Here is a 121,896-nt window from a genome sequence, read left to right on the forward strand (position 1 = left end):
CAAGGGAGAGGGGGGGTGGGGTTATGGACACTGGGGAGGGTTTGTGCTATGGTGAGTGCTCTGAAATATGTAAACCTGGCAATTCACAGACCTGTACCCCTGAGGCTAATAATATATTTATGTTAATTTTTAAAAAAAGATTCAGCAGGTGTGTGGGGGGGAAGAAGGATGGTTTTCATCATTATTTTCAAAAGTCTGATTGCAAGTCTGTAAAATAAAGGAAGGTTTTTAAAAAAAGATTTATTTATTTGTCAGCGAGAGAGCACAAGCAGGGGGAGCAGCAGGCAGGGGAGAAGCAGGCTCCTCGCTGAGCAAGAACCCTGTTGTGGCTTGATTGCAGGATCTTGGGATCACAACCTGAGCCAAAGTTAGACGCTTAACAGGCAGAGCCACCCAGTCGTCCCTAAAGGAGGGTTTTGAAACTTATCTCACTCATATATAAAACCTCAGGAAACCAAGACCAAGCAAGGCTCTGGACTTTCTATCATGAGGGGTTCCTGTGTTGGTAGAAGGAGAATCTCAGAGCCACAGGTCATCTCCTGTCACAGATCTTCCTGGCCAGTATCCGGCCACAGACACACTAAGATGTGGACGTTTATGAGTTATCTGCTATAGGTCAGAGACTGTGCTAATAGCTTAACAGGTGCAACTGGCCATTTAGAGGGACTTTTCCTGATGTCTTGGAATTAGCCTTGGGACCCATAATAATAGATAGGGGCTAAGTGTTCTTTGTTTCTAATGCAAGAAAGCTTCCAAACTCTGGGGCCGGACACCATGTACACAGCCCCGTCCCAGGCTGTTTCAGAACCGGCAAGCCTGCCTCACCACAACCAGACCCATTCCCTCCAATCCCGCTTCCCCTGGAGCCCTTAGAAGCAGAGCTCTTGGAAACTTTGGCCTTAGCTCTGTTCCCAGTGAGCCAAAGGAGCAGGAGTGTCAAGTATTACTACTAAAAACTGGGGATGCTTCTAAAATAAATTTGGTATCACTCTCATTCATTCATTCATCCATTTTCCCAACAAATGCAGTATTTAATGAGTCCCTACAATGCGCCAGGCACCATACTAGGTGCTTGGACGGTATCAGTGGCAGAAGAATGGTCTGGCCTACACAGAGCTCACATTTGGACATTGGCTCCAGCAGTGGTCTTGCTGACCTGCCTCATGCCAACCTGAGCTGGAAGAAATGAACTGGGCAGCGGCGTCTGCAGAAAGAGGGGGAGGAAGTACAACAGCCCAGATTTCCCCTGTTGTGCACCAAAGATGCAGCTGTCCCCGGGTGTCAAGAGGATCACTGAGAGGCAGACTGAAGCCTTCTTGTTAGTACCCACCTAGAGGGCTTCCCCAGGCAAGCGCACCGGCCTGGGAGACGTCATCAGGTATATTCCCATATGGAAGCTATGAGACATAGAGAAAAGGACAAGCTGGAGGGAGATGGCCCCATTAGGAAACAGTGGAATGGGCTTGCTAGAAAGGGGTCCGGCAAGGCCCTCCAAGGCTGCACCCACGTTCCCTCGAGGGATACAGGATTCACATGACTCTGCTCTCCTAAGGAGTCTGGGAGTCTTACTTGGTCACAGATGGATTTTACTGAATCCTCTCCTGAGCAGTCTTCACAAGCAGGCAACCCAACATGGCCTCCTCTTCTTCCTCAGCCTAATCAAATCCATTTGGAGAAGCAAAGGGCATGGCCTCCCTTTATGTCCCCTATCCATCTGAATTACCTGGACAGGGCCTGGAGTCCTGCCCAAATCAGTATGAAATTGTCCCCAGCCTCTCTTCTAACACTTACCAGACAGAGCTGGACCTTTCTCTCTTTTTTTCTCCCTGAGTGGAATGTATCCAAGGTGACATTTATAGGAGTGTGCTGACTGGATCTCGCTTCCAGGAAGCAGTGCAAGGCTGAGGTGCTTGATCTTGGTGAGGTAGGACACAAAGGCTGAAGGTTGTTCTTTAAACCCAAGTTCCCAACTGAGCAACTTAGTGTCACCCATGTTTACCACGTCCAAAAACATCTCTTACAAGCAGAATAATGTGGCCGTTCGCCAGACAAAGAAGCAGGCCATTGTCCGCCATCGGCTCATGGCACTTGTGGGAGAACCCGGTTGAGAACTTCCTGTTTCGGCTCGTTTTATTTTGAAAGTGCTTCTTTTCCAAGTTACCCTTCATCCCTACAGAGTTGCTCCTCTTGGTATCTATCAAGTCAGCAGAGTAAACAAAGGTTTTGATATTTTCTTCACTCCAAAATTTACAAAGAGGAGATACTCCTGACCACTGACATCAAAGCGATGACTGAGTCTTCTGAAAATCAAAAATAAAACTGGAATTCTATTGATCAGAGGGGATTTTTTTTTCTCTGGGAATACTGATCTTGCCATGTTTCAAGCAAATGGTTTCTAATTAGTAAAAATTTCAGAATGTGGGATTATGCTGGCCTGTTTCCTCTCCTCTACTTCTCCCATTTCTTTACAGTGGCTCTGGAAAGTAGGCTCTGTGAGGGCAGGGCCTTCCTCTGTCTTGAGCACGGAGGGAGGCCGGGCCTAGAGAATCCAGCCTGGCTCCAGGGAGGTCCTCCATAAACATCTGTAGAGAAATAAATATTTGTGGTCCGAGCCTGCAGCTGCATGTTACCTCTTCTACTATAATTTGGATTAATCCTCCCTTATCTCTCAAATAACATAGAGAAGAAAACCTTTGTGTAACCTAATTTTAAACTCATAGTCTACTTCCTTCATTATATCCTTCACCATTTAGAGCAAGCAAAACAGGTCTCAGGTCATCATTTTCCCATTAGCTGAGGACAGCAAGGATTCACTTTTCTTTCCCTTTCCCACAGAGTAATTATAAGATTTCTAGTTAGGAAGAAAAAAACAACAACAACGGTGTCATTTCCAACCTGGAAATGGCATTGCTCATTAAGGTTGAAAAAGTGACTGGGGTTTGCTGAGTCCTATGCAAATCAGTCCTGATGAGCCCTTAACTAATCTGTTTACAAACCAGACCTGCTAGACAGGCCTCCGTGATTTTCTATCAAAGCAAAGCACTGCTCTTTATGGGCATCTGGCTGGCCCTGAATGGGTAGTTTAAACATAGACTCTTTCCTTCAAAGTAAGATCAAAGGCTTTATTACTCCTAAATGAGTGCATTATTTCCACTTACTACCTTCTTGTTTGCAATTTGTGTTTATGAACAGCACTGTCTCAGGTTTACTTTGTGAATTACTAGTTTCTGAAAACAGTATGGCAGTTTTATGGGGCACGGTATCCATTTGTGGAGATTATGTAGCATATAATACATAGAATGGCCCATCAGATAGGACATCAGGCGAAGAAAATTCTCTACAAAGATGACAATACCTGACCAAGCAGAATTCATTTATGATTTTTCTATTTTTTTTTAGAAGAGGAAACCATCTGGCATAACAGGTTAACACAAGAAGATTCCCCAACTCTGAAGCGCTGGAGATTAGATAACTCCTTGACTGCCTTAAGGAGAATTTTCTTTGAAGTTTGGTTCCTTCCGAAGAGAGCATGTATATACAGCTGGACCGTGGACGAGGGATGCCATCAGTATCATTCCAGGAGAAGCACGGCGAGGTATTTTCAGAAAAGAATAAGGAGATTATTTTTTAAAACAAAAAAACCCAAAAAAGATATTCCAGCATGAGCCAGACCCTGTCTCGGAGCCATAGCCAGCGGCCTCCCCGGAGCCTAGGTGAGGACGGACAGAGGTGTCCGCCCATCCTGGTCCCAACATGGAGATGAGAGCCCTGGCCTTCACTCCCGCCCTCTGTTCATCTGAGGAAGATGGAGCTACCCAGAAAATTGCATCTTTTAAGATTTGTGGTGACACGGGTGTATAAGCTTGAGGGTGTCACCGACCCGCAGAAGGAGCCAGGCTGAACTGCTTTGAGTACAATGCAGCGGAGGAACACCCAACCTCAGGAAGGGGCAGCTTTTAATGTCCCTAGTTGGGCCAGCCAGAAGTTAAATGGGATGGCCAGGAAGGGCCATAATCAAGGATCGAGCCACCGCTCAAAGTCATACCACTCCTTAATCGTTTTCTCTTTTTCTTTTGACACTGAAGCAAGCATAAATTCACAAGGATAAAAACACATTTATCAGAACCCCATGGTCAGATCCCTACCGATCCAAAATGAGTTGGGCTGAAAGTGGTAAGCTTGAAAACAGGGAAACTAAACCCATCGTAAATCTCTTTTAAAAAGTCTCTTCTTGCTTATCACCTTGTACGTGTCCTTGATGGTCCAGTTCTGCCACTGCCACATTGGGGGTAAAAAAAAAAAATCAGAGAATATGTATTAAACCCTGAGTGAAAAACCCATTCCTGTACTCACAAATAGTATCAGAAATTGGAGAAATGAGACACTCAGATTGCAAAGACACTAGCAGAGAAATGCGTGACTGGCAGACATTAGGAGGGCTGGAGCTCCAATCCGAGCAGGAGGGCATGAGGCCATAAGTGCATAATAAAATACGTTCTCAGTGAACATGTATAATGGATCTGTACCGTGGTGGTTGAGGCTCAGAATATCAAGTCTCTCTCATTCTCCGATAGTTTGCTTTCTCTTTCTTTCCAGTGCAGTGGCTGTGTCCCGACTCGCATGTTAAGGTTCACTGTTCGAACCTCCTTTGTCTAAAACATGGGCCTTGCCTCTGAGACAAAGGGTCAATTCTAGGCAAAAGTAAAAGCCAAATAAATGAGTTAGGAGTTAACTAGTAGAGCATACTTATATTAGCGCAAATAAGCTATCAGGTCTCCTTGGTCATCTTGGCTCATTAAAGGGACAAAACTAAATCAAGCAAGGAGAATGAATCATGTTTGGCACTTATAGAGAACAGACCTGGGGTCAGGGTTAAGGTCACTAAGAGGAGGAGAGAGACAGGGATTAAAATGACGTTTGCTCTTAGAGTCTCTGAGATTGGAGCTCCAAGGGGAAATTTCTGGGAAAGGCTGCAAATAGTCTAAAATTATCATATTTCAAATTCTACCCATAAATGGAATGAAAATTAAGTTCAACAGGCCCAAAACAAATGTAAAAGAATAGGGAACTTGATATTGTCTGAACTCTGCTTAGAGGGCTGAAAAGCTCCATCTGGAGGTGGATTAACTCTTTCAGGGCACAAGGCTATCTCTTACTGGTGTCGGGAGGAGTAATTCACTTCCAAAAGTAAGTCACTTCCAGACCATTCATTTTTATAAGGAGTACTGGCAACAATTATGCCCAATTCCATATGATTTAAAGGGAAAATAAGGAAGGATTTTTTTTTTTTTTAACTTTCTGGTTTGACAACGTCAGTGAGAAGTTTTCAACTCTAAGATCATGTTGGGTACTGAAGCAATATTTGTTCTAACCTACAATAATCCCAACTCTAAAGCATTTTAGGCATTTATCATTTTTAATGACTACAGCAAATGCCAAATTTTGTCCTTTTGAAGATAAAATGCTGCACGCAAAAAGTCATGGGATTTGCATATACAGCCGGGGCTGGGAAGCACACCCCAAACCTGCCCTTTGATTTTATGAGTCTGGCTGTGAGGAAGGTTTCCATCGTCTTTCCCTCTGCCAATGTCATTATTTTACAGAGAGGCCTGCCAAAATGCAGCTCGTAGCTAAGCTTGTGTGTCAGGTTTATTCAAGTGGCTCATTCTAGATGAGCTCTCCTGCCATCTCTTTACCAGGCATGACGGACCATCATTAATAAAAATGTATTGATCTCTGAATCTATTCCCGGCTATAAAAAAAACCCCTAATAAATGAGATGCCTCTATGAGCAATAAATAATACCTGACCAGAGAGAGTCCCAAAACTGTCAGAAGCACATGCCTCCCATTTTCTCAAACCCCTAACCAAAAGGAAGCAGAATTTTAGAGCTAAAACAAATGTTGCAGATCAGGGCGCTGCTCTCATTCTCAAAAGAAGGAAACTCTCCACGTGATGTCACACAGGTTGGTATTGATCTGGGGACCCAGGTCTCCTGTCTCCTCACCGGGCAGCTCTGGTAACCAAAGGCACTGGACAGCACAAGGGCTTCTGCTTCACTGTATTTTCCTGTTCACGTTCTGAAAGAGGTGAATTCTAGTTTGAATGAAGAAGTCTTCATCCCTTTTAGGTATTCTTGAATTATGAAATGATGAATACAATTAAATAGTAAAAGGTCATCTTCCATCTCTCTGCCACCAATGAGAGGCAATTCCATGTGTGCATTGGTGCGATGGACACACTGGTTTATGGGTCTGACACCTTGCACGGAACATTACAAATCCCTCTGATGGCCTTAAGATTCCTCTTCAACTGAACTGAAAGTTAAAAACCCCGCCCGGGCAGATGCCTCGCCATTGGCCATCCCTTTGAAAATGCTCGAGGGTGCAGTTACGCAGCGGAGGCTGGAAGCAAGTTGTGCTGTTTTCCCCCAGCAGCAGCAGGCTCCTGACAGTAGCCTGGGTGGGATTTATGCACACGGATAATGCTGGCCCACCTTCCACTCAGATCTGCTATATCCCCCGTCGCTTCCCATTCCCCAGAAGAATTGGACAGATCATGCACATTTCTGATTGTCTGGAAGATAAGTCAAGATCAAAATTCATTGCATGAGGGACACCTGCATGGCTCAGTTGGTTGAACATCTGCCTTCAGCTCAGCTCATGATTCCAGGGTCCTAGGATCGAGCCCCACATTGGGCTCCTTGCTCAGTGGGGAGTCTGCTCTTCCTTCTGCCTCTGCCTGCCACTCTCCCTGCTTGTGCTCTCTCCCTCTCTCTGACAAATAAATAAAATCTTTAAAAAAAAAAAATTCATTGCATGAGAAAAATGACCAAGGAGTAGGCCCAAGCTATTTGGAGTTCACTTACCACTGGACTTCACTGGGGCCGAGCATATGCTTCCTTATGGCGATGTCAGATCAACAGAATAGCAAAAGAGTCTCCTAAACAGGAACGAGTCACAGAATTCCTTAAATAAGTCAAACCTGTGTTATTATGAAATTCACCTTCTGTCTCAAGGTCCATGTAGGAGATTACATTTGGAACAACCGTGCTTCATAAAGGAATATGTGCATGCAAGTTGACGTTCAAAGTACATAAACAGGGGTGCCTGGGTGGCTTAGTCGGTTGGGCATCTGGCTCTTGATTTCAGCTCAGGTCATGAGCTCAGGGTCTAGGATTGGCTCCATGTTGGGCTCTGTGCTCAGTGGGGAATCTGCTTGGGATTCTCTCTCTCCCTCTCCTCCTGCCCTACCCCCACCCCACACTCACTGTCTCTCTCTCAAATAAATAAGTCTTAAAAAAAAAAAAGTACATAAAGAGACAAAATCTTGCTAACAAAAATGTCTATTTTTCCCCAGAATATCTTTCAACTAAGAAAAATTTATCAAAATTTCACATTCTGGAAGACTTCTTGGGCAACCGTGTGTAACAAACTGCATCATGGATAACACAGAGTAAAATAAACCTGATCTGCTAAGGAAGAATCTTTAAGAAAGAAGTTCACGCGCTAAGGAAGAATCTTTAAGAAAGAAGTTCACGCGCTTAGTTCACCTGACACAAATGTAATGTCATAGCTTCCACTGAAGTCATTCACACATTCACACATTCACTGAGCTCTTACTCAAACACAAGGTGCTGACCTCGACACAGGACTCAGAGCTGAACGTGCCACCTTCTGTGCCCTCAAAGAGCTCATAGACTCCAGGTGTGGAAGGAAGTCGGGCAAGCCAGCACGTGACGTAATAGGATAAGTCCTATGATATAAGAGATGTCATCAAGGAACTATCTATGGATACAGAGGGGAAGCGACTTGGCCTGACATGGCTGAGGAAGACCTTTTAGGAGATACGGCACCTGAGCTGGCCGACTAGGAGTGGAGAAGGGCATTTCAGGTGAAGGAAGTGGCACACGCAAAGGGACTGAATTGTGACACACGTGGTGTCCTCAAAAAATGACAAGTGCTGTGGCTCACAACCTTTGGCACTCAGGGTATCACAGACAAAGTTGGTGAAGAACAACAGGCGCCAGAACGTGAAGGGCCATGGACGCCATGCTGCAGAGCTCGGACTGCATCCCAGGCTAAAGAATTTCATGCAGGGGAATGATGGGACTGGATGTCAGTCTGAGAAAGATACCTCTTGCAAGGATGTGAAGGACGAACTAAAAAAGCAAAATGGTGGCCAAGCAGCACCTGTGAATCTGAGACAGAAAGATGAGTGGTTACCTCTGGCTAGAGGGTGGGCGGTAAGAATAGTCAATGACCGGGGCGCCTGGGTGGCTCAGTGGGTTAAAGCCTCTGCCTTCGGCTCAGGTCGTGATCCCAGGGTCCTGGGATCGAGCCCCACATTGGGCTCTCTGCTCAGTGGGGAGTCTGCTTCCTCCTCTCTCTCTGCCTGCTTCTCTGCCTACTTGTGATCTCTGTCAAATAAATAAATAAAATCTTAAAAAAAAAAAAAAAAAAAAGAATAGTCAATGACCGTAAACAGGCACAAGAGATGTGGGGGTGGGGGTCGCGGTAACGGAAACGTTCTAAAGTCAGATTGTGGTAATGATTGTACAACTCTGAGAACTTACTAAAAATCACTGAATTGTACATTTAAAATGAGCAAGTTTTATTGTATGTGTATTGTACCTCAGGAAACTGTTAGAAAAAAAGGAGAGCAATTGCAAAGATGGCGGAGCATCTCAGACAAGCAGCCAAGAAGGCCTGAAGCAGGATCCAGGGGTTTAGACCTCACAATGCGGAGTGGGTAGAGGGAGAGGGGAGTTGGGGAGGGTTCCTGGGAGCCTGGATGGGACAGGGGTCAGTCAGAGAAGCAGGTCTGCTGGGCAGGAGGACAGGGAGCTCAGGCTTTGATATACCAAGTCTGAGGTACCTGTGGAACGTACACATTAGCAGGCTCTCTCACACTGCATGGTGGACACTTGGGGCAGGGTAATTTTTATTGTGGGGGGTCCAGTGCACTGTAGGATCTTTTGGCAGCATCCCTAACATATACCCACTGAATGCCAGGAGCACTCCCATCCCCCCCATGACAGCCACACATATGCCCACACACTGCCGTATGTCCCCTCAGGGCAAAACTGCCCCAGTTGAGAACCACTGATGAAGAGAGAAAGATTGCAACTCATGATAGTTTGCCTTAGTTTTTCTTTTTCATAGGGATATAATTCACACGCCATAAAATTCACCATTTAAAAGTATACGATTCAGTGGTTTTTAATACATTCACAAAGTCATGCAACCATCACTATCTAATTCCAGAACATTTTCATCACTCTAAAAAGTAACTCCACTGAATAGCAGTCACTCCCTATCTCCCCCATCATTAGTCCCTGGAAACCACTTATCTACTGTGTGTCTGTGGATATTCTGATTCCCGACATTCCATACAGAATCCTAGATACATGACCTTTTGTGTCTGGCTTCTTCCACTTGGCATCACGTTTTCAAGATCTGTCCATGTTGTATTACATGGTAGTATTTCATTCCTCTTAATGGCCATTCTTCCATTGCATGGATTTGCCAGTTTGCTTATGCAGTCATCAGTGGGGGGGACATTTGGATTTTTCCTCTTTTTGGCTCTTATGGCTAATGCTGCTATGAACATTTCATGCGCAAGTTTCCGTGCAGAAGTATATTTTCGTTTTTCTTGAATACCTATCTAGGAGTAGAATTGCTGGGTCCTGTGGTAACTCTGTATTTAATTTTTCAAGAACTGCCAAAGTATTTTCCAAAGTGGCCACACCACTTTATACTCCTGGCAGCAACGTATGAGGGTTTTACGTCTGTCCACATGCTTGTCAACACTTGGGATTGTCCTTCACTCGTTATTTTCTTGTTTCAAGTTTCCAAGCAAGCATTGACTATGCAGCTCCATCGTTTATAACAACTTCATAGATGAGAAAAGTAATGGTCAGAGAAGGGCGGACTTCCATATGCTGAGAGGCTGGCCAAGTCCTTTCTAGCACTAATAGCCTTCACGTAAGATGCTTACGAGTCCGACACAGAGATCCAACCCTGCCTGTCCCCTTCCCTCTCCGCTGGAAGAAATCGCTTGACAGGTGTCCTCTCTTCCGTGCATCACTTCTTTCCTTTACTGGACCATCCCACTTCCATCAGGATAACCCAATAGCATCTCCAATCTTAAAATGTCAATAAATGTCAATAAAATTTCCCTTGACCCCCTACCCTTCCAGTTTCTACCCCACTTGTGTTTCCTCTTACAGCAAAACTTCTTGAGAGTTGCCCCTACTCTTTGCATCCAACTTCTCTTCCCATTCCCTCATGCTCAATGCCATTTCCAACACACCAGCACACTTGTCAGAGCCACCAATGACTAGGCCAAATCTGAATCATCAATTTTCAGCTCTTAACATTCAATACTCAACTTATCAGTAGCTTTTGATACAAATACCCATTCCTCCTTAAAACACGGTCCTCATTTGGCTGCCAGGTCACGGCTCCCATTGTTTTCCCAGCCACTGTCACTCCTCCTCAGTCTCACTCGCTGGTTCTGCCTCCTGTTCCCAACCACCGAAAGTGAGAGTAACACAGACCGGGGTCTTGGACCTTTGCTTTTCCCCACTTATGTGGCTAGTAGGCACTTCAAATACAGTTTTTTTTTTTTAAATTAATTTATTTTCAGCATATCAGTATTATTTTTTTACCACACCCAGTGCTCCATGCAATCCGTGCCCTCTATAATACCCACCACCTGGTACCCCGACCTCCCAACCCCCGCCACTTCAAACCCCTCAGATTGTTTTTCAAATACAGTTTTTTTCTCCTAAAACCCTCACATCTTCCCCACAGTAAATGGTGACTCCTTTCCTTCACTTTTCCCACTAACCTTGGATTCTTCCTTGGACTTCCTATCCCTCAGTTAGTGGATCTTTTATATTCAACTCTAACCACTTCTTGCCTCCCCCATCATTTACATTCTGGCCCCAGCCCCTACTGCTTCTCATCTGGATTACTACAATTCCCTCCTACCTTGTCTCCTTGCTTCCACCCTTGCCCCTACACTCCACTTTCCACACAGCAGCCAGACTGATCCCTTTAAAGAGTAGGTGAGACCACATCAGTCCTCTAAATGAAATGCTCAATGGGCTGGCATGATAGGATGTTTGCAAACTGGCCACCTTAGTGCCTTTCTTTGTGCCCATACTCTAATGTTGTGCACTCCTCCTTGGACTTTGGGCTTGACTATGTGATTTGCCTCGACCAATGGGACAGTAGAGCCATGAAACAAGCAGAACCCCGCAAAGTGTCTGTTCACTGGGGCTTGTCCTATGTTGCTGTTGAGAGTCTTTCCACCACCAGGTGAAGAAATCCAGATTAGCCTCCTGGACCGTGTGGAGAAAAGCCCCATCCATTCTAGCTGTCCCAGCTGAATGAGGCCAAACTAGACCCTCCAGCTCCAGAGGAGTTGGCCCAGTGTAGAAGAATAATAGAGCCAACCCAGAGAATCTTGAAAAATAATAGACATTTGTTATTTTAAGCCACTAAGTTTTTGGTGGCAATGTAGCAGTTAGCTTTTGTTTTGGCTGACTGATACAATGCTAATTTTGCTCGGAATAAAAGCCAAGGAGCGCCTGGGAGGCTCAGTTGGTTAAGCGTCTGACTCTTGGTTTCAGCTCAGGTAGTGATCTCAGGGTCTTGAGACTGAGTCCTGCACTGGGCGCTGTGCAGAGCGCAAAGCCTGCTAAAGTTTCTCTATCCCTCTTTCTCTCCCTCTGCCCCTTCCCCACCTAACTCTGCCCTCTCTCTCTCAAAAAAGAAAAAAAAAAAAAAAAAGCCAGTATCCCAACCTAGCCTAAAAGGCCCTACAAGATCCGGCTCCCCTCATCTTGTGACTTCACTTACAGCCTCCTTGTAATTCATCATATCTAACATTATCCTACCTTTGGGCCTCTGTACATTGTTACTTGTTCCTAGAATATTCTTTCCTCGGACACCTGCATGGCTTGTCTCCTCACTTCCTTGTCACATCTCCGTTCAAATGCCACCTTAAGCACCCTAACAGAACGGACAGGCACTTCCCATCCTCCCCCCTTATCCTGCCTTCTTGCCTTATTATTATCTGACATATGCATGAAACATTTATTTCTTGTCTATCACATTCCCTCACACACACACACACGAGACACCAGAATTTATGGTCTACAAGGGCAAGACTTTGTTCTGTTCATCGCCATAGCCCCAGCCCTTTTAACAGTGCCTGGAATTTTTTATGACCAGCAAAATGATGACAAGAGTAGTACTTCTGCCAAATTTGGTGTCTAGGTCTATCAATAAGAATACTCTTAGGGGCTGTGGTAGGGAAAGTGGCAACTGTACTCAACACTGGGGGATATTCCATTTAATGCAGGCTGAGTTCCCATGCACCCACAATCTAGAAAATATTCAAATGAATGCCCATTAAGGATTCAAACAGAGCCCAGCAGGACGCTGACCTCCACCGCCCAAGCGAAACTCTGTTCCTTTTGACTTCCCTCCCGCCTTTTCTTCCCACCCTTTCCCCATCAGTCCCTAACACCAGTTTGTCAGATCATTTCGTTGTTCACCAAATGGCTGGAAAGACACAAAAACTCCAAGAAAGTATTATCTGCATATAAATTTATTTGAGTTCAAAATAATACAGTTATATTTAGAATAATGTAATAATTATCTAAAGCATATATCATTGGCTCTGAAACAATTCTAAAGATGTCATTCTTTTGAAGTCAAAAAATAGGTAGTAAGAATGTACAAGGAAGCAAAAATATAAAAAACAAGTTTGCTGAGTATTGGGAGTTGTAACAAGGACACACTAAGGTAATGTAACAGAGTCCAAATTCTAAAACATGCAGCAAGGAGTTCTCTAGCTTTATCAACTCCCTGGAAAATTGGTGACCCCAATACTGCACGAATACCACCACTTGGGTAACAGGACAAACTTCCCGAGGGACACAGGCAGTCACTCACTATACGTCCCCCTATTCTCCTTCCTTTCCCCAAATCAATTTCTTTTCTTTTCTTTCAGATCAGTTTCATCCTGGCGAAAACATGTTTGGTTTTATTTGTGAAGTGGAGTAAATAACACCCTGATTGAAGTATGCAATGATGTAGGTGAAGATGCTCAGGGATCAAACTTTTGAAAAAGGTTAATCAGCTGGTTAGCAGAGACCATCAGTGGCTTGCAGGAAAATAAATTCCAATAACACATTTGCTAAACAGATAAAAAGAATTAGCAGTTAAAAATGGGTGAAAAAATCCTACAGTTTACTGGGACCTAGACAATCAAAAGCAGACAGGTGACCTTTGATTAGACCCATTTACTTGTGGAGTGAGCTAAAAGGAGGCTCCAAGATAGTTTGGTGTTCAACAGTATCCACGGCCAAGGGCAAACTCAGAAGCTCTCCTCCTCTCGTAGAAACTGGAAGACGGCCGAGAAGTCTTTCTTTGAGTAACCCTTCGCACACATCATCCTGTAGATCTGATGGGCTTGGCTGCCCAGAAGGATTGGGCTCTTTGTGCTGGTGGCAGAGTCTTGTGCCAACCCCAGATCCTAAATCAAACAAGGGCAGGAGGGAACACATTGAGACTGGCAGTCAGAGCTCATTTTGGAACTGTGGCTCCTAATGCTTTGGTTTCCAAGAAGGAGAAATGAGGTCTGAAAAAATGAGATACTTACGAATACTGTGCCAAGTTATATGTATTTTTGTAAGTACTTTCATAGAGCTGTAAAACTGCTCTGGACAGAAACCTTAATTTCTGAGCGTCCTCTCCACTCCTCTGCCCAGACCTGTTTTGTTTTGACTTTGGACAGGGGTTACTATACAGATGAGAGCACATGGGAAATGTTTTTTCAAATCTGCAGAAGCCTGGAAGCCTAAGACAAACCCCATTATGACTGAATACCCGTTCAATCTCTTATTCAACACATTTTAGCAGTTGCTTTGGGTTGGGCACTGTTCCAAGGGCTGGTGATACAAGCATGATAAGACCCAGTCACTGTTCTCATGAAGCTTGGGGAAGATGGACAACAGAACAAATATTAGAACTTCAGACAATGACAAGCACTATAAAGAAAAATAAAGCAGGGCAAGGGCTTGGGAAGTGGCGAACAGCAAGGGCCAGGTGGAAGGAAGGGAGTCCTGGTAGAGGATATATTTAGGGACGCCGTCTCTGAGGTGAAGACCCCTGACCTACAATCTGAATGTCGGGGAGAAGTGAGTTCTTTGGAGAGTAAGGGGAAGAGAGTTCAGGTAGACGGAACATCAAGGTGTTGGGGGACATGGCTTGGATATTCAAGAAATAGCAAGCAGGCCAATGAGGCTGCATGTGAGCCAGGGGGCTGGAGAGGGAACTGAGTCCAGGATGGACACAGGTAAAACACGGCAGCTTTCAATTGTGTGGTAAGGAGTTGGGACATTAAGTGCAATAGGAAATCTGCCTTCATGACAAACAACCTTCAACATCTAAGAGAGCGAATGCTTCATTCTGAGGGTTTCAGAAAACTTACGGCTGCTTAAAAATAGGCAAAAGTTAACATTATACATCTTTGATAGTTAAACTGTAGCTAATGAAAATCCACTACCATAAAAATGGAATTTTGTCCAAACCTGAAATACATGGGGTTGCTGGGAGACAATGAAGGCTAGGATAATTGAAATAATATCCCCCAAATTTCATTTTATTTATGATTTTATAACAGCTGCAAACTGGTGGCAAAACCAATTAGATGATCTTCTTATCATTACCATCCTAACTTCTCCCCCCAGTGGAAAAGTCAGCAAAAAATGAAAGGGGAAAACAAGAAGCAAGATGAGAAACACTTCTACTCTGAGGAACATCCTTGATAACAGAGCAGTTATCAATACTACCCACTCAAAGGAAAACCATTATTCAAAGGAAAAATAAGTCTCTTGAATTTGTATGATGGTATACGTGCAAACATGACTTTGTGCTTATCTGTATAATTTTCACAGGTAGACAAGAGATTTGAAAAAACTGCTTAACCTTAAATTCTTCTATAGCTTCCTAAAACTAAAAAGGGAGTTTAGTCATTACCCCCCCAGTGAACAAACATACAAGTGCCGTACTGCTTACGCCCAGCCAAACCTCTCTTGTTGCTATTGTTTGGCAGCGTATCTGCAAGATGTGTTATTTTCAAAAGATGGAGAGAAAATCTACGTAGACTGCATTCAACTGTTACCCTAGTTAACTGGAACAGAAGAACTTGGACTTAAACATAACATACCGAAGGGGACACAAAACTACTGAGAAGACAAGTCAAGCAATTTTCAAATGGCAAGTGCATACCCCAGGTAAAACCTAACAAAACCACAGACACGGACAGTGTGATAGCTTTGGTGCCTGCTGCCTTAAAGGGTGCACATTCTGAAAAGAGAAAAATGGTTAGTGTCTCAAAGTGTGAGAGGCTTGTCCATCTTGAAATGCAAACGGCATAAAGAAGGTGTCCTTTGAAGCTTATAATATGTAATTTAAAATAAACAGATTTTCCACTTCACTAATCAAATAAAATATTTATGAATCCAAAGCTAAGTGGCTAGTTCAGGAAAAAATACAAAATAACTGTAATAAGGTTTCAACAAGTTAATGGAGGACCAAGTTGTTATGTTACCAGGAAATGGTCCTCCCTTGGGGGAGGACCAAGAGTCATCATGCTTTTCCATACGTTGTTCTGCAGTGGCCATCACATACATCTAGGCTGGAGAGTGCAAAAGATTAATCTAGTTTTCATATTGACTATGTTCTGATTATATACACATAGCATGTTAGAATTTTATGATGTTAAGACCTAGAAATAAATGTATAAGCCTCTACTTCAACAACACACTAACATCATATCCCCTAGAACAATACATTTAATAGCAGTTGAGTAAAACATCTCTTAGGAAGTAAAGACTTGATCTGCTCAAGCAGGAAGGACTGCTTTAATCAATGGGGCATCAACGGGGATTTCTTTAATCTCCATCAGTTTCTCTATACGAGTTTAATTAGCTATGGTGCGTTTTTGTTAATAGCAATCCAAAGTGATGACAGATTTTTTTTTAAGTTCCTTTTAAGTTCCTTTCTAAGTCCTCGCATTCCAAGCAAAATTGGTAAGTCTTCCTCTTTATAAGGGAAATTGCAACTGATGAGAGCAAAGGAGAACAGTAATTTCCGTCTGTTTCACTCCCGTGCGGTCTCATGCTGTTAGTGGAAAGTGCTATCGTTGATGATCAAGAACATCGTTTTAAAGAAAAGACCTTAACCGTGGCAGCTTCTTCCTGGGGAGGGTCCCCACAGCAAACGGCAAAAGCACAGGTGTACCACACAGGGGAGGACAGCAAGGGCGGAGTTCCCAGACAAAGTCAGCACTGCAGAGGACCTGAGGCCAGACAAATCCACCTGACCCTTTTGACGAGAAGCCTCCTACTTCTTACTACTCTCCTTGTTAGCTGCTTGCTCTGCTCTGACCATTAGCGGTATTGCCGGAACCGAATAAGCTAGTGCCTCACAACCCACTTCATATGGAGATAGAATGGAAACTGAGCATAAATGCGATTCTTCCATCCTTCCACGTGCCCTAATAAATCACCGCAGCTTCAATGAAAACAATACACTTAAGGAGCTACTTCCTGTTTCTAACAACAGCCACACTGCACAAGTACAAAAGCCTGTGTGGAGGCTATGGATGCAGACGGGCATACAGTATTTTCTTAAATGAAACATGAGGGGAAATCAAACTGCAAAATAAGAAATAGTTCAAGCACTGCTTTATCCCATTAATGTTTAAAGCATACTGACCATACGGCAGGAGCCGTGCCAGAGGCTGGGATGGAGGGCGCAAGGACAAACGGGGTGTAGGCAGAGGGGAGCAGCCAGGCTGGGGGTTTGCAAGTGAGAGCCAAGGAGAAATGAGTTCAGTACGGCCAAAGCGAAGAGAGGGGCTGCAATGGCAGAGACGAGCAGGTAGGCCAAGCAAAGACTAAATCATCAGCTTGCTGGTGGACTTTCATCTACAAGTGATTGGAAACCATGAGAGAAACATGGTGGGAGAAAAGGGACACTCGGAGTTTTAGATCTCAGGGGCCCTCTCTTTCCCGTGATGTAGAAAATGAACCAGAGAGGACTCTGAAAGGCAAGGAGACCAGTAAAGGGCTGATGTGGTATAATCTAAAGGAAGCTCAGCCAAGGCACTCGTAGTGGCAGAGGAGGGGACTGCATGAATTCAAGGCATACTAAGGCACAGAATGGACAGAAGGCCATGGAAATAAAGGAATGTAAGCTGAATATGGTGTCCAGGTATAGGCTTTATTACTTTTGTAAAGAGTCAGGGCGGAGAGTCAATTATGGGGGCAGGGTGGGGTAAGGAATAGCTCTATGCAGAAACCTGGAAGGCTATTCCCCAACAAGCTATTTTCTAAAGTTGAGATCACAGATATGAGGTCAACAATTTGTTTTTTCAAATGACTTTTCACATAAATACACACATGTTCTTAAAGCAGGAAGATGTATTTAGAAATCTAGTATCACAAGAAAGATCTCTCTTTTGTGATGGGTACACCCAATATCAATGTATTATCAGAAAATTCTTAGCCCTCCCATTCTAAGGACTTGGTAAATTAATGGAAATTACTGATGAAGAATGAAATTTTACCAACTCATATTACAAACAAACCCCAAAACACACAAAATCAAACTCCCAGCCTATTCTTCTCATCTGAAATGAACATGATAAGGGTTTTTAATCAAAGCTTTTAATTGAAGTTTTTAATCATTTCCAGTGAGTGAGTGAATCACTATTTTAGTAATTTTGCCTTCCATACACATATGCTTTGTTAAAAGGGGGTGGGGGATTAGACCACTGAGCACTTCTTCCCTCTCCCTTGGGTCGTCTCTGCATTTACCATACCTTAGCCATGAGTGTTGCTCCGAATCCACCCTGATAGTTATTAGCCGACGGTACTCCATCCATCACCCCCGGCACAGGATTGTAAGTGTCACTTGACCAACACCGTCCTGAGCTCATATTTAGGATTTTAGCCAATAGTTTTGGGTCAAGCCCTAACCTGTCAAAGGTCAAAGAAAAGAAGTGTTAGATGTCAAAATGTACAAGTCATGCGTGACTTACTTATGTATGAGGATGTTCCATCTTCTTTCTCCATTTATTGTATGTCTTCAAAAATCAAAGCAGATTGATGAGAGCAAAGAACTGAATCTTAAATTATAGGGCATTAAAAGCCAGTGATTTAATATTTCAGAGCCAGGAAGTTCTGCCCTGAGAGAAAACCCTCCACACTATCCTACTTTGGAGAAACATCCCACAATTGCCGAAGTGATGTTGGTTTATCACACACATGGGTTTTCTAGTCTTTTGGATACTATTGCATTTATGTGTCACACAAGAACCTTAAACCAATGTGATCATCTAAATTCTACATTCTTCACTCACAAATGATATATTTCAGAAAGAAATAATGACAGATAAACTGTGCATCATGGGAGTCCTTGTGGATGCATTTATATGCATGTTTATTCTGTTAGCTTTTACAAGAATGGATGCAAGAGATGAGCCATGTGCCATAAGATGAGCTTAAGTTATCCTTATAAAAGAAGACATTTCTTGCCGCAAACTTTTCCTTATTTATTAAATCTTCATTAGATGATCCTGCTTATGAAGCAAGTCTGCACAGAGCTGTGACATATGCTATCTATTCAGAGACATGCATTATAGTTCTGGGTCAACTGCTGATAAGGTTACTGATCCTGATAAAACAAAGCTTGCCCAAGCGGAAACATCATTTGTTCTATCACTGAGCTGATGGCATCAACGGCTGTTCAATGTGGACCCAGAAAAAAAGAGCATCAGAATGCTGTAATACTTTGATTCTGAGTATCTTAATGCAGCTTGGGAAGCAGAGTTTGACTAAGTATCACTGAATCGAGTTTCAAATAAAACTTTCTACCTAGCAATCTATTAGTTTCTTTCATACAAAGAGCCATTATAAGATAATTGTCATAAAAGCTTTCTGCTTTTTCTTAGGACCAATCTCTTCCAGAATTTAAAACAAAACAAAACAAAACAAAAAGGCTGAAAAGAGACACACAAAAATGTAAAACAGATTGCGCATTTTGGCATGCCCAAGTTCTTGTTTACTTCCTGTGTTTGAAACCTATGTCTTTATTTCCCAGTGTGAGTATCATAACCAGTACAACATTCTTCCAATGCTAGAGCGGAGGGCTAGGGCTCATAGTCAGGATATATATGGATTTACCACATAATACAACTGTTACATGATCAGGCTTTCGAGAAGTAGCCATGGTCCAAGGAATATATATGACATGCCACATATGTGAATCCATATGCTGGGCCATATTATTACAGTGGGTTTTCTTAAGGATTATAACAGAGAAGATTCACTCTAAATTGGCTGCCATACATTCCATTCAATGGTGGACTGCCAGAAAGAAACCCAACAGTTCATTCATTCTTTTATAAAAATCCAAGTTTGTTACTGGTGTAGTTTGCTATTGCTGCTTTCTTTCCCCTTTTAAATAAAATGAGGCCATCAGTACGCTGTTCTAGCAGATAACTTGGGAAAAGATAAAGCTGATGTGCATAGGGAATAATGTGAAAATTATTAATTTTTTAAAAATCCCATGTATATTAACAACGAGTTCATCTGCTCTAACTGCAAAAATATTCTTTAAGCACCACTGTTCAAGAATGTCGATGCCTACTGTGTTCCATGAGTGGGGAACATTTTTAAGACCCCAAAACGTGGTTCTTCCCTTTCACTTGAAATATCATTTAGGCGCTTCGGAATTTAGGTTTTCTTTCAAAATGGCTCATCATATTTAAAGCAGCAGAGATGCTCCTCTCTTTGTAATCTCCCTGGTTATACTCAACAGTAGCTCACAACAGTATTTCCCGCTACAGCAGTTCATGCTCTCTCTCTAGTACTCACCAAAATGGTAAGCAAAGCTTATTATCCTTTGTAAAACCCTACATTTCATTTTTCTTGAGTGTTCAAGGAAAAATACTGGCACTGATTTATGGAACCCTGTTTGGTGAACATAGTACTATTTAGAAGCATCCCGAGGGGCACGCAAAAAAAGCCAGGTGGCAGTTGTTATGTGCTCACTTTCAAATCTGATGCATCCCCACTGTGCTGACTCCCCTTTAGGAGCCGGCTGCTCCCTCTCTGCTTTTCCTCCCCCGACTCACCACCCTACAGCAAAATGTATCATTAAAAAGAGCAAGTTAGAAGTGTTTTGCATTTCATCTTTCTGAGGATTCTTTCACTGGCACATATATAACTGACAGTTAAAATTAGACATAATATTAAAATCAGTTACTGAAGTCCTCTGTCTTCCACTGTGCCTAAGGCTTGTAATGGTCTGAAACCAGCTAGAATACACAGTAATTGTCATTCAGAGAGTCTATCCTAGAACGTCATGCTTCACTGGAGAAGACTGAGTTTCCATTTGAAATCAACAAATTAATCCAAGACAGGTATCTGAAAGGGCAAGTTTAATAGGAAGCAGCTACTGGGCTCTCAACCATGATAAAATGTTATTGCTGTTTCCCTGTAAATTGGCTGGGAACATATGATACTTTCTGCATAAGAGCCCCATTGCTGTTCAGGAGATATACAGCTCAAGCCATCAAAAGGATGACAGTCTGTCAGTCCCCATAATAACTTGCCACTGGATGTGGTTCGAGAGTGTGCGCGTGCATGCATGTGGCTTTACAATTGCTGGAATGTTCTCTGATATAAACAGAGAATGAATTCATTGCTCTGACCGCATATATAATACAACTCAAACAAACGTCACTGTGTCAAATCTACTCACCTTTAAATCACAAGAATTCTAAATGAACTTTTGAGAGAAGTAAAAATGATGCATACACTGTAAAAAAAAATATTTTTAAAGAGAATCCAAATGTTTGCCTTCACGTAACTGAGGGTTTTAAAAAGGACCAAAAAAGTTTGTTGACCTTTTATTCTCTAGAAGTATCTATGGTGTCTGGTTTTATGGAAGAACAAAACAAATTATGTCACTAAACTGAGATGTTTGTATCACAGAAACAGATCTGAAAATGAAATACTTAAGACTATGTCAGTTTTAATCAATCATTCACTTACTCATCATTGTTTACAGGATCTGCCATGTGCAGGCACTGTGCTTGGAGCCAAGGAGACAGAGTAAAGAAGCTAAGAAGAGGCTGTGTCTGCCTTCCAGGAATGAGCACATTGAGACACATACACACAGGTCACGTTCACCTGAGGCAAGAGAAGTGTCTCCCTTCTCTATCTCTTCCCTTTTCATCCATGTGACAAACCTTCACTAAGGACGTACTATGTGCTAGGTATGTCCTTAAGATGTAGCAATGAGCAGATAAAACCAACCCCTCTCAGGGAGCATGCATTCTAGTTGGGGAGACAGGCAATAAATAAACACACAAATAGACACAACAGCTGGTGAAAAGTGCTATGAAGAAACTACTTTAAAAGTAAAACTCAATTCAAACACTAACCACCAGCACCGCCAACAATCACATCGATATCTATCACATAGAGCATAATAATGCGCCAGGAACTGCTTTCAAAGATTTACATGGATCAACTCATTTAATCTTAGCAACAACCCTGTAGCTAGGTACTATTATTTCTGTCATTTTATAGATGAGAAAGCTTAAGTCTGTAGTGGAGCTGGGATGCAGGTATGGACAGACACCCAAAATCCCACCATCCCGAGTCTCATGGCATTACACAGGTAGTGAACTTAATAGTCAATAAGCCAATACGATGGTGTTTTGTCAGTTTATTAAGAAACTCGGTCAAACTTTTATTATGAATCTTTTGCCACTTGGTATCTACTGCGTATGGATTAGGTATACAACTAAGAGGCTTCAGGTCATCATCACCTAAATGAAAACCTAACAGCATCCAAAGGGCAGTAGTCAAGAAACTAAAATTATGCTTGTGGGAAAGTTCTCATCTTGAACAGCCTTCCAAAAGTTCAACTGTTTTAAGTTTCCTTTAACGTGGGAAGAAGACAATGTGGTTGTTGCTAGAGGGGCCTGGGCCCTCCCTGGTTAGTAATGCAAATGGCCTGCTACACCACTAATATCGAATAAAGAGAAAAACAAAAAGTCAGTTCCAGTGGAGCAAAAATAAAAACACAGTAACAAACCCTCCATTATCACAATTCTTCCTTCCTGATGCACAGGAATAAAACTTCTCTAATGCAAGCAGGTCACCTTTGGTGTCAGAAAACTAACGTTCTAAGTTCCAACTAGAACCCAACTGGAAGGTAGAAAGGTCCAATAAAAAAGATTCTCAAAATATGTTGTATACCCATATTTTTTATACTTCACTTTTTTTATAGCATTTTAAAAATTTCACTAACATCCATAAAGAATCACTGTAAAAGATCATAGGGTCAATAAGAGTTTTAAACTATAAGATTTTATTCTTCCAGTTTTTAAAAAAAAATGGGAAACAGCATTCTAGGAAAAATGCTGACTTATGAGGATGAAGTTAATCAGAAATGATCACTTCCTAGGATTAGGTGACTCAATTTGTAAATGTTGACATTAATGTTCTAAAAAAATTTCACTTCAGAGTGAACAGAATATAAATGTGGCTGAGCCACTTGGATGCTATACTACTTTGTGGGAATTTACTACTTGGGAATTTATGTTGCTGATGCCAATTTTCTCTTTCACCTTGCAAAGCTCAATAAATCGTGGCCACTCTCTATACTCTATTAGAGAACAATCCTGTCATTTTAAACCACGTCTGTAAACCACCGAGCAAAGACAATAGCAAAAGCCATCATTTTTAGGACTTTCAACCCACTGAAAGTCTTTGTAAGACAAAACTGATAAAATCCTAATGTTATGAAAATAAGCAACCCATTAGTATAACCGGAAGCACCAGAAACTTACAAATTATTATAACAGTTAAGTAAAACTAGGGAGTTCCTAATTGTGTCCGTTCTTTATGTGTAGTATATGTAAATATATAAATATATAATGGTACAAATTTATATAAATATATATGTGTGTGTATATAGAAAGATATTTAAATATAGATATATACATAATTAATGTATGTACAGTTTCCAAAAAAATTAAACATTAAAAGGTTCATCTTTCTAAACACTGTTTTTATCACAGTGTATTAAGGTCAATTATAAAGGAAAATCTATTGTTGCTTTTGCTCTTAACATTTCTATTTGGGATTTTATCACTTTTCATTTTCTCTTTGTAATCACAATTCACTGTAATAGCCAATGTATATATTTCATTGTACACATTTATTCAATTCATTTGATTCGAGTGACTTTCATACTATTCTTTATTACCTGGTGTTTGGAGTTAGACTTCTATAAGCACTAACCATATAAAAATTTCATTTTAGAATAGCAAGTGACCATCTAATAAGAATTTTGCTAGGAACATTATCTGAGGAAGACCAGGGGATGTATCATTGTGCCTCAGGAATACCCTGATCCAGTGATGCTCAGATAAGAAGCAGGATATAAAACAAACTGGCAAAGATAGAGAGGGAAATTTCAGTAGAGCATAGCCTAGGTGATCTATGCTTTTGCTTTTTTATTATTCATTTATACCCAGAAGAATGAAGATAAAATTCTGAAAATGCATATGCATCCTAACGCTCTAATCCTATTGTCAACACCAATTAATTTTGTATGCAGTTTTGGTTCCAGAAGTTTACATATTCCTCTTTCATGAAATTAGTCTAGAGGACAGACATGAAAACAAGTTACTGGTAACAAGTTTCTCACTTATGAGGAAGTGACCCATAGCCTAAAACTGGCTACAGTACACACCACTCTGAACAGTTCCCTGTATACTACCAGTTTTATTACGGCTTTGTACAGATATGCCTTACCATCTTACAGACATTCAATTTTAAAATGTAAATGGTACAGGATATTGATAAACCAATTAGCACTGATGCAAAGCAAATTCCTCTTTTATCTCAATTACAACATGACAACTTAATAGGTCAAGATAGTTTAACATCTGAGACAAGGGCAATTCAATAAACAACGGCATCTTGATATGGTAATTAAGAGGAAATGTGAATCCATTACTGTGTTTTAAAAAATATCTCAAGCACTTTGGCTCTTTTTATTGCTTTTATCAAAAGCTGTGATATGAAACATATTCTGATTTGTGATATATCTGGTAAGCAGCCGGGGGAAGTGTGAAGAAAACACCTGAATAAAGCATCTGCCTAATTAAGCATTTTCTAAAGTAAGAAACGTAAATTTATTTTCATGAAATACAAAACATTCAAAAAATTAATTAGGTGATTAATCATATGTAACATTCCTAACCCAAAAGATTAAAGGCTAAAATTAAGACATTAACCTTAAGCATTCTAAAGGATGATGATCATCACAGGAGAACAAAATTCCTGAATCACTTTAAGCAAAGTATAAATGCCAATTTATTTTAACGGAAAGATAGGTCCTTAAGGTAAAGTAACAAAACCACAAGCAAGTTAAAATGAAAGAATTATGCACATGAGCTGCAGCTCTATGACTGCCATCCAGTTTGTCCCAAGACTAAAAAGCCGAGGGCCCTTTTAATGTAGATTTTGGAGACTATATTTAAAGTAGATACATAAAACCAGTCATGTGGTATGATAACACTTGGAAGTGACTATACATTAAAATGCTGTTTTATACAAATTTGTCCTACACTGCCAAAGTATGCTTAAATTTTATAGTAAAAGTGTTTCTTGTATTTCAATACAATAGCAGAAATGGAGCTCCTATATAAAAGGGATAATGTAACTTCGAACATACAGCACAATACATTTTATGGCTATGGCAGAGTATTCATGCTCTCCAGGGTCCTACTGGTCGTCAAATAAGCAAAGTCTATTAAAGTTCAATAATGAAGTACTTTCATAATGTTCCTGGATCAACTCATTTATCTCTCATGAACTTTTTTTTCAACATCAGAAAATCAAATAGGGAAGCTCATAAAAATTGTTAGTACATGAAAATATATAGTCAACAAACCTGATTCCAAGATTCATAGCTTCAGCAGTTCCAATCATACTAATAGCTAACAGCATGTTGTTGCAGATCTTTGCAGCCTGAAAATAAACAGAGTACATATTAAATACCTTTTATTTTCAAGTCATAGCTCACAGGAAGTTGTTTTTTACCCAACTCTCAGAGCATTTAACTGTTGATCCTCTCAAATGGGCAAAGGAACGTGGTGCCACATGCTTCCTTCTGAGCTTACCAGGTCATCTGGGAGCAGACCCTTCCACTGGGTCAGAACCCCACTGTGGTGACCAAGCACCTCCTGTGGGCTCTGACTATAAGGCATACCGATCGATCGATCTTATGTGGCATGACTGCTCTTTTTTTTTATCAGTTTCATTGAGATAGAGTTGACATATAGCACTGTGTAACTTTAGGTTGTCCAGCATAATGATCTGACTGACACACATCATGCAATGGTTACCATAAATTTAGTTAACATCCATCATCTCATACAGATACAAAAAAATACGTGTACATATATATTTTTTTCCTCGTGGTGAGAACTCTTAGGATTTACTCTTAACAACTTTTATATACATCATACAGCAGTGTTAGCTCTAGCCATCATGTTATACACAAAATCCCAAGCACAAGTGCTCTTTATGGAATGGGGCTGACATTCTAATTGGGGCAACAGAGTTAACACAATAAAGATAAAGGCAACAAACACACGAACAAAAACAACTGAGTGGAAAATTGTATGGCTATAAGACAGAGACAGTAGAAACTCCAAGATCACTGAGGGCAGAAGCAGAGAGGAAATGGAGCTGAAACCCATCTCTTAGAAGGCCAGGCAGGAATCTAAATAGGCAAGAGAGAGAAAGGAGGAGATCAAAGAAAAAGACAAATATGTAAGAGGGATTAAATATATCAGAGCATGGGATGTTCCTGAGAGCAGTAAGAAAAGTGACTCATGTACATATGTTTTAAGGAATGGTGAGAAATTTAATAGTTAAGACTGGGGTAAGAGCCATGAAAGCAAGGGTGGAGAGTTAAAATTTGACCTGACAGAAAATAGGCATCTATTCAAAGTTTCAGAATGGGGATGTCTATGTATACAAACATCTTAATGGAGTTGGTCTCGGTTATAGTGTCAGGCAGAGCAGTAAACCCGGCATCCACGGTTTCTGAGGAGTACACAGAGCTAATGAGAAACTGGACCAGTTAATGTGAGGAATAGAGAAGACTGTCAACAACGAGAGACACTGAAGCAAAAATCAGCAGAACTTGGCAACTGGACAAGAGAATGGAGACAATAGGTATATCTGAAATAATACCAAAGTCTTGAGTAAGATAAGGAGGATGCCAGTGACCAGGACCAAGGATTAAGATGAGGGGAGATCTAGTGAGAGCATGTGTTTTGGTGAGAGGGGGACAGCTAGTTTGATTTCAGAGTTCAGTGTTGTCATTCGCCTCTATCTGATTAGAGAACTGATATATTTCTAAAGGAAAATTATTTGCTTTTCAAGAAAAAAATTAAAGTGTGTAGGTTATTTCTTCCTGACTGTATTACAGACAGAGCTTATAAAATAATTAGATGGAGGATAACAGCAACTCAGATTCCACGAGCACTTCAAATGGAAGCAGTTTTAAGAATGATTTCTGTGGTCACTAGGATGATACATCAGAATCTGAATGATGGAACTTTCAACATCTTTTTAAATAGTTAATTGGCTGATGTCTGCCAACAGGAATGATGGAAAACTAATTTATTCCAAATTAATTTAAGAAAATCTGAGCAAAAAAGGGGGCACCAGGGTGGCTCAGTCGGTTAAGTATCTGACTCCTGATTTTGGCTCAGGCCAGGGTCTTGGGATCGTGGGATCTGGCCTGGAGTTGGACTCCACACTGGGCATGGGCTTGGGATTCTCTCTCTCCTCTTCTTCCTCTGCCCGTACCCAACCCCAACCCCATGCGCACTTTCTCTCTCTTTCAAAAACAAACAAAACAAAAACTCTCAGCAAGGAATCCACAGATTGAACAGAGTTGAGAAGAATACGAATGTGGTTGGAAAGAGAAATAAACATTAGCCAATTCTATATCATCAAGTCAGTGTCATTAACGTAAAGATGTTACCTGCCCGGTCCCAACAGCTCCACAATACACCACATTGGAGCCCATGCACCCCAGCAACTCCTGGGCAGCAGCAAATTCATCTTCGACTCCTCCCACCATAAATGTGAGGTTCCCAGACCGAGCAGCTCCCACACCTGAATGGTTTGGGGGGTAAAGGGATAGAACAAAAGGACACATTTCTTCAAGTGTTTAAGTAGATAATAAAATTACAGAAAATCTCAAAACAAATAAAAATATCTTGCCTCCAAACTGTATTTATGTCAGGCATGTAAAAGATAGTCTAAATCGCTCCTGGAATGTGTGTGTGTGTGTGTGTATTTTTAAGGAAGCGCTACACCCAACATGGGGCTTGAACTTATGACCCCAAGACCAAGAGTCACGCTTACAGACTGAGCCAGCCAGGTGCCCTCTTCTAGAATATTTTGAAAATTAAGTAGCATGGAGTTTAATCCTAAACCAAAAGGGACCTACAGATTCAAACTCTTATTCTCAGTTCATGGCATGAGTAATATGGGAAACTAAAATATGCATTAATTCACATGCACCTATTATTCTAAGAAATCTATCCAGTAACAGAAAGTATATGAAAAAGGTAACTTGTGCCCTGACCAGTACAAGAACAGCCAGAGGGGTCTGCTGCCTAAGTCTGGATTTGGGGGGTCTCCGGCCCATTTGCTTGCTCTCCGTGTACCATTTGCAGATGATATCTACAAAGTGGAAGACCTGGCTCTTTCCCCTGGCAAGAGTCCTTTTCAAGGTAAAGAAAACAGTTGCTTATTTAGACTGATTATTCTGATGTGCATTTTCCAATCAATATTATATGATTTTTCTTTTCCTTCCTCCTATATGCCTTTTGGGCAATTCTTCCTAGTGCTGTGAGCAGGAAGAAGAAATGAGCTTTGGTCTGGCTACTCCTTCACAGCTCTTAACAAAGGTCTGATGCATATTCATTGATTGAAATGATTGGTTAGCACACAAAACCTGTCCTAGGCATATCCTAAAAAAAGGAGGGGAAGCTTCATTCATCTAAATTGTTATTAACTCTAAATAAAACCAAGAGTATTATTATTGTTTTTAATATTAGAGAAATTTTAATTCATAATTTTCAAGTTAGATTTTGTTGATCAAAACCAGAAAAGCATGTGGGAGAGCTGTATTAGTATGATTTTTGCCTTTACACTTTATTTTATAGTACAGCTAGGAATAAAGAAATCGTAATTGTCTGTGCCATGTATCAAACCTGGCCATTAGAACAGACAACTGCAAGTAATGGCCTACTTTTTAATTTAATTTATTCAATGAAATACATAGTTTATATATAAAAAGCCCAAGTGGAGAGATCCATATTTCACTGAAATTGTGAATATTTTGCTATTGCCAAGCCAAGCAGCCTTTTCCACTTTACAGTTGATGCTATTTTAACTAATCATTAAAAGCAAAAGAGGTCAGCATTATGTTAGCCAAATAATTGTGGAAAAGGGAGTGCCCATGTGTTATGAAAGCCTGAGATGCTCACGCATAAGGTTAAATTACATTTCACAATATTTTCAGACACACTTTGGAAATGGTTATGTACAAAACCCAATTATAACAAATGCTTTTAATTAGCCAGTTTGTGTTCTTTGAACATTCTATAATGTTGAAGTTTAAGTGACTGTCACTTTGTTAGTTTCTAATTTACTTCACTAAGATGGTAGATCATCATTACTATTTTCCAATTCTTTTGCTCAATTTCTATACCCATTTTTATTCAAACCACATAACCACCCTTAGTCCTAATCCTGTTGCTCTGACCTAGGAATTAAGTAGACAACTTAAGTCAAACCTTACAAACAAATCCAGCACTATCCATCATAGGTCATAGCTTTGTATCTAGATTACAGATTACTAAATAGCTTCAGAGAGTCATTTATTAAAGGAAAATTAATGCTGACGATGGTTCTCAGCTGGTTAATCTTTTGACAGGTATACTTTCTCACTTGTTCAAACACATGCTTCAAAAAGAAGAAATAAGTTACTTAAGCAAGAGACCACAAAAGAAACAACTCATTTTTCAAGTCAGAGGTCTGTGGTACTTCCACACTCCTTCTCTCAAGGTGGTGGCATCATTATTAGGACTTTTTCATAGCCCACAATCCAATGTCAGGGCCTACTAAACTGGGTAATTCTAAAGGTTTGGAATTCTTCAGGACCAAATCCTGTCTTCCATACACATTCCTCTAAATGTGTGACTCTATGAAGCCTAGTCCCACTGCAAAGAAAAATTAAGATCTAAGTAATCCTAAAATAAATGGAACCATTTTGAGCTTAGGAAATACTATCTAGGAAGGTGGAACTCTGCCTTTGGCTCGAGTCGTGATCTTGGGGTCCTGGGATCGAGCTCCACATCGGACTCTCTGCTCAGCGGGCAGCCTGTTTCCCCTCTCTCTCTGCATGCCTCTCTGCCCACTTGTGATCTTTCTCTATTAAATAAATAAATAAATCTTAAAAAAAAAAAGACATTCTATAGATTATAGAAGATCCTGTACAGATTTTGGATTCTATCAGTAATAAATAATACATTTATTATACTGTCATGCCACTTTAATTCAAGTCTATTTCCCAAAACAGACTACACACTTACACAGTTGCTAGAATATTGGGAGTATTTTAACTTTACATTTTAGTAACTGTATATACAAAATCAAAATATATCCTGTACTTAATTGTATTACAGCATTTACAACTCCAGTGCTTCTCTCCCATGACCACAGAATCAGAAAAACTGAACGCATTTGTACAAATGAAAAGGCAAATGTCCAAACCATACAAAGTAGGTGGCTGGACCATCCTGTTTTTAAAAGGACAGCCACCTACCACTTCTCCTGGAATCTACTTCAATTTCAATCAACCTTGGCGGGGAGAAACACTTTAAATCTAATCCAAGTCTCAAAGTCAGCCTCTTTCTTTCTGTCAAAGATATCACAAGAAGCCTCCATTACCTAAACTGCCTTCCTTCTTTCTTTCCTTCCACTCCTATTTATGGTGGACATAAAAAATGTGACCACTGGAGAGCCATCTGTCAGTGGTTCTTAACCCTGGGAAGAAGAAATATCCTTGTCCTCAAGGAGTTTGAAACCTAGTCTTTGCGGTGGTGGAAGTGTGTGTGCACATGTATATGGAGATGGGAGAAGAGAGAAGGCAAACAACTGTAAAGAGTAAAAGACAGATGCATACTACAGGAGAGGTCTGCATATGGTCATCTGGAGGTTCAAAGAGGAAAAATATCATCAGCAATTATCTGTTCAGTGCCTTTAGCAATTTGCTCCATCCTTGTGCATGGGAGAATATTTAAAATACAACTATTCCAGAAGGTCCAAAATAAAAGGTCATAGTAGGTATAAAACACAGTCTTTTGCCCTCAAAAGGTATAAAATACAGTTAGGGAAAAGAGACACATACCACCTACTCAGAAGTAAAGGCCAAAAGTGTACATCATGTACCAAGTGTCATGGATGAGGACAGCAGCCACCAAAACCTGATTCCCTCTTTCCTCCCATCTGTTTACCTCCATCATTGAAAGGCTAAAGAGTTCTCAGGAAGAGAAAGGGTGAAAAAAGAAATACTGTTCTCAAAGAGTAATGGTCTTGGGGCGCCTGGGTGGCTCAGTGGGGGTTAAGCCGCTGCCTTCGGCTCAGGTCATGATCTCAGGGTCCTGGGATCGAGTCCCGCATCGGGCTCTCTGCTCAGCAGGGAGCCTGCTTCCTCCTCTCTCTCTCTCTGCCTGCCTCTCTGCCTACTTGTAATCTCTGTCAAATAAATAAATAAATCTTTAAATAAAAAAAAAGAGTAATGGTCTTGCCATCAACTGCAGGTAAGCTTTGAAAACTCTGACAAGAATATAGGTATTCTGGGGCGCCTGGGTAGCTCAGTTGGTTGAGCATCTGCCTTCAGCTCAGGTCATGATCCCAGGGTCCTGGGATTAAGCCCTGCATCAGGCTCCCTGCTCAGTGGAGAGCCTGCTTCTCCCTCTCCCTCTGATCCTCCTCCCCAGTTGTGCTCTCTGTCTCAAATAAATAAATAAAATCTAAAAGAAAAGAAAAAGATTACCTCCCCCTTTCTTTAAAAAAATAAAATAAATAAAATAAAAAGAATACAGGTATTGTCAATCTATTTGAAGACCATGTTCAGAGCAGTTTAAAACAACATGAACTGAGCAAATGATTTTGTATGTTTTACATATGGACACTGAGTTCTGCCTATTATCTAAATACACACAAAACCCTATTTCTCTTCACAACAGACTCAAGTTTGCTTATTAGACAAAAAACAAAAAACTGAGGATCAGGATTAAGAACAAATATGAAACCATAAGATTTCACAATGAATTTTAAATATGGGTCTGAGTATCTTAGAGGTCCTGGCAAACACTGTTTGGGAGTGGAATAAAGCAGCCTCAAGGGAAATGGAGTTCTTCCTTAAATTGAGTTACACGGTTTAAAAATTCTCATGGTTACTTTATGAGGGATATGGTAAATCAAATAGAAAACGTTCATCATATTTTTGTATCAAAAGCAGAGGTAATTTTTTCAAGGTAATTCAATTCTTGTTTTATATATGTTTCTAATTCAGCCTACCCACAATACAGATCAACATTAACAATAATCATCTCAGTCCAATAGTTTATGTTTATCTGTGTCTCAATCTTTGGCAGTTTTATTTGTTTTAAAAACCAAAACAGGCTTAAGTTTCAAATTATGTGTCAACATGAACATAACTAGCAGCTGAAGACATTATTCACTATTACTCAGTATTTGTACATAGCGTCTCATTATCGTTTTCTTTCTTCTTCTTCCTCTTCTTTTTTTTTTTTTTAAGAGAGAGAGAGCACATGCTCAAGCAGGGGACAGCGGCAGAAGGAGTGAGAGAATCCCAAGCAGGCTCCAGGTCCGGTGGGGAGCCTGATGGAGCGCTTGATCTCACAACCCAGAGATCATGACCTGAGCTAAGATCAAGAGTCAGACGCTTAACTGCCTGGGCCACCCAGGCATCCCACACTACTGTTTTCTATTAAGTAAAAGTTATTCTTTCTGAAGTACTTGTGCATTTATGTTCACCAAAAAGAATTACACAACTCACTCTTCCCTTTGGTCTTGAGTCATAGGAAACAATGAACTTTCTTTTTTTTTTCTCCTAAAATGGCTTCTGATTTTTTAAGTTTTACTTCTGTCAGTGGGCTCTAGCCACTTCTCTGGTTTTCTCATCTATTCCCTGGAACAAAAACCACCATGCTAGACATACCCAACTATTTACAGTAGCTGGTATGTGTAGTGATTTTTTTTTTTTTAATGTATCCACGCCTTTCCTGGGCAACTCCCTTGTATGAAATTCCCTGGCCCTCTTTGCCTGGCATACTCCCAATTATCTTCCAATGCTCAACTCAAGTCAACTCTAAAAAGCAATTCACGACCATAATCCCCTTTCTCTATCTTTATAACGTTCCCAGTGGTATCTGTAATAAAGCACTTACACTACTCTAATCAATGATTTTTCTGGTGTGTCTTATAAGGATCTTTATGGGCAAGAGCTGTTTGAATCTCAGCACCTAGCATATAACATGTGTGTGATAAATGTTCATTGTCTTTTTAAGAGGTGAGCAGAGAAGAAATCAATGGTTACTAAAATAACCAAGAATACTAAGTAAGACAGTGTTTTCCAGCTTATCAAAAAAGCTCAACTTTGGAGTAGGATTATTTTAAAGGTAATAGCATGTTCACTTATTGTTGCATATACACACGAAAGCAAAAATGCGTATGTACAGAGACGTTATCATGAAGACACCAAAAAATGAAGAACATGTAATCTGAGTTGACACCTGAAGTAAGGTCACAATTCAAGGTCACCCCACTTGGATAAGTTTGGTTCCTCCCTCTGAAGACAGTGATAAAATCACTTGTCATACACACTCAATGTAAGCTCAAATGTAAGCTCAAATGTAAGAATACTTTGGAGAGGTATTTTACATGGTTATCACACAAATGTTATAAAAAAATTAAATATAACAAGTAAACTTACGCAGCCTGAGTATCTCAAGGTCTATGGCCTAAGAGCAGCACAGAATTGAAATTTGGAATTTAGCCTTACTAAGAAGCTGAACCAAGGGTTATGACAGAAAATCCATTATGCAAGTGCTGATAACTTAGAATAACCATTTACAAGTCACAAATAAGGAGATTATTTTTAATCCTAGGACTATCAAAAAGAGACCTTCAAATCCAGAGAGAGAAGAGACTAAAATCTAGAAAGTACAATCAAATTGTATTTATTTTTGGTACTGTAAAAAATCTTGCCACCAAAGCACTCTCACTGATATATAGCAAAACGCAGTAAATCACTTAATTTACTCAAAAGAACTTAAATGTTTTAACCAGTCTGCCATCAAAAGAGATCAAGAAGAGGACCAATGGGACTTGGGCTGCAATGTGAGCCGTCTTTAAAATGCAATTGTTCTAATCATTTTCTACAGATGCAGCCTCACAAGGGGCTGCTGTCACAGGGACCATTTACGACTTGTTATGGTGTCTCTATTGTTTACCGGGGACATTCACTGAAATAGGCGACAGCTGGGACAGAAAGCTGCTACTCATCGAACAATATAATCCCGTGAAAGTAATCAACAAATTTAAGGGTGTTAATTAACTTTACACTTTATCATGTTCAATTAGTTGTCCTTTCTAGAAAAGATTGCCGTGCACAATCAGTTTAGAGCGTGCCATGTTTGATTTGTAAGTGATCACTGTTTCTGTTTCAGAGTCCATGTCAGATGTTCTCTTGGGTTTTGGTGACACAGATGAATGGCTCTGCACATGTTAGGGGGTGATCTGGTTTAACATAAGCCAGCATAACATAACCCCTTGTTAACACTACTTCTGGCATTATCTGTGCTGGAAAGAGAAAAGCAAAAACACTCTCGACACTACTGTAGAGTCAGATAAACAAAGTTTAGTTAGTTTTTCCTGAAATAAACACAGACACGGACACATGGGAGAAATAAGCAATTTTTCATCATTATTTTTCAAAATAAGACCTGTCTTTCAGGGGCATGTTTGGGATCATTTCCTCCCAGCAAGATCTCAAAGCTCTGCTGCATTATGCACAAAGCAGCACTGCAGCCTCGTGCTTTACATAATGCAGATCGCCTTTTCCGCAGGTGAACAAATGCTAGCGATGTGCTGTTAAGTACTCGCTGCTGTTAAAGTCTAGAATGTGACTTTTAAATCCAGAAGCTATATTTTGTAAGTGTGGGAAATCTGCAGGGAAGGACATTCATCTATGAATGTAGTGTGCCTTTTCTCTTACCTTTCATACACCTGTCCCTCCCCACTTGCTAATAGGACAAGGAAAAGCTCACGATGGAGTGACAATATATTCAATACTGCATTTTAATATAAATCACTGAAGTTCCTCTGCACTGATAGAGCTTTTGCATCAAAATATTTCGGAAGTCCCTGATGAGGTGAACAAAACCGGAACCTGAGGTTTAACAGCAGGTGTCTTCTTAACTTTAGGAAAACAATACCAAGGGACAGGTATCGATCTCTTAAAAACAAAACCAAAACCAAAACATCTACACAGCCTTCTGAAACATCTTCATAAAGCTATACCTTGTTCTTCTACGACTAGCCGTTTCCTGCATAATTCAAATGAAATGCATATAAATAAACGATAGCTGGTTAGCTAGTTATAGCATGCGTAAGGACAAAGCCGAACTTCTTCAAAATAGAAAAGTTGTTAACTCTGAAAGCTAATAATGTCCTAAGTTAAATATTAAAGAAGGAAATTATAGGCTATATCTGAAACAGCTGAAACCACAATACACAGCAGCAGAAAACATTAGTTTTCTGCAGAAGATCTGCAGGGAGAAAGGAAGCGGTCGATAGATCCTTAAATTGGAAGCAATAGCCGTTCTTCTATCCAAAGTTGGCAGCTGCTACATTTGCAGACCTGGTTCATTATTTACCCATAATGACCATCAAGCTGCAGTCAAAGTCAGATCACAACAACTGTCAGCAGCTCTTTTAATTAGCCTTGTTTGAATTCAGATAAATATCACAATAGACCTGCTTATGCTGAAAGAGCAACAGAACGTTCCACATGGAGCTGGGCGGGCTTGAGAAGGACCAGTGAGTGCAGTATGGAAGCCATCAGACAGAAACACAGTGGGGTTTTTAAAGGATGGGGAAATCAGAGAATAAAATGGTTTGCTTTCATTTTAAAAATCACTTTAAAAACCAATTCCCTGACGTTCACCCCAGATGAAGATGGTGCCCAGTGTTGAAGTGCAATGTTAAGTCTAGGCTTCTGAAAGCTTGATGTCTGGAGTCCAAGGAGAAAGTTAACTTAATGCCACTGGAGACTGTGATCTTAAAAACTCCACCTTGTAGACAATGTGTCTTTCAACTTCAAAATTAATTTCTAAAAGCCAAGTTTTTTAAAAAAAAAGCTTTCAGGTGCCTAGGTGGCTCAGTGGGTTGGGCCTCTGCCTTCGGCTCAGGTCATGATCTCAGGGTCCTGGGACTGAGTCCCGCATCGGACTCTCTGCCTGCCTCTCTGCCTACTTGTGATCTCTGTCAAATAAATAAATAAAATCTTAAAAAAAGAGAGACAAAAAAAAAAAAAACACCTTTCATTAAATGCTTGCAACTTTATTAGACTTTTCTTATTTCTATTTTACTTTCTTTAGGAGCTGCATAATTTGCAACATTTTTCTGTGATAGGAATTTGTTATCTTCTATACATTCTTTGTGTTCAGCATTAACAATCACAAAGCAAAAAACAGGGCCAGATTTTGAGTAATCCAATTCCTGCCATATTCCACCCGCTCTGGGGCTTTCCCCCCTCCAGTCTGCTTGAGAAAAAAACAAGTGTGATGATCACCTGCCCTCTATTTTACAGAGAACTGATTGTTCACATATATTCTTTACAACTTTGGGGGTAGGTAAAAAGAAGAGACGGTAGAGAGTAAGAAAGAATAAGAAAAGGCAAGATGATAACCTCATAGCAAACCAAAGTAAACTGAGGACAGCAAGAAACTAAAGAGAAGGCTGTGCAAAAAAGCTACGCTCAGCTAACGAGGAATTATAGTCTCTGAATCCACTCAGGAATCCCTTTGAGAATCTGGACTCTTGAATTTTGGAGTGGGCACAGCTGAAGAAGAGGTGCTTCTAAATGGAAGCTGGACTCCGTCCACTCTCATTCCTTCTAGGCCTTCAGCTGTTACTTATTGTTCTGTAACCATTTCTGATGCTGCAAAACGTAACATTAAGGAAGAGTAACCACATTTGCATGTGGGTCAAAGACATGCTGTTTACACAGGGTTTGGATCTCAGTTGTTATTTCCTTATTAAGAAGAAAAACACTCCTATAGGAAGCAATAAAAAAAAATCATTATATTTGTGGTCGACTTCAAGTACTGAAAACCTGTGTAATAAAACATTTACAAAGTGTTGTGAGACCAAGTATGTGATAAAGGCAACTACTGAATGTTGACAATATAAGTGGGGAGAATTCTTCATCTGGTTTCATGAGAACAAATCATAGCAAAAAGGAGTACTTCTTCCCCCTTTTTTGAAAATAAACAATAAACTACACACATCACCATCTCATAGACAGCCTTCCCTCCTTACCCTTTAATACACCCTACCTCCTGACTATGTGCATAGCCAACCGTTGTGACTTCGTCAGTATGTCAAGTACCAAGACAACAATCAACTTGTCATTCAAGTCTAGACTCCAGCTCAATATATATGAATCAGAATTCATTACCAAACAAAGCCTCATACCCATGAGGATGGCTACTATAAAGCAAAATAGATACAACAAGCAGTGGCAAGAATGTGAGAAATCAAAATGCTTGTGCACTCTAACTGCACAATTAGAATATAAAATGAAGCAGCCACAATGGAAAACAGTATGGCAGCTCCTCAAAAAATAAAAATAGCATCACTGTAAGATCCAGCAATTCCATTTTTGGATATATATCCCCAAAGAACTGAAAGTAGGATCTTGAGGAGCTATTTATACACCAGTTTTCATAGTGGCATTATTCACAATAGCCAAAAGGTAGGAATAACTCAAATGTCCATCAATGTATGAATGGATAAACAAAATGTGATATATACACACGATGGAATATTATTCAACCTTAAAAAAGAAAGAAACTCTAACACATGCTGAACATGGATGAACCTTGAGGACATCATGCTAAGTCACATAAGCCAGTCACAAAATGACAAATACACTGTCATGGTTACACTTATATGGGGTGCCCAGATAGTCAAATTCACATAAAGACAGAAAGTAAAACAGCGACTCTCCTCCAGGGGCTGGGCAGAGAGGGGAATAAGGGGTTGCTGTTTCATGAGCATATAATTTCAGTTTTGCAAGATAGAAAGAGTTCTGGAGATAGATGGTGGTAATGGTTGCACAAAAATGTGAATGTAGTAAATTCTAGTGAACTGAACTGTCTACTCAGAAATGGTTAAGATGATAACTTTTATGTTATGTATATTTTACCACAATTAAAAATAAAATAAATTTTAAAAGAAAATTTAAAGAATTTCTTTTTGTTGGTGGTATTCTGATTCTCACACACTAAAACCCCAGAGGATTTCAGCGAAATGCTATTAACTTTTAACATGCTAGTAATGTTTAATATAATGATTTTTATGAACCTATATGTAGTTGTCTAAAGAAAACTGAGGAAAGCCTAGTCTTATAATAATTAATAAAAAATAACAATTAATAGAAAATACATAAATGTACACAGTTGAGGCAAATGGGTAAAACTAAGATCCTCCAATTCCCAGCACTATCTTAACTTAACTAGGCCAGGTGGCTCCCTCAAAGACAATATGTACAAGTTCTGCTAAGAGGTCATCGAGGAGTTAAGTTGAAAAAAGCAAGAGACTAACCAAAGCACATGACCTACAATCAAGAACTGGTTAAGCCAAAAACAGGCTACAGAAAGAAGCAAACGATTATAAATCCATAGGAACTGGTATTTAAACTTCAGCCACAAACATGGTAGTTGGGAAAAAAAGAAGTTCCACCATGTTGTATGTGCCACAGATAGATATAGATATAGATATAGATATAGATATGCCAACATTCATAAAAATTAGATGCCACCTAGAGTCTTGGCATGGTTGGGCTGAAGGGTGGGGATATAAAATATGAGAGGATGTAAAGTGAAATGAAATGACTCTAAGATTTTAGAGAAGGCAATAATCCCAAGATAATAATTGGGAGCAAGGTGAGGGCTGCTGCTCTGCCTAATTATGAAGCCAGATTTAGGCCAAGAGGCTACGTTTATTTAATTTCCTTTTTCCCTATAGGCATAAGAAATGGTGGTGCCTTTGTATGAATTGTAGAATGTTTCAATTCAAGGCAGACCACCTACAAAAAGGCAGCCCCTGTGCAGAAGCAAATGGGAAAAAGGCTTTACCCTAAGCAGGCAATTACGTAAGAAGACCCAAGTTCTGCATATGGAGAGTGAGTAGCAGTGTAGGGAAGGCACAGCAGAGCTCCATTCAAGCTCCAGTTCTGACACTAACAGTATTATTTTGTGCAAATCAACAGCTTGGAGCTTGGAGTAGAATCCCATCTCCAATTCTACTAATTTGTGAAATTGATCAATTTATCGCAGCTAATTCATATATCCTTTCAACTTTAGTAAACTCCTACTATAGTTCACAGCACTGTGCCAGGCAACTTCAAGGCAGGATGGTATTTTAATAGTCTCTAGGCTCAAAAATCTTCCAATCTAAAACGAAACAAACAAAGTATTTCCAATCTAATGAGCTCCACATGTTTAAACAACTTTTGTCTTGCCATTCTCTCACGCAGACACCAAACTGGTTCTTCCTCCTATGTGTCCTCTCTCAGTTAAGACACTACTATAGCACTAGAAATCCCAGGGCAGCAGTTCTCAAGGTCAGTTCCCAAGAATATGACTGCCACAAGATATTAATGGATATTTACAGTTATGTGGCAGCCATGTTTTGTTTCCAGCCAATAACCTTTCCCATCCTCCTTCTGTCAACAAATCGTGCTACTCTGGCCAAAGGGCTGTACTCACGGACAATGAGGGCATCCCATCCTTAGGGCAACTAGCCCATGGGGCCAAGCAAATACAACAAAACCGAGAGGTCTTCCCTGGGTTGCTAAGCTATGGCTGCTGAGGGCTCACAGGAAGAGTGTGTGCAGTAAGGTAATGGGGTTGACATGCAAAGCATAGCAGAAACAAGCAAATAATAAAGACAGAAAAAAGGAGAGTGTTTTCAGCAGCACCATGTGGTCAATTCTTGGTTCCTGAAGCTCTTTTTTCCATTTGAAAGCTTTCTTAGTCATTTCCAAATTCCCACCCAATAGTTCCTCAAATTGATTAAAGATTTTCGGATAAAATAGATATACCTTGCTAAACAAAGTTAAATGTCTAAGAATTTAACGACTTAATATGCAAATATGAACCTGAATATATCCAAGAGGGGGATAGGAAAATACACCATTTCTCAAATTTATTTGATCACAAAATTCCTTTTTTTAAGGAACATCCTCAGAATTAAGTTTTCCCTAGGGCTATGCTCCAGGAAATGCTACCTTAGAGTCATCTGACATCTTCCTACCTTTCTTTTTTTTTTTTTTTTTTTTTTAAGATTTTATTTATTTATTTGTCAGAGAGAGAGAGAGCAAGAGTGAGCACAGGCAGAGTGGCAGGCAGAGTCAGAGGGAGAAGCAGGCTCCCTGCGGAGCAAGGAACCCAATGTGGGACTCGATCCCAGGACGCTGGGATCATGACCTGAGCTGAGCCGAAGGCAGCTGCTTAACCAACTGAGCCACCCAGGCGTCCCAATCTTCCTACCTTTCTATATCCACTAATCTATTAATTTCTGTTGATTCTGGTCTGAAATTTCTCTTTCTGTTAGTACTTTCTCAGTTGGTTATTTTCTTTCCCTTTCGACATAGCTTTTCCTTTTTAAAGACAACTGGGCATGTCTCAAGAAGAGTAGATAGCTAGATTTTTAAATCATAATTTCATGAAAAGTAATTGAATTTGCTTACATTTATTGTGATTAGACATATTTCTAGCACATTTTGTATTTATTTTCATTTTTCCTTGAAAAAATTTTTCCCTCCTCTCTTGCCTTTTATTGTATTGATAAAAGTCTTCTAAATTCCTTTACTTTCCTGTGGTTTTTTTCTAGCTATCGATTGCTTTTCTGTTCTTCTAAATGATAATCCTTTAAAACTTTAAACACATATAACTAACTAATAACATCAGAAGTTTTTCAGGATTTCTATTTTCTCTTAAATATGATGTGAGCCTTAGTATGCATTAAGCCAGGAGACATCACTCTACTCCCCCAAACACAATACATCTTACTGTCCAGAGTTTTAGTTTTACCTTTTTTTAAAGATTTTATTTATTTATTTATTTGACAGAGAGAGAGAGAGAGAGAGATCACAAATAGGCAGAGGGAGGGGGAGAAGCAGGCCGCCCACTGAGCAGGGAGCCCAATTTGGGGCTCGATCCCAGGACCCTGGGATCATGACCTGAGCCGAAGGCAGTTGCTCAACCAACTTGAGCTACCCAGGGGCCCCTAGTTTAACCTTTTTAAACACACACAATAACATGTTTTTTAAATTGTCAATAAAGTTAATAACGACTTCAAAAAATCATTCTGTGCTCATCATTGTTCCTTATATTCTCTTTCTCCTTAGACTGATTTTTTCTTCTTAGATGTACTAAAGTACATCATTTAATAATTCCTTCGGTACAGTTATTTTGTTGTCTATTTTCTTTCTTATGTATGTAGAATTTCAGTTTGCAGACTCATTGTGCCTGGAAAACTTTTTGTTTACTCCCCATGCCCTTGCCCTGGCCATCTGTGCTCACTTCTCCCTATGATTTTATGGTTTTCTCTTTTTGGTTTCCGAGGTCCCAGTTTAGGACCAGTTCTTAACACTGGCTGGGGGTTGGGGGGTGTCTGCTCTTTAGGGATACTAGGAATCACAGATCTTGTCATGGAGCCAGCAGATGGCTTAGTTCAGTGCCTCGTCTTACCATTGTAATGTCTTTCCATGTCCTAGGTTCAAAGCTTGCTAAAAACTATAGCCCTAGGCAATGGTCAGTGGGGGATTTGAGCTTCCTGGTCTGCCAGCTGTGTACCTGGGACCAGTCCCCATCACTCCCATGGAGTACTTTTTTCCTAAGAACAGAACTCCCACCCAGTATTGCCCAGTTCTGGACCCAGAACTTAGCTAGCAGATGGTTTAGCGTCACTCAATACACTGTATTTCCAGTCTGGTTTTGGTCCATGGAGACATGTATCTCATCCTGGAGCACAACTATGTTCCTACTTATCTTCTTGTATATTCTATTACTATATTCTATGATTTTCATGCACTCTGAACAGAACAGGTACATCGAAACATGAATTTACTCTACCAACTTAACAAAACATATTTTATTTTTCCTCCACTTTTCTTTCCATTCCCAGCTACTGGCTCTAGTCATGGCTCTGCTCATCTTTCACCTAAAATACTAACACCTTAATTGGTCTTCCCCTGCCTGCACACTCTCCCCTGAACCCAACTGTCACCAATGCCATTAGAACCATTCATCTTATCTGTCTCCTTGAAATCTTTCAACATCTCTAACTTACCTCAAGATTACAAGTTTCTCAGCATGGCATACAAAGTTCTTCCAAGTTTGATCTCAGCTCACCTTTCTAGATTAACTTCTCAGCTCCTGACACCCACCACCTGACATTCTAGCCAAATCAGATGATTCCTTTTTTCCCCTATGTACAAAAGATGAACTTCCTCTTTCTTGCCTTCCTATGCTCATGCTGTCTCTTCCTGGTATGCTATACCCACACTTACTCCCAACTCCAGCACCCATCTCAGGCTCTGCTTAGCTAGCATTACTAACTCTTCTAAAGTTCAGCCAAGTGTCATTTCCAACCCCCACCCCATAAGTACCCAATAAGCCTGTCTGTGCATCCCCCACACACATTTTATTTTATCACATTGATCTCTATTATAGTTGTTCACCTGTTTGCTTCCCCTCGACCCAGAGCTCTTTGCATAATAACCATCTACTAAACTGAGAGTAAGAAATTTCCAGCAACAACAACAAAAAAAAAAAAAAAAAGAAGAAGAAGAAGAAGAAATTTCCAGCAACACGAGAAGTGGAAGAGGTCTTATAATGTAGAAAATAATGAATAGCATTTTATTAAAAATTTTAAAGTTTTAAAAATTTTTATTAAAAATTTTTCCTGATTTGTTAATGAAAACAGAAGATGAGGAAAATCACAGAAACCTGTAAAGTATGGTTTAGAAAATATTATATCCAGAATACGTAAAGAACTTATACAACTCAAGACACCTGAGTTTAGCTCAGTCAGTTAAGCATCTGCCTTCAGCTCAGGTCATGGTCCCAGGATTCTGGGACTGAGTCCCCACATCGGGCTCCCTGCTCATCGGGGAGTCTTCTTCTCCCTCTCTGCCTGCCACTCCCTGCTTTCTGCTCTCTCTCTTCTCTCTGACAAATAAATACATAAAAATCTTAAAACAAAAAAAACCTCTATAACTCAAGACCAAAAAAACCCAAATACTCCAATTTGAAAATGGGCAGAGGACCTGAATAGACATTTTCCCAAAGACGACATTCAGACAGCCAAGACCCATAAAGAAATACTTAACATCACTAATCGCCAGGGAAAAGCAAATCAGAACCACAATGAGATATCACCTTACGCTTGTCAGAATGGCTAAAATAAAAAAGATAAGAAATAAGTCTTGGTGAGGATGTGGAGAAAAAGGCACCCTCATGCACTGTTGGTGGGAATATAAATTGGTGCAGCCACTGTGGAAAACATACAGAGGTTCCTTAAAAAATTTAAATAAGAAATACCATATGATGCAATAATTCCACTACTGGATATTTACCTGAAGAAAACAAAAACACTCATTCGAAAAGATACAGACACCCCTACATTTATTGCACAATAGCCAAGACAGAGAAGCAACATGACACCATAAAAAGGTCCAGATCTTGACATTTGCGACAACATCGATTGACCTAAAGAGTATTATGCTAGGGGAGCCTGGGTGGCTCAGTCCGTTAAGCAACTGCCTTCGGCTGAGGTCCTGATCCCAAGGTCCTGGTCATTAGGGAGACTGCTTCTTCCTCTCCCTCTGTCCCTCCATCCCCCCACTGGTTCTCTCTCTCTCTCTCATACTCTCTCTCAAATAAATGGATAAAATCTTTTAAGAAAAAAAGAGTATTATGCTAAGTGGAATACGTCAGAGAGAAAGACAAATGTCATATGATTTTCATTCACACAGGGAAACTTAAAAACAAAACAAAAGGATAAACAAAAAGCAGAATGAGACCTATACAGAGAACAGACTGATGACTGACAGAGGGAAGGGGTAGGGGAAAGAAATCATACAATATTTGTCCTTTTATGTCTAACTTATTTCACTTAGCATTACATCTTCAAGGTTCATCCATGTTGGAGCCCGTTATCAGAAATATCATTCCATCTTAAGTCTGTTAACATTTTATTATATGTACACACCACATTTTGTTTATCCATTCACCCATCAATGGACACCTGAGCTGTTTCTACTTTCTGGTCACTGTGAAAATCGCTACTATTAGCACTGGTGTACAAATAACGTTTCAAGTTCCTGTTTTCAATTCTTTTGGGTATATGCTAGATTATATGGTAATACTCTGTTTAATTTTTTGATGAACTACCATAACATTTTCCACAGAGGGTGTGCCATTTTACTTCCCATGAGTAGTGCACAAAGGTTTCCACTTTTTCCACATCTTCACCAATACTGGTTTTTGTGGTGGGTTTTTTTAAATTTTTTTCCCCAAAATAGCCTAGATTCTAATGAGTGTTAAGTTGAAGTGGTATCTCATTGTGGTTTTGATTTGCATTTCTGTAATGACTAGTGATGTTGAGCATCTTTTCTTTTCTTTTTTTTTTTTTTTTTTAAGATTTTATGTGAGAGAGAGCATGCATGAGCAGGGGTGGGGCAGAGGGAGAGGGAGAAACAGATTCCCCACTGAGCATGGAGCCCAACATGGGGCTTGATCCCAGGACCCTGAGATTATGAGCCAAAGTCAGACATTTAACCAACTAAGCGTCTAAGCCAAAGTCAGACGCTTAACCAACTAAGTCACTCAGGTACCCCATTTCTTCATTGTTTTATTGACTATTTGTACACTTTCCTTGGAGAAGTGTCTACTCAAGTCCTTTGCCCATTTAAAAAATTGTGTTACTTGGTTTTTGTTGCTGTTAAGTTCATTTTATCCTTTAATATATATTTCATTTTTATTCAGGAAATTTTTTTTAATTTTAGAAGCTTTTTTAAGATTTCATTTATTTATCTAACATAGAGAGAGAGCACAAGCTCTCTCAGCAGCCAAGGGAGAGGGAGAAGCAGGCTCCCTGCAGATGTGGGGCTTGATCCACACTAGTATGGTGACCTGAGCCAAAGGCAGACTCTTAACCAACTGAGCCACCCAGGTGCCCCTAGAAGCTTTTTGTAACACTCAGCTTGTTTCTTTATCATATACTTTCAAATTCCATTCAAAATTTGCATTTACTTTTTCCTAAAAGTTCTGTGTTAGCTGCATCCCCACTTTAGAGTTCTAAATATATTTTCTTATATGACTTCTTTGATTAAAGAATATGAATTCTTTAGAAATGTGATTTTAAATTTCAAATGTACAGAAGATTTATTTATCTATTTATTTATTTGCTTTTGATACTAATTAAATTGCACGTGGTTAAAGAATACAATCTATAAGATATAGATGCTTCAGTACTGAAGACTTGCTTTGTGGTCTATTGTGTGATTAACTTTTTTTTTTTTTTTAAGATTTTACTTATTTATTTGACAGAGAGAAATCACAAGTAGGTGGAGAGGCAGACAGAGAGAGACAGAGAGGGAAGCAGGCTCTCTGCTGAGCAGAGAGCCCGATGCGGGACTCGATCCCAGGACTCTGAGATCATGACCTGAGCCGAAGGCAGCGGCTTAACCCACTGAGCCACCCAGGCGCCCCTGTGTGATTAACTTTTAATAATTTTTCAAGTCTTTTTCTTTTGTTTTTTGTTTTTTTTTTTAGTTATCGCTATACCCAATGTGGGGCTCAAACTCACAACCCCAAAATCAAAAGTCACACGCTTCTCCAACTCAGCCAGCCAGGTGTCCCTAATTTTTCCAAATCTTGGGAAATACATTTCTCTTTCAATTTCTGGGTAAGAGGTTCTATATACACCTCTTATGGTGTGTGTATAGTGGTAAACACCACTATGATGGTATGCCATATCTGTCAATTTCTCCTTGTGGTTCTATACTTGTTTGCATCTTGCATTTTAAGGTTATTCTATTAGGTGCAATACCTATGTTTTTAGAGCAGCTCTTCAGGAGGTAAATTTTCTTAGTTTTCCTTTAGCTAAGAATATCCCTTCATTCTTTAAGAATATTTTGCCATATATGACTTGGGTTTCAGCACTATAATGTGTTGTTCCACTGTCTTCTGGGATTCATAGTTTCTCTGAAGTCATTCCAATCATTGTTGCCCCGTTAATGCATCATTTTTCTCTGATTGCTTTCAAGATTTTTCTTCTTTTTCTCTGGTTTTCAGCAGTTTGATTATACTATATCTGGGCATGGGTTTCTTTGTTTTTATCCTTTTTCAGGTGCACTGAGTTTGTTGGATTTATAAGTTTGTCTTTTGTTAAATTTGGTGAGCTTTCAGCCATTTTTTTCTTCAAATGCTTTTTTTTTTTCTGTACCACACTCTCATCTCTTTTAGAACTCCAATGTCACAAATGTTAGGCCTTTTGATATTATCTCATAGGATCTTGAGGCTCTATTTTTAAAGTCTTTTTTTCTCTCTGTTGTTCAGAATGGATACATTCTATTCAAGTCATTTCTGTCTTCAAATTCACTGACTCTTTCATTTGTCATAGCCACTCTGCTTTTAAACACACCCACTATTTTTTTTTTCAAATTTCTAGTTACTGTATTTTTCAGTTATAAAATTTCAATTTGGCTTTAACTGCTTCTATTTCTTTTCTTCTCAGAACATGGTTATGATAGCTGTTTTAGAGTCACTGCCTTGTAATCTCAGGTTTGGCATCTTGATTGTCTTCTCACTTGAGAATTTATCAGACTTTTCTGGTTCTTCCTGTGTCAAGTAATTTTTATTTTAATCATATCACAGATATCTGGAATATTTACATGAGACTCTAGGTCTTGTTCAAATTCTATGAAGAATATTTGGGGTTTGGGGTTTTGTCTGTTTGTTTTACCAAGCAATCAACCAGGTTAGGGTCAAACCAAATTGTAACATGCCTTTTGTGAGCTGTGGTCCCAATGTCAGTTCAGTTTTCAAAGTCTCTGCAGTACTATTTGAATCTGTTCTACACATGCATCAGCCAGGGGCCAATCTGATACTTGGAGGGCTGTCTAACCCATAAAGTTCTTATATCCTTTGGTATGCTGTTCAGGAGAGATCCATACTGTATGACTCAGGGGGATCCCAATAATTTATACAACATACAGGACCCCTTTCTTGAGTTTCATCCTATGAACTGCTCCCCCATGGACACTCTAGTTCTCCCACTTCCAATCCTCCCTTTGTGGTCCTCTGTATATAATGTCCTATGATTCCTGAAAAAAGGTATGTCTCTGGGGCCAAGGATAAGAAGAATAAAGAAAGTAAAAAGCAACAGGGATTCCTCCCCACTCTTTTGACCATACTTCCTCTGGTCAGAGAGAAGGAATCCCCTGCTCATTTTTTTTTTTTTAAGATTTTATTTATTTGAGAGAGAGAGAGAGCGTGCAAGAGCATAAGAGGGGAGAAAGTCAGAGGAAGAAGCCGACTCCCTGCAGAGCTAGGAGCCCCATGCGGGACTCAATCCCAGACTCTGGCATCACGACCTGAGCCAAAGGTAGTTACTTAACCAACTGAGCCACCCAGGCACCCCCCAACCCCCACTCATATTTTTAAGAGTCTGCATGGCTACCATTGCTTCCACAAAATTGCAATTTCAGGAGAAAGGCTCGTCAGTTTGGCAGTGCTAAGAGTAAAATAAGAAGTGAATTGTTTCATAAGGCCCCTGTTCCTGCTTCTTAGACCAGAAAGTTCCTTTCTCTTGCAACTTTTTGTTTTGTTTTGTTTATACCCATGCACAGTTCCAGATTCACACTGCCTTAGATTCCAGGCTGGAAAATACAAAGTGCAGGGGAAGGGTTTTAGGGAGTTTGTTGGCAGAGCTTTTGTACTTCAGGTTCTCTTCTCCTTCTCCAATCTACCTCCTACCACTTACTTTTCTGAGTTCTCATATAGCTGCTCCATGCATTCTGCCCAAGGTTTTTAGTTACATTCAATAAAAGGTCAGTGTTTTTTCATTCTATCTTAACCATAACTGGAATCTCCCCAACATTCTTGAAGAATAGCTTTGCTGGATGCAAATTCTAAGTTGACAAGTTATCTGTCAGTACTTTGACAAGATTGTTCCATGTCTTCTGGCTGCCATTGTTGCTCTTAAGAAAGTCTGCTATTCACACAAAGACTATATATTGTATGAACCCAACAGGCATATTTATATGATGTTGTTACATATTCTAAAATAGACAAAACTACAGTAATAGAAAGCCATCAGTGATTACTAGAGCTGGTGGCAAGGAGTGACTACAAAGGGGCCTGGTTCAGTTGGTAAAGCATATGACTCTTGATCTTGAGGTTGTAAATTCAAGTCCCACATTAGGTGTAGAGATTACCTTTAAAAATCTTTCAAAATGGGGGGCATGAAGGAACTTTCTGGGGTGATGGAAATATTCCATGCTTAATTGTGATGATGATTATCAGTTGTCTAAACTCATCAATTTTTAAAACTTAAAATGGGTAAATATTATTGTACCAAATTATACCTCAATTATGCTCAGAGGAAGTCTGGTATCAAACTCTTGTTCTTCTGTAGGTGATCTGTCTTTTCTTTCTAGCTATTTTCATCTTCTATCGGTATTTTACAGTTTTACAACCATGCCCTTAGTAAGATTTCTTCTTCTTCTTTTTTGTTTTTACTACTATTTGGTATATCTTGTGCTTCCTGTTTCTGTGGATTTATGCCAATTCTGGAACATTCTCAGTTATTATTATGTTGACCATTTTCCTCCATTCCATATGGAACTCCACTCAGATGCATGTTTGACTTTTTGTTCCTAGCTATATATTCATTTTTCTTAATCTTTCTTTCTTTTTTCATATTTTCTTTCTTTTCATATTTTCATTTTATCTTTTCCATCTCTAAGTCTTTCAGTATTGCATTTGGGTTATTTTTTTGGATCTCTCTTCCAATTCACTAATTTTCTTTTCAGCTCTCATGCGTCATTTAACTTATCTACTGATTTTTAAATTTCAATATTTTTTCCTCAAAATTTGATTACTCTTTTCTAATATTCTCTTCTTCCTTTTCCACCTATTTTTAATTCCACCTTTTATTTATTTAAATGTTTTATATATACTCATTTTGTACTCTATTTGAGGAGCTTCAGTATCTGTAGGTATTAGATATTGAATTGTTTGTTCCTATTGACTCTTGCTCTGATAACTTATCTGGGCCTGGGGGTTTTTTTTGGTTTGTTTGTTTGTTTTCCTTTTTTTTTTTTGCTAGCTCACATTTACTGTGTGAATTTACTTTGTGAATTCTGAGAGTCCTGGATTAAAGATGATTTTCTCCAGAAGGATTTTTATTTTTTTTGTAGGTGACAGGCCCTACCAGCCTTACCAACTCAAAACTGCTTAAATTTGGGGCACTGGGGTGGTTCAGTAGGTTGAGTATCTGACTCTTAATCTCAGCTTAGGTCTTGATCTCAGGGTTGTGGGTTCAAGCCTTCCATTGGGCTCCATGCTGGGCATGGAGACTACTTTTAAAAAATAATAATGAGGGGCGCCTGGGTGGCTCAGTGGGGTAAAGCCTCTGCCTTCGGCTCAGGTCATGATCCCAGGGTTCTGGGATCGAGGCCCACATCGGCTCTCTGCTCAGCGGGGAGCCTGCTTCCTCCTTTCTCTCTCTGCCTGTCTCTCCGCCTACTTGTGATTTCTGTCAAATAAATAAATAAAATCTTAAAAAAAAACAATAATAATAATGATAAAGCCTTTAAATGTATTGATTGAGTGTTCTCCCAATTGGGTGCACTGTTTAAATCTGAACTCTTCATCCATGAGAGCCAAATTACAAAAATTCAAGGGACACTGATGTATTTTATTTCTTATAACCTATAATCAACAAAGACAGATAGATTTACCAGTTAGTCCCCTTTACCAGCAGGCACACCAGGCCACCCTTTTCCCTGAGGGAATGGTCCCTGGGTATTTTGGCTTTGTACAGGGGGTGAATGGAATGCAGGGATCAGCTTTCTTACTTTCTGTGAGCACAAGGCCGAGTTTTCCATTAAACCCATGATCTTGGGGCGCCTGGGTGGCTCACTGGGTTAAAGCCTCTGCCTTCGGCTCAGGTCATGATCCCAGGGTCCTGGGATCGAGCCCTGCATCGGGTTCTCTGCTCAGCAGGGAGCCTGCTTCCCCCACTCTCTCTCTCTGCCTGCCTCTCTGCCTACTTCTGATCTGTCAAATAAATAAGTAAATAAAATCTTTAAAAAAAAAAAAAAAAAACATGATCTTTCACCCATGAGTATAAATACCCCAAGCTCCTGGTTCCTAGAATCAACATTGCCCCAAGAGCAGACAGAGCTTCTGGGTTCCCTCACTCTGATTTCAGGCTACTCTTCAATTATTTAGTCATTAAGGATTTCCCTTATTTTTTGAGGACTCTGAAATGCATTTAAAAGTATGCTAGCTGTAACTGATCCAGCACGTGGATGTTTTATGACAGGAGGGTATTTTAACACACCTAATCCACCATACTGCCAGAAGCAGTGGATGGCTATGCAAAGAAACAAAATGGGTCCTTAAATGTCAAAGGAAAGATTGATTCCCATCTTATTTTTATGCCAGGATATCTTTAACTCTTTTCTGATAATAAAACAGGTTTCATCTTTGCCATTAGTACCTGTATTACACTAAAAATTTACAACAGAATGTTGCTTTTATGACATCTACTTTTAAAAGTGAAATCAAGAAATTTCATTCAACTAGATACAGCAGTCAATCAAGTTTATGAATACTCTCCATGAAAGTAATCTAAAAGGAAACATTAAGTACTGGGAATCTCTAGATCACTTTAATGTTGTGCTTTACTTATTTAGTTTTGTTTGTTTGAAACATCTCATAAGATATTTACTATACACAAATTAAGTATTTACTGAATATCTTCGATATACAAGTTACCCATTCTTGGCTCTTTGGGGTATACAAAAATAATTAAGACAGGATTCCTGTTCAAATTAAGTTCTGTGATCCAAACAAGAGTTATTGCACCATAAAATTAACTTTAATTATAAGAAAATTAGTTGTCTTAAAAATGTTCAAAATTCAAAGGAGGAAAACTTTACAGCCATTTGTGGACTGAAATTAGGAAAAATGAATAGGCAAAACTTTACTGAAAAGATCAGATCAACATGGGCCAGGAAAGATGATTAAGATCCTGATATGCTGCGCCTGGTGAGGGTGGGGATGGGTGGGGGGGTGGGCATGGGTTGGGCGGGCAGGTCAGAGGTGGTGGCGATCAGCGTCCCAGGGAGTGTAGCAAGTGTTGGAGGGCAGGGAGTCCCCAACCCCTGAGTCCCCAATGTAGCCCCCATATGAGCTTGCAGTATTCTCCTTGTATGATCAGTCCCATTGTTGGTGGCACTGTTCGCCTGGAGTGTGGCTCAGGACTGGGGTGGGGAGATGAGTGGCAGCACGCTGGGCTGGAGATGAGGGAGAGTTAGGGAGGCCTCTGCTGCTGTGACTGTGAGCCCTGGTCAATGATGACACGACCACTGAGCAATCAGAGTTCTAGAACCAGATGATGGAATGTGTGCTAAGAATGGACTGAGACCAGAAGAGAAAAAAGAAAAAAAAGAAAAAGATCCTGATATGCTGGCAGGGAGTGACTTGGGGCAGAGAGAAATTCTCGGTGAAGTGAACTGTGAAAGTAAATACATAAAAACAAAAAAGTATGGGATGTGTTTAGAAAATAGTAAGCAGGGCACCTAGGTGGCTCAGTCAGTTAACTGACTCAATTTTGGCTCAGGTCATAATCTCAGGGTGGTGGGACTGAGCCCTAGGTCAGGCTCAGCGCTGGGGGTGTAGCCGGCTTAAGAGTCTCTCTCTCTGTCTGTACATCCCCCTCTTCTCTGTCTCCCTCTCTCCCGGAAGGAAGGAAGGAAAGAAGGAAAGAAGATGGACATCGTAAGTAGCTGAATATGGAACAATTAAAACTCCAGATACACTGACTCTAGTTTAATCTTCTTCAAATATGTCATGCCCTTTTCCAATTCCAAACCTCAAAAATTATCTCTTTTTCTTGGAACATCCTCACCCAACTCCACAATGCATGATAAATACCTATCAGTTTTTTAGGAAAGCAACTGGCCTACAAATCAGATTCAATAAATACAAATAACCCAAAATATAGCATCAATTTATCACGGAACTCATTTATGCCTCTTATGGCAATTATTAAGCTGTACTATAATGTAGTATCTTTTTCCATGCCCATCTCACTTTACTAGAGTGTGAGCTCCTGAAAACAAGGGCTATGACTTACTCCAACCCACCAATTTATATCATATACATATATGTGTGTGTATACATACATTTATAATCCTCACAATAGGAAGAGAAGGATAGGAGGAGGAAAGGAGGACAAGCCTGTAGGCTTCCATGCAAGCACTGCAAGAACTTTGGCAGACAGTGCAGAACCACAACACGCCACAGGCTGATGAGGAAAGATGTAATGAAAAGACTCAAAGGCTGTGCAGCACCCAGGACAGTAGCTATAAGCTGTGTAGGGCTACTGAGAACTTGAAACAGAGTTAGTTCAAAATGAGACGTGCTTGAGGTATAAAATACACACTAGGTTTCAAAGACATGAGGGGGAAAAAGGTGTAAAATATCTCAATAATTTTATAATGATTACATGAGAAAGATAATATTTTAGGAATACTGGGTTAAATGAAATATATATTGAAATATATATATTAAATGAAATATATTATTAAAATGATGTTAGGGCACGTGGCTGGCGAAGTTGGCGGAGTGTGTGACTCTTGATCTTGTGGTTGTGAGTTCGGGCCCCACACTGGGTGTAGAGAATACCTAAAAATAAAATCTTTAATTACATAATTAGAGAAATAATTAAATAATTATATGACGTTCAGCTGTGTTTCTTATTACTTTTTTTTTTTTTAAGATTTTATTTGTCTGAGAGAGCAACCAGAAGCACACAGAGTGGCAGGCAGAGGCAGAGAGAGAAGCAGGCTCCCTACTGGACATGGAGCTGGATGCAGGACTTGATCCCAGGATCCTGAGATCATGACCTGAGCCGAAGGGTAGCGGCTTAACCAACTGAGCCACCCAGGCGTCCCTCTTATTACATTTTAATGCTGCTACTAGAAAACCTAAAATTACCCATGTGGCTTACATTGTATTTCTCTTGAACAGTGCTATTCTCAGAGTATTAACCTAAAAGATCAGAAAATTTGGGAAACTATGGTACGCTATAATAAGGGAATCAAGAGGAAGAACGGTTTCATAGAAAAGATGAGCTTGACTTAGAATAAGTTTGACTAAAGGGATCCAAGAGATAAAAATGCAGGGCTAGAAAGAAGAAAAGTCTATCATGGGAATACAGAATTAGGAAAACTCTACAGGGATAAGACAGTTGAAATTCTGGAAGAATATGTGAGTCCCCACAGAAAATTTTTAGATCCCTCAGCTTAGAAGGAAGAAGAGGAAGATGTACGTAGTTTTCTCAAAGGGCAGGAAGAGCTAGTAACCTAGCTGGCATCCCAAGTTGGATCTCTGAAATCCTTACCTGCAGCAACATCATAATTTCAGAGTATTCTGGGCTGAATATATTTGAAGTCAAAAACAGGGATTTAAATATATTAGATGCTGTTGCCAATGAAAAGTGCATTCTGAATTCGAACAGATAACTCTCTACATGTTTGATTTATAAACAAACAAAATCCCTGCAAATTAGTTTCTGTTATAATAAAATGGATACATAGGTTTAGGCATGTGAACCTTTTTACTTATTACTCCTCCAGGACAGATACTTCTCTGTTTAATAGTATGGATTTATATACTACATTAAACCACTGAAAATAGTAACTGAAAAAAAAAAAATTTGAAGTTCAAAATCCACATATCCTCCACATTTCTTTTTATTTTTACAGAACACAAGAAATTTGCAGCATTTTTAAGCAAAAGGTTGTTTTTAACTAAACTCTCAAATTTCTTCAATATAGAACTATGCAAATATAAGGAGCATCATTTCAAAGTATAAAATACACTTTTCTCCGAGGAGATTTAGTAACTCCTGTAGCCCCAAAGATATAACAAAGTGCATAATCAAGAAAAGCAAGTTAACTCTTAGTTCATAAGTGTTCAGATATAACGCATTTTAATGGACAAAAGTCTGTGTTTTGTGAAAAAAATTTCCAGCAAAGGATATCCCACAACTCACAAACTTTGGCATTATAAAATTATTTTAATTTTCCCAGCATAAAATTATAAATCAAGACACACTGCCAAATGGGTTTTTTGTTGGGAATTTTAGCATTTTTAATTTATTTGCCAAGAATCCCTGGACTTAATGGATATACAATGTAGATGAGGGAAAAACACACGTACATGTGTCATTACAATGCAAGGTATGGTAAGTCCCTTACATATGGTTCACAGGCATGATCACCTCTGCCTGAAGAGAAAATCACAGGAGGAGGCATTTGTTTGGGCCAACACTGACAGATAAAAAAAGATTAAAATCCTAGCAGGGGGAACCTAAGTGGCTCAGTCGGTTAAGCATCCAACTCTTGATTTCAGCTCAGGTCATGATCTCAGGGTCGTGGGATCCAGCCCTGCACTGGGCTCCACACTCAGCATGGAGACTGTTTGAGATTCTCTCTCCCACTCCCTCCGTACCTCCCTCTCACCCCGGCTCTTGCTCATCATGCTTTCGCTCTCTCAAATAAAAAAAGATTTTTATAAATAAATAAATAAAATCCCAGTGGAAGAAAAACATAAATAAGAGCCAGAGACTTGAGTAAATGAGGTACACATATGAGAAAGAGTGAGTGGTCTAGGTTGGCTAGAAGTTACAGCATGTGGAGAAAAGTAGTGAAAAACAACAACAGAAAATTAAGTTGGATCCAGACTGTGGAGGGCACTGAAGGGCAGGCTGAGAAGATGGCGCAGGCTTGGGGGAGCAATGTATCAGCTGTGAGCCTAATGCAGAGGGAAGCAAATCCCAGAACAGTGGCTGTAAGCACACAGCACTGGCCACCGGGTAGTGAAGGCAACAGGAAGCCGAGGGAGCCTGACCAGCGCCATGCCAAGGTACCTGCTCTCTGAGCACAATGTCGTACTGCCCGCTGGCAAAGGAAACAACATGTGCACGTATTCAGTTTTTTGCTATGTTTCAGAGGCCTCTTTTGGGGCAACCAGCCGAGCCTTTAAGAAAGAAAACAAATTTTTATCACATGCGTAGGGAAATCTGCCTTTTCCTGAATGGATTCCAGGCTGGACAGGCTGAGAAGAGCCATCTGCTCATAGCGGCGGCAGCGGCAGGAACCGGGGCGGCACACTTGCTCGCACGCATGGGCTCTTCCCTTTGCTGGCTGCCTCGGCCCAAGCTGCCTGCCCTGAGATTCCTTTCAGATGTGCAGTGAGAGTCACATTCTACTGCTCACTGAATGAAGGCTGGGAAGCTTGAGGGGAAACATTCAGTCGCTAAGAAAACAAAGCAGCTGATTCACACCAAAATGGAAAAAGAACCCAAAGGAGAGAGTTAAGACACCAGGTGAAACACAGCAAGAAGCCGGGGATGGAAGCAAGAGAAACCAACAGACATGAAGTCTTTAGACAAGGGAGAGAGGGAAGAATGGACCAGAACCATTACACCTATGATGATGTAAATGTAACTTTCCCTTACAGTGAAACTTTATTTTTAAAAGAACTTTTGGCCCATGAAAGGGGTGGAGGTGGTAACAAAGTTAATTACGTCTCATAATTAGTCATTAGGATTAGATAACAAAGCCTTCAGCAGTGTACTACTCTAATGATGGAGGACCAGCATCTGAGAAACAGAATAGTATATTAGCATAACCACGTATGCAAAATACATAGAACCACTGCCACAGTTAACTTGTCATTGAGTGATTAAATATGAATTCATAATTAGAAAAATCCACATTGTAATTTATTGGCTTTCCTGACGGTTTTGGTTCATTAAAAGTTGATTACTAAACAGTGACCTCTAGTGGCCCATAATCTTCTAACGCTATATTGTTTCTTTTAAAGAGGCAACCAGCATACATTCCAAAAACCTTTTTACCTAAATAAGGCTGTTATTTTGAAGATGTTAATATTCCTTTTCCCTATAAAGGGAAGTATTGCCTTCACTCGTTCTTCTCTCTTTAAAATTCATTCTGTGTGACAAATACAAAGGGGTTAAAAAAAAAAAAAGCTCTCTTGCTTCCACATATTAACAATTTGTGACTGAACCCCTATGTGGGTGTTTGGGGCATTTTATTAATACTTGGAAACTGTATTAGATAATAACAGAATGAACTTCATTCATTCTATATTATCTAATTAGAACTTATGTCAAATTAACATGACAGTCATGCTATTATCTAATCACTCACTATACACACGGGACATGCTGAAAACACGTTTTATTTTCGTTTTATTTTAAAATTCAAAGGTACCCGTAATTTCAGATCACTGCGTACCATACTACTGAGGTTTATCTTAAAAGGTAATTGATTAATAACTGTAACTGTGAAAAAAAAATCCAGCTCATTTCTTAAATTTTTCTTTTTTCTTTTTTTTTTTTAATTTATTTGACAGAGATCACAAAATAGGCAGAGAGGCAGGCAGAGAGAGAGAGAGGAGGAAGCAGGCTCCCCGCTGAGCAGAGAGCCCGATGCGGGACCCGATCCCAGAACCCTGAGATCATGACCCGAGATGAAGGCAGAGGCTTAACCCACTGAGCCTTCTTAAAGAGGTTTTTTTTTTTTAAATAATAATGATGACACTTATCAAGAAGTCTACTTCTATAACACAAAGCAAACTTTCCAAGCATCATCTCTCCCATAGCATGATTAAATCTTTTTAAAGTATTCAAAGGCCTATAGTAGTACTTTAAGTTAAACCCAACTTACAATTCTATAAGCACATATGATTTTATTACTTCCTACCCAGTTATACTCATTATTCAAACAAGGTTTCAGAAAGGCTCACAATATGAAAAGACGACTTTGGATATATTATTAAAAGAATGATATGCATATATCTTCACTCTCCCCCAAATCAGACATGGTATTGATCCTGATTCTCTAAAGTAGTGGCAATGCTGTAGCTTCCTTAGATAATATGACTAAGCCTCCAATAAATTAAAGATGCAAACAAAAGAAAGACATGTACTACCTCATGTACTACTTCTACAGAACATGTGGGTGTGGGGTGCCAGTTGTTTCCTGTGATGATTTAAGATAGTAGCTGGATAATGAGTTATACCTTCTGTAAGAACCGAATCACCATTTAATGCTATTATCAACAGTTCATGACCCACCAGCAAGAAATGTCAACCTGATTAATATAAACACTGCTGACCTCAAAAAAAAAAAAAAAAAAAGGAAGAAAGAAAGAAACTTACTCCTCACTGTTATTAACATCTACTGTTCTTTAGTATGAAAATATAAAGTCAAATCTTTAGGTAAAAATATTTTTAGAGAATTTGCTATGCAAATTTTGCTAAGTGAGAGTTGGTAAGGTTCTGAAAAGGTAGAACTAAAGGCAGCATGTAAATATACACATTGGTTACAACTAAGGGAAACATCGTTTAGGAGATACATGATTTTATAGTTCATTGTGTCATTTAAAATGTTTGCTTTATCTTTTTAAACAGACAGCATTAACTAGGGTTAAAGCAAGATATCATTTTGGTTACAAAGCTCACTGTTAAACTTACTTCTGATACACAAGTTTCAAAACAACCAGAGATAAGATCAGAAAGATCTAAAAACAGAATTTAGAATGTCATATTTCCTTCCAGGAGCACAGGTATAAGAAGGCTGGTGTGAAAGTTCCTTTTTCTCAGTGAATTGTAGTATATTCACTTGCAATTTAGCCTGTTTCTGCTTTACACAATGAGCCATTTCTGGCTGTAGGTAAACCTGAAAAGCTGAAATTTCATTAGAGATTATTTAATGCTGTCATTTCCAGATTCCAAGAAGTAAGAGGAAAGAATATATGCTACAATCAGGTTTCAGGAAAACTCATTAGTTCACCCAAGAGACAGCTGATCTTTACTAAAAACAGGACGAAATTTTCCTCATTACAATAAGCTAGGTTTTTAGAATCTACAAAAAGTAAACCAACTCCTGCTTCTTTGTAACACTGAGAGGCTGGGCCTCTAAGATCATCTGACAACAGGCAGAACAAGTCAAGATTCCCTACCAATGAATGCCAAGCTTGCAAAGATTTTATTTAAATTGGGATCCCATTGGTAACCAAGAGTTTCACCTGAGACCAATATTTAGGAAACAATCCAACAAATCCAGAATGAGGAAAATTCCATTAGATAATTGATCTGGACTCCAAAACTGTCAACATCACGGAAGACTGTTTTTTTAAATGGAGAGTATGGGAACTGCTCTAGATTAAGGAAGGCTGAAGACACATAACAATGACATGTAATGCATGAACCTTTATTAGACACTGTATCAAAGAAAACCCACTTATCTGGAGGATAACTGAAAACAATATGTATATGGGCTCTTTATTAGATGACACTGAATCAATGTCAAATTTCTTGGATGTGATAGTTTTGGAGTTACATATGAGGATGTCCCTGTTCTCAGGAGATTTATTAAAAATATTTGGGTGTGGGTGAGTAGTTCAGGCAAAGAGACGTTTGGGAAACTGGGGGAAGAGCCTATTAATTGAGATCAGAAACAGAACAATAAATTAGATAGCAGAGCACTGATCCACATATAAATGGAATCCCTATATACTGATGATTTAGAAATGTTTCATGAATTCTATTTTTACTATCTTTTAAAAAGGCAGGAGGTGAAGAAGGAGAAATTCTGACCCAAAAACCAATGTAGATAAATACCTGCACTTTGATTAATCAAAGATACTTTCTTAAAACAGGAGTTAAATTTCTATAACCTGAATAATTCTTCATTAATTTAAATTATTATATTGCTGAGTTCCTCTATATCTCCATTTTAACAATCAAGTTTATATATATGCTTTCTCTCTCCAGTAGCTTTGAGTATTCCCTGGCAATAGCTTCCCAAGCAAATGAGTAACCACACTAATGGTATTTGTTCTAGGCTATCTACCAGAGCATTATGTATGGAAATTACCTCGCTGAGTTCCATCTGAGGGTTGTTTTACAAATAAAAACTCAACCACCAAAAAAAGAAGCTAAGTATTTTTATCCTACTACTCTCTGACTCATATTAGTAAAGAAACCTGGAAGTAAGGCTCACACACAGGCTGATTTTTGTTGTGTGGGGTTTTTTTTGTTTGTTTTTTGGGTTTTTTATTTTTAGATTTTATTTATTTGAGAGAGAGAGAGAACACAAACTGGGGATGGGCAGGGAGGGGCAGAGGGAGAAGTGGGCTCAATCCCAGTATCCTGAGATCATGACCTGAGCGGATGGCAGATGCTTAACTGACTGAGCCACCAGGGCACCTCTCACAAACTGTTTCTATGACATACTGCAAGCTACTGAGTTACAGCTTATGTAATTCCGTAACACTTACTTCCAAACTGAAACTACACTGTATGTATATTGCACTTATATACTTTCAAAATACACAGAAGTCTATTTGAAGAACCAGATTTCTATAAATTAGGGTTTGGTGAAAAGTGATACAAAACCAAATTAGAATATATGTAGTTGCTTTTCCTGTGAGTTTTCATGAAATAATGGTGTCGAGCAAATAAATTCTTCCCGTGATTTTAATGAATGAAATGCAATCAATTATACTAAGACCACAATAGATATAACTCAATATAAAAATCACCATCCCTGGCCTCCTTAATAGATTTAGAAAAAGTCACAGAGCAAGCATCTGCACCCAGGTCTTCTAAGCAGCAGTGCTGGGTAAAAAGAACCTTGGGATTTATACAGATGCACTCATTTGTGAAACTGCCACTAAAAAGAAAGCCTGAGCACTTAGAAATCAGGAAAAAATAAATTAAAAAAAATCTCAGCTCCCAGAAACCAAAAAACTATCTAGGTAACTAGAATTATTTGCCTAAAAATTCTAGGAAAATTTTTCAGGTAAGCTTATTTGTAGGAATTCAGTAAAAAAAAAAAAACTCTTAAGAATCAAATTTCTGGTAAGATTTTTAGCTTCCAATTTGGTAAAATGTATCTACCAAAATACTTGGTAAAAATGATTTATTAGGTATGTTTTGTGCTCTTCAGAATTTATATTCTAATTTATATATTTCCTTTTTAGGAAGATTCATACCTCCACTCACTCATCGATTCACTCAACCCAAGTCTGGGTACCTACCATCTGTTATGTTCTGATCTAGGCAGTGAACAAAACAGAAGAAATCTCTACTTTTGTGTGCTTATAATCTAGTAGAGTGGTTATCAACTCAGACTACCTATTAGAAACAACTCTTAGAGATTCTGATTTAAGTGGGGAGAAAGAGAGAGAGGTAGAAATCGGAGTGGAAGTAAAGAGGTTAGCTTCAGATAAACCCCTGATGGTTCATCCAGGGACAGGAAGGCAGAGTATATGTCAGCTTGTAGATGTGATCATAGGGTCATGTGGATGTTCTTTCATAACTGTCTATTTTCTCTGTGAAAGTAAGAAGGAAAGTTGCCACTGGGGAAGGTCACTGGTGGTTGGAAGAGAGAAGAGAAGGTATGAAATATCATTTAGGTGATGGAAAGAGTGAATGAACTGTCAGGCTGTCTTAAGAGTCCACTTGCGATCAGTGATCATTAATTTACAAGTGAAACCAGGCCAACATGGTCATCCATTTACTCCACCATGTTCAGCTACTCAAGGGCAGGTACAGGGCAAATGAATAGCTGGATTTGCTCCGGGATGGGATCTAATTCAATAGGGAGAAAGAGGTATAAGAGAGACATTTATCCTATACCACAGAACATAAACTGGATTGGAAAGGAAGCGGAGACTGAGGAAGACAGGGATGAAGAAGAGGCTGGTTCATTATTCTCCTTCAGTTCTAGCCCCCTCAGGCACTGCCGTCAACTGTATTTCTTATCCTTTTAACACCTAAAGTTCCCTTCCTTTAAAATACTCAATTCTTCTTCTTTTACAAAAGGTAGCTTGATTACTTTTGTTCAGGAATGACCAAACACAGCCTATAAACACAGTTTCTTTCAAATTTCAGGAAAATTTAGCATTTGCAGGTCTTTCAGCATTTAAAGACCAAGACACTGAATATCATTTTTCCACTTTCACCAAAAAGAAAAAAGATTCTATCGTAAGTAGAAATCTGGAGAGACAGACCAATTCAAACAGATTTGGTCTTTTATGGTTTCTTTGATAAAGGGAGATCCTCTAGAAGAAATACGGTACTTGATTTTGTCCCCAGCTTTACTAAAAGAGAGGTCCATTTATTTGAGAGACATGAAAGAAGAGGTACTTGTTTCCTCTCTTTGGATACAATTAGGATTTGAGATTGGGGGTCAAGAAGACTTACTGCAATGATTTAGGATTTAGAGTCTCCTTTGAACAGAACTATCACCTGACAATGTCGTCTTCAATTGGCAGGTAACCCATGCTTCCTTATCTCCTTCAAACATCACTGTATGCTTTCTTACAACTGTTATATAAAAATTGCTAAAAGCAAAAGATCTTTTTCTTCACTCATTTTACAGCAAAACCTCACCTGAACTGAGGTGAGGTTATTTATAGTCTCCATTTATTCTGCTTAGTTTGAATATTCAATTATTTCACTGCAGAAATAATGTGTCTGATTACAGAGGGCTGCCTTGGACCCTACTAGGGATGTCACATAATATATGGTAAATATAAGGTTACTATCTTCCTAAAAAATCAAAAACAAACTCACAATGCTCCGAGAGTTTCAAGGAAGGGATTATGTACCTACAGTGACTTTTTTTTTTCTTTTCCTTTTCTTATTTTAGGAACAGGAACCCAAACTTCTGGCTTGGTCAGAGTTAATAATTACTTCCATTTACTGAATTAATCACTTCCATTTACTGAATGATTATGATGTTTTACATACTATTTTAATTTAATTGAACACTGAGGAATGAGTCAATCTGAGATCTTAGAATTTATGACCTTTTTTTTTTTTTAAGATTTTATTTATTTATTCGACAGAGAGAGATCACAAGTAAGCAGAGAGGCAGGCAGAGAGAGAGAGAGAGGAGGAAGCAGGCCTCCCGCCAAGGAGAGAGCCCGATGCGGGGCTCAATTCCAGGACCCTGGAATCATGACCTAAGCCCAAGGCAGAGGCTTTGACCCTCTGAGCCACCCAGGTGCCCCAGAATTTATGAACTTTAATCAAATCTTTTCCCTACCTCGGAATCCATCCAGCTGGTAAAGAGCAGAGCTAGCCATTTCTTGTGCTCATCTGGTGGTTATCATTTCTCCTTAATCAGAAGTAGTATATTACATGGGTAAAATGCAGAAATCTCAGAGTCAGCTAGGCTTGGTTTTAAATTTGTTACACCTCCACAAATGTCTAGGACATGATCCTTAACCTCTTTGTTCAATCTTTTCTTCTATCAGCAAAATGGGAGGGGGGGCAGTACTTACCTCATAGGATTATAAGCAAGAATTAAATGAGATAATGTCTGAAAAGCATTCGGCTACATTACAACAGTACCTGGCTGGGGACTTACTATGTAATTGCAGCTCATGAAATAATAGTCTCCCTTACCTATTTTTACCAAAGGCAAGTGTATGATGCTATTTGCTTTCTGAATTATAAAGGTTATTCATAAAATTTTTTTCACCAAAATAAAGTGATAGTCACATGATATACGCTCTTCTTGTTTTCAAAGGACACTTATTTTGATTTCAAGAGGAGCTTTATTAGCCTCTAACTGTCATAGACACACTGCTAGTATACAGAATTTTAGAGCTAAGACGAATGTTAGAATGAAGTATATTTAGTGATCAACTATTATATCCCAGGCATATGACATTTCAGTTCTTTCAACAAGCCTAACAGGTAGCTATTGTTGACTGAATTTTTAAAATAAGAGCGAAAAAACTTCAGCTTAAGTAACTTAGACAATGTCACAAAACTAGTAAAGAAAAGATGTTTTCAGGGTGTCTGGCTGGCTCAGTTGGTACAGCATGCGACTCTTGATCTCAGGGTTCCAAGTTCAAGCCCCATGATAGGTGCAGAGATTACTTAAAAATAAAATCTTTTTTAAAAAAAGGTCTTCTGGGGCAACTGGGTGGCTCAGTCGTTAAGCGTCTACCTTCGGCTCAGGTCATAATCCCAGGGTCCTGGAATCGAGCCCCATGGCAGGTTCCCTGCCCAGCAAGAAGCCTGCTTCTCCCTCTCCCACTCCCCCTACTTGTGTTCCCTCTCTTGCTGTGTCTCTCTCTGTCAAATAAATAAAATCTTTAAAAAAAAAAAAAAAAAAAGATGTCTTCATCAAAAGTCTGGAGGAAACAGTATCTTGTGATATAGCCCTAACACTCTCTCTTTTTTTTTTTTTTATAGATTTTATTTATTTGACAAAGATCACAAGTAGGCAGAGAGGCAAGCAGAGAGAGAGAGGAAGGGAAGCAGGCTCCCTGCTGAGCAGAGACCGATGCGGGGCCCAATTCCAGGACCCTGGGACCATGACCCGAGCAGAAAGCAGAGGCCATAACCCACTGGGGGCACCCAGGCACCCCAGCCCTAACACTCTAACAATGTTTTTAAAACTTTATCACCTTGCTGGGATGCCTTGGTGGCTCAGTCAGTTAAGCGTCTGCTTTTACCTCAGGTCTGAACCCAGGGTCCTCGGATTGAGTAACCACATCAGGCTCCCTGCTCAGCGGGGAGTGTGCTTCTCCTTCTGCTCCTGTCCCCACTCATGCTCGTGCTCTCTCTCTCTCTCTCACTTTCTCTCTCAAATAAATGAAATCTTAGAAAAAAGAAAACAAAAAAAACCTTTCCCTACCTTATTTCCCGAGAAAACTGCTTAACACCCTAGCATCAGAGAATACCTTTGTAATAAACAGAGAATCTATAATAATTTTTTATAAAAATTAAGCCATATTGTGTCTTGTTTTACAATCTCCTTTTCCTAACAAAACACTGCAAAGTTTTTTTGTGTCCATTATTAATCATTTTGATTCATATTATGTCATTTAATCCCTAACTATTAATTCCCTCCTCCTGGCCTCAGGTTTTTCCAAGTCATCATTATTTTAAATCAGTGGTTCTTAAAGACCCCAGAGCTTTTGCTTATGCGGATTCTGTCAGTATTTGTCAGTTAGAAATTAAAACTAAGAAAGTTATAAAATATTTCTTAATTTACTTAAAAATAATAAACCCACCATTATGTTAACACACTTTCATGAAAAATAAAAAGACTTTCCAAAGCAAGAGAATATTTACTAAGAAGAGTATCTCTGTCGTAAATTTTGCAAATCTTTTTAATTATGGCTTAATAGGAAACAACTGAATTTTCATACTAGCTTGCATGCAGAAGCAGATATATGTTGTTTTGGTTGAAATATATAAAGGAAAAGCTGATTTCATACGGATATGTGGTAGGTAAAGGGAGGATTAATTTAATAATGTTTCAGATCATTGTGGATATCTTTAATATTATACCAGAACTTGACACATGGTGGTTTCATAAAGACTAATTGCACATATGTAATCTAAAATTGTTATCAACAAACTTTTTTCAGTCTGCTACATTAAAATCTGTTTTGCACTTTGAATGCATATTTTAATCGGGCATAATTTTTTTTAAGATTTTATTTATTTACTTGATAGAGAGAGATATCACAAGTAGGCAGAGAGGGAGAAGCAGGCTCCCCGCTGCGCAGAGAGCCCAATGCAGTGCTCGATCCCAGGACCCTGAGATCACAACCTGAGCCAAAGGCAGAGGCTTAACCCACTGAGCCACCCAGGCACCCCAGTCAGGCATAATTCTGTAACATCATACAGTGGTCTTTTGGAAAGCAGTGGTTCAGTGAGTTACATAGATCTTCCAAATTCCTAAAATGTGATATGAGTAATTCACATTCTTCAATAATACAACAAATCTCATCGTAAGTCTTTACCATTAGAAAGCTATCAGGATCATAGCATCAGACACAAGTTTTCAAAAATTCTAATTTTTGCCTGAAAGATTCAATTTTTATCATTGGCAACAAATAACTATTAGTTGCTTTCCTTGAAGTAAGAGACTCACTTTGTTCTTTTTCTATAAAATGTCTTGTCAGTTATTCTTTAAAATAAAATTGGCATTCCACAAAAAGGTAGATACTTTAGCTGGGACGTCAATCACAAAAGTATTAAATCACACTATCTATAGTAGCAGACGTGTTTTGTGCATACTTTCCATTTCATCACACAAGATATTAAAAAAACACATTTTATTGGTTCATCAAGGACAGTCTTAAGCAAAACTACATGTGTGTCACAGTGAAGAATACACTGACACTGTCTTGATTCATGCTAAGGTCTTATAGTTTTACCCACCATTCCATTTGCCCTGTAATATTAGTATTATTATGAAAGGAATGTAGACCTCATGGTGCCCCGGAGATCCGTAAGAACACATGAGAACCAGAGAACACGTGAGGTTCATGAGAGCACACTGAGAACCAGTGTTAACAATGCTCTAAGTACATTCGTAGAGCTAAATCTTTACATACATTCTCAATGTGGGGGATAAAGTCTTAGAAGTAGAATTACTAGAGGAGTTATTTATTTATATACGTATTTTAAAGTTTTTGATGCATACAGCCGAACTGTTTTCTGAACTGGCTGAAATAATTTGCATACCTATCAGCAGCCAACAGAGCTCCATATTTCCCCTACCTCCAGTAAAGACAGACTTCTGTACCTTTGCCAATTTGAAGGTTAAAAATGGTAAGTCTTCTGGACTGTTCTTGCTGTCATAAAGTTCAAGTTGCTCCAGTATGGACTGCTTTGTTTCACTAGAATTTGGTTGTACGAAAAGTGAGCTTAGACCTTCTAACAGCAAGTTTCTCACTTTACTGGAAAATGCTTCTAAGTAGAGTTTTTCTGCCCTTAAAAAAAGTCCTGTTGTACAGTTATATGATTTTTTAGAGTAGGAATGTTACAAAATGACAAAATTCTCAATTTAAGAACACATGTAAACTTTTTAATAACAAGCACTAAACTGGCCTTCTTCCATGTTTATTCTAATCTGAGAAGATGAGTGGTTATACAATTCCTCCATATAAATGCAGTCCACCTGGGCACAGGAGGGAGGGTAATCTGAACACACTGACTTCCTACCAGTTCACTTACTTTCTTTGCAATTTATTCTTTAAACAAGTCTTTTTTCCCTCTGAGCAATAAATCTGAGGTAAATTATTATCACCGAAATTTCCCAGAAAGAAAACACGCCCTTGTTATAAATATACAAACACAGAGGGAGAAACATGAAAAACAATATTCTTTTCTACCTCAACTGATGGTCAACATGGGATCTCAGAAAGATGGCCAATCTGATTTGAAGCGTTTAAGAATACAACATAATCCAGAATGACTGCAGTCTAGAGCAAACGTGTAAAAACAGCCGTAGCATCTTTGAAAAGGAGAGAGAGGAATCACTCTGGGAAGTGTGAGCTTTGTGGATGTAACGGTGACCACCTCTACTTCCCTGGGACAGATTTCTTTAGCCTAACAACCCTCGCTGGTGACTTGTGACATTCTCCTGCCGGTCCCTGCAGGTCCGGTACCCTGACAGGCCATTATGAAAAGGCTCTCTAACAGGGCCGCTGGCTGTCAGAAGCCACCAGCTGGCCTGCCACAGCCCCGCAGTCGCCAGGGTCCAGCTGCCAGTCTGGGCGGTGCTGTCCATGCTGAGCAACGTGCCACCCAGCTGCTGCATGGTCACGTCCATCTGGAGCTCTCTAGCTAGACAAATCTCTAGGCCTGTCAGATCTCTTCAGCAAGCCTTGTTATGCAAATTCAATTACTCAAGTGTGCCCTATTACTGCTGGCTAACTGCTCCTAGAACCAATCTCACACTGACAGTCAGTTCACATTTTTTGCTCACCAAAGAGTACCTCATTTATTCTTGCTTTGCTATTCCCTTGTATCATTAAGCAGAACAGCCAAAGTCCACGGTATTCTAACCTCTCTGCAGTGGGCTACTGTTCTCCACAAAGAACGCAGAGGAAAATTAATTACAAAAGAAAACCTTCTAATCAGACATGAAGTGGTGTTAAAGCTGCAGCCTCCCTACGCTTGACACAGATGATTTTACTACCAGAAATGAGAAATTTAAATCTTAATGGCTGAAAGGAAAATCCGGTATAACAAGTTAAACAGGACCAAAAAAAAAAAAAAAAACCCGGAATTATTAGGAGAAAAATGCTGTAGTAGTACTTTTACTAATACCCACTTTTAAGTAAAAAGGAAGAAGTGACAAGAAATTCAGGTAAAGTTCACACTGATGGCTCACTGCCTGCCCGGTCTGCACTTTGCACTCCTTTCTGCCCCTCCCCAGCCATGCACACCTCCTCCCAACATGCACTTCCTCCCTACATTTTCCTCCCTCCTCTCAATGTACCCTCTTTGCCTCCCCCTTCAATTAGGTTTCTTTCTCTTTTAATAACTCATCTTAACCAATAAATAATTTGGAGATGATATGGGTTATGGGTACTCAAAAGCAATTAACCATTTCTAAATGCAGCTTAGGAGGAAGAGAGTCTAAGTAAATGCCTGCTTATGAGTCATGCAATGATACAAATACCAACACAAATTTAGTGAAAACAGGTATTAGAATAATATTTGGACCCCATTCCCTAAGGAATGTTTCTAGCACAGGAAATGCTTAGAATCTTTGCTTTAAAAATAACACTTCACTGTTGACTGCAAAAATGAAAGAATGAAGACAGCTGGCCAAGCAAAAGCCAACCCTGAAACATCATTCAGGTTTAAAGCCTATAATACAAGGGACGGAAGTTTACTGGTTTTCCTGGTTTGCCTAATTTTCTAAATAAAACTAGAAATAAATAAGGAAAGGAGGTCCAAGGTAAATACAAAGCAAGAAATTTTGTTAATATATGTAACTGTATAATATATACAGTATTTTTATATCAGCCTGCATACATAGTATTTTTTTTTAAAGATTTATTTATTTATATTTAGAGAGAGCACAAATGGGAGGCGGGGCAGAGGGAGAGAGAGAATCTTCAAGCCCAAGCTCTGTTGAGGGCGGAGCCCAACGCGGGGCTGGATCCCAGGATCCCAGCCACTTAACTGACTGGGCCACACAGGCACCTCCCCAGTATTTTAAAGATATAACAAAATATATAGTACCTTCGAATATATCACAAAATCATCCTAATAACTGATAATTTACTAATTTATATTTCCTTTTTTTTGCTTCTAGAAATCACTAACAGTTCTTCAATTAATTATATCTAAGAAATCAACACTCTAAAAGCATAATTTGTTGTATTCTCTACTTGTTTTTACTTTTTTACCCTGATCTTGATCAAACAGTAAAAAGTGTTAGTATCTATATGCTTGCCCTTAAAATTCTAAAATCAATTTTTTTTTAAGATTTTATTTGTCAGAGATCACAAGCAGACAGAGAGGCAGGCAGAGAGAGAGAGAGAGAGAGAGGAGGAGGAAGCAGGCCTCCTGCTGAGCAGAAAGCCTGATGTGGGGCTCAATCCTAGGACCTGGGATCATGACCCGAGCCGAAGGCAGAGGCTTTAACACACTGAGCCACCCAGGCGCCCTTAAAATCAATTGTTTTTAAAAACTGCTTCTCGGGATGCCTGGGTGGCGCAGTTGATTAAGTGTCTGCCTTTGGCGAAGACCATGATCCAGGGTCCTGGGATCAGCCCCACCCTCATGCTCCCTGCTGGTGGCGGTGGAGGTTGCTTCTCCCTCTCCCCCTCCCCCTGCTCATGTGTGCTCTTTCTCTCTCATTCTCTCTCTCTCTCAAAAAAACAAAATCTTTTTTTTAAAAACTGCTTCTCAAATGCTTCATTTTCTTTTTTTTTTTTAAGATTTTATTTATTTATTTGACGGAGAGAGATATCACAAGCAGGCAGAGAAGGGGAAGCAGGCTCCCTGCCGAGCAGAGAGCCCGATGCAGGGCTTGATCCCAGGACCCTGAGATCATGACCTGAGCCGAAGGCAGAGGCTTAACCCACTGAGCCACCCAGGTGCCCCTCAAATGCTTCATTTTCAATGATTCTTAAAACCAAGTATCTTTTAACTTTTGAGAAACAAAGGTTTCCAAAAAATTTACACAAGTTAAAATTAAAAGAGAAAAATCATTTCACTCAAATATGTAAAAGTAAAAAATATACTGTATATACAATTTAGGAACCATTCACATTTGTAAGAATAAATAGCTATCTCACAGTAAGACTTTTTTTAAATGTGGGAATGGCAGTATTAGGAGTTAAGGTAACACTGAAAAGGTGTGTTTTTATTTAATGAAATATTTTATCAGCATGTTATATTTCTACTTATAAATTCAAAATAACAAAAAAGGGTAAGTGAAGTATACTTCTACTACATTTAGAAATTACTAAAATGCTTATACTTTAATTAGGAGAACGCTAAGATTTATTTTGTTTACTTTTTATGATGGTGACAGGGTTCAAAACACACTCTCCCAAAATATGGCACCTTGCCATATGATGAAATTTGAGAAACCACAGATGCAGGAAGGAACCCCCCCCCCGACCTTCTCTTTCTCCCCTGAAATAGGGCACAAGATCCTCAAGTGAGGGGTACCCTCCCCTCCCTATACCTAGAGGAAAGGAACATCCTTATCTCCAGAGACAGAGTAACTCTGAAAGGAATCCCAATGAACACGCCTTGTGAAGCTTTCCACAATTTACTTGCCTTACCTGATACCCTTTGTCCTATCATATTTTTCCACTTTCTAGTCTTCATCAAACTTGATCCAAGGGGTGCCTGGGTGGCTCAGTTGGTTAAGCCGCTCTGCTCAGCAGGGAGCCTGCTTCCTCCTCTCTCACTGACTGCCTCTCTGCCTACTTGTGATCTCTATCTGTCAAATAAATAAATAAATCTTTAAAAAAAAAAAAAAAAACAAACTTGATCCAAAAACGACTTTAACCATTGGGGCACATGGGTGTTTTCCTCCTTATGAAGACTGCCCATTATGTAAAACTCATATTAAATAAACTTGTACGCTTTTCTCTTGTTATTCTGTCCTTTGTCAGTCTCATTTACTGACAAAAGAAATCAGGAGAATAGAAGAAAAGAACTTTTTCTCCTCCCATTCAGTGAACAAAATCTTTCTCCCAAATCTTCATATACAGTATCAATAGGTAGGACTCATCCTTAAACTACTCTGCCAGAGTCTCAAATTCTTTATCAACTAAGAACTTTTTTTTCACCTTTATAATTCCAGTAGTGATCATAATAAAATAGGAGTAATTGACACTATTGAGCACATACTATCGATCAGCTACTTTTCCCTAAAGGCAACCCTATGAAGTAGGTATTATTTATAATGTCCATAATAGGAAGAAATTGAAGAACAGAGATGTTAAATAGCTTGCTCAAGGTCATATGGCCAGTATGCAGTAGGGAAACTAACTCTGAACTCCACTGCCTCCACTTTATTATATACAGAAACTAAGAGAAAACTAGAAATCAACCACATGGTGTAAGATATTTACCAGATTGTAAATGTAGTCTTGGGGATTATATAAACTAAAATGAAGACAGTTGTGACAGTGGTTTTCCCTCTGGTAGGCATTCTTTGGTTCATTTCTGGAAATGAATGAATTTGCCCAAGTCTATACAACTAGTAAGCAACTTAAACTTGAGTCTAGAATCCAAATCCCATGGATTTGGATCCATGGATTGGATCATACCACACAGCCTCTTCTCAAAGCTCTAGAAGTCCTGTTTTGCAAATCAGAGTTCTGATCTGGGTTTCAACATCCCCAAGCAAACAGTAATGTATATTTTTCCACTCTGATTATGTTAGAACATTCTGGTAAAGTCAACCCTGAAGATGGGGGTTTGGTGAGGGGGGAAGGAAAAAGGAAAGATAGAAATTCCATTATGTGATTTTCACAGAAAGCAAAGGCCTTAAAAACAGCATTACAATAAGGACTGTGCTCACATAGGAGACTCAATGGTCGTCTTTTTACACACTAGTGAGCTTTCATCTTACATATTATTTCATTTAAGCCTCAAAATAATCTAACACAGATACACTCAGTACTAATATTCTAACCACTTTTAGTTATACCTAGAAAAGTCAAGGCTCAGAGAAATCAAGTAATTTACCTAAAGATACAACAGGTAGTGGGAACAATGGAACTCAAATCTGTCTTTAGATTCCTAATGTAAGTGCTCTTTTTACTATACCCAACTTGCTTTCATACTGTAATTAAATACTTTGCTGCCCTGTTTATCAGAATTTCCTTCCTATGCCAATCTGTCCACTTTTCAAAGCAAAAAATACTGGTCTTCAAATTTCTAAATCATCTGAACAGTTTCTTCTTGTTTTTTTTCAGAAGCGTAAAGCGCAAATATAAAAGTTTCCCACAGAAGGAAGTCAGTCAAAAATAAGCGCAGTCCTTCACAGACCCTCTGGCAGGCAGATTCTTAAAGGAACATCTGCTATCACTTAGCCACGACCCATCTGATCCCTTTAGAGCCCTGCCTCCATCTACCCTTCAGCTGTTGAGGGTTCTGAAGGTATCTGTTAATTCCTTCAGAGTCCTAGATAAGGATCTCATTGAATTCTGTAAACTAGAAATACCATTTTCTTCAAAGTCTGGTCATAATATTAGCACCTGGAATTATAAAAGCACTTTCTTATCACATTAAAGACATACAACCAAGAATGAATAAGTAAAATTATACTTCCATCCTTTCAGGGAGGCAGCCTGGTGGTTGCAATCCTTGAATGTCTCCCTCAAGGAACAGAGAAATGGTTAATAGGACGCGAAAACATCTCGGGAAAGATGCTAAAGCTGCAAGACAACCACATTAGTTTTTCTTTCTAAGGGACACCCATCCAGTTTTTGGTATCAGATCATCTCATCTAAGCCTTCAACTTTTAATTTTAAGCTTAGCTTTTAGCTTTTCTAAACAGAGATACAATATAAATTCTATTAATTGCATACAAATCACAATTATCATTTAAAAACTTCTCCACAAATCTCAGGTCTCTCCCTGGAAGGAAATTTTAAGTTTGGCAAAGGATGTGGGCCCTCATTGCTCACTTGTCCATCACTGAGCCCACCCCATGGTCCGGCAGCCTCCACTGAACAATATAGGCGCTTTCATCACTTAGTTTTATTATCTGTAACCATTTGTACAGGACACAATGTAAGGTATATAAGGCATTTACAAAGACAGTATTTTTCTAAAAAGTACAACTAAATCTGCCTTCTTGAAACTAAGTCTAACACCTTTCTTGTTAGCCTCAAAAAAGGGACATTCTTTAAATGGCATTGTGGGCTTCCAAAAACTAAATGTACTGCTACCTTAATTTCTCACACAATCCTTTTCTACCCACCGCACTCCCCAATCTAAATAAACACTTTTCTAAATACAGTGATTCTGGAAGAAACTTCCTGTGTCTTACCAGTCTGGCTCATCTCATTTCTTGCTACTTCTCCCTCCCCTCACAACCAGAAACATCAAAATCCAGAAATATCCAACTGCCACACTTCAGCAAAGACACTGTGCTACTTTATGTTTCTGCATCTTGCATGTGCTTTATTCTGTTGCCTGAAAATAGACCTCCTCTTCTTCTTTGGCAAATTTCTATTTGTCATTTATTTGTTTGTTTACAGATTTTATTTATTTATTTGGGAGATGGAGGGAGTGCAAGAGAGAGCACTAGGGTGGGAAGGGCAGAGGGAGAGGGAGAAGCGGGCTCCCCATGGCATTCCATCAGTGGACTTGATCCCAGGGTCCTGGGAGCCATGAAGGCACCCCTCTATTTATCTTTTAAAATGTAATTTAGACATCACCTATTCCAGAAAGTCAATTATGAGACGGCCCAAATGGATCAATAACTTCATTTTGAACGTTATGTCTGTTACATTCAGTATCATGTATTGCTTTAGGAATATGCATCTGCCTCATCTAATACGTGATGATAACCTCGAAGGCCCAGTCATCTCTTTCCCAGCACCCAGGAGGACAGGAAACAGGAGCTGCTCAATGAATGTTTGCTGGGTGAATGGATAATAGATAGAATAATAGGTAGAAGAATAAATAGAAGAATAAAGAATAGAGATACGATTCACAGGGACTAGATTTTTCATCAGGAAATAAAAGAAGAAAAGAGGAGGAGAAATGGAGGACAAGGATAAAAACAATAGAGCAAACTATTGGGACCAACTTGGATAGTTCTTATCCCCAAAACTGGTTCCATCCAAGTTAAGAGTCTTTGTGAATTTCATAGGCTAACCTTGTAATGCCGAAATATAAAGTACTTTAAGGAAAACAACCAAACACACATCATGTTACCACTTTTCCTGAAATCATAACTCTAGCTCAAGCTGCCATCCTCATGTGTCCAGCCTATTGCAACAGATTCCTAGTTAGTTTCCCAGCTTTTACCCTTTTTTAGAAAATCCAGAACTGATTGTGCAGCTTCCCTGCTTAAAATGTTCAAGATGTCCCACTGTTCTTAGTACAAAGAACAAAATGAGTAGCATGACTAGAAGGAGCTTGAGAGGCCAGCCCAACTGCCAAGACTCATCCAACACCACACCAACTGTCCAGCCTCATCCAACACCACACTTCTCTTCAAATGTCCTCTGTTTAGAACATTCTTCTCCAGTGCTTAGTTAATTCATTCCCTCTTGGAAGGTCACAAATCAATGGTTACTCTGTCCAATTACACCTCCTGACCTCCAAGAAAATCTCTCTATCCAAATACTACTTTAGCCCAACATATCCCCACTGCATTACAGCAACAAAAATACCGTACAACGGGCGCCTGGGTGGCTCAGTTGGTTGAGCAGCTGCCTTTGGCTCAGGTCATGATCCTGGACTTCCAGGATCAAGTCCCGCATCGGGCTCCCAGCTCCTTGGGGAGTCTGCTTCTCCCTCTGACCTTCTCCTCTCTCATGTTCTCTCTCACTCATTCTCTCTCAAATAAATAAATAAATCTTAAAAAAAAAAAATACCGTACAACTTTTTTGTGATAAGATCAGTATCTGTGGGGCGCCTGGGTGGCTCAGTGGGTTAAAGCCTCTGCCATCAGCTCAGGTCATGATCTCAGGATCCTGGGATCAAGACCCACATCGGGCTCTCTGCTCAGCAGGGAGCCTGCTTCCCCCTCTCTCTCTGCCTGCCTCTCTGCCTACTTGTGATGTGTCAAATAAATAAATAAAATCTTAAAAAAAAAAAGATTAGTATCTGTCTCCTCTCAATTAGATTATAAATTCTAGTAGGGCAAGGATTGTGCCTATTCTGTTGCCAATGGAGTCTTAGACCCATATTAGAAACATATTTATATTTGTTGAGGAAATTAATAATGAAAACACACATTATCATGGGATACTGCCTTAACATTTAAAAAAAAAAAAACTCCCTCCAACCAGAAGCTACCATTGTGTTTATGATCAAATCCATCAAAACATTCTCATTAATATCAGGAAAATGACAAGTGCATCTATTACCACTACTATTATTCAAAACTGTTCTAGAAGTATCAACCAATGTAATTAGTAGCAAGAAATAAGACCTCTAAAAATTTTAGAAAACGTGAGTTAAAATTATCATTTTTAGAACTAGGAAACCGAAGATGGCCAACCGAAGAACTACTAGAAACATAAGAGAATTCAAAAGGAAGTTGAGTTCAGGGATGCCTTGGGTGGCTCAGTTGATTAAGTATCCAACTTGGGCTCAGGTCAAGATCTCAGGGAGTCTGCTTCTGCCTCTCCCCATACTCGTGCTCACTTTTTTTTTTCTCTTTCTCAAAAAAAAAAAAAAAAAAACCTTAAAAAAAGGAAGTTGAGTTCAAATTAACATACAGAAATTGAAATTTCTCATATTTATGAACAAGAATAAATGGAAATGTTAAAAAAAAGAAAAAGAAAGGACTCCACATATACCAACAATAATAATAAAGATAAAAAGACTTTGGAATAAACTGTACAAGAAATGTTTAGGATATACAAGAAGAAAACCTGAAAATCCTAGTAAGAGACATAAAAGATATCAATAATGAGTAAATCTAAAACTTGATTCTGTAAATATATCAATTTTCCATAAATAGTCTAGTGCAACCCCAATCACGATATTAATAGAATGTTTTGGGAGGAACATGATAAAATGACTCTCGTGTCTATTTAGGACAATAAACAAGCAAAAGTAGTCTGGGGAGTTCTGAGAGAGAAAAAAGACCAATGAAAGACTATCCTCCCAGGTAGGGTAGACAGGAAAATAAAGCAACAGAAAGTAAAAATGTCCTACTTATGGAAAAATCAACAAGAAGATATCACTAGAAGAATATAGAGAGCTTAGAATAGACCCAAATATACATGGGAATTGAGTATATGAAATTACTGGAGTTTGTAAAATCAATGGTGAAAGATTTTTCACTAAATTGATACAAAGAAAAGGTAATCTAGATCTTTACCCTCATTCCCTCCACCGTAATGAATCCCAAATGAATAAAAAATTTAAAAAATGAAATCGTAAAGCAAAATAAAAATGTGTAAATCTTTTTTTAATTTTAATTTTTTTTTAATTTTTTTTAAACATATAATGTATTTTTATCCCCAGGGGTATAGATCTGTGAATCAAGTAAATCTTTTTTAAAATCTTATAATCTTGGAGATAAACAGGACATATAAGTCAGAAACCATAAAAAGTAAGACTGGTAATTTCAACCACATAAAAATTCAAAATTTCTATATTTCAAAAAAAACCCCATAAACAAGATGAATAAATCAGAAAGGACAAACTGGTCAAAAATATTTACAACATATATATCTCCCCACAAATAACACTTGTTAAAATATAAACTCCCTAAGAGCAGGAATACATGTGTATGTGGGTGTGGGTGTGGGAGGAGATCTATGATCTATTCCCAGGCCTAGACTAGTACTTAGTACATGGTAGTCAATAAATATTTGTTTAATAAAGGAAGGAGCATTTGACACTCATACATATCAATTAGAAAAGATAAATGCCCAGCACAGTGCCCAACACTCCTAAGTACTCAACAAATATCTGCTGAATGAATGAATCCAAAAAAAACATGTCCAAAGGATAGGCAGAAACAATCAATGGAAAGAAAACAAACAAACAAAAAAATGGCCAGGAAGCATTATTAAAATGCTCAAACTCGTAATTTGGAATTTTAAAAAATTAAAAGAAAGAAAATCAAAACTACATTATACCATTTTTTAACTATCAGACTGGAAATGTAAAGATAGTACTGACAAGAGCATTAATAAGTAGTTTCCTACACTGTTAATAGAAGATTTACCTTCAGTGAAAAAACTGGCAACATTGACCAAAATTCAAAATATATAAGCTCTCTGACCCAGTAATTCCATTTTTTAGAATTTCTCTTACTGATTAACTTCACATACACTGTACATGAAAAGATTTATGTTCCAGAATATTAAGAGTAGTCATTCTATAATAAGTCTGTCCCCTTAATAGAATGTTTTACAATAATTAAATAGCATAAATCTTTTATATATTAAGACACATTAAATTACATTAAATGAAAAAAATAAGTTGCAAAAAAATCCCATTTGTTTCAGTGTGCATATGCATATACACATAATAAAATCTTTGTAAAATATTAACACTGTCTTCAATTAGAATATACAGAAGTTTTAAGAAGAAAAGGGAGATAAGGGTACTCATTTCATTAAAAAAATCTGAAGGGGAAAATAAGCAAAGAAAATGAAGATAAAGGGAGGAGTAATAAAAGTACACAGAGAAAGATTTTTTTAAATAGAAAAGTGGTAAGAAAACCCGAGGCCCTAGAAATCCAGAGTTAGGATTCATATCCCTATTTCCAAAAAGGATTCTGAGATAGTATATGACACAAATGCATGGACTGTTAAGTACTAAGAGAAAGGAAAGCGGGTCTTTCAGGCTCACTGCGTATTCCCAGTGCCTACCAGACCGTAAGGACTAAATAAATATGTGATAAGCTAAAGCTACAAATGAGAATGGAAACCATAAAGAAAAAGGGAAGGCTGGGAAAAGGTTTGATGATTATTACTAGGTGCCAAAATCTAGCTCTGATTTCCTAGCAGTCACAGTAAAAAGAAAAACTGGGTGCTGCAAGCCAATAATCTTCCAGCAGGTATATAGGCTACTCCCCACTGTGGGAGGTGTTGCCAGAATTCCCCCCAAACCAGATTCATTTGCACCCTCTACCTCAGGTGCTGTAACCACAGTCAAAGACCTGCAAGCACTTCAGACACCACTGAGACCACCTAGTACTCCAATGATGGGTCACCCGTTTTCTCCAACTGGTAAAAAGAAGGGGCTCAAGACTGCGGGCACTCCTACTATCCTTCCCTATGCTGCTTCTAACTATTAAAGCTAGAATACATAAAAGTTAGAACATAAAAAATAAAGGAGCTGGAAAAGGGAGTTTCAAATACAAAATCTAGTCAACTTTTAATTCCCTATATTAAAGAAGTATTAATGAAAATAACTGAAATAGAGGATAATAATTATTTGCAAATCACTCCACAGATTCAGTTCAGGCTACAGCTTTATTCCCAGATTACATCCAGTTGATCTAGAATTGGAATCCCTCAAGAAAGAAAAAAACCAGTATCTTCAAATGCCAGGTAGTTAGGTTAGAATCTCCCACCTGTTTGTCAAAGGATATGATCAAACATTTGTTTCAATACAATATCTAAGTGGCAGCTAAGACCTTTCAAGTTCAGTGTAGATAAACAACAGATCTGCATAAAAGCTATTAGAAGTACATATTATCTGAAAGTTATACTAATCAAATTAATAAGAATTAAACAAACAAACAAAAAGGTGTAGCCAAAGAGGGATATACCTCTTAACATATTAGAAATATGCACAAGGAAGTCTTTTCACAATAAAACTACAGATAGCTGTGCTGTTTAAGACTTCAACAGCGCATGAACACAAGAGAAATGACTGCATAACATCTCTGCTTCCATTTTTATTTTGCAAAAGAGGAACAATTCTTCGTTATGTAGACATCTCTCCCTGAATGCTTTGAAGGAAAAGGTTTATATTACAGACAAAACTGATCATCATTTCTGAGTTTTGTCCCTAAACTTTGTAAAAGAAGAGGAAAAAATCACTAGCATCTATGAAAAGTAAACATTCTTATTGCTGATCTGCTAATGGGTTTGTTTCTCCATCAGTTTGAATACTATGATTCCATTTTCTTCAGGAAACTGAAAAAAACTGTAATCTTTCCAGATCAAACTTCCACCAAGCAGTTTTAGTACAACATTTATCATACCTAGCAAAACCACCAGAGGACAACTCCAGCTGCTACAACAAAACGGAGAAAGATAAAGGTCTCCAAACACTTAATAGCACTTTCCCAAAAAAGGGCCATAAACCTAACACCACTGAAAGAGAAATGCAATCTGTACTTTGCAGACCGAAACAGGAATTGCTTCAATACTATCTTTTTCCCTCTTCCTCACCATAAAAACTACTCACCCCTAGTTGTGATGTACAGATCTACATCCCAAGACTCTTAGGAGATTAGGAACCCACAAGTGCCAACAAAGACAGGAAACAAGGACTTCTTTCCCACACAAACTTTATTGCCATTTCATTTCAATAATTACATACTGAGTGAACACTGAAAAGAAAAGCAGAAAAGTATGCCTACTCAGAAGCACAACCAAGACAAAGTAAGTACAACTCAAACTAAACATGCAATGACACATTCACCCCTGCCAAACCAAGGTTAGATGCAGAACACCTTAAGAGAATATGAGAATGATCCCACCCATTTGTTTTAAATCATTCCTGGGAAAGAATAATTAAAGGGCCCATCATAAAGCAAAAACCATTATCAAAGACATGGGTTCACATAAGAAGAGACACCCTTAAGAATTCATCAAAACTATGGTTTAGGGTCTGGAGTAAAAATATTTACTAAATGCCTTTCTTGGGTTCAATTTAGAGAAGGCAGAAAGGAAGGAGCTTACGTTAAGGAATTTCAGTGGGAAATGCAGGGAAAAAAACAGGGGCAAGTACATAAACTTTTCATCCTAACCTTTATTTTGAATCCTTTACATTCACTTTTTAGTTTTTAAAATTATGATTAAAATTCAGCAGGAGAAAGTAAAATAATGCAAATAAAATTAAGTATCGATAACCCAAAAGATGGAGGGGAACAGTTAGGAAAGGTTTTTTCCTCCCTTTAAAAAAGGTTTGCATGAAAAATTTTAATGTTGTTGTTGGTCCTCTCTTTGTAATTGTGAACATTGTGGTTTCATATTAAAAAATCCAAGAACAGGGGCGCCTGGATGGCTCAGTGGGTTAAAGCCTCTGCCTTCAGCTCAGGTCATGATCCCAGAGTCCTGGGATCGAGCCCCATATGGGGCTCTCTGCTCATCAGGGAGCCTCCTTCCTCCTCCTCCTCCTCTCTATCTCTCTCTCTCTCCCTCTCTACCTGCCTCTCTGCCTACTTGTGATCTGTCAAATAAATAAAAATAAATAAATAAAAATTCAAGAACATTTAAAACTCAGACATAAGTAGGGGCACCTATGTGGCTCAGTTGGTTGAGTGGCTGCCTTCAGCTCAGGTCATGATCCCAGCATCCTGGGATGGAGTCTCCCATCCCGCTCCTTGCTCGGCAGGGAGCCTGTTTCTCCCTCTGCCTCTGCCAACCACTCTATCTGCCCGTGCTCACTCACTCTCACTCTCTCTCTCTCTCTAACAAATAAATTTTTAAAAAAGATTTTTTAAAAATTCAGACGTAAGTAAATGGAGGGTCTATCAACCCACATTTTTGTTACTAATGGGAAAAAAATTCAGTTTAAGTTACTATGGGATGTGGAGGATCGCTTCCCAGCCTTTAAGATCATGTGTACTATGGGATGTGGAGGAAAAGAACAGAGAAAATAACCTCTTATTTCTTGATGCTAAAATTTTGTCTTGGCAAGGCAGGGGAGGAGTACCAGGTGAAGATTCACATTCGCACAAATGCACATCTATGATTCTCAATGGAAAATAAGTGGGAAATGGTCAATGGTTAGAGCGTGAAACCACAAACAGCTCATTTCCATAGTATCTTTTCCCAAAACTCATGCCCCAGTCGTGACCCTCATATCCACACGACACATTCTACAAATTAAAAATCAGCAACTCCTCATTTTGGAATTTATTTCAAGGTTATTCTGATGTTTAACCATATTGTAAATACACTCAGTAAGAGGTTTTTGGCATGGACATCAAAATCATTGTTCTGAAGTGCTATTTTCCCCTATTATTTTTAAATTTATATCCATATATAATTGCTAATACTTATGAATTCCCCAGATCTCTCCCTTAACAAAACCAAAATGGGTATTTTTCTTCTGAAGTCCTTATTTGACAGAGAGAGACACAGTGAAAGAGGGAACACAAGCAGGGGAAGTGGCAGAGGGAGAAGCAGGCTTCTCATGGAGCAGGTAGCCCGTTGCGGGGTTTGATCCCAGGACTCTGGCATCATGACCCCAGCCGAAGGCAGATGCTTAATGACTGAGCCACTCAGGCGCCCCTCACCAGAAAATTCTTGCCAATATTCTCTGCTCTACCCTTTCCTTTCACAGTAATCCATCCAAAAAGCATTTCTAGAAACAATGTGGATATAACAGGATGGGACAACAAACTGAAATGAAAGAAGCTCCATATATGATGACCAAAAAAACCTGGGAACTGGTACCAGGCTCTTCTTTAGTGCTCTAAGCTAGTGTAAAAAGAATGTTGGTTTGTTTTCCCCTGTTGAACACACCAACATAAGGGAAAGGGCTTCCTCTTCATTCTTCTTTCCAAACTACTGCTAATCACATTTGGAGTTAGAAATCTAAAAGGATAAAACCAGACATGTCAGACTATTTAAACACCTGAAATTCTCAGGGTTCTGTTCGTTTTCCAAATATGCATTAGCATTTCAAACTTCAGCATACTTGATTTTTATAAAATTCAAAGAAAATCTGGCAAAGCAAAATGTTGTAAACATCACATTTTCTTACAACCTTCAATGAAACCTATGTTTTATAGTTAGACTATAATGAGTATGGGTTTGTTCACTTGGTTTATTGTAAACATAATCTGAATTAGGTATAGAAAGCATCTTTTAGAGACTTATCATTAGGATAAAACTATTAAAACACACACACACACACACACACACACACACACCCCACCCTACTCTTAAAGGCCTTTTGTTAAAAGGTGTTGAGAGATTTTTTTTTCAGTAATATAACTGAAGAGCCGTGTTAAAAAGAAGGGTTAAAAACACTGACAAAATAAAATCAATTCCCAACACATTGTAATTCAGTAAAATAGCAAATTATAGTTGCAACATCAAATAAGACTGAAGAGTACTCTTTATTACTATTATTATTACTATTATTGACCAATAAGCTCTATACACTGTTAGTCTTAAGTCTTAATGTTAACTACTATAAACTTACCAAAAAGTATACGTGCCCACTGAAACTCACTAATCTTTGTGTAAAGGCCATTTTTTTGGCATTTATAAAGTCATGACTAAATAACTTATTTTGGAAAAAGAAAAATTTTAAAACACACGTTAAAAGAGAAAACATACCCTAAATAAGATACATTTTGGCTCTTTTTAATACCCAACTTCTAAAGACCTCCCAAGGAAGTTATTTCAGGTTTATAACATAGTTTTTTACTTCCAGTTCCAGATTTTCTTATCTCTTTTATTCCTATAGTTGACTAGATTCAAGAATATAAAACCAAAAACAAATTGCTTTAAATTACATATGTGGACTTTTTTGGTCGACTAATAATTTTGGTTGACTAATTTTTTGGTTGACTAATTTTTTGGTCGACTTATAATTTTAGTTGACTAATAATTTTTTCTGTATTTTGATTTGGGGTGGAGTGTGTCACTAAGTGGTGATATCAACAGAGCATGAAAAAGTATTTCTACTGATTTTGTTTTTAAATAAACAAATCAAAGCCTTTTCATTATTCTTACAATCTAAATAAATACCAGACTTGAAGGTCTTAGTCCTTTGCAACATTTTAAGATCTTGTACCTAAAATGCCTTCTTTTTTGCTACATTGGGTTAATTCTTATAATAATTACATGCTGTCATATGACCCCTTCCTCAATAAGCCTCACCTTCCTCACTAAAAAATGAGGAGAACATGCATTTCATGAGGTTGCTGTAAGGATTAAATGGTCTAAAATACACAAACTACACTACAGCATGGTAGCCTGACAAACCAAAAATATTTAATAATAAATATTAGTTGCTTTCTTCTAGAAAATTCTGTATTATGAAACTTATTTAAGGTGATTAAAGCAAAGCTATTTATAATCTATTTATTGATATGGCCATGTGCAATTTTATGCTCTATTAAAATTGTCAGATTTTTTTCCCAAGGAGGTGTGGGGGTGGGGATGGGGCAGGGCACAGTAGACAAAAACTGAAAGAAAAATCAGGGATGTTGTTGCCCTTACTTTCATTCTCTTAAAGTATTCTTTTTTATAAGCTTGACTTTTAATCACTTTTATCTGTTTTTCTAAGAAATAATTTTTCTTAGTTTTGTTTTTTTAAGAATTCAAGTCTAAGACTAAACAGATATCCTATGCCAAAGTACTCAACGCAGATACCTTGGTTGCTGAACATTTCACAGTTCAAGGCCTCAGTCTCTTTAAAAAAAAAAAACAAAAACCTCTGAAGATCACTGATAACTAAGCATTCTCTCATGGTTATTAATTATTTCACACCTCTTAAAGGTTTAACTTGGTTAATTTTATATGCAAACATACTTTCTCATTCTTTACTCTCATCCTGCTGTGGTCTATGCCGCAGAATCCCCTGATGGCTAAACTCGCTGCAACCCAGCCCACTTCTCAACACCCCCTTTTCCACGCAAACATCCACCCCTCAAGAAGAGATGCCCGGCATTGTTTGTGCTGAGTTGGAAACAATACACTTCCATTGCGGTTAATTTACATCAGATGCTGCCTGGCCTGGGGAGCGCTGTGCTGTCTTTTTTACCCTTTTTCTTCCCGGGCTCCGGCCTCCCTCTTTTTAATTTAAATTACTCTTTTTATTTTAAAAACTTCCGTTTGTTTTATTACCTTGGCAGCTTTACTTTTTCTCTGGACTGACTAAAAAGGTAAGTTTAAACAGTTTTTGTAAGGTTAATGTCTTTTCTTTTTTTTACATGGATATCTGACAACCAGAATCCATACCGTTAAAAGTGCAATGATGATGTTGCTTTTCATGTTGGACACAATTTCACTGTTTTGTAATCTAAATATACAAAACACAAAAATGTTATTTTATATGCGGTTAAATTGGCTATTCTCTAATCATATTTATTAACAGCAACACATGTACTCCTAAAGGATACAAAGGGATTTGATGCTTGCTTCTGCTGTTTTTATTTATTTTTTTTTAGAAAACCATACAATATTACACAGGCAAATACAGTAAGTCATTGTTTCCTTGAGTGATATTTATAACATTAAAATTATTTAGCTTTTGAAATCTAGTATTAAAAATACTATAAAGCCAGCTTTGTTTTGAAAGCCAAACGTCTCCACCAAAATACAGTTTTTAAAAATTTTCCAGATATCTGAGAATTAAGTATAACTATTTTTAATAAAATCATAATTAAAGCCATCTCAGAAACCAAAATCCTAACCTTCCAATCACATTTCACGTATTAACTATTTTATCTAACATCAAGAAAGTAAAAACACGTTCCATCAACACAGTTAAAAATAAAGTATGCAAAGACTCCCAGCATAGGCAAATGACACAAATAATTAAGAATCACATTTCAAATTTAAAAACACTTCCACCCATGAGATTCCAGAAGTATGAGTACATGGTTTTAACTTTTAACATTTACTCTCTGCACTACTTTCTCTTCCTTTCTCAAACTAGCTTCCCCTCTACCCCCAACACACACATAAAATAGATCATTTAGGCCAGTGGTATTTTAGTACATCACCCCTCCTCCTCCTCCACTTAGACAGTCTTGCCTTTTATATCTATGTGGAGGTTCCCATGGCAACACTCACTTACACCAATACTATTTCCAACTGAAATGAAAGAAGCCAAAATCTAAATGCTCCATTTTACACACACCCTAAAACAAGTAAAGATTTTTTTCTATTATTTTTTAATGAAAAAGTAGGTGTCTAGAATTTCTATAAAAAATAGTTAATTAATATTACAGAAATAACTAGAAAAACAGTCATTGTAGGCAATTTTATATATGCGTATTATTACACGAGATTTGCATGGGCTCTATTACATAAAACTGGTATGCTGAGCCAAGAGGTTTACTCAATTATCATCGTGAATGGGAAATATAATTTTTGCTAATCCAGTCTACTGTATCATTTTTTTTTTTTAAATGGTGGCTACAGAGCTCACAAAAACCCTGGTGAGAAATTCTAACAAAACAAGCCAAGAAGCAATTCATGGACAGCAGGAGGCAATTCCAGAACACAGGCACAATCTATAAAGAGAAACCACCTCAGCTTTTTGATGTTAAATACATAGAAATATCAGCATACAACAAAGCTAAGAAACAGACTGTTGTATCAAGTTTAAAAGTAAAATATTCAGGGTCAAATGTCTTGAGTACCTTTATCTAGACTATTTTCAAAAGTACTACTTTCAAATTTTTATGATTTTTTAAAACAAAATTCTTTCTTTGTAATACTGAAGTCCGCATATATTTAGCTTTAGTACAACACACATTCCAATCAAGTTTTTCAAAATATAGAGAAGTGGGGGGTTATGGGTGTTGCTGTGTGTGGAAGTGTGTGTGTGTGCATGTATGTTTAAAAGCAAGAACATCAAGGTGGGAGGTCAAACATTTACTTTGAAAACATATACATTTCTTAAACAGGTTATGCACACTTCTAAGAAGCCTCACAGAAGAGGTAAGAATATAAAATGAGTAAAACTTCATAAAGCTTTTTGATAAATGATCAAAGCTAAGCATTAAAAATCTCTGCATGGTGAATACATTTTTTAAAAGGATAAAAATCAATACAGTGTACACTGAACTGTTTATTCTGACAACATATCATAGCACCTGGATAGTCTGTATTAAGTAATTTGTTTCTGTACAGTTTATTAATATATGTGGGTTCATAAAACAGAATATGTATTTTAATTTAAAATCATACTTTCACAAAATTTATAATGAGGGTTTTTCTTCCTTGCTTTTACATTATCACTCTCTTAAAATGAGCTGATTCAAAAGACAATAAAGACTCCCTCAAAATCAGTACAGGAAACTACAAGAATTTACTTTCCCAAAAGCAACTTTTAAGACATGAGCATGAACTGCCTAATGAATCTCATAGTCAGGCTTGTGAAAAGGACCAACTTGCACCTTTCAGAGGTCTTTCCCTCTTTTTAAAATTTCCCATACAGTGAAACCTGCTGACACTTTTTTTATAAGGGCTGGGCCGGGTGTGAGTGTGTTGGGGGAAGGGGTGATTTGCAGTACTGGGGAGTTTCTGCAACATTTGTGAGGGGTTTTATAGGCAGGATCCTCTCTCAAGTGTTTAGAAAAGCAAAACAAAAATAACCAACTACTAAAGTTCATTTTACTTAAAAAAAAAAAAAATCCTTTGCAAATATTTCAATATTAACTACCTAAATGCAGACATCTGCAGAGTTCAGAAATCTTTCCAGGTCTTTGAAGACATTTAATCAATGTTGATATTAGATTTATTTTTAAGCCAACCTCAAAAGCAAAATCCAGAAAAAAGTATTATAACCTCTCTTGAACAAAAAAGAATTTAATTTAAAAACCTTCCTTTATCACAAGCAGGTTTGGATGCAATGCCACCTGGTGGCACAAAAAAACTTTTAAGTAGGCTTTGGTTTTTTTAGAAACTGAGCTGTTTGAAGCTCCACCCATCCCTTTGATGACTCTACCCTCGCCAAACCAGTTATTCATCCCATTGTTTAACAATAAATGATAATTTTTATTTAAGAACTTTAAAATTTTTAAGCAATTAACTGCATGTGACAATTTCTTCAATGTTTATATATCATAAAAGAAGCAAAGTATTTTTTCAAAAACCAAATTATACCACAGCTTTAATTTTTAAAAGATGAAATGTTTAAGAATGGGGGGGAGGCAGGGATGGAGTAACCGAGCTGCTTTGTAAAATTACACTGTATAATTAATTCCATGGTAAGAATGTTTTTATGGCGTGTTTTGGTGACCTTTTATTACCATCAAGTTCACAATGCTGGTGGCCTGCCTTTTAATCCCTCCGCAGACAAAGGCCCTAAATAAACACAGATCCCTTCCTGGGAAAAAGTCCACTCTGGTTAAATGGTAAGGAAATGAGTAAATCATTAGTAATCTTTAAAGCCAAAGCTATAAACTCAAGTTACCTTAAGTTGAAATGAAAGTGTCCTGCAAGAGTTTCAAAGTTCTGTCACAGATAGAAATCTCCAGCTCTTGACTCCAGACTAGGCGCCAGCTGATAAACAAACAATTTAAGTCAAGAGCTGGAGAATTCCCAGCTTTTTCATTTAATGGCTTTGGCCAAGAGTATTTATTGCCTCCAGTTTTATTCTCACTTAGCCCTAAGAGGAAATTTAAACTCATCATTATCTTAAAGCCCCATATGGGTAGCAGTCAGCTCACCTGATAGAGCTCCTCTTACTCTGTACCAGTCTGAGTCTCTAACTAGAAGTGATGTAATAATGTAAACTAATTAACTATAGTTTTAGGTTGACTTTTTAACAGGCTAAATAAACTCTGTTCAATATAGTTTATATTCCCACTCGGGGTAGTAACAATTCCAAAAAGTTTAACTTTACAGTTTTACTCCAAACTACCAGCTAACGTGGAAAAGGACAATGGGATCTCTCTCTCATTCCCCCACATGCTCCTGCTCTGCCTCTCTCTCCCTTCCTCTCTCTTCCCCCTTGTCCACTAGCCCTTGAATATTATATAAAGTAACTTTTCTGAATCAAATATAGACTATTCCTTTTAATTTTTAAATATCCAGTGTTGTTCCATCTATCTCTTAAGAGAGCAGTGTGCAAGATTTAAGATGTAAATGTCTTATCAGGAAAAGCTGTTGAACTTATATTACTACTAATAAGAATATAAAAATACACCCCAATTAAAGATCAATAGAAACCACCAAATATTTCTTAATGCTATATTTAAAAGTTTGCTATTAAAGATTATAGATCTCAAAATCATCATTATGCTGTTGCTCTTAACTCCTTTCTCAAAATTTCATTTACTTTTAGGAAAAAAATCTCATCTCTACTTAGAATTTTATGTTGAAAAAATTCTTTTAACTATTGGAATATTTGCAGATATTTGACAACCTCAATAAATCAACTATTCTTCTTCCTCCACTGCTTGTCTAATGAAAAAAAAAATGCTGCAAGATAATATTCATACTAAAAATAGCTTTGTATTAAAGAGTTAATAAAATATGGCATTTATGAGAAGAAAAGTTCTTTGCCTCTCACTTCTTAATTTTCAGGAAGTTTTATAAAACCTATCTTGGCTGGAAAAGCCAATTAACCATTTCAGAGTTTGCCAAGACTATTTTTCTACTCTTTTAATATAAGTACACAGTACATTAAAAATGTTGGCCACTTGAGGACAAATATTACCCTAACACATAAGAATTAGGGGAAATGGAATGTAATTAATGATAAAATTATTTGTATGCCCAGCCTCATATTATGTTTCATTTAAAAAAAAATAACAAAAAACCTCCCTAAGAACAATGCTGTCTCAAGAGACCACAACAGATAAATGTTCGGATGACCATAACTAACAGCCAATAACTCAATAAAAAAGATGTCAGGGACAAATCTTAAAATTCTTAATACCCTTCTAAAAAAGTTCACATTCTCTCATGTTGATAGTGGTAATCTGAGCTAAGTACAAAAACACCACCAACAAAAATCCTCTACCTTCAGGTCAAGTTAAAATCACTGCAAGGAAGAAGAGGGGAGGTAAGTCTGCTGTCATACCTTCACTGGCCCTAATGGAAGGGTCCTTACTATGAAATGCGCATTGAATTCAAAATTTTCACAACTAAAATACACAGAGCAATGCAAAACAAAATAGAATCATACAGCAAATATAGAGAGAGGATTTAAACTCTACTTAATCTACTTTTCATCTGCTAACATTACCAAACTTTAAGGAAATCAGACATCTAGAAAACCACAAATAAGTCTGATAATGGTTTGATGGCCATGACAAGGCCCTTGTGAAATGCTTAATTCCATTTCCTTCTCCCACTTTACCTCCAGTACTATCCAGGGATCACAAGTGAAACAAAATAAAGACCTAACACGCAAGCATACTGGAACTAATTTCACAATGCTTAGGAATCAACAGATGTTAATAAAAAATAAACTATATATAATAGCTTCAGAGGATTTATTTGCTAAATATACTTTACCTTTATATAAACACCAGTAGGCAGTTCTGAGATGTGACCAGACCCAATTGTGTCTGGTCTGACTTACATCCTGAATGGCAATTAAAGGACATTAAAAATACCCTAGGATTACTTCAGACAGGACCCCTGCCTTATCCATGCACTTTCCAACATAACCAGGTGAAGAGAACACAGCATCCCTCCACCACAGGACAGAGCCTGGCAAGAGCAACCCCTGTAATGGTTACTTGACTGGAAATTGCAATGCAATTAAAACCTGGCCTGCAGATTTAGAGATGGAGGAACTGCAAACTGCCAGAAAGTGAATTCTTAGAAATAAACTAGGTTGTCATTAGCAATAACAATTATCACTAACAATAAATGAGAACAACAATAACAATGAGTGAAGTGATCACCTTGCCTTCCCTAACCCATTCTTCTGTTTTCTTAGGAGAAATTATTAAAGCTGTCTCAGCTATGTTACATTGGGCAGTGAGTAGGCAGTCTTCCCTAAACTGTTAAGAACTCATTAACATCTTATATAGAGACTCCTGTCCATGACAACTGTTGTAGAGGAGAATCAGGCGTGCCAAAAAATGTAAAAAGAGGTTTTTTAGGGGGACACCTCTTCTTAGGGATTAATTTCAAAGAAATCCCTGGAATTTATTTACCAAACATTTCTGAACTACTTGTGCAAACTGGAGAAAATCCTAGGCAAAAAGGATACTTACTGGATACAAGGTGGTAAGTAAAATTATGGGTAAATGTAAATGGCTAACCTAATTATCCCCTTTCTGGTATGTTGGTACTGATGAATCTTACATCATTTTTAAGGAAATGGATTTGTCCATGAAACAAAATTAAAGAAAATATTAATTATCTGAATTACTAAAGCTTTAAGTACTGCCAGAATAGACCGAGGAAAGGCTTACTTCAGCTAATACTTTTCAAGACCAAATAATTCAAATCTCTCAAACAAAAGTGTGTGCCACAAAATGTCTTTTTTTTTAACTCTTTTTTTTTCTTTTTTTCAAGTAATCTTTACACCCACCATGGGGTTCAAACTCACTACCCCAAGATAGCCAGGTGCCCCTGCCACGAAGTGCTTTTAAATTTTCTAATAAGTTAATAATGTAAAAAGAACTAAAAATCATCATAGTAATACAATTCTTTAAAGGGAAGAACCCATGAAAATGAATTTTCTCAACCCTGTTAAAACAATTTATTTCAAAACATTAAAAAAAATAAAATCTTACTGAGGTAAGATTAAAATATAAGAATAAACACCACACACAATACCACTGTGTAATCAAATAGCTTATGAGAACATGAAAAAAGACCTATTGTAATAGCCCTTCTCTCTTCACATATTATCAAATAAGGCAAATTCAGTTGTATGAAATTTGGTAAAAGAATTTACTTTTGGACAGAAATAGCAATGTTTCAGCCCAAAGCCAAGTAATATTGCCAACTTATAAACTTCTCTAAGAAAACGTTTTAGTGGAAAAGCCAACAGACCCTTAACTATAATGGTGTTATGTGCTGAAATAGAAGTAATTTTTGTTTTTGTGGTTCCTTTACCATAAATTAGATACAGATCTAGTGGAAAAACAGCAGATATCCAGTTCAGTGAGCAGTTAAATCCAAGACTACAAATCTGATTTTGAAAACAATAATGGAGTCTATGTGAGACTTTCATTGAGGCATTTAGAAAGTGAGTCTAACACTCTAACAGAAACTCCTTAATAGATTTTGTGCTTACTACTCCATATTCTAAGAATACCTCAAAAAAATTACTAAGACTTAAGCCAGCCAAGTAGAGCGTAAAGTTTGGTTTTCTGATCGGGAACTGTTACACAAACACATACACACCAGTTCAATTATTTAATTTTGACATTAATCCCTAACTGGAGCAATACAGTTTAGCAGATAAATGAGGCTGGCCAGCCCGGACAGCCTTGCGCTAACTGCAAGTGCCACTTCAGAGTCACTTCAATTCAACATCTCTGTGTAACTCTGCAGACATATGAAGCAATCGGTGAATTTATTCCTCAATTATCCAAGCACGGTGAAGGGCTCTAATTACACCCTTGGAGCAGACCGAACAGACCTTTCCACACTAAAAAAAAAAAAAAAAAAAAAGCACATATCCAAAACGGTGTGACTAAACAATGTGTGACATTAAAGAAGGATTACAACTTTCAGAAAGATATGATTTACACAAGACAGGTAAACAGACTGGGGCATCATATTTGAGGCGAGGGTCATGGGCTAATTTATATAAAGCTCAGTAGCTTTACTTTGATAATCACAAACAGATAAACAAAGGCATGGGGTCAGACATATGGGAAGTCAAAGTATAGGTGAGTCAATTTAATAAACACTGAGTGCAATTTCCTGCTAAGTCCTGGTGATACAAAGATAAACGTTCCACAAACATACCAACCTTGTTGATACCTCAGAGCCCATACAGAGCAGTCAGCTACTGAAATACTCTTCCCTGGAGTTGTGCACTCAGATTCTGCTTAATGATCACTTCCCCAGAGAAGGCAGCCTGTCCATTTTATGTAAAAGGACCTTCCCCTGAAGTCACTGTTTACTCTGCCATTTTTTTCTTCATAGCACTTATCATTGAAATTATTTTTATTTGTTTATTCTCTCTATTCCTACTAAATCATAATTCATGAGGCAAAAGACTTTGAATATCTTCAAAGCATTACGTCTAGTGCCTAGACCATACCCACTACATAAAAGTACTCAATAAGTGTTTCATGCAATAAAATGAAGAATGAAATGTGTCCCTTGGAATCAAGGCATAACAGAAAAGATAAGAGTGTATAATAGGGGGGCGCCTGGGCGGCTCAGTGGGTTAAAGCCTCTGCCTTTGGCTCAGGTCATGATCTCAGGGTCCTGGGATCGAGCCCCACATCGGGCTCTCTGCTCAGCAGGGAGCCTGCTTCCCCCTCTCTCTCTCTGCCTACTTGTGATCTCTCTCTGTCAAATAAATAAATAAAATCTTAAAATATTTTTTAAAAAGTGTATAATTGGAAAACAGTACATAATCTTTTTTTTTTCTTAAAGATTTTATTTATTTATTTGACAGATCACAAGTAGGCAGAGAGGCAGGCAGAGAGAGAGAGAAACAGGCTCCCCACTGAGCAGAGAGCCCCATGCAGGGCTTGATCCCAGGACCCTGGGATCATGACCTGAGCTGAAGGCAGAGGCTTTAACGCACTGAGCCACCCAGGCACCCCAACAGTACATAATCTTGTAAGAATTATATAAATATAACAATATTAAGTACATTTCATTGAAGAAAAAATAGACCTTCATTTTTAGAGTCATCTTCTTTCCCTAAAAGTTCTAGACTCTCCATAATATCATGTGAACTTCTTTAGTTTATTAACAGAAGTATAACAAAACTGAAACTAAAGGTGATAAGAGAATTATATGAGCTAACCAATGTCCTTTCTTCCTTGTTTAAAGAATATTTACTAAAGAACTGCCAAATCTAATACCAAATTCCACTGGTTCCCCTTGGACGTAACTGGGAATCATTTATAGGGTCTTTAGGTAATCTTTAAAATATATTTTCCATTTCCCGAACTAAAAATTCTTCTGTTACCCCAGAATCAACTGTAAGTCAAATCAGGTGTTACTCTCTCTCTAAATATCCATACAGGTGAGTATAAGGTAAAAGTCCAAGTAAGTTTCAGTAGCCATCCCAGAAAGGACAAAGACAGCATTTTTTTTACAATGCCCAGCATGTTGCTATGGTCAAACTGTTTTTTTTTTTAATTTAAATTCAATTAATTAACATATATGTATTATTTGTTTCAGAGGTAGAAGTCAGTGATTTTTCAGTCTTAAATAAAACCCAGCGCTCAATAATACATCATGTGCCCTCCTTAATGCCCATCACCCAGTTATCCCATACCCCCACAGCCTTCCCTCCAGCAACCCTCAGTTTGTTTCCTATTATTAAAAGTCTCTTATGGTTTGTCTCCCTCTCTGATTCTGTCTTATTTTATTTTTTCCTCTCTTCCCTATGATCCTGTTTTGCTTCTTAAATTTCACATATGAGTAAGATCATTTGGTAATTGTCTTTCTCTGACTAACTTACTTCACTTAACATAATACTCTCTAGTTCCATCCATTGTGATCAAACTGTTAAAGAGTTCCCTTTCTGGTTGCTAAGTACTGGAAAGACTGCTGTGCTATGTTATTTTGCACTTTGTTTACAAATCATTTTATTAGTATGTTTTACTAATTTCTAAACTTCTAATGTAAGAACTTTTACTTTAAGTTGTTCCAAATATTATTCTACTTATTTTATCCTACCCCCACTTTTTGATCATAATCACACTTCCCAATGGCATCTAATATTACAATATAACATTCTGAACAGGAAACTACTCATCTTACTAATGTTAGAACGTAGAGGCAGTTACTTGAAATTCAGAGGTTAATAATCTGGAAATAAATAAACTGGAGAACAGCTTGAGAGTGAGAAACTGCAAGACGGCTCAAAATATTTAACAATTACCCTGCACTTTAAAAACGGAAGATCCTTGATTAAATCAACCATACTTTATTACATGCTCACCAGGAAATATAAACTGGAGATATAAAGTTGAGAAAGACATGGTATCTGCCTTTTTTGGAGTTTAGTAGTGGAAGAAACAGGCACAAACATAAGCATAACACAGTTGTCCTTGCAGTGGCATAGACACTATACTATGTGGACACAGAAGAGGGCCATGAAAAAAAGCTTCACTGCCTTCAGGTATAATCCTGTTCAACTCTAAGTCCTTATACCTCAGAACAGATCCTATCCTAGTCAAATTCAAACATGTTAGGAATATGTCAAAATACTACTTTACTTTCTCTTTTTCTGGACATTTATTTGATTAAACAGCACCAGCCCGTGGATCCAAAACAGGAAAGACCCCAAAACCTCTATCCTCTATCCATCCTATCCCAAGACAACTGCAGAACAAAAGACTCCTGATAGCCAGTTAATAAACATTCCAGGATGGGGTCAATACATTAAAACCTAATCTCATCTCTCCAGATGTCTCCTGATCTAAGAATAATGTCCTCTTAACCATTTCTTCTCAAATGACTCTGGAACAGAAATGTTAGGCCCCTCCCAGGTCAGAAGCTAACCTCTAAGAGTCAGAAAAGAAGGCAATTCTCCCTTCACTTCCCCACCAAAGGTTTCACTACATGGCAGTGCCAGTTAACTAAGACAGAAGACAGAGGACCATCCACTATCTAACATTGTTAGAAATGGGATTAACAGCAGGCTACCACCTTCAAAAACAGAAAGGCTACCACAGGGTGGGTGGGACTAAAGGGAAGAAGGTCTGGTGGAGTGTGGGAAAATCCTTAGCCTGAGTTGGGAGAGTAAGATTCTAATTCTAGATTGGTCATCAAACTGTGGAGAACCCCTAACCTTCAGACCTCAATTTCCCATCTATAAACTAACAAAGTAAAATTAAAGTATTACTCAAGTCCCTTCTAATAATAAAACTCAATTCTAAAAGCACAAAAGATACATAAAAGCTAGATATACTATTTAACCCCCAGCAGTCCATGAGAACACCACAATGAGACTTACTGAATTTTTACCAACTTACATTTCCAGATCTTACCAAACATGGGTACCTCGTATTAGCTCACCAGGGCAGCTACTTAGGTAACATTTAGGCAAACATTCTCCTTTGTAATCAGGAATAGAGAGATGTAAGTCTGGGTCCTGTTTACAGCAAACAAAACTCTTTTCTCTACTGGCTTAATAATAAATTTCATTTTGGCAACTTAGCTTTGGCATTCAAGTTGCCCTTTAATGCTAACTACAGTACTGTCATTCTCCCTCAGAAAGGGTTTATAACGCTTAGACTAAACAAGCACAGGTAGCACACTAATTGATATATTAAGTAACAAACACTTGTGTGTAATTATGGCAATATCAACTATATTGGCTCCATCAGTTATTTATTGCTCCATTACACTCTCAAACTTAGTGAGTTTATTTGCTCACAATTCTATGGGTAAGTAATTGAAACTGTCTTAGCTGGGCAGTTCATTTGCTGGTCGGGCCTGAGGTCACTAAATGCAGCTGCAGTTATCTGGGAACTTGACTCTAGCTGGTCAAGATGGCCTCACTCACATGCTTAATGGTTAGCACATGTCCCAGGCAGCTAATCCAGGCTTCAAGAGTCCCCACAGGCAAGACAGGGCAAGACTCAATGAACAAAGTGCTTTTCAAGTCTATCCTATGTAACATTCGCTAACATACTACTGCCAAAGCAAGTCAGATGGCTCAACTCAAAGTCAATGCAGCACACGGACATACAGAGTAGGCTTGGTCATGTGAGCCATTCAAGGTCATTACTGTAACAATGTACCATACTAGCTGTTGGCTATTTTTAGCATTATACTGAGATGATTTTTTTAATTTAAAGGACAATCTTCCATTTAGCAATCTTTATTTTCCTCTTAGAATAAATTAGAACTTTATAGAAAACAGTATTTCCTAATGCAGTGGAATGTGAAACAAATGTAGTCTTGGTCTTGAGCAAATGATTGGTTTCTTCAATACCTTTCTAGAAAGTCCCCAACTAGAAACTGGTCTTCAGCTACAAATTACATATGTATGTGTATATGTTTGTGTGTGTGCATGAGTGTACCATATTTGATTACATAATAATTTTGGAAAACTTGCAAATTATGGAAAATCATAATACCCATGCTTCTACCATTCCAAAATACCCAGATACCTACCATTAAGATTTGATATAATATGATATAATGTGCTTTTAAAATTTTATTAGTGAAAATCCTTGTCCTCTGATTGAGATGATCATAAGATTTTTAAATATGTTAATTCAGCAAAGTAGATTTATAGATTTTCTAATATTAAGCCATCTGAGTACATATGAGATAAACCTGATTGTAGGTTCGATCTCTTTTATACATGGTTGGATTTAGTTTGCTAAGGCACTTTTTAAAACTTTTTGTTTCTGTATTCATGACTGATACAGACCTAAAATTTTTCTCATTTCTCTCTCTTTCTGGTTGAACTATCAGAGTTACTCAGCTCTCATAGAATGAGTTGGGAAGTCTCTTTTTTTCTATTGTCTGGAAAAGTTCATATAAAAGTGAAATGATCTGCTTCTTAAAACTCTGGTAACATTTCACTTGTTAAAAATCATCTGGGCCTAAAGTCCCCCCTGTGAAATGATTTTTTCTTTTTAACCACTTCCTCAACTTCCTTAACAGTTAAAAGATGATTCAAGTAGGGACAACTGGGTGGCTCAGTTAGTTGAGCATCTGCCTTCAGCTCAGGTCATTATCCCAGGGTCCTAGGATGGAGCCTATCAGGCATCCTGCTTAGCAGGGTGCCTGCTTCTCCCTCCCCCTCTGCTGCTCCCTGTTTGTGTGCGCGCTCTCTCTCTCTCTCTCTCAAATAAATAAATAAATCTTAAAAAAAAATGATTCAAGCTAATTAATTATTTCTTGAATCTGTTCTGAAAAAGTTAAATTTTCTACAAATAGCTCTAGCTCTACCCACAGCAATCTGGACCAAAAATTCACAATTCTTCCAAGTTGTGACATCCTTTTGCCTGGACTTAGAGCAAGTTAATGTATTTTGAGAATACTAAATAACAAAAGTGAGTTTTGTTTTATTTTTGTTTTCAATGAGGAAATTGAGACTCCTGTAACAGGTCTAAAAATAACTGGGTATATCTTGGGTACCACAAAACTGTAATTGCTATTTCAGACAAACAAAAACAGGTATGCATAGATTTTAGCTGCCACTTACCACCAGAAACAGGAGCATCCATGAAAACTGCTCCCATTTTCTCAACTTCTTTGGCCAATTCTTTTGAAACTGCAGGGTCAATAGTACTGGAGTCTATCAATAGTGAGCCTTTCTTCACTTTTCTAAGAAAATAAATAAAAATAATAGTCTTTTAGGCTGTAATTTTATAGTTTTAAAAATATAGTGTGCAATTCTGAATAAACATTTCATGCAACTACCTAAAGAATTAGAATCTGCTAAAAGCTGCCAGATATCAAGGAGGTCTTTGCTTTAGTATTAAAAACATTATTAGAACTGGTTCAAAATCTCACATCCATTTTCAGATCAATTAAAGTTCAAAGTAAACCCAAACTCTTTCAAACAAACCTAAATAATCTAATGAACTCCATGGTATAAATTCTGGTTTCAGGTGAATAACACAATACCATAATAATATAGGTAGGCAATTTAAAACCCCTAATAACTTTAAAAGGTCTATTGTAGGATTTAAATTTTTGTTTGTAAAGTAGCTGAGGCTCTGTAAAAAGTACTTTATTTGTCTTTAACAAGCCATATTGCAAATTTCACACATCCATGTCATTTCCACTAGGCAGAATAAACATAAACCATTGAAATTTAGCCATTTGCTTCAGGGTGGCATACTCTTTAATAACTATAGTTTTTTAAAGATAAAATAAAACATCAAAGAAGCAGAAAGGAAAATAAAGGAATGGGCCTGCAAATCTCACAGATAAAGTTTTTCTGTTCTTTACAGTAAATGTATATACATACTTTGGCAAAGTGGGGAAACAGTCTTTTCTTCTATCATATTTTACATCAATAGTAGAGGGCATTCTTTTTTAATATTTTATTTATTTATTTGACAGAGAGAGAGATATCACAAGTAGGCAGAAAGGCAGGCAGAGAGAGGGGGAAGCAGGCTCCCCACCGAGCAGAGAGCCCGATGTGGGGCTTGATCCCAGGACCCTGAGATCATGACCTAAGCTGAAGGCAGAGGCTTAACCCACTGAGCCACCCAGGTGCCCCAGTAGATGGCATTCTTATAATAAGATATTTTCACTTATACTGTAAGTGCAGATTTTATATAATCACATGGTTCCCTTATAATCTATGCCTATCTTCACTGGCTAGGAAATGGACCTAAGTTATCATTTATTTAAAGGGGTATGGCTTATCTTTAATTCAAACTTCCCAAAGTCCTTACTACAGATTAACTAACCCAGGTAACACTTAATCATAATTACAACTGGAAAATTAGAAATGAATAAATATAAATATTGAAGGAGGAAACAGAAAATCACTGCTAAAAAACAAAGAAAAATCTTTCTATATAAAAAAATAGTATACAAAATGCTTTAAACAACAATTTTAATAAACATATGAATTGATCTGGTCCAAATGCAATGATTGGGTATATTCCACAGAAAAGAAATAGCATACTCTGTATAGATCACCTCAGTATGTGGAAGTTTCACTTTGTGTAACCTGAAAATCAAGTATTACATTTCCCAGTGTTGTGTGACAGTAATATTCTTAAGTTTTTAAATCTTTAAGCAAACGGGAAACTGGCTCAAAAATTACATATGTACTACAAATGGGGAAATGATTCTGACCCAGAAGAAAATAACCACCATGAAAAGCAAATTACAGTTCAACTTGAAGCCGCATTCTTTGAAAGCACTCCTGGACAAAACTGTTCTGCTAGTTGGCTACCATATTCCTTAGTAAAGAATATTAATAAACACAGGATTTTGTCTCCAAACAAATTGTTAGTAACTTAGACGTGACAGGCAACACAGGGCCATATTGGGACAGACTCCATAATGAGACAGCTAGGTTACCTCAGGACCACACACACCATGGGCTTGAGGGCTCCACCCAAAATGAGGGCCTTTCAACCTTCCCTGAAATCTAAACATTTATCTTATCGGTTTTCTGCCTAATATCCCAGCGTCTTTTGCTTCCAAGTCTGTTAGTTTTCTAAAGCAATTCAATTCCCAAAAAACCTCGTATTTCATGTATTACAGCTTCATGAAATTAAACCCTTTCTTTTAGCCCTACATATGTCCACAGGGCCAACCAGTTTGTTCTAGTTCTTTGCTGAAATTCAACAAGTTAGAAAAAGGAACGAGTAAAACCAGAAAATTAAATCGGAAATTCAACCACTGTCATTCTAAAACAACCACAAGGCTTTGGCAATAGACAGAAATTAACCAAAAAGGTTCTCAAAGCCAGGGAAGCTAAGTACTGGCTAGAAAACTCTGACCTAAATTACATTTTATTTAAAGAGCTACTGCTGACCTTTAATTCCAACTTCTCAAAGTTCTTACTACAGATGTACTAACCCAGAGGACATACAATAACTTTTTATAATATAATAAAATGTTAAATAATGGTGTTCTTTCCAATGTCTGGTTTTATTTTTCATAGAAACCTTTTCCTGCATTTCTATAAACCATAAGAAAATTATGCTTGTAACATTTGTATAGTTTAAAATGCAAGCTTTAAAAGTCTCTTAAACATGTTAGCCATGAAAGTGTAAGTTTAATGCAAAAGTTAAGTAAAGAAACAGAAACAAAAAAGAAATTATTCCCAAAAGTCACATGCTTGCTTTCAGTGAAAAAATAAACCCTTTACAATGAGAGAGAAACCATATCATTCACTTTTAAGAAGTAAGAAAACTGTACAGAAAGGTTTAACAAACATAACTATAATTTCCTAAAGTATTAACAAACATGAAATTCATGGACTATCATAACAAGAAAACTTCCACGGTTCAGAAATACATACTTCAGAATTCCATTTGCTCCAGAATAAGCTTCTATTGCATTGATACTGGTGGGCAACATTGTAATAATTCTGTCAGCTTTTTCAGCTACATCTGCTGGGGAAGACACTACCTTTAAAAAAAAAAAAAATTACAAAGGCACATTACTTAAATTAAAATGGAAGCAGTTTATAGAGCACAAGCAGGATCCACTTTTTACGCATGCTGACAACAGTGACTGAATAAAACTTATTCTTGTTTCCAAATGAAAAACAAAAACATTTACTACCTAAAATAGAGAGTCCATTCCTTATACACATATAGATGCGGTTTCTATGGAATCGAATCTACTGTTTATTTTAAAAAGTGTGAAGTGAGTTGAGGGGGAAAGGGCAAAACCCAACAGTCCTGGGAACAGATGTACTTCTCATGGATTCCTCCAACTTGGGATTCTTAAACCGCATACTTTTTGGTATAAGCTTTGACTAAGAAAAACAATCTAGTGCAAAAGAGATGGAAGCTGAACTCCAGGATTCACCAATGATTCCATAGACAGCAAAATCCCCTAGTAAATTCTCAAGCCCCAATTACCACCATTCCCCAGTCTCCATTTTCAAGAGGAAAAAAGGCAAAAAATTAAGCCTCTAAGGAAAGGAAAAGGTCAAGGACAAGGATATGAGCACCTCCTGAATAAGCTGTAAGAACCACCATTAAAGGCTGAGCATGTGAGCTACCAGGACTCTTGTGGAAACTGGAGATACAAGAAAAACACACAAATAGGCATCAAGGTGTGCTCATTTCCACCCTCATTTCCACCTTATGATAACCACAAACACACTGACAAGGAAAGTTACTGTCCATCCTATGTATGTGTGCATGCATGCAGAAATGTACATGCCTTCACTGGCATTCCCCAAAACCCTGCTCTCTCTCACACATGCCCCTTGATATGCCTGGCCAGCATGTTGGCGACCAAAGAGGTCGGAAGAGGCTGGGAGCTCACTTCTTGATTCAAACGTGCCTTTAAAAAAGAGAACCCGGGGCGCCTGGGTGGCTCAGTGGGTTAAGCCGCTGCCTTCGGCTCAGGTCATGATCCCAGGGTCCTGGGATCGAGTCCTGCATCGGGCTCTCTGCTCAGCGGGGAGCCTGCTTCCCTCTCTCTGCCTGCCTCTCCATCTACTTGTGATTTCTCTCTGTCAAATAAATAAATAAATAAATAAGAGAACCCATCACCCCAACTGTCATGAAAGCTTTAACTCTCTTAAAAATTTTTTTTTTACTTTTTAACTTAAAAAATTTTTTTAATTTTTATTTTTTAATTTAATTTTTTAATTTTTTTAATTTTTTAATTTAAAAAAAAAGACAGAATGACTGTCAGGAGGATAACTGAAGATTTTGCTGTAGAATGATGTACACATGTATCAGAAATGGACATATTTTTTGCTAGGAAATGTGAACTACCATATAAGCAACCTAGAAATGGGAATGCCTCTGCTTCTTGTGTGGCAGAATGATACCTAACGTTTTCTTTTTGTCTTTGACGTACAGTTGATGAAAGTGGAAGAACGGAAAGGCAAACAGTGTGTAATCTAAGTATTATGAGCTAGAGGTAATCACAATTCAATTTTCCCTCAAAGACTATTAGCTTAGAAATCAAATTTGAGACAAACACAGTTTTAACATAAACTAATTTCATAAGTCATACTTTAACATGTCAGGCAATCAAGTATCCTAACACTTTGTATATTAACATTAAATGCTAACATAAAATATCTCAGACCCTAAAACAAAAAAAGGGATACCCTCTCTTTCAATGTTTCATTCTAAAGGCAATATGGCATTTTTAGAGGCTACACTGTAGCACATCAACAGTACATTTTGATACATCACTGAGATTTGCCCTAAAAATTCCGAAAAAAAGAAAAAAAAACAACCTTGTTTTTTCTGTAGAATTACAATGACATACTTCAGTTAAGTAAAAACCTTTCTGACACCCAAATAAATGCTGAGATTCAAAGAGGCAACTGTTTGCTGGCAAACACCTCAGGTTGACTCAAGAAAAACAGAGCTGAGTAAGATGAGTATAAGAATAGGAAAAGTTATAGGAGCAGTATTTCTCTATTCCAGGACTGTATCAAGAATATGGGTTACACAGAGCCTCATCTCTTTGTGCCCCCTTCAATGAAGTAAAACGATGGCATACCTATTTCAGTGGCCCTTCCTTCTATCCCAGCTCCATCTCTCTCTCGATCTTTCAGAGACTGTGGTAAGCCCTGAGGTCTAAGAGTCAATTTCAGACTTCCTCTTAGGAATTCAGTGAGTCTCTTCCATGGAAAGGAAATTCAATTCCACCTAAATAACTCCTTGAGAGGTGCCCTTAGGGGCACCAACAATTAGTTCACAGATCTAAGTATATATACTTCACACCTCCAAGCTTCTCATACCCATGAACTGGCAGTGCCAATTCATGTAACTGCCAAGTGCATGGGGTGCCCAATCAGCCCCCTGCATCCCTAGCATCTGCTTCTTGGGATGCCCGGATTGCCAGAGTACTGCTAATACCTCAATTATATATTATATAGTGCCAAAGCTCACAGGTCCGGAAAAAACACACAATGATCGTGATAGCTGGAATGTCACCACTATATTGGCCACAACTGCTCCATATCTAATGACTATATACATTTGGTACATTATAGTAAGTCTCTAAGTTGCACTACAGAAGGCAAGTTTATTAGACAGACACACAGACAGGCGTGTCCAGCTATTCAAATCATCTTGACTTCCGTGTGATGACTTCAAGACTCTGAAATAATTGACTGACAAAATTTGGCCATGACTCAAAAGCTGGGGGGAAAAAAACAAATCTTGTTGCCAGTCTGACACTAACCACAAAAGCCTTTAGGAGCCAAACTAATTAGAGTCTCTTCAATTACATTTACTAATTGAATGGATAAGCAAAGACAGCATGGATCAGTGAAAGGAACACTAATTTGGGAAGCCAAAGACCCAGGTTGAGTTGCAGCTCAGCCACCAAGCCCATGTGTGATTTTGTGAAAATCACTTAACCTCTCTGGCTTCAGTTCCTAAATCTATAAAGTAAGAATAGTGACTTGGGTTATCTTTAAGGGCTTCGATCTCCAAAGTAGAAAGGAAACTTGGGTAAAGAAATTTTCCACTTAAGTTCTAGGAAGGTAAAGCCTCTGTGAAAAAGAGCTCATGAGATATGATCAGTACAAAGGTAGAGTATTAGTAAGATTCTTCTGCACCTTCTGTCTGCAGACAGTCACTGACCTGGCTGACTTGGTCACTGCTCTGCTCTGTCATGACCATCCAGAAAGATCTCTCGCTAATTCCATCTGCTTCAAATCCTAAATTATTATGAATTAAGATGACTCTATTTTTCCATTATCTCAATTTTAACTATAGGAGATTGGTTCCTTTGTGTACCATGATCTCTTCAGTCTTTGAGAATTTTTGTAGCCAATTTCTCCGGATTTAGATTCATCTGTATGCTAGTACCCATCAATGGCAGGTATGCAATATAAGGAGTAGAAGACTGGACAAATTAAAGACAAAATCTGCTTTGCTGGATCAGGGGAAGGAGGGAGGCTTCGAGCATCAAGGCCCAGAGGAATCTGAGGGAACTGCACCTCCCTTTTACATATCCATCAGAAGACGACAACTGTTAACTAGTTGCTTTCCACAAAGAAAAATCTCATTGTCTCTTCCAAATAAAACAGTCACATAAATTAAGCTCAGCATTGCTTCCAAGTAAGCCAAGTGGGTAAGAGAAACTTGCTAAGAAATAAGATGAACATGACCTTGGTTAAACCTGCCATTCTGTGTTTTTTAATCTTTCCAAGTAGAAAAGCACACTGTTACTTCAAAATTACACTACAGTAGAAAAACTGACAAAAACAGTTTGTGCCTACATCTTAAAGCATTTGGTCAACAATGATGGAGCACACTTAGTAAGAGGCTTTTAAAGTCCTCGTTTAACAAGACCTGAGTGGATGCCAGCTTAGATCCCAAGACAATTACTTAACCAAACATGCTCAGCCTTACAACCCAGGAACAACAAGATAGCTTCCAAGTTTTCAAAGAGAAAACAAAAGAAAAGACAATCTAATTAAGCCTAGTTCAACCAGGAAACTCACACAGGAGTGGTGTAAAAGTCCCAAGACTGTGGCACAGATCAGCAGCATCTCCAAGGAAATTCCTAGACAATGAAAATGAAGCACAAGTCATATGCCCTTGACCTAACACTTAAAAAGAAACTGGTATCTTCTGTAAAATGAAAGTGGGATAGAAGGGACAGTGCAGAACGTATTCTTAAACAGGGATGCTCTCAAATCACTTTATCTCCTAGTATGGTTTTAATTTTTACCATCATTCTTTCATTTAAAAATATGTCTATCGGGCACCTAGATGGCTCAGTTGGTTAAGCATCTGTCTTCGGCTCAGTTCATGATCTCAGGGTGATGGGATCGTGTCCCACATCAGGTTCCCTGCTCAGTGAGGAGCCTACTGCTCCCTCTCCTCCCAGTTCCTATTTTCTCTTGCTATCTCTGCTCACTCTCTCAAATAAATAAATAAAATCTAAAAAAAATATATACGTCTCTAGTTCTCTTCCAAAGCACTCTGGACTCAGAGACTCAGCCAAGACTAGTATGTTTCTATGAGTGGTGTTGGGGAATGAAGATTTGGGAGAGAGATGGCAGAGATACAACCACCACCACCGTAACAACAGCAGTAGACTAGTAATAGCAGTAATAGCACTCTCTACATGCCAGGTTCTCCACGACTAAAAAGGTACTATTAAAATCACCATCTTATAAAATGAGGAAATTTAAGTAATAAGAGTTAAATAATTTGTCCAAAGTTATACAGCCAGCAAATGGTAGAACTGAGATTTAAGCCCAGGCAGTCTGGTTCCAGGGTTTTTTATACCACTGCATTCACAATTTATCAATTCATGATTTCTAATAAACAAAGCCTTGATAATTACCTTTGTAATGTAGGTTACATTCCTAGGAAAGATTATAAAAGTTGAAATGATGCATCTTTGTAGGTTAAACCTGAGTTTCCAACAGAAATAAGGATATAATAAAGGGACACTGAAAGAGGAATGCCCACATTTTTTGCGGAAAGGACCAAAATCATATTTAACCAAGTATAAATACCCTATCAAAATAGGTTAAGTTTTGGGGGGGGGGGGTTTGTTTGTTTGTTTTTTAAGTAGGCTCCATGCCCTCCATAGAGCCTAACACAGGGCTTGACCTCACAACCCTGAAATCAAGATCTGGGCTGAGATCAAGAGTTGGATGCTCAAACAACTGAAGCACCCAGGTACCCCAAATTCACACTATTTTTTAAAGTAAACTCTATACTCAACATGAGGCTTGAACTCACAACCCCATCAAGAATCACATGCTCTACTGACTGAGTCAGCCAGGCACCCCTAGAAGAGGTTAATATCTAAAGGCATAATAAATTGATTAAATACCACCAATCATGTCAAACATTTTTAACATGTCAAAGTTTTTATTTCTTTCATAACCCATGCAATATGTTCTACTACTAGACTGGGCTTAAAGAAAACCTCCAGGGTTGGAATATCTAAAGCATTTCTTCACCTGGAACTGCAGGGGGGTATCATGTAGCCTCTTGGAAGGAGGGAGGAGCCTTGGAGCAAAGCAGAGACAAGAGGCAGACAGAAAGGAACCTGATAACGTCTATGCCCAAAATTTGGCTGTGCCATAGGCCAGACCATTCCCCAACTCTTCAGTTAAACGGTTAAAAGAAACAAAAAATCCCCACTTTTTGCTTTACAAAAAAAAAAAAATGCACTTCTTCAAAGAAATGTCCAAAGCTCTTTAGAACCTATTTTGGTAACTTCTCTCCCTGCAAATTTCTCGCTGAAAGCACAGTCAGCATTAGAAATCAACTATCCAGTCTATGCAATCGTTGGCGGCAGGGGGACCTCATTTTCTCTGGCTGCCATTTTATCAGCTTCACCTCACATAGCAATGTTGGGAGAAGGCAGGGGCAGTTGCGGGGGGGACACTTGTTCTTAAAATGAAGTATCAACACAGACTCTTGAACTGCTGAAACCTTGAACGCTTCATTGCACTACTGTGCACAATGGCAATAAGTTTCGAGGTTTTCACCTACATTTTTCTATCCCATTCCATGTCTGGTCTTTGTCTTTTAGTAGAAGAACGAAACTCATTTGCTCTTTTATCCAAAAATTTTTTAAACTAAATATAGCTATGAAATAATAGTGCTGACATTTTAATATATCAGAACTTATTCATCCACATTATTACTTTTTGAAGTACTGATCTTAGGAAATCACACTTGTTCAAATGACATCACCACTATTCAAAAACGTTTTTTAGGCTGCCAGCATAAATTATTTAATAAATGTTTTCATTTTATTATGGCATGATACTCTCCCTCAGGCTCAAAGTTTTCTTATCCTTTATCCTTCTCCTTTCATTCGTCTAAGTTTCATATTCTCCTACCCTCCACTGCTGTCATAATCAATACTCAGAGGATCTCACAAAGTCAAGGTCATAGGGGAACCAGAGATGTGAGGAAGAGAAGATGTGGGAAAGGAGGATTCTCTCTTCCAGGCTGTTGCCTCAGAACTTTTCCCACCATGTATTGGGGGCAGGGATGGGAACTGTAGACAAGAAGCTAAAATAACTCTTTACTTTTCACTAATCTGAGAGGAGCAGCTACCCACAATCCATCTTCTTTCTTTCCTCATACCCACTTATATATCTCAAGGAAAAGGAATATCCAATAACTGAACCAGTGTCCTAGAATCTTCTCATTTTTATTTAGGAATCTGGGAGATCCTGTCTCTACCACATTCATTTCAAACTACATCATTTCTGTTTGGAGGTGAGCAAAGATTATACATATTTTTGTAGTTCCTCTGAGAAACGAAATGACTCTTAACAGTTATAGTTCCCTATCAGAAATGAAGTGATTCTTTTTTTTTTTTAAAGATTTTATTTATTTATTTGTCAGAGAGAGAGTGAGTGAGAGCGAGCACAGGTAGACAGAGTGGAAGGAAGAGTCAGAGGGAGAAGCAGGCTCCCTGTGGAGCAAGGAGCCCGATGTGGGACTCGATCCCAGGACGCTGGGATCATGACCTGAGCCGAAGGCAGCTGCTTAACCAACTGAGCCACCCAGGCGTCCCAGAAATGAAGTGATTCTTAACAATAATTTTTTTTTATCCTCATAAAATGCTTCAATTCTTCATTGTCATCAAAACGCAGTTTTAATAGAAACTTCCTTGTACTAGTATTGAGTCTTGCCACCCAAGACACACCTAACACGCTGCCAGATCCAACTCAACCTGTTTTGTTCTCCGCAGCACTAGGTAGACTGTTAGACATACAGCAAGTATTCAAAAATTCTACCCTAGAGTAGAATTCTACCCTAAGGCAGAAATTTCTAGAAATCTAATCTGCTCTTACACAGGCATTACGTTTCTTAGTATTTGCTTTAAGTCTATCATCCAGAAGTGGGCTGTTTAATTTTATTTTTTGTCTCATTTTTTTTCTATATTTCTCAGAAAATTTTTAGTACTCCCCCAATTCTGGGATTACATTCAGCCTTACCACTCCACAACTTGCACAGAACTTCCTTCGTATCTCAAAAAAAACAAAACTCTAAATTCAGTTACTAATATATGATCTCCTGTTATATGAGTTATTGGTAAAGGTTAACAAATTCAAACAGGAACTGAGCAGTAGATGCTATCATCTTTCCTATATAGCTATTTGAATTTTACATTTGAAGAAATTAAGGTACTATAAAAAATACTATATCTGAATCATAAAATTTTTACATGACAAGGTCTTGAAACAAAGCATTCTGAGTTTCTGAAACAAGTGCTACATCTGTAATTAAAAATGAGTAGGATATACTCTAGTCCAGAAATTCTTCAAACAAGCATGACAGCCTAAAAACAGAACACTTGAGATCCTTCATCCACTCAGCTCTGTACTTCATATGGCACACAGTGTTGCTAGGTTGTCTCCTGGTTTAATGGCCAATAACATATATTCACAAAGTGTTGCCACACAATATTTATGAAATACATTTACATATATTCTCATTTAAGCCTCATAATCTAATGACACAGGTTGTCATGATTCCCATATTATAGATGAGGAAGACAGCTGAAATAACTTGCCCCCAGTAAGAAAGCAGGTAAGTATCTAAGCTGGGATTCAAACTGAGTTTCCTATCCCTAAACCTATTCTTGTCCTAAGACAAATTATGCCTCTCAATACCATGGGAAGCTATTTCTACCAAACTACCTGCTTTCATAGCACAATCAGTAAAGTTACAATCTCAGAAAACTAATATAGAGCCAAAACAAGCCCTTTGACCCAACCTGAGAAATGCTCGCAGTCACCTGCCAAAGAACAGACCACCTCAATCTTTGTTGCACAGACGGATGCTGGATGAAAGTTAACAATAACAACAATACAAAAATAAATATATAACATGTATATAATTAACAATGAAGTAGGTTTATAATTCCATTGTGTACACTCATTTGTCATATTTATTTTTAAACATCAAAATCTAGAAAAAATCTAAAGAAAAGGCCTTACCTGTTCACCTGCATCTTGAAACTCCTTGCATGCATCAGGGAACACATCATAAATAATGAGTGGATAGCCATGTTTCATGAGGTTTTTTGCCATTGGATTCCCCATGTTGCCCAGTCCAATGAATCCAACTGGAGTCTTAGAAGCCATTGACCTAGAACATACTGATTTCAATAAATTACTTTCAGTAAGGCAGTGACATTTCTTATTGTAAACAGTCAGTATTAGTTAAGTCAATTGTTACTGAGATAAAAAATAAAATAAAATAAAAAATAAAATAAAATAAAGGTTTTCTACTTTAATTATTTTTTTAGATTTTATTTATTTGATAAAGAGAGACAAATCGTGACAGAGATATCAAGAGAGAGCACAAGCAGGGAGAGCAGCAGGCCGAGGGAGAGGCTGAGCTTGGAGCTAGAAGCAGGACTCCACACCCTGGGATCATGACCTGACCTGAAAGCAGGTGCTTAACAAACTGAACTACCCAGGAGCCCTGAAATGTTTTCTGTTTTAAAAAAAAAAAAAACCTTTAAAAAGCTTTACTTTTCCTTTGTCTTTCAAGGACTCTAGTTATACAACTGTGTAGTACACCAACTAATTACAGTCAGTCACCCCTTTGAGTTTCAGATCCTCTCAACTGATGGATCCCTGCTCATCCCTGAATTTAATTTAAATGCAATCAGATTTCCTAAAACCAAATTATTTGAAGCTCTAAAGCTTAAGAAATAGAGGCCTTGAGGGGCGCCTGGATGGCTCAGTGGGTTAAGCCGCTGCCTTCGGCTCAGGTCATGATCTCAGGGTCCTGGGATCGAGTCCCGCATCGGGCTCTCTGCTTAGCAGGGAGCCTGCTTCCCTCTCTCTCTCCACCTGCCTCTCCATCCACTTGTGATTTCTCTCTGTCAAATAAATACATAAAATCTTTAAAAAAAAAAAAAAAGAAAGAAATAGAGGCCTTGAGAGAGACAAACCCTAAGAGACTCTTAATCAAACAAAACAAACTGAGGGTTGCTGGAGGGGAGAGGAATGGGTGATGGACATTGGGAGGGTCTGTGTTGTAATCAGCTCTGGGTATTATATAACACTGATGAATCACAGATCTGTACCTCTGAAACAAATACTACATTATATGTTAATTAACTGAACTTAAATTTTAAAAAAGAAAGAAAAGAAAAGAAATAGAGGACTTCTGGGTGCCTGGCTGGCTCAGTCGGGGAAGCATGCAACTCTTGATCTCAGGGTTGTGAGTTCGAGCCCCATAGTGGTGTAGAGATTATGTAAAGTAAAATCTTAAAAAATGAAATAGAGGTCTTCTTGGGTTAGAAACATATTTAATTCCTTTTAACTTGACGCTTGACTCTAACATTTCCATTAAACATGGGTGTCATTCTTGTGCAACATCACCCTACCAGTGCTAAGTTTAACACCATGGGTATAATAGGAGTCCTGTGGCTGACTTTCTGGCCCACAAGGGGTTCAATGACAGAGAAATGACACCTAATTTAAATGCTACAATATTAAACAGAAAGAGAAGCATACTTTGTAAGAGAACTCTAACACTAATAACTAACTCCAGTGCCTGAGGAGACAGTTCTAGAAAAATGTTGCTAAGGATGATGATACAAAGATCAAATGTACAACATTTTTCTAGAACTGTCTCCTCAGGCAAGACTAATAATAAAAATAAACCACTGAAACTATATAAAGACTAATATAAAAGTAACAGTATTATTAGTGCAGGTCTCTCTTTGTTCATTTGAGCTGCTTCAACAAATATGCCACAGTCTGAGTGGCTTAAACAACAAACATTTATATCTCACACTTCTCCCATCCAAGTACTAACCAGGCCTGACCCTGCTTAGCTTCCAAGATTAGACGAGATCGGGTATCTCACACTTCTGGAAGCTGGGAAATCCATGATCAAGGTGGCAACAGATCCAGTGTCTGGTGAGAACCCACTTCTGGGCTTGTATATGGCCATCTCCTTATATCTTAACGAGGCCAAGAGCAGCGATCCAGAGGACAAGCTCTCCTGTCTCTTTTTATAAGGATACTAATCCCACTCATGAGGGCTCCACCCTCATAACCTAAATTACTTCCCTAAGGCCTCACCTCCTAATACCACCACAGTGGGGGTTAGGATTTTAACATATTGGGGGGGGGAGCAAACATTCAGTTCATAACATTTTAAAGCCATAGACTGGATAGCAATAGCATAGAAATAGATTGGATTATGGGTTAAAATAAAGGAAAGACCAAAGATGACAGCAAGAAAACAGGACTAGTAATAACCTAAGTGGAGAAATCAAGAAAGAAAGCTATCACCATCTTAAATAAAGTAACTGAATTATCAAAGAGCTGGAAGACATCCCACAAACTTAGAAATATAACCAATTAAGATCATCTCAGAGATAGGATGAGAAAAAAACACACATATTTGGTAACAATCTGCTTTAAGGTGAGAACTGAAAACGTGGTAAAATGAGAGTAAAAGACACTGAAGAGCAAAGCCCAAGGGAATATCAACATTTAGAAGTCAAAAAGAAGAAACCAACTCTAAACCAACACAGATGTTAAAATTAGGGGACAAGGATATTAAAAGTGATAATAACTGTAGTCTGAATTGTTCCAAAGATAGAGATATGAAAGATACAAAAAAAAAAAAAAAAAAAAAGACCCAAAATTGGGGGTGCCTGGGTGGCTCAGTCAGTTAAGTGACTGGCTTCAGCTCAGGTCATGATCCCAGCATCCTGGAATCAAGCCCCAGCTCGGGCTCCCTGCTCAGCAGAGAGCCAGATTCTCCTCCCTCTGCCTGCCACTCTGCCTACTTGTACTCTCTCTATCTGTCTATCAAATTAATTAATTAACTAATTAATTTTTTAAAAAGACCCAAAACTGAATTTCGTAATACAAAAACGGCCATGAGTAAAATGAAAATCACACTGGGTTAAAAGCAGAACAGATACTGCAGAAGAAAAGATTAGTGCTCTTAAAGACATAACAATATAAACTATCCAAAACAACATGCAGAGAGAGAATTTAATAAATAAAAAGAAAAGCAGTGAGCTGTGGGACAGCTTCAACTAGCCAAATACACACGTAACTGGAGTCATCAAATGAGATAAAAGTAGAGATGGAAAAAAGATATGAAGAAATAACCGCCAAAAATGTCCAAATTTGACAAAAACTATAAACCCTCCACCATACACATCTGAGAAGCCCGAGGAACCCCAACATGGGAAACAAACACAACTATACCAAGACACATCATAATCAAAATGCTCAAAAGCAGCCAGAGAAAAAGACTTTATACACAGATGAGCAAAGATAAGGCAGATTTCTTGTCAGAAACAAGGCAAGAGAGAACACAGTAGAGCATCATCTTTAAAGTACTGAAACAACAACTATCAAGGAAGGAATCTATATCCAGTGTAAAAATACATAATTACAAATGTTTGTGTATGTGAAGGGAGAGGAGGAAATTTGGAGGCATGTCGGATATGTTCACAATCTTGATTTTGGTGATGGTTTCACAGGTACATACATGTGTCAAAACTCATTAAATTGTATGCTCTACTTAAAAAAAAAAAAAAAGATTTATTTATTTGAGAAAAAGAGAGAGTGCAGGAACGGAGGAAAGGGGCAGAGGGAGAGGGAGAAGCAGATTCCCTGTTGAGCAGGGAGCCCCACGTGGGGCTCAATCCCAGGACCCTGCGATCACGACCTGAGCCAAAGGCAGATGTTTAACCAAATGAGCCACTAGGGCACCCCAAACTGTATGCTTTATATATGCACACTTTAGGGGTGCCTGGGTGGCTCAGTTGGTTAAGCATCTGCCTTCTGCTCAGGTAATGATCTCAGGGTCCTGGGATCAATCCCTGGAGCAGGCTCCCTGCTCATCAGGGAGTTTGCTGCTCCCTCCCCCTCTCTCCCTCTGCTGCTCCCCCTGCTTGTGCTTTCTCTCTCAAATAAATAAATATGTGCAGTTTATTGTAAGTCAACTATATTACAATAAATCTGTCTTTAAAAAGTCAACATGTTGGGGTACCCGGGTGGCTCGTCAGTTAGGCATCTGCCTTCAACTCGGGTTGTAGTCCTGGGGCCTTGGATCAGGTCCCACATGGGGCTCCCTGCTCAGTGGGGAGACTGCTTCTCCCTTAGCCCCTCTACCCCACCCCCCAATTGTGTGCTCTCTCTTTCAAATGAATAAATAAAAATCTTAAAAAAAAAAAAAGTCAACATGTTTATAGAACAAACAAGAGGGGCCCTGGGTGGCAGTCAGTTAAGCTTCTGCCTTTGGCTCAGGTCGGGATCTGAGCCTACTTTTCCCTCTGCCTCTCCCCTCCACCCTCGCTTGTGTTCTCTTTCTCTCTCTCTCTCTCACTCGCTCACTCTCTCTCAAATAAATAAGATTTTTAAGAAGAAAAAAAGAACAAGAGAAGACAGCTCTCAAATAAGATATTAAAGTGATGTATCAATCAAATGCAATGCATAAAGTTTGGAGGGATCCTGATTTGGAAAAAAGAAAGAAAAAAAGAACAAACTATATATTTTTTTTCAAGATTTTATCTATCTCTTTGACAGAAAGAGATCACAAGTAGTCGGAGAGGCAGGCTGAGACAGAGAAGGGAAACAGGCTCCCTGCCAAGCAGCGAGCCTGATGCAGGACTCAATCCCAGGACCCCGGGATCATGACCTGAACGGAAGGCAGAGGCTTTAACCCACTGAGCCACCCAGGTGCCCCTATAAAAGATTTTTTTTTTTTAAGATTTTATTTATTTGACAGAGAGAGAGAAATCACAAGTAGGCAGAGAGGCAGGCAGAGAGAGAAAGTGGAGGAAGCAAGCTCCCTGCGGAGCAGAGAGCCCGACATGGGGCTCGATCCCAGGATCCTGGGATCATGACCTGAGCTGAAGGCAGAGGCTTTAACCCACTGAGCCACCCAGGCGCCCATATAAAAGATATTCTTAAGAAAATTATGGAACTTTAAGCATGAACTAGATATTAAATGATGTTATGGAATTGCTAATTGTCTTAGGTAATGATAATTTGGTTATTTTAGCGACCATCCTTATTCTTGGGAGATTCACTCTGCATTATTTAGGGCTGAAGTGTTACGATGTCTGCGTTGTACTTTCAAATGATACAAGTGGGATACGAATATATAGATATGGGATATGAATATATTGGAAAGAAATAAAGCAAATAGGTCAAAATGTTAACAACTGTTAACACTAAGCAAAGATTACACAAATATCATTGTATTATTCTTTCAATAATTTTGCTTGAAATTTTTCATAATAAAGGAGAAAAAAACTCAACATATCTATATGGAAAAAATACCACAAACATGACAAAATACAAATAACCAGGAAAAACACCTGCAACACACAAGAGAAACAGCACTTTTTCGGTTTACATGCAAATAGCTCTTTAAAATCTAGAAGAAAAATACGAATAACTCATTTTTTAATTAGACAAAAATCACAAAATAGTGTACAGAAAATATTTAAATGACAAAAAAAACTTTAAAATTATATTCAATTCTGTCATAATTGGAGTAATATAAAACAAAGCAATGTAATATCATTTTTCAGTTATCAGATGAAGAAATTTGTCTCTTTGATAAAACTACAGGCAAGGAAGGACTGATGAAAATATGTACTCCTGCACACTGCAGAATTACATATTAGGTCAGCCTTTTGGATAGCAATTTGAAAAAAATTTATCTACATTTGAATTTTATTATGAAAATTAAAATTAAAATGTACCTACTCTTTGACCCAGTAATTCCATGTCTAGGAATTTATGATACAGGGAGGTCTCACACTTTTTTTAAGGGGTCAGGTAGAAAACATTTTCAGCTTTTTGGGCCATGAGGCCCTGTCACAGCTATTCACCTCATCCACTCTAGTTTTAAAGCAACCACAGACAAGCTATAAACAAATGACCAAGCTTGCAGTCTAATACTATTTTATTTACAAAAACAGGGGACCAGCTATAGGCCATAGTTTTCTGACTCCTAGTACACATAAACTCTAAACACAAAAATATATTTTATTATAGTACTGTTTGTAACAACAGAAAAATTGTAAACTAAATACACATTAACAGGGCACTTGATAATCCACAGGAAAGCAATACAATGAAATATTATGCAAATGTTCAAAAGAATGTGTTATCTAGAAGTATAGTGAAAAAAATCTCCAGGATAGGTTATTAAGTGAAAAAAAGCAAGCTGAAGAGCATTAGATATAATTACATATAATATATAAGGAGAAAAGAATATATATGCATTAACTTTTATTGAATTTCTGTAAGAATACATAAGAAATAGTTGTTACATCTAGAGAGGCCAGAGATAGAGAAAAGACTATTTTTTGTAACCTTTTGGGTTTTTACTCTATGCATCCAATTTTTGTTAACTACTTTTATAATAAGATAAAATACAAGCACTGGTACACAGTGTTTACTAATGTTACATGACTTTCTAGAGAGAACTTTCATCAAGTGGACATATGGGGATAAAGTCAGTTCTGAAGCAATCAGAGTAAAGACAGTGATAAAACAGATCCAGCAAAGTGGATTCACGGCCATTAAACGTTGCAGGTTGACTTTCCAACATCTCTTCTCAGAGCCAGAGGCAAGCTCCAAATAACCTAACCCAATAATGGTAATTCTGGCTCTCTACAACTGACAGCTTCCACACACTGGCAGCCCAAAATCAATGATTTGGCAATGCTGTGGGTAATCTGAATATGTAACAAGAAATGTTACAGAGATTAACAAAAGGATTATATCTAATCAGCAAGTTTCCTTGACTATCAGTGGTAACACTACTTAAATGAACAGCCAGGAGGAACACAGACCACAGGCAATACAAGTCATCCAGAAAAAGAGCAGGAGTTGGAAAAAAGATAATACTAGAAAGCTATCAAAGGCATCACTGAAATTTCTGATTATAATTAAGTCTGAGGTCTGAGATGGTTACAGATAAACCTAGAGAGGGACTAGATGCAATGAGGGTGCAGAAAAGTATGTCTATGTATTTGGAGGGGGAAAGGAGGGAGGGGTCAAAGGACCAAGTGAGATGACAATGATATACAGCACACTGGTTAACAACAAGGGGGCAGGAGGTGGTGTAATATTAACCAGAAGGCTAGTTCACCTTTTGAAATATGGGTAGTATAGCAATTCCTAGCAGTGAGATCTTGGAAGAGGTGTAGGAGAGCACTGATGTTAGTTGTTATAGTTGAGGCTCAGCTTTGGATAAGCCAATATGAAAATCAGTGAAGATAAAGTTTTTTAATGATGGGCTCAGTTGTTCTCTTCATTTCATTCTTGCTTGTGGCAAAGATAGAGAAAGGGTAGTATAATTAGATGATTTAATGTCAAAAGAGAGGAGCTTTTACTGATGGTGATAATATTTAAGAACAACTCTGAAGGACAGCCATATACAAGACCTAGGTTCCAACCCAGGCAAGGTCACTTCTTAGACATATGCCCCTGAACTAAGAAGTTACCTAACTTCCCGAGACATTAAGTTTTATCAACAAGAGTCACTACTTCAGGTTATTAAAAGACATTTAAGGACTCCTTGAAATAATACACGTAAAGTGCTGAGCAGTGCCTGGCACATGATAGGTCATTAAGTATTTGCTACTTTTACTATCAGTAGTCAAGAAGCAGTATGGGGGTACAAGTCCTATGCCAAATGGCCATTTTGTCCAGCAGGTAAGAAGAGCCAGAGTGTTAGAAAAGGGACACAGCGTATTTTAGAGGATGCTCTCTAGGAAATAGAGCTCTTACTTAAGGTGAAGCATCAGGAGTGCTTGGACAATGAAGAATATGCTCCTAAAGAGGCAGAAATTCAAATAAGCATTAAAGAATTCTTACCCTAAATTCTTATACTTTCAGACTTAACACATTTTCCTTTAAGTACATCACTCACATTAATGTGTAGAAATAGAATCAGATGATAGCTAAAATCAAGCTGGCAAGAAATCAGTCAACACAATACAAAAATGACCCTGGTTGACTGGTAAACAAACTAGCTAGAAAATTTGGCAAAATTAGGCTCTAAATCTATAGATGTAAAATTTATCGGTTATGTCCTTTTTCTCTAATACAGGGGCAAAGTTATCTACAGCTTCGTAACATGCAATGCTACCAAAAACCAGCCTACTCTAAATATCAAAATACAAAAAAACTGTAGAAAACTGGAAAATATGAAAAAGTATCATCATGGGGGAAAAGTTAATCTCCCTACACAAAAATAATCACTATTAGCATTTTGCATAGCCCTGCCAGTCTTTTAAGTGCATTTTCTCATTATATTGAGATTATATTGTATACACAACTTTTATCCTATTTTATTACATAATATTATGTCGTAAGTATTCTATTTGCTTTAATACTAAGCGTTAACCAAACTAAGGGTGGTGACTTACTCTACAAAGGCCTTTACTGTTTGAGTTATTTTAGAAATAATGTAACAAGTATGTAATCTCACAAGTCTAAGGTCAACTTTTGGTCCAAGGACCATATGCAGCTTTTCAGAGCTTTATGTGCAACCCTAGAGGCTAATGTTAAGGAATAAACTTCTGTGTATCTTATTTATACTATGCATTGCTTTGAAAGTAGATTTCATATACACAAAAAGGTCCATAACAACAACAAAAAAAAGTTATTCCCACTTCTGTATATGATTCCGGTTAATTCTCCCATTCCACTTTTGGTCGGGGGTCATTTTAAGACCGTGATACAAATTATTTTTCCATGTACATGTTGATGAGTCACAATGAATACAAAGGGCCTATAATTATAGATTTTTTTCTGTCAGTTTAAAGAAGTCTAAACTACAACTAATTACCTTTTAAGATAAAATACAAAACTTTTAAATAAATGGTGATGAAATAGTAATATATGTAGAGTTTAATATTTCTTTTATTTTTCCTTTTTGATGTTTTTAATATTTTAAAATTAAAGTATGCTATTAACTAGCAACCTTTAGTTCTCTTTTTTTTAGTAAGCAAATTGCATGGATCTTTGTAATAGTATCATCCATATGATATAAACACACTAAACATACAATAGAGACAAATCTCCCACAGAATTCAGAACACTTCATAACATTACTATTTGAACGTGTTTCTTTCTGTCCCTAGACTCTAGATTTCTGCGTAAATTTATTTATTTTTTAAGACTCCAATGTCAAAAAAAGGTAACACAAAAGTAAATTTAGTGGGGTGCCTGGGTGGCTCAGTTAAGCATCTGCCTTAGGCTCAGGTCATGAGAGCCCCATGTAGGGCTCCCTGCTCTGCAGGAAACCTGCTTCTCCCATCCCCACTCCCCCTGCTTGTGTTCCCGCTCTCACTATGTCTCTCTCTCTCTCTCTCTCTCTCTCTGTCAAATAAATAAATAAATAAAATCTTTGGGGGAAAAAAAAGTAAATTTAGTGAACTAAAATTCACAGAAACGTTTAAACAATTCCAAGTAAAAACAATTGTTGAAATGTTTGTAAGCAATCGTCACAAAATGAAATATTTAAAATTCATCATAAGTCTACCTCCATACATCTTTGGGTCAAAAGGTCAAAGAACCCAAAGAACAAGATTATACGCCAAAGTAGTCTAACCAGCACTATGGTAGTAGGCTCTCCCAGTTGAGAGGCAACTATGACAGTTTGGGGCCTCAGGCTCTTCCAGCATGAATTCAAAAAACTTTCATATCTCTACTGGGTACATCCAAGGTTCATTAAAATATCATTAGAACACCTTATAAAACCACTAAGTAGTACATATATCTTCCCTGGCTAATCAACACTGAAACAATAGCTCATTCATGTGAAAACTGGAGTTACATTTAGTACTGGAAAAGTGACTAACAGATTTAAGTATCTCCAAAGTGGGAGGCATTTTTTTGTAGCTCAATACATACATGTAGCTCAAATACTGGTTACACTCAAGTTTAGCAGATTCTGTGAGTTTGTTATCTTCTTACTGTGATTGTGTAGCAGCTGTTCTCTTGCATCACATAGAGCCTAAGCCAGACAGGAAATTCACAGTTCTGCTTAGGTATTACTGAGCCTGAGAAGGGAAGCTATCAAGCATTAAATTCCCAGCCTGGTATTTTTCTACGTGATCAGACAAATATTAGTACCAAGGCTTTTTAAAAAATCCTGAGTATGAAACTGCTCAATAGTGCATTGTTACACTCTCAAACTTTTACAAAAAGACAATGGCAATGTCTCCATAAATCAACCAATTTTTTTCAATTAAAGAGGAATGCTGGTGTAGTAGAAGCTGCAGGAATGAGAAAAAAAATCAAGAACTACTTTCTGGATCCTGATGGGATACCTTAATTCATTCATCCAAGGGGCCTCAGGTTCTCCATTGGGAAAACGACAAAGATTAGATCTCTGTGCATCTAAGAAAGTGCCTCTTCCTAAGTCGATGGTTGGCTTCCATAAGTTATAATGGTGTGCGGGGAGAAACAGAGTATGTGCAGGCCACAATTTTAAGGACGCCGAAAGTGTCTTGGTTAATAATCTGACAGAAGTGCCAATTTCAGGTAGCACAGTTACCAAAAAAGCAGGGCAGAGGAGGCAACTCGTGCTAGTCAAGGGGGTGACTTAAAACTTTGCTGGAATGACTTGTCACCTGGTTTGTATAGACGACCACTTGCGTGTAAGACCATCCTACGCGATTAAGGTGGTTAAACAAAAATCAAACCCCACTGCCCGACGGCACGCCCACCAGGGTGCATCGCTGGGGGCGTTGAGTCACAGGGATGGGGCCAGGTCCACCCTGAGGTTGGGCCCTCCAACTGTCTTCGCAGCCTTTACTCCAAAGAAACACGCCCCAGAGCCAAACATTCCTCCCTTAACCCAAGCTCTTCCCACCCCTTCCTAAGTCCCCAAAAAGGCGCTGAAAGCCATTCATCTGGATCCCGGGGGTGTGGAGAGGGATTACTGGGGGGTGAGGGGGAAGACTAGCAGTGCGAGAGGTGACCGCAGAAAAGGCCAGGCCTTGGGACCAGCCAAAACTGGGGGTTTTCAGCCCCGACCCAACCGCAGCGCCTCCCGTGAAAACACCTCTTCGGCCGTCAGGGCGCGAGAAGCGGGTAGCCGGAGGAGGGACGGGGGGAGAAGGCGCGAGGTCCTTACCCGCTGCAAGGCTGTACGCTGCCGGGCGCTGCCGGCGGCTCCAATACCGGAGGCCGGAGACGGCTCCGCGGAGCCGTAAGGAGGCTGCCATGCTGCCCCCGCCCCGCCTCCCCGCGGTGACCTCCGCGGCTCCCGGCTCACCCACTGACTGCAAGTGTGCGCCGCGGAGCGGGCGGGACCCACCACGGCGTGGGGCCGCACGCGCACGCGCTCTGCAGCTCGGGGCGGGCGCCCACCGACGGGGGGAGGAGCGCGACGCGAAGAGGCGCGGCCGGGCGAGACAGGGGTCGTCAGTCCGCTTACGGATAGGGAACCAGACCAATCAGGATTCTCAGGTCTCCGCACTTCGCTAACCAATAGGAAGCCTTTAGGAACCCCACCCACATCAAGCGCCCTGGCCCCGCCCCCAAACTCCTCCCTCGTCTAGCGACTGCAGGCGGGAGTCTCCTTGTTTATCAAAACGCAGCGGGTGTGCGGGAGGCGGTGGCTGCCACTCACTGTTGGCACCAACGAGCGCCTGACCCTCCGGAACCGCCCCCTAGGAGGGTGTAACTGCTCGTGCTGCCTCCGTGCAGACAAGAATAAAACTGATTCGTCGCAGCTGCTGTAATTTTTATGCAAAAGCAGAAATTCCTAGGCTAAGTATAGGGACCCATTTTTAAGTTCAATAATACGCGGATCTCCTAATGTTAGTTAGTACTTGTATTTTTAGTGTCTGTTCATTGAAAAACAACAGAAATCTACCACTAATGTGATAACTTTGATACGCATTTCACTTTAACACAACAATTCTACATAAATTTGAGAAACAGTAGGAAAACAAGTTGGTAACATTATTCTATTTGATGGGTAGAATTTCTAGGAACTCTATTCCCATATATATTTCTTTAATGTTTTGAAAATTCTGCATTTTGTAAGCAAAAACTAAGGAGAAATGAAAATACCAAAAAAATAGCCTATATGTATGTGAGCTATTCATTCTTCTTTCTGTGCTTAGTGTACATATTTGAGTCTCTGAACCCTTTGACAACAACTGCAGGGCTTCCCATCTCCACTGACCCCATAAAAGGGTTGTGAGGCCCGCACACTCCAAAGCAAGACTTGCAACCTTTGCAGAAAGGTAGTATAGGAGAAAAAACAGTGAGGAGTGTCTAGGGCAATAGAAATCCCAAGGTGTCCACCCCCACCCCCAGATTCATTCTATTTATTCATTTGCCTAGATTGTGCTTACCCAACCTTTTAATCTGAGCAGTAAAATCAACAGATTTGACTTTGACCTTATTTTTCACTTCTGCCCAGTCAGTCATGGAGTTGGAAGTACCTAAAGGAAAAGGAAAGAAACTGGATAATTTCCAAGCAGGTTCTTTCATGGTTCTGGGTAGGCTAAAAATGTTTCCAGGAACTAGTACAGAGTGCAAGGTTCACATTTCTAACTGGTACAAAAACAACTCCTTTCTTTGGCTATCTCTCCACGGCACCAACCAAAAAGAAGGAAGAGAGGGAGGGAGGGAAAAATGAAGGGAGGAAGGAAGGAAGGAAAGGGGAAAAGTTATTTCAGCATTGGGACAGTCTCCTAGATTTGGGTTCCTGTCCAAATCTGTTTAATTGGTTTCTGGAGAATGTCCTACCTGATCTCTCTCCAGTTTATTTGGATTTTAGCTGGAATAGACCTCCTGCAACCAATAAATGTAGTCCTATGGATTTCTATAATCTGCTGAAATGTGCTTTGCTTTTCGATTATGTCAGCCTGCATAGCAGAGCTATTTACAACACAGGGCAACATATCAATTGATCTCCCAGATCCTAAATTTTATATCCCAGTCCTCTTGAGATTTTATATCCAATCAGATCGTTTTTGTCATTTTTATGGTGTGCCACTGCTTTTTGTTTCTCCAGGTGGTTTATAGAGACCTTTTCTTGAAAATGAGTGTTTCTTTGCAAAAGGTTGCTTCCTATGTGCAGTGTCTTCCTGGCCTGGAGGAGGAAAAGGAGAAAGGGACTCAGAAAGAAGAGCAGGCAGAACTAAAGCTGGGCATGAGAACTTTTTAATTTGTGCTTTTTTTTTCCCCCTCCAAACTAATGTCATGGCTTTGAAAAAGGAATGAGTACATTGAAAATTTGACTCTTTTGCTCAACTGAGACCAGGAGATAAGTCACAATTTCTCCATATCCCTGCATCATGTAGTTTAATATCTCCTCTCAGAAGCCCTTTACTGATTCATATATTAAGGCTCTGAGATTTTTACAGAAGTTTATAATAAGCATTATCATTTTTTAAGTAATTACTATTTGAAGGTGCTTATAGCTATTATTATGTTTACAAAGGCTGTTACTACCCATGTTGGCTTTATTTGATTGCCTCCCTGATATCTTGAAGGGCACTGTAGCTTTTTCCTGGATCTCTGACATGTACTTTTGTTTGAAATTGTGTTTCAAGACATTACAGCCTCTTTGCTTCTGCTTCCAGGTAGATGGAATAAGTATATTTTTCTCTATCTCTCCCAATAAGTACAACTAAAAACTTTGGACATTATATATAAAACAAATTTTTAAAACTCTGAAACGTGGAGAAAAAATGGCATACTAGCTAGGGACTTCTGGACCCAAAGACGGAGGGAAGTACTTGGGTTTTTGTTTAACCTTAAGTTCCCATACTGAGTGCTAGAGAAGTCAAAAGCTAGAAACCTTGAAATGCCGAGAGGCACAGACAAAACTGCCCCAGTGAAAGGCTATTCTCTTTAGCCAAAGTATGAGGAAGGGGCAGCCTACCAAAATATCACTTTTACACCAAAATATCACTTTTACAAAATAATTACTCTGCTATAGACAAGCACCACACAATAAAAACCTATGACCCCACCCATGCCTGGGAAGGCCAAGTGAGGAGCCTAGACTTGCACACTCTATAGGCTATAATGAAACACTTCAACATCCTAACATCCCAATCCCCCATTCCTCAATCCCACTGGTGTCATGTCAGAGAAAGCCAAGTAGAGGGCCAAGACTTATATACCACTGCTGAGTTATAACAAATAATCCTCTATACATATCCCTGATCCCTCTCCTTACAGAGACTATGTTGGGAGCCTGGACTGGACTTCCACCCCTACTTGACAGTAATGAGACAACCCTTCTCCCTGCTGAGAGAGTCAGAGAAGGGACCTACTGGAGAGTAAGGACTTTCATCACTCTCTGGTGTAAGGATGCCAACCATCCCCATTATGGTGCCATTGGA

General features: G+C 38.5%; 1 protein-coding gene and 1 non-coding gene across 2 annotated transcripts; one reads left to right on the forward strand and one right to left on the reverse strand.

Moving 5' to 3' along the window:
- Positions 1-12,606: 12,606 nt before the first annotated feature.
- On the reverse strand, positions 12,607-118,882 carry HIBADH (3-hydroxyisobutyrate dehydrogenase). The gene is made up of 8 exons (XM_004762551.3): positions 118,662-118,882; positions 107,501-107,661; positions 98,879-98,988; positions 96,089-96,210; positions 27,180-27,313; positions 25,071-25,147; positions 17,911-18,067; positions 12,607-13,554 (listed from the first exon to the last, which is right to left on the reverse strand). Exons 1-8 carry the CDS (start codon positions 118,750-118,752, stop codon positions 13,396-13,398), a joined length of 1,011 nt encoding a protein of 336 aa, XP_004762608.1. The 5' UTR covers positions 118,753-118,882; the 3' UTR covers positions 12,607-13,395.
- LOC123387117 lies at positions 51,180-51,261 on the forward strand. The gene has a single exon (XR_006601474.1).
- Positions 118,883-121,896: the final 3,014 nt, after the last annotated feature.

Source organism: Mustela putorius, unplaced genomic scaffold (assembly GCF_011764305.1).
Source record: "Mustela putorius furo isolate JIRA1106 unplaced genomic scaffold, ASM1176430v1.1 tig00003845_pilon_pilon_pilon, whole genome shotgun sequence".
In the NCBI taxonomy this organism is placed as follows: Eukaryota; Metazoa; Chordata; class Mammalia; order Carnivora; family Mustelidae; genus Mustela; species Mustela putorius.

Excerpts from the sequence above, each read along its gene's own strand:
- HIBADH (XM_004762551.3), bottom strand. The coding sequence starts at position 118,752 with ATGGCAGCCTCCTTACGGCTCCGCGGAGCCGTCTCCGGCCTCCGGTAT. Across the intron at positions 107,662-118,661 it reads AGCGTACAGCCTTGCAGCGG|TATGTTCTAGGTCAATGGCT; the intron begins GTAAGGACCTCG and ends TATTGAAATCAG. Across the intron at positions 18,068-25,070 it reads GCTATGAATCTTGGAATCAG|GTTAGGGCTTGACCCAAAAC; the intron begins GTTTGTTGACTA and ends GACCTTTGACAG.